The following is a 144,179-nucleotide window of genomic DNA, read 5'->3' as shown; positions in this document are numbered from 1 at the left end:
CCGCAGTTAAATAAACCTGAAAAAAATCCACGTAAGTTTACAATTAAGAGGGTCAAATTCTATTTTATTACCAACATTCTCTGTCTTTCTCAGTGCCACAGATAAAAAGGAAATCAGCACTTTTTTACATTCAGGTCTGTGGGAAATACCAGTAACACTGGCCACTTCGAGATTTGGAATCTTAAGAGTTTTCGCATGAAATCTCAAAAAACGAACAAAAGTGTAATTTCTAGCATCTGTTTTCATACCTAGATCAGACTTGAGCTGTGACGTAGCGGTCTCCAACTCTCCCTTCTGTTGTCGCTCCCGTGCCAGTAGTTCTTGGGTGGTCTGAATAGAACTGCGTAGGGCAATGCAGTTTTGCTGCAAAATTTGCACCTGAAATCGTATGAGAAAAACTCCTTTTCTGTAAGGTAAAGATTTCTACTAAGCTCACTTATAGCACAGGCGTAAGGCAGATTTTTCTGATCTTAATGTTCCTGGAGGAAGAAGCGGTGTTTATGTGTTACAGTTAAAGATCGCAACAGAGTGCAGTGTCTTACAGCAGGGCTGTCCAGGAGGACTTTCTGTGCACTCTTCAACAGCACTCAAAATGTGGCCAGAGTGAGTGAGGAACTGAATCTTTAATTTAATTTTAACAAATAAAATTAATTTTTATTTAAATAGCCACATGTGGCTAGTGCCTACTACACTGGCAGTATAAAGTATAGCAATAAAGGATCATTTGCAAATTCTTTAAGTAGAATCCTCTTTATAATTCCATTGGGAAGGACAGCGCTCGTTAAAATAATAAAAATGATGTAATCTAATAATAGGTATTATGATTTGAAACGACTAATTGCCTTGGTACTTAGAATTTAAAATATTCTAAATTACATACAGATATTTCAAATGACGACTTTGATGAAAGCAAAAATATTATGCTAAAATAAATGAGACTTGAAAACAGCAATGTAAACACATTCCTGATTATTTGACTTATTCCTTGCTTCTAATGTCAGCTGAGTTTAATCTTTCTTTTCTATGCACGTCATATACCATACATATAACATAAGACTAGGTCAGTGCCTTCCAAAATCAATTCTTGTGACAGAGATTATATGGTGTAGAGGGAAGGATTCCCTCCCAGGAGCTCAGAGTTCACTTCTGTAAAGCCTGAGACAAAATAACCTCTCCGTCCTTAGCTCCCTCATTCATACATTAAGAGCGCTGGACTAAATGGCGTCAGCGTCCTCTCTTATTTTGCACTAAAACTTTTTAAATTGTAGTAAGAATGTTAATAGAGGAATACTAAAGCATTTAATAAATCTAGGCGGAGATCTCCTTCCTCCTCACAGAGACATCAGAAATACATCTACACGTGGAACGTCTCCTATAGAACACCCACCAAACGCTGGCAGAAGACCTCAGACCTCCCAAAAGACAAGAAACTCCCCACATACCTGGGCAAAAGAAAAAAGAATAAACAGACAAAGAATAGGGACAGGACCTACACCAGTGGGAGGGAGCCGTGAAGGAGGAAAGACTCCCACACACTAGAAGCCCATTCGCGGGCAGAGACTGCGGGTGGCGGAGGGGGAAGCTCCGGAGCCGCGGAGGACAGCTCAGCCACAGGGTGCGGAGGGCAAAGTGGGGATATTCCAACAGAGGATCGGTGCCGACCGGCACTCACCAGCCCGAGAGGCTTGTCTGCTCACTCGCCGGGGCGGGCGGGGCCTGGAGCTGAGGCTCGGGCTTCAGTCGGATCCCAGGGAAAGGTCTGGAGTTGGCAGAGTGAAAACAGCCTGAAGGTGTACTGCTCCACGACTGGCCGGGAGGGAGTCCGGTTGAAGTCCGGAGCTGCCGAAGAGGCAAGAGACCTTTTCTTCCCTCTTTGCTTCCTGGGCGCGAGGAGAGGGGATTAAGCGCGCCGCTTAAAGGAGCCCCAGAAACGGGCGCAAGCCGCGGCTGTCAGAACAAACAGTAGAGACGGGTGTGGGACGCTAAGGTTGCTGCTGCCGCCACCAAGAGGCCTGTGTGTGAGCACAGGTCACTCTCCACACCGGCCCTCCCGGGAGCCAGTGCAGCCCGCCACTGCCGGGGTCCCGGGATTCAGGGACAGTTTCCCTGGGAGAGCACGCGGCGCGCCTTGGGCCTGTGCAGCGTCACGTCGGCCTCTGCCGCCGCGGACTCGCCCCGCACCCATGCCACTCCCTCCCCCTAGGCTGAGTGAGCCGGAGCCCCCGAATCAACTGCTCCTTTAACATTGTCCTGTCTGAGAGAAGGGCAGACGCCCTCGGACGACCTACACACAGAGGCGGGACCAAGTCCAAAGCTGAACCCCAGGAGCTCTGCGAACAGAGAGGAGAGGGGGAGGTCTCTCCCAGCAGCCTCAGAAGCGGCGGATTAAAGCTCCACAATCAACTTGTAGTGCCCTGCATCTGTGGAAAACCTGAATAGACAACGAATCATCCCAAGTTGAGGAGGTGGACTTTGGGAGCAAGATATACTATTATTTTCCCCTTTTTTTCTTTTTGTGTGTGTATGTGTGTGCTGCTGTGTGAGATTTTGTCTGTATAGATTTGCTTTCACCATTTGTCCTAGGGTTAGACCGACCCGTTCTTCTGTTTTTTTTTTTAATAGAAATTTTTCTTCCTAATAATTATTTTTTATTTTAATAACTGTACTTTATCCTACTTTGTCTTCTCCCTTTCTTTCTTCCTTCCTTTCTTCCCTCCTTCCCTCCCCCCTTCTTTACTCCCTTCCTTCCTCCCTTCCTCTTGTCCTTCCTCCCTTTCTTCCTCTCCACCTTCCTTCCTTCCTTTCTTGCTTTCTTCCTTCCTTCATTTCTTCCTTCCTTCCCTCCCTCCCTCCTTCCTTCCTTCCTTTTCTTTCCTTTCTATTTTTTCTCCCTTTTATTCTGAGCCGTGTGGATTAAAGGCTCTTGGCGCCCCAGCCAGGCACCAGGGCTGTGTCTCTGAGGTGGGAGAACCAACCTCAAGACACTAGTCCACAAGAGACCTCCCAGCTCCACGTAATATCAGACGGCGAGAATCTCCCAGAGATCTCCATCTCAACACCAAGACCCAGCTTCACTCAAGGACCAGCAATGAACAGTGCTGGACACCCTATCCCCAACAAAGAGCAAGACAGGTCTACAGCCCCATCCATTAGCAGAGAGGCTGCCTAAAATCATAATAAGGCTACCAACATCCCCAAACACACCACCAGACGTGGACCTGCCCAGCAGAAAGACAAGATCCAGCCTCATCCACCAAAACAGAGGCACGAGTCCCCCCAACCAGGGAAGCTACTCAACCCACTGAACCAACCTTAGCCACTGGGGACAGCCACCAAAAACAACGGGAACTACGAACCTGCAGCGTGCAAAAAGGAGACCCCAAACACAGTAAGATAAGCGAAATGAGAAGACAGAAAAACACACAACAGATGAAGGAGCAAGATAAAAACACACCAGACCTAACAAATGAAGAGGAAATAGGCAGTCTACCTGAAAAAGAATTCAGAAGAATGATAGTAAAGAGGATTCAAAATCTTGGAAATAGAATAGACAAATTGCAAGAAACAGTTAACAAGGACCTAGAAGAAATAAAGAGGAAGCAAGCAACGATGAGCAACACAATAAATAAAATGAAAAGGACTCTAGATGGGATCAATAGCAGAATAACTGAGGCAGAAGGACGGATAAGTGACCTGGAAGATAAAATAGTGGAAATAACTACTGCAGAGCAGAAGAAAGAAAAAAGAATGAAAAGAACTGAGGATAGTCTCAGAGACTTCTGGGACAACATTAAACGCACCAACATTCGAATTATAGGGGTCCCAGAAGAAGAAGAGAAAAAGAAAGGGACTGAGAAAATATTTGAAGAGATTATAGTTGAAAACTTCCCTAATATAGGAAAGGAAATAGTCAATCAAGTCCAGGAAGCACACAGAGTCCCATACAGGATAAACCCAAAGAGAAAACGCCAAGACACATAATAATCAAACTGTCAAAAATTAAATACAAAGAAAACATATTAAAAGCAGCAAGGGAAAAACAACAAATAACACACAAGGGAATCCCCATAAGGTTAACAGCTGATCTTTCATCAGAAACTCTACAAGCCAGAAGGGAGTGGCAGGACATATTAAAAGGGATGAAGGAAAAAAACCTACAACCAAGATTACTCTACCCAGCAAGGATCTCATTCAGATTTGATGGAGAAATAAAACCTTTACAGACAAGCAAAAGCTGAGAGACATCAGCACCACCAAACCAGCTCTACAACAAATGCTAAAGGAACTTCTCTAGGCAAGAAACACAAGAGAAGGAAAAAACCTACAAGAACAACCCGAAACAATTAAGTAAATGGTAATAGGAACATACATATCGATAATTACCTTAAATGTAAATGGATTAAATGCTCCCACCAAAAGACACAGACTGGCTGAATGGATACAAAAACAAGACCCATATATATGCTGTCTACAAGAGACCCACTTCAAACCTAGGGACACATACAGACTGAAAGTAAGGGGATGGAAAAAGATATTCCATGCAAATGGAAATCAGAAGAAAGCTGGAGTAGCAATTCTCATATCAGACAAAATAGACTTTAAAATAAAGACTATTACAAGAGACAAAGAAGGACACTACATAATGATCAAGGGATCGATCCATGAAGAAAATATAACAATTGTAAATATTTATGCACCCAACATAGGAGCACCTCAATAAATAAGGCAAATACTAACAGCCTTAAAAGGGGAAATCGACAGTAACACAATTATAGTAGGGGACTTTAACACCCCACTTTCACCAATGGACAGATCATCCAAAATGAAAATAAATAAGGAAACACAAGCTTTAAATGATACATTACACAAGATGGACTTAACTGATATTTATAGGACATTCCATCCAAAAACAACAGAATACACATTTTTCTCAAGTGCTCATGGAACATTCTCCAGGATCGATCATATATTGGGTCACAAATCTAGCCTTGGCAAATTTAAGAAAATTGAAATCGTATCAAGTATCTTTTCCGACCACAATGCTATGAGACTAGATATCAATTACAGGAAAAGATCTGTAAAAAATACAAACACTTGGAGGCTAAACAATACACTACTTAATAACGAAGTGATCACTGAAGAAATCAAAGAGGAAATCAAAAAATACTTAGAAACAAATGACAATGGAGACACGACGACCCAAAACCTATGGGATACAGCAAAAGCAGTTCTAAGAGGCAAGTCTATAGCAATACAATCATACCTTAACAAACAGGAAACATCTCGAATAAACAACCTAACTTTGCACTTAAAGCAGTTAGAGAAAGAAGAACAAAAAAACCCGAAATTTAGCAGAAAGAAAGAAATCATAAAGATCAGATCAGAAATAAATGAAAAAGAAATGAAGGAAACAATAGCAAAGATCAATAAAACTAAAAGCTGGTTCTTTGAGAAGATCAACAAAATTGATAAACCATTAGCCAGAGTCATCAAGAATAAAAGGGAGAAGACTCAAATCAATAGAATTAGAAATGAAAAAGGAGATGTAACAACTGACACTGCAGAAATACAAAAGATTATTAGAGATTACTACAATCAACTGTATGCCAATAAAATGGACAACCTGGAAGAAATGGACAAATTCTTGGAAATGCACAACCTTCCGAGACTGAACCAGGAAGAAATAGAAAATATGAACAGACCAATCACAAGCACTGAAATTGAAACTGTGATTAAAAATCTTCCAACAACAAAAGCCCAGGACCAGATGCCTTCACAGGCGAATTCTATCAAACACTTAGAGAAGAGCTAACACCTATCCTTCTCAAACTCTTCCAAAAGATAGCAGAGGGAGGATCACTCCCAAACTCATTCTATGAGGCCACCATCACCCTGATTCCAAAACCAAAGACGTCACAAAGAAAGAAAACTACAGGCCAATATCACTGATGAACATAGATGCAAAAATCCTCAACGAAATATTAGCAAACAGAATCCAACAGCATATTAAAAGGATCATACACCGTGATCAAGTGGGGTTTATTCCAGGAATGCAAGGATTCTTCAATATATGCAAATCAATCAACGTGATACACCATATCAACAAACTGAAGGAGAAAAACCATATGATCATCTCAATAGATGCAGAGAAAGCTTTTGACAAAATTCAACACTCATTTATGATAAAAACCCTGCAGAAGGTAGGCATAGAGGGAACTTTCCTCAACATAATAAAGGCCATATATGACAAACCCACAGCTAGCATCATTCTCAATGGTGAAAAACTGAAACCATTTCCACTAAGATCAGGAACAAGACAAGGTGGCCCACTCTCACCACTCTTATGCAACATGGTTTTGGAAGTTCTAGCCACAGCAATCAGAGAAGAAAAGGAAATAAAAGGAATCCAAATAGGAAAAGAAGTACTAAAGCTGTCACAGTTTGCAGATGACATGATACTATACATAGAGAATCCTAAGGATGCTACCAGAAAACTACTAGAGCTAATCAATGAATTTGGTAAAGTTGCAGGATACAAAATTAATGCACAGAAATCTCTGGCATTCTTATACACTAATGATGAAAAATCTGAGAGGGAAATTAAGAAAACACTCCCATTTACCATTGCAACAAAAAGAATAAAATATCTAGGAATAAACTTACCTAAGGAGACAAAAGACTTGTATGCAGAAAACTATAAGACACTGATGAAAGAAATTAAAGATGATACACATAGGTGGAGAAATATACCATGTTCTTGGATTGGAAGAATCAACATTGTGAAAATGACTCTACAACCCAAAGCAATCTACAGATTCAATGCTATCCCTATCAAATTACCACTGGCATTTTTTACAGAACTAGAACAAAAAATTTCACAATTTGTATGGAAACACAAAAGACCCCGAATAGCCAGAGCAATCTTGAGAACGAAAAATGGAGCTGGAGGAATTAGGCTCCCTGACTTCAGACTCTACTACAAGGCTACAGTAATCAAGACAGTATGGTACTGGCACAAAAAGAGAAATATAGATCAATGGAACAGGATAGAAAGCCCAGAGATAAACCCACACACATATGGGCACCTTATCTTTGATAAAGGAGGGAAGGATATACAGTGGAGAAAAGACAGCCTCTTCAATAAGTGGTGCTGGGAAAACTGGACAGCTACCTGTAAAAGTATGAAATTAGAACACTCCCTAACACCACACACAAAAATAAACTCAAAATGGGTTAAAGACCTAAATGTAAGGCCAGACACTATCAAACTCTTAGAGGAAAACATAGGCAGAACACTCTACGACATAAATCACAGCAAGATCGTTTTTGACCCACCTCCTAGAGAAATGGAAATAAAAACAAAAATAAACAAATGGGACCTAATGAAACTTAAAAGCTTTTGCACACCAAAGGATACCAAAAACAAGACCAAAAGACAACTCTCAGAATGGGAGAAAATATTTGCAAATGAAGCAACTGATAAAGGATTAATCTCCAAAATTTATAAGCAACTCATGCAGCTCAATAACAAAAAAACAAACAACCCAATCCAAAAATGGGCAGAAGAACTAAATAGACATTTCTCCAAAGAAGATATACAGATTGCTAACAAACACATGAAAGAATGCTCAACATCATTAATCATTAGAGAAATGCAAATCAAAACTACAATGAGATATCATCTCACACCGGTCAGATTGGCCATCATCAAAAACTCTAGAAACAATAAATGCTGGAGAGGGTGTGGAGAAAAGGGAACCCTCTTGCACTGCTGGTGGGAATGTAAATTGATACAGCCACTATGGAGAACAGTATGGAGGTTCCTTAAAAAACTACAAATAGAACTAACATACGACCCAGCAATCCCACTACTGGGCATATACCCTGAGCAAACCATAATTCAAAAAGCGTCATGTACCCAAATGTTCATTGCAGCTCGATTTACAATAGGCAGGACATGGAAGCAACCTAAGTGTCCATCAACAGATGAATGGATAAAGAAGATGTGGCACATATATACAATGGAATATTACTCAGCCATAAGAAGAAATGAAACTGAGTTATTTATAATGAGGTGGATAGACCTGGAGTCTGTCATACAGAGTGAACTAAGTCAGAAGGAGAAAAACAAATACCATATGCTAACACATATATATAGACTCTAAGGGGAAAAAAAAAATGTCATGAAGAGATTAGTGGTAGGATGGGAATAAAACACAGACTTACTAGAGCATGGACTTGAGGATATGGGGAGGGGGAAGGGTAAGCTGTGACGAAGTGAGGGAGTGGCAGGGACATATATACACTACCAAATGTAGGGTGGATAGCTAGTGGGAAGCAGCCGCATGGCACAGGGAGATCAGCTCGGTGCTTTGTGACCACCTAGAGGGGTGGGATAGGGAGGGTGGGAGAGAGGGTGACGCAAGTGGGAAGAGATATGGGAACATATGTATATGTATAACTGATTCACTTTGTTGTAAAGGAAAAACTAACACACTACTGTAAAACAGTTATACTCCAATAAAGATGTTTAAAAAAAAAATTTGGCGGAAATAAGCAAAACTATAGGTTTGTAAGTAAAACATTAGCTTTTCCCTTTTGGTTTCACTCTCCCAACATAAACAAGGAGAGAAAATCTCTCTACCTGTTTCCGTTCCACCTCCACTGTTGATCCCATTTCTTGTATTTTGAGTAGCACGGCTGATCCAGATGTCTCAAGAGATTCCCTTCAGTGCTTCTCTTGACACAGCTGTCTCCTTAGCTATAGAGCAACACTGCAGTTAGGCAAGACCAAGGTAACTTCATAGCAGTTTAACAAAGATCAAAGTCACCATGAAAAGTTTACCTGACATGCCATCTCACCCCCATTCTTCGTTCATTTATGGCTACTCAGAAACATGCTTTTGTTTCTCCCGAACGGACAATCTTCTAAGAAATGCAGAGTCAAATTTGTTATCCTCATCTTCCTACTGTGTAAGTCTGTTTTCCAAACTGTGGGTCAAGACGCATTAGTAAGTTGCAAGAGGCACTTGAAAGAGGGGGGAGAAAAGAATAGAAAGAAAATATCAGAGCACATAGCAAGTAGTAAGGAAGGGTAAGTACTGCTTCATCAAATGTTTGTGTATATGCATGTATGGTGTTGCAGTGTAAAATATGTCTTACAATGTATTGCTGTCAAAAACAAGTTTGAAAAACACGAATATGTCTTACTATATGTATTTTCCGTATTTTTCTATTTTCTAACTTTATTTTTAAACTATTTTCCTGTATTTTGATTTCTTCACCTATATATATATATATGTATATAGGAATTTTTTTCATGTATTGGAAATTAAAGATCAAACAAATAATGAAGTAGTTGTTAAGCAGCAGACAAAAACAACACTCAAGAATTTGGGTACACTGACCTTATTTCTATCAACAAATGACTATAAAATGAGTCAGATAAAGATACAAAGAAGGTTAAGAGCCTCTTTTATCATGAAGAAATTCTTTCCAATTTAAATGGGAACTGAAAAATGCTGTTGCTTTTATGAACTGACATTAAATTGAAAGAAATTCTTTTTAAATTTATTTACTTATTTATTTTTGGCTGCATTGGGTCTTCGTTGCTGCGCCTGGGCTTTTTCTAGTTGCGGTGAGTGGGGGCTACTCTTCGTTGCGGTGCATGGGTTTCTTGTTGTGGTGGCTTCTCTTGCTGTGGAGCACGGGCTCTAGGTGAGCGGGCTTCAGTAGTTGTGGGGCACGGGCTTAGCTGCCCCGCAGCTTGTGGGATCTTCCCAGACCAGGGCTCGAACCCATGTCCCCTGTATTGGCAGGCAAATTCTTAACCACTGCGCCACGAGGGAAGTCCCAGAAATTCTATTTTTAAACCCCAGTAAAGATGACGTAAGAGTACACTTTATAACTCTTCTCTACATTGTACATATGTACTTTATATGTGTTTTCTTGAAGGATGATATATTAAACAATTTTTAAGAAGTTTTTAAAAAGTGAAATGTTGACATGGAATAGTTACAAGATAGCCCGTTTGGGAACTGTTCTATGATTTTCTTAACCATACACCTAACATTGAACATTTGGATATTTCCAGTGTTTTGCTATTCTAAATACTGTTCTGCTGAACATGCTTGTGAATAAATCTTTCATTGAATTTCTGATTCTTTCCTTGGGATAAATCCTACAAAAGGAATCACCAGCTTAAAGGTATAAACATTTTTTAGACTTTTGATACATTTTGTAATTCTCCTTCCAATTTTACCTTATCAGTAGTATTTGAATACATCTCATCAGCACTACAGATTATCACTTTCTTAAATCTTTGCTAATAAATGAAAAACACCACCTTAATAGTTTTGCATTTCTTTGGTTCCTAGTGAGAGTAAACATTTTCTGATATGGTTATTAGTCCTTTATATATTTTCTGAACTGTTCTTATCCTTTTCGCACTGTTCTTTTTAAGTCAATTTAAGTGCTTTAAAAGGGAAGATTATTAACTGTCTAGTTTGTTATGTTTTATTAGTTTTGCTTTTTTTATACATGTATAAGATTTTAATTTTTATATGGTCAAACTCATCGAGCTTTTTATAATCCTGTTCCTTCTTTTCAAGCTTAGAAATTCCTTCCTTATCGAATAATCAGTTAAATATTAATACTATAATCTTACTTAAGAATGAGCTATAGTTTTTGTGTTGGGCTATATTTTTCAGGTTTTATTTTAGTATCAGATTATAATCACTTTCTAATTTAGAGTAGCATAATATACTTTTCTAAGCTCTACATCGAATTATATAGTATAATTTGCTCAAGATATAATTTAAGTGCCTTACAAAGGGAATCTTTATTTGATAATTATACTACTAAGATATTCATCCAGAAAGCATTATGAAAGGCTATCAGTTAATCTATTTCATGTTCATCAGAACCAGATTTTACACATATATATATATATTTCTTATCTCTTAGAAAGTTATATACTGCATTTACCTTATCTTTGTAGAGTCCTTTGTTATGGGCTGAATTGCATCCCTCTGAAATCCACATGTTGAAGCCCTGAACCCCAGTATCTCAAAATATGGCTGTGTTTGGAGATAGGGCCTTTAAAGAGTTCTTATGAGGCCGCTGGGATGGGCCCTAATCCAACATGACTGTTGTCCTCATAAGAGGAAATTTGTACACGAAGAGACACCAGGGATGTGTACACAGAGAAAAGACCATGTGAGGACACAGAAAAAAGGCAGCCATACCCAAGCCAAGGAGAAAGGACTCAGGAGAAAACCAAACCTGCTGATGATATCTTGATCTTGAACTTTTCACCTCCAGAATGGTAAGACATAAATTTCTGTTGTTTAAGCCACCAGTCTGTGGTACTTTGTTACGCCAGCCCCAGCAGACTAATACATCCTTCCTGCTCCACATACCCTCAGAATGTCCCTATTTGACTAGCACAGTCCTTCTTCAGGTCCTTGACAAGTTCCATGAAAATTCAACATTTTACTACAGCACCAAGAATTAAGACTTCCCCAATGAAAATATAATGTTAAGTGGCAATCCAAAGGGTAGTCTTTTCAACAAATGGTGCTGGAACAACTAGACATACACAAACTCACCCAAAGAATCTAGATACAGACCTCACACCTTTCACAAAAAATAATTCAAAACCTAAATGTAAAATGCAAAGCTATAAAACTTCTAAAAGATAACACAGAAAAATCTAGGTGACCTTGGGTTTGGCAATGATATTTTATTAATAAATACCAAAAGTACAATCCATGAAAGAAAATGGATAAGTTGGACTTCATTAAAATTAAAAGCATCTGCTCTGCAAAAGACACTGTTAAGAGAATGAAAAGATAAGCTACAGGTTGGGAGAAAACATTTGTAAAACACATTACTGGATAAAGGATTGGTATCCAAAATATAAAAAGAACTCTAAAAACTCAACAATAAGAAAAACAACCCCAGCTGCAAAGTGGGCAAATGATCGAAGATACCTCACCAAAGAAGATAGACAGACGGCAAATAAGCATATGAAAACATGCTCAATATCACGTCCGTAGAAAACTGCAAATTAAAGCAAGATACCATACATACGCCTATAAAATTGGCAAAACTTCAAAACACTGACATGACAACACAAAATGCTGGTGAGGATGTGGAACAACAGGAACTCTCATTCACTGCTGGTGGGAACGCAACATGACATGGCCACTGCAACAGGTTGGCAATTTCTTAGAAAGCTAAACATAAGCTTATCATAGGATGAGTATGAATCGTACTCCTAGGTATTTATCCAAAGGAGTTGAAAACTGATGTCCATACAAAAAACTGCATATGAATGTTTACAGCAGCTTTATTCATAACTGCCAAACTTGGAAGCAACTAAGATGTCCTTCAGTAGGTGAATGGATAAACTGCGGAACATCCAGTTCATTGATAAAAAGAAATGAGCTATCAAACCATGAAAAGACATGGAGGATTAAATGCATATGCTAAGCGAAAGAAGGCAGTCCAAAAGGGCTACATGCTGTATGATTCCAACTATAGAGACACTGAAAAGATCAGTGGCTGCCAGGGGCTTGGGGAAAGACGGGGGTGGGGGAGGGAGGTGCGGGGTGATGTGTATGTAGAGCACAGGGCATTTGTAGGGCAGTGAAACTATCCTGTGTACTGTGATGACCAAAAAATAAAACTTAATCTAAACTGTGAATTCAGTAATCATGTATCAAAACTGGTTCATCAAATGTAACAAACGTACCAGACTAATACAGAATGTGAATAATAGAGGAAGATCTGGGGGTGGGGAGAAAGGATATATGGGAACTCTTGTTTCTGTGCAATTTTTCTAAAAACTTAAAACTGCTCTAAAAAGAATCTATTAAAATAGCCAAAATATTTTTTTAAAGCATGAAACTATATACTCCAACTAACAACGAACAATCATGCTTTCATCAGTAACTATTGGCAAATAAAATACTCTACATGGGAGAATGTCCCAGATAGCTACACTTACCACCCTAAACACACTGAAATTCATAATTTTAAAAATAGTATATTTCTGTTTTGTATAACAGAATATTTTAAATATAATTTGATCCTTTTGATTTGGACTAATGTCAATTATTCTGTGAGGGAATATTGAGGTTTTTAGGCCACTGTCAGGGTGTATTGAATTGGTAATTCTTCTGACTCTTCCACTGTTTCCAGCTGCAAAGTTTTAGTCCAACAACTTTTAGCAGCCACCTACTCCATAATTCCAATCTGTTACCTACTTAAATTTAGACTGAAATGAAAGTTTTTAAGGTAAAATTAGATGAGCAGACTTATTAAAACCTTTTTCTTTTAAACACAACTTTAGTGTAAAAGGTCTTTGTCCACTTAGCTCTAGTATATGGGCAACTGCATGAGTTTCATGGTAACTGTTTCCCTCCCGGCTCAGAGAGCATTTATTTTTTATTTCTGGTTTTGTGGCAGTACTGAGGTGAAAGGAAATCTTAATGTCACATACGGGCAGGTATAACTTCATGTGGCATATTTTTTAAATCTTCCGAATAAACAGCCACATATTTTCTTCTTCAATGGGTTCTTTTCATTCTATCCACTTCCTTGACTTCCCCCTCTGCAATTCCAACACCCCCTTCACCTTCCAGCTTCCTTTTTATCTTACCTCCTGAATTTTAAGGTTCATTTTACGTTCTGTGGTCTTCCGTTCCTCTTCAATAATGGCTGCATTCTTCTAAAAATAGAAGGAGAAAAATGACAGGAAGAAACTGTCTATGGTATATCACAGTTCAAATCTAGACTTTTGGGGGGGCAACCTATAAATGCTATTCTGAATACAGTTATAAACACTTCTTATTATGAGTCTAAAGTAATTATTACAATGAGATATTTAAAGTTATTTTATTACTTTGGTTCATGACTTCTATCATTTTCCCTTTCAGATAATTAAAAAATGATTAGTCACATGTACCTCCTATGTAAAATTCAATAATCAGAGGAAAACCTGGTAATTGCTAGACATTTTTCTTACAGGGTATATTCCTATTTTTTTAAGTACTCCATTTTTTCTAGCCTCAAATATTACCTATGCTTAGGAGTTGAGGATGAAAAACACAGCTTTCACTATTCATTCTCTTTTATATTATTATCAATAGCACTACCATCTAAGATGTAAAAACTCAAAGCTGTCTTTGCCTTCTTCTCTACCTTCAGCCCCTATCCAATACCCCATTCTAACATATCTTTCCTCTCAAAATGCCACAACCGTAGTTCAGACCTAATAGGGTCTATGTCTCAAGTACGGCAATGGATTCCTAATTGGTTTTCCTATCTATCTCCAATCTCTTCTCCTATAATTGACACTCTACACTACTGCTGGATTAGTTTTCTTGTTTTCATTATGTCACTTTCTTATCAAAAATTTAATCACTCCCCATAGGATCAAGCCCAACTACTTGATTATTCTTGATTTTGAGATCCTCTATGACGTTATCCCTAGCCAATTTCCAACTTATTTTACACAAACAAATCCTCACTCCTGTCCAGCTAGTTTATGCATCTCCTCCTAACTGCCCCCAAGGGAAAGATCTAGGTTCAAATGTGACTTACACGAAGAAAACAGGGAAGTGTGATCTCGGAGAGGTGACTTCTCTCTGGGCCCCAGTACACTTATCATTCAAATAGAGACAATAATATCCTACATCTTGAGGTTTTGCAGAGATGAAACAAAACATGTGTTAAACAAAATAACATCTGTTACACTGCCTGGCCGGTGAAGGGAAAACAAAATCATTAGTTTTTTTCCCTAGTCTTATTTTTTGCTGCCTCTCTGTGTGGTCTTTTAAATGTCCTCACCTCACTGCTTTGCCTTCTGAAGGTTCATCTCAAGTCCTGTCTCTTCCTTGAAGCCTAGCCTAATCTATTCTAGGCAGGACATGCGCACACTCTCAAACCCACCTGAATACAGAACACTTAGTCGGCAAGATTTCCTTATTGTCCTATACTGCCCTTTAATAGTTCTTATACCCTTATTTTTTCTCTTTAGTTTCTCCTGCTATGCCTTGTTCTCCCAGCTAGCATATAAGCTCTTGAAGAGCAGACTCCCTCATATCTCTGGACCCTCACAGTCACCTGTAGAGGGTAGGAATCTATAAATACTCAATTCCTGACAGCACACAATGTTATAGGCTATTGATGTCGATAAATTTCAGATGTCAAGAATCCTCACACCAACATCACCTATTTTTAAAAGTCAGTTTTACGGGTCTGTTGCCTCCTCCAGCTAACACGTTAACAGTGAGTTTGTATTCCAGAACTCTGGACTCAAACCTTTGTCTCTGACGCAAGCTGCAGAGTCACAGTCAACCTCTGCACCTCATCGTGTGCCTTGTCTTCTTTCTCTTTTACACCTCTCAGTTGCAATAGCTTCGGATCCTTGGAATGCTCCTCCTGTATTGTATTCAGTCTTTCCTTCAGAAAATCTACCAGACAGGACAGGAGGGTCACCAAGCATTTAAAGGAGGTCAGGAAAGGAAAAGAATCATGAACTCATCAAGTACCCACACAGGACCGAATTTCTGATGATTCTCTTCTCTCTATACCTGTTTTCTGTGGGTTCAAATCCTTTTCAGCTTGCAGACGGAAGATGTTCATCTTCAAGGACTGGATGAGGCTTTCCAGACGGCACATTCGATTTACCAGAAACTCACAGTTCTTCCATAAAATATCTGTTCTTCCTGAACAAATTACTTCATTCTGGATAGGGCTAATGATGTTCTGGCTCACAGGCTCTTCTAAACATTTTGGAGTTTCCAAGTGGCCTCTGGACAAAGATCCCAATATAACAATATTATAGGGTAATCCCAACCATCGAATCAATGTAACACTTCTACCGAGTATAAAAACTATATTCTTTAGTTAAGCAGTACCTGAGAGCCCCTGCAAACTTAAACACAGAGAGCACTATTAGGTAAAGAGGATGAGACCACTGTGGGATGGGTAAAGGCCACTGATTTTTTAATGGTTATTTTAATCGGAATTTTTTGTAAACTTGTTTTCTATGTAAAAGCAAGTGATATATAAAACATGTTAAACGCTAATTCTATAATGGTAAACTAAGAATTAAAGTTAGCATGGAGGCAGTATTTCACATCCTTTTTAGAAAATTTTTAAACAAGGTGATAATAAACATTCCCATTTTGTTCTAACATACTCAACACTGGTACAAATTTAATCTTTGCTGAAGAATTACTTATTCTATGTGTGCTATAATACCAACTATACTAATTTTAGGTCTTCATAACAGACATTCAGGAAATACATACGTAACTTTAAAGAAAATCACACCAGTAAATTCAACATTGGCCACTTAAGTGCCCAGATTCCTCAAGGCCTTTGACAATCTAACTTTTAATGGCAATGACTTCTCCAGGAGCACAAAGGAAAAACACAGTTGTTCTTCTGAGCACTTCATTCTAAACTATGAATTTTTTTTAAGACTTATAACCTCTCTTTTAATTTACAATAAATCTGGAGAAAGAAAATACAGACCATATTAATGGCATGAATCAAGTTGTAGATGTTCACCTTAACTAATATCAAAGTCTATTTTTTAGTTTTAAAATAGGACCAAATTTTTTTTTCTAATTATGTAAAAAATTACATTTGTTTTAAATCAAGTATTGAGGGAGGATAGGATATCAAAGTTTGTGCACCTAATTAACACACTTTAAGAATCTGTTTAGAATAGTGGTAGTAGCTCCATTACAGGAGGACAACGCTTTATCTTGCAAATATTTTCTAATTAATATTCTAATGTTATTTCTCAATTCTTTCCTAAGTACCTATTTCACCTGCCAAACCACCCAGACCGTGACTCCTTATTAGTAACCAGTGAGGCAAAATTCTTCAACCTACAAAGATATTGTAACACAATTTTTTAATTTGTTACTTTTCACCAAAGTCCAATATTGTTAGGTCATCCCTGAGAGAACTGGTCTGTTCCTCAACTATTCTCATCCTTTGCTGAAGTACCGTGAATGTTTCAGAAGCTGTAGCATCGATGCGGGCTGGAGAGAGGACTGGTCTGGACATTGTAGTTTCCATGTGCACCTGAGATTAAAGTCACAGTATTAGTGTAGTTGGTTCTATTATTGTTCAAAATAGCCACTGCCCCTTCCTGTCGAGGATTATACATCCCTGTCCTGTTGAGCTTGGAAACGGCTATGTGTCCTGCTTTGGGCAATTAAATGTGGGTAGAAACTTTAAGAGCCAACTTGTCATTCATCATCTCTTTTCCCTTCTCCATGCGATGAGCAACATCCCCGATAGGGCCTGCTCCATGTGCCAAGATCCCAGAGTAAAGATTACATGAGCAGAGCCATAGCCCTTCCATGACATACAGTGTGAGACAGCGAGACTAATGTTGTTATAAGCTGCAGATTGTTAGGTAGTTTGTTACTGCAGCACAATCTAGTCTATCCTGTCTGCTACTATTACACATACACTAGGACCTATGACTTGGCTGAAGGAGTTATTACCTCTTTTCATTGCCAACCATTTTCATTTTAACATATTCCCATGCAACCTTTCTGAAAACAAAACAAAACAACACTCTACAGTACTTGGATCTCTGAGCAGTTATCATAAAATAGATTTACCAACTACCTTGAAGCAGTGACTTTTAAAAATAACTTGCAAACATAACTTCATAGCAAAGACTCTTTTACACCTGCTGACATCAAATTTCCAGACTCCTCCCGCAAGACCACATGAGAGTAAATGGGAGCGGTGAGACTACTCTTTCAGGTATTAGAGACAGACGCAGAATCAGCTTATAAGCCGTCCCAACATTTAAACGAATCATGTGCCCAAAGTTCAACGACAAGATCATTGGTGGAAACGTTAAGGACATTTTCCTGCAACTCTATCCTGTACAGACATTTCTATACTAATCAAACCATAAACCTTAAGCATCAGTAGCAACAGTGTATCTGTGGGAATGTGTTCACAAAGGCCCCACCTGGGATATTCGTAATACACCTTTCTCTCCCACTTGCTGTGTGATTAGATACCTCCCCGAGGTATCCCAGGCAATAGAAGCAGGGACTCCCTCAGGTTCAAGTCACTGAAGGTGGTCCCCAGGACCCAGGCAAGGAATTAGAGAAGTCTTAAAACTGGTGGCAGGATTTAAGGGGGCACCAGCGGAAAGGCTGAGCTGCTTGCCAGTGTAACACGGTTAAAGCCACCAAGGACAGCTCTTTAACCACCTTCTGTCTTTCCCCCACAGGTCCCAGAGAATGGCCTGTTTCTCTCTTTTTACTTAAAACAAAACAAAACTAACCCCAAACAGACAAACAAATACTTTACTGAGGAATAGTTGACTAATATAATTGTATACATTTAAAGTGTACAATATGATGATTTTATATACATACACCTTGCAGAATGCTTACCAAGATCAAAATAATTAACACATCCACATAATTAACAACCTCACATAGTTCACATAAGTAACTTTTTTTCTTTGTGGTAAGAATACTTAAAGATCTACTCTCAGCAACTTTCAAGTATACAATACCATATTATTAACTATAGTCACCATGTTATACATTAGATCCTCAGAATGTCTTATTTGAAAAGGCAACCTACAGAATGGGAGAAAATATTCGCAAACCATATATCTGATAAAGGGTTAATATCCAAAATATATAAAGAACTCATACAACTCAGTAGCAAAGGAAGAAATAATCCAATTAAAAAATGGGCAGAGGGCCTGAATAGACATTTTTCTAAAGAAAATATACAGGTGGCCAACAGGTACATGAAATGATGCTCAACATCACCAATCATCAGAGAAATGCAAATCGAAATCACAAGATAGCAGCTCACACCCGTTAGAATGGCTAGTTTTAAAAAGACAAGAGATAACAAACGTTGGCAAGGATGTGGAGAATAGGGAACTTTATGTACTGTTGCTGGGAATGTAAACTGGTACAGCCATAATGGAAAACAGTATGGAGGTTCCTCAAAAAATTCAAACTGGAACTACCATATGATCCAGCAACCCCACTCCTGGGTATATATCTGAAGGAACTAAAATCAGTATCTTGAGACATCCGCATATCCATGTTCACTGCACCGTTATTCACAATAGCCAAGAGATGGAAACAACCTAAACGTCCTTCAGTGGATGAATACAGATGTGATTTATATATATATATATATGGAATGTTATTCAGCCACATGAGAGGAAATCTTGCCATTTGCAGGATGAATCTGGAGGGCATTATGCTAAGTGAAATAAGCTGGACAGAGAAAAAATAGTGTGTGGTATCACTTATATATGGACTCTAAAAACCAAACAAAAAAATCTGATTTCATAGAAACAGAGAATAGAATGGTGGTTGCCAGGGGCTGGAAGATAGGGGAAATGGAGTGATGTAGGTCAAAGGGTACAAATTTTCTTTTTATTCTTATTTTATGCTCCTGACCAAGCTTTCTCTCCTTTGTGCTCCTCTATAAAACAGAATGCATTTCTGACACACATAACCTTTTTGAATTCTTTAGATTTTCTGTTAACAATCAGCTTAAGGACAGGGGGTAAAGAAGTTCTCTTCTATTAACTGCTTTTCATGCTTTCAATTCATTCTTGAAGGGAATGACAAAAGTAGACACAGATATTAATAGAGTCTCTGGATACACAAAGATGTGAAGTACCGTTCACCTACATTTCTGAAAAAAGCTAGGTTTGGAGTTTCCTGCTCAGGTTACCACATGGGCCAGGATAGTGTCCCTCAGGTAACAGAAAGAAGAACCTCGAAGACAAACCTTAGGGCTGGTTCTACTGCCAAGAAACCAGACCTAGGGTTGGGGGAAACACCAATAGCGTGGGGTGGGAAGAAAATAGAGAGGTAACAGTGAAGAAATACCAGATGGGTTTACCCTCCATTCCATTTTCTGCCACCTGCTGTCTGGCTGCTGCCAACATAGAAATAAACCAGGACTGGGGTTGGGAGAAAAAGTACGGAAAGGGTGTTTGATGGGGTTTGTGACAAGCAGTTGGCTCCTTTGTCCTCCTTCCAAAGGAAGTTGAAAAGTTCATGTCTCCACCCTCCCTTACAGCGGGCACGTCCATGTGACATAACCTGGCCAGTGAGACTTCACGCATAAGTTTGCAAGAAGCTTCTAGGAAGACTTTTTTTTTTTTCTGATAAAAAGAACAGAAATGATGGCACCTGTCCTTTCCTTCCCCGGAGGGGAGGTATGATGCTGGAAGCCCTGAGGGCTCTCTTCAAGTCATCCAGGCAGTACCTCACTGTTAAATGTAAACAAAGAGTCCGGGATCACCCGCATCTGAGAAACAAGGAAAACGCCAGGGAAGCTCAGATCAACCTGACTTTTTATTTATTTATTTTTATGATTTTTTTTTTTTCCAGTACGCGGTCCTGTCACCGTTGTGGCCTCTCCGGTCGCGGAGCACAGGCTCAGGACGCACAGCTCAACGGCCATGGCTCACCGGCCTAGCCGCTCCACGGCACTTGGGATCCTCCCGGACCGGGGCACGGACCCATGTCCCCAGCATCGGCAGGTTGACTCTCAACCACTGCGCCACCAGGGAAGCCCATAACCTGACTTTTAAAAATAAAACTAGTAACCTCCAAACTTTGCTTATGTGAGAAATATAAACTTTTGTTTAGTCACACTTTCCTGTTGCTTGCAACAAAAGCCGTCCTGTAATAATAGTAGTCCCAGATAATAGTTGGTAGAGAAATGAGGAGGAGGAAGAGGTAAAGAAAATGACAAGCGGTGCCGGAGGTGGGAGGGGAGGGCAATTTCTGCAGCAACTTGTTAGTCCCAGGGAGCTGGTTATAATATAAAGGACTGTCTAATTAACTTATGTCAGAAGTCAGATACAAAATACTAACACAAATATAAAAGTTCATTTTTGGAAAATAATACAGAAAATGGAGTACAAGTTTCCCACATATTTTTAGTAAGATGCAGATTCCCACCTAAAATTTTTTCGTGTAATTGTCAAAATGTCATAGTTTTGCTGTTATTTCCCCGAGGTACCCAAAATAGATATAAAATCCTTACATAACTTTACAGGGTATGTGTGCGCATTCAGCCATAAAGACAAGATGGAGGGGTTCCCTGGTGGCGCAGTGGTTGAGAGTCCGCCTGCCGATGCAGGGGACACGGGTTCATGCCCCGGTCCAGGAAGATCCCACATGCCGCGGAGCGGCTGGGCCCGTGAGCCATGGCCGCTGAGCCTGTGCGTCCGGAGCCTGTGCTCCGCAACGGGAGAGGCCACGACAGTGAGAGGCCCGCGTACCACAAAACAAACAAACAAAAAAACTGTAAAAAACAAGATGGAAAAAACAACACAAATTAAATTGCTTCATTTTCTCAGAAAGGAGAAAGTACGTCTATATATGTTTAGGTAAGCATTTGATTGGCATCATCACTCACACCCACCTGAACCTGATCTATACTGGAGCCACTCAGGCTTCTGGAGAGAAAAAATACTCTCAAACAAAAAAGAAGAAACTTGGCCCCCAGCCTCTGAGGGAGAGGAGGTTTATAGAAAATTCATCCTAAGGAGGGAGAGATCGAGGTGCCTGGGACACTGACTGACCGTGGGCAGAGTTATGATAAAGCTTTTGAGTGAAATACATGGTGTCGTCCTTGAAATATCCTCTTAGTCAATCACTGAGGTTCAGGTCATCAAAGAAGTGGATTCAAAAACTAAATAAGACAATCTACCCTTTGAGGATTTATTACAAACAGGTCTCCGGGTTAGCTGAAAATTCTTCCCTACCCTCTCTCCACATGGGGAGAAAAACAATGTCAAGGTCAGGAGAGGCCTCAGAAACAAAAATGGAAACAATGGTGGCCCAGTAGCAAGAGCAGGACAGCCTTAATATCCACCAGGAAGTCTCTGAGTACCTGCGAGCCTGTTAAAGGAAGAGTAAAGTAAGAACTTGGGATCCGGTGAATCCGTTGAGTTGACGTTTCGAGTCAGGAGAGATTCTCATTTTCGCTGCAGTTGCTCATCCCCCTGCCTCTCCCCGCTTATCCGGCAGGTCCAAGCAAGGGTAACAGAAACACCATGCCTCCACACACAATCCGCAGGCCACCTGGAGGCCACTGGCCGTAACTCTATGACTTCCATGTTCAGTCGACTTATAACTCTATGTGTTATTAAGAAGTTACAGACTTTCAACTCTATCTACAACTTACGGGGATAGAAGCCATAACTCTTCTTACAAGAAAAGAACTTAGCTCTAATTGCTAATATTCCAGCAAAGAGACTATAGCTGGAACATATCTGTGCTTTGCTGTTTTTGAAAAGGAGCAAATATCATCGAGTGCAGCCTTGAACCTAAGCCCTGATGCTTGATAGCAACGGTAATAAAAATACTAAGATATAAGCTTTCATTTTTAGAAAAGTTAATTCACAATTACTTTCATAAATATATCATTATCAAATTAATACAGTGCTGTCTCTATGTTTAGGGAAAGTATTTCCAGAGAGTTCAGGTTACCTCACTGAAAGCATGGCACGAATAAAACAAATGTCATAAGTAATATACTAGTAAAAGCCAGGTGGCAACACTTGCTTCTGTAGACACAGGACCCATTCTTATACCTGGCAATAGCTACAACTACATGCTGTTGGTTCCAAAGTAACAGGCCAGGAACTCAGTGTCGCTTATCACAACCACTGGAAAATAATTTGGTCAGTAATATCTTCTTCATTTACTCATATGTCCAATAAACCTTTCCTGAACGCCTACCATGAGCCAGAAACTGTTTTGACACCAGGGAATACAGCAATGATCAAAAGAGACAAACTCCTTGCCCTCCTGGAGCTTATATTCCAGTTGAGGAAGTAAGTAAAACATATAGTTTTTTCACTGGTGACAAGTAGTACAATGGAGAAAAAGTAGGAGAGAGGATGGGAGGGAGGCTGTAGTGCAGGCTTCCGTTTTAAACAGAGCGGTCAAAGGAAACCTCACTGAGATGATATTTAAGCAAAGACCTGTGAAGGAGGTACAGGAGTGACATCTGAATGGGACAGAAAGGTCCAGGAAGAGCGAACAGAGAGTGCAAAGGCCCTAAGTCAGAAGGCCTGATGGGTCCACAAACAGTAAGGAGGTCAGTTTGACTGGGAAGCACAAAGTGAAGGAGAGAATACTGGGAGATAAGGTCAGAGAATAATAACAGGACAGGTTACATAGAGCCTTAAAGGCTGTTGTAAAGGTCTGCCTTTACCTTCAGAGCTCTTGGAGGGTTTAGAGTAGAGAAGTGTTGTGATCTACCTTAACTTTTAACTGGATCACTCTGCCTAGATGGTAGCCAGGTGGAGATAGTAGAAAGACAACAGCAAAGTAGGAAGACCAGTTGTAAAGCTACTGCGATAACCCAGGGGAGATGCCGCTGGCTAGGACCAGGTTGCTAGCAACGGAATAGTAAGGAGTGGTCAGAGTCCAGACATATTTTAAAGATAGGTTTGGTTGATAGGTTAGATGAGAAAGGATGCATTGGAAGCACGGTGTTGCCATTAACTGAGACAATGAAAGCCTATTAGGAAGAACAAGTTTCAGGGGGAAAGATCAAGAGCTGTTTTGGAAATGTTAAATTTAAAACAGGAAGGATGCCCAATACCTGACTGAACTTGTAGATTTGGAGTCAGGGGAGAAAGGTGAACCCGGGATATAAATTCTGAAGTTGTCAATATATACATGGCTTTTAAAGCCGCGGAGACCGGATAACAGAGAACAGAAAAGATTCAAGGACCTAGTCCTGGGCGCTCCAAGATCAGTGTGGAGCCTTCAAGCCAGACTAACCCGAGCTTCACCTCAGTAAGGTCAGATTCTTAATCATTTTCTATCTTCAGAGCCCAGACAGTACATGGGACATTGTGGGCGGCAAACAGCGGTAGAGTTCAACAAAAATTTAACTTTGTTCCAGCCTAATTGGTAGGAGCTGGGGAAACAGCAATGAACGAATGTAAATTCCTGACACCTGCATTCTAACGAGTGGGCCAGGGAAGATAACCGGTGGCAAAACCAGAAAATTAACGAAACGGCTTTCCCAGGAACCTATAACGCCAACCTAACATATAAATAAAGAAAAAGTTGGACTGGGGCTTATGCGCGGCCCTCTCTGGTGGCTAGCCTTCCCCCGCTGGAGCCAGGTCAATGCAAACCTCGCTCCTAAACGGTTTTCACCGGCATCCAGCGCAGAAGCGCCATAAATCAGGGTCCTGAGGTCCTGAGGAGAAGAGTAAACTCCGCCAGCTAGGGGAGAGGGAGGCAGGGAGAGATGACTGAGACCTTACCTGAACTGCCGACTCGCCCCCGCGGACTCCGGACCTTCCAGGGTCCCGCAGCCTCACCCCACAGTCCATCTGTCCGCCTGTGGCTCTGTCCGGCAGCAGGTGGGCTGGTTTCTATAGAACTAAGACAGCGCTTTAAGCCTAACCGCTCCCCGGCGCGGTAGCTCCCGTACGCAGGCGCACCCGTGGCAGGGCATGCCGGGAAGCGCACTTTTCCCTGCCCTGGAGGGCTCTCCGCCCCGGGCGGGACCGAGGCCGGTATCTGGAGGCGCGCACAAAACGCCCAACCCCGTGCCCCGGACGACTACAGATCTCTATTGTGCTCGCGAGCGGGGCACGCCGGGATAAGTAGTTTCCGCCCACTCACTTCCCGGAGGACCTGCGGCTTCCGCTTTGCGAAGTTACCCATGCCATGCAGGTGAGCGTGCGGCGTTTGGGTCATTTGACAAATACCCTGCAGCCGGTCAGAGTCCAAGAGAACAAAATGTTTTCAGTTTTAGAAGGATGAAAGTATCAAGTAACTTCTGAACGGCAGGAAAATAAGATTTTGTTAATGAGCATAAAAAATGGTAAAAACACCGAGTTCAAACATTCTTCTCATTGAAGAAAAAACACTCCCCTCTTCATCCTCGTTCATCATGGCCAGAGCGAGAGTAAAACACATGTCTACTTCCTGGTTTTTTTGTCTCTTCAGCATAATTTATTTCTTGCTTTGTCTACAGGTGAGTATGTATTTCTCAGTTTGACTGTAAGTAGCTGCGAAACGAGAGAGAGCACCGAGAATAAAACTGCAGTCGTTTCGGAGTTTTGCTGTAAGACTGGGAATTCACACTTACCGGGGAGTCTTCTACAGTGACAAGGAAACACGGCTGTGCTTTAGGTAGCTGGACAGAACACCGTTTACCAGCACCAGGGCACTTAATGTACTATTCTCGTCTCTCTGGGTTTGCAGCTGAGAATAACTAGCCCTCAAGTGAATGCAGTCAGACCCGAGATGAGTTCTCCTTTGCTTAGCGAGTGGCTGGCTGAATTGATCTGGCTATTCTTGTTCTGATAGACGAGACTCACGTGAGATGGAGAGAATGTCCAAACCACAGCTGTAAGGCATATTCATCAAACTGTAGGGCCATCCGGTGAAGGAGAAATGAGCACCGCAAACGTTATTCAGGTGAAGGGGCCAAAGAAAGCTTTTAATATGAAAAGTGGGAGAGTATTTTAGAGCGTCCATACAAAGAGCCAATTACTCGTAGGTTTTCTCTTGCAGTGACCTCGGATTTATGGATGAAGATGGGGGATATGTGTATGCACTCGGTAGATAATCTGCACACTTCAGTGTAATGAGAGTTTTCACCTTCTCCTTGACTCTCCATATTAAACAGCAGTCAGGGAGACAAATTGATTAAATTTAGTGTTTTTAATTTATTTTCCTCTGTCTACCATTTGGTAAACCACATTAGAACTTAAGTCAGGCAGTTACAGAGTTAGAGAAAATCTGAAGTCGTCAATAAACGAATTTATCTGTTAGAAAAGGGGTTTCTGGACACCTGAGAATTTACTATATTAAACGTCTGCTTTTATTCTTACGTGCCTGAACGTATTGGTTTTTTTTTCTGATTTCCCTCTTGATTTTCAATTGATAAATAGTTTCACACTTGTTGACCCCACTCAAGGTCTTTTCAGCTATGGAAATCCTAGGGATTCCATGACGACCATCCTCTCTCATGACTACTATGATAGCCTTCTGACTGGTTTTCTGATCACTCCTCCCAAAGCGTCCTTCATATAGCTACTAAAATGATCTTTTGAGAAAGTAAATCTGATTATCTTATTCCTTTGCTTAACAACATTTAATAGCTCCCCACTTGAACTTTTAGTTTTCCATTGAACAGTATGAAGCCCAAATTTCTAATGGCTTCAGCCTAATCCACCAGCCTCACCTGCATCTGGCCCCCCAAGGGAACCTTGAATTCAAGCCTACAGGCACGTCTTTGTGCTTGCAGGCTCTGCACCCTCTGCCAGGCATGCCCTCCCTCTTATCAGTCTGGTGAATTCAACGGAAATGTAACCTCTTCTGTAGAGCCGTTCTGTTCCCTCCCAAAGGATTTATTGTACAGCATAATTGTCAGTGTGCCTTGCCTCCCCTCGATTAGGCTGTAAGCTGCTTGAGGACAGGACCTTTGTTCTCTTTATTTTGATTTTTAAATTTTCAGCAGCAAGCACAATGCCTGGCAGACAGTAGAGGCTTGGTAAGTCCTTGTTTAGTGAATGAATTAATGAATAAATTTTGAATGCTCCTCAAAGACTATGTCTCACTCTCCTGACTAATCTTATATAATCATCCTAAGAAATTAGTACTGGTATGATACAGTTAATGAAGCAACAAACTTCATTTGGATTTCGTCAGTTTACCCACTAGTGTCTTTTTTCTGTTTCAGGATGCAATCCAGGATCCTACATCGCATTTACTTGTCCTGTCTCCTTCCTCAGCCTTTGTCTTCCATGACCTTAGGATCTTTGAAAACTACTGGTCAGTTATTTTGTAAAATGTCCCTCAATGTGGGTTTGTCATGATTTCTCATGACTAGACTGAGGTTATGCAATTTGGGCAAAATACCACAGAAGTGATATTGTGTACTTCTTGGTGCCTCATATTCGGGGGTACATGATATGCCTGCCTTATTACTGTTTTAAGTTAATAAGTATTTGGGGAGAGACACTTCAAGCCTGTGCAAATATCCTGTTTCTCCTTAAACTTTCACCCACTAAATTTAGCTGGTTTTTCTTGCTAACAGCTTTTATGGTGTGTTAATGGTGGCTTTCTATTTTCCTCATTTACTAGTTGGAGTTCTTTTGTAGAGAGGAGTTGTATGTTTTCTCCCATTTATTTATTTATTCAGTTATTTACATCAGTATGAGCTTATGGATACTTATTTTATTCTTTGGGCTCTCCTGTTGCAGAGCACAGGCTCCGGACGCACAGGCTCAGCGGCCATGGCTCACGGGCCCAGCCGCTCCGCGGCATGTGGGATCTTCCCGGACCGGAGCACGGACCCGCGTCCCCTGCATTGGCAGGCAGACTCTCAACCACTACGCCACCAGGGAAGCCCCTAACCTGACTTTTAAAAATAAAACTAGTAACCTCCAAACTTTGCTTATGTGAGAAATATAAACTTTTGTTTAGTCACACTTTCCTGTTGCTTGCAACAAAAGCCGTCCTGGAATAATAGTAGTCCCAGATAATAGTTGGTAGAGAAATGAGGAGGAGGAGGAGGTCAAGAAAATGACAAGCGGTGCTGGAGGTAGGAGGGGAGGGCAATTTCTGTGGCAACTTGTTAGTCCCAGGGAGCTCGTTATAATATAAAGGACTGTCTAATTAACTTATGTCAAGTCAGATACAAAATACTAACACAAATATAAAGTTCATTTTTGGAAAAAAATACAGAAAATGGAGTACAAGTTTCCCTCATATTTTTAATAAGATGCAGATTCCCACCTAAAATTTTTTCTCAAGTTCTTTGTTTTCCAATTTCTCTTGAATATGATGGAACTTTGTTTGCAGATGATTGTCTGGAGAGTTTGCTCCAAGGCTTATAGCCAGTTTCCTGTTGTCTTCTCTAGCTACATCTAGAGCTTTTTGTAGGAGCTGCACCTGAAAGAGAGAAGAAAGATGACTGTTTTTAACTCCACAGTAACAGATACAAGAAGTCCATTAACACTGTATATTCACTCTTTAAACTTTGAAACAATAATTATTTGGAACCAGAACCAAAGGCTCCAGATGCCTGGAATATATATGTGAGAACTTATTACAGACAGTCCTTAGGAGACTCTTAGAAGGTGATGGGAAGGGTATGCTCCACTGGTCACGAGAGAGTTTTGGAAAATAGAGCCAACTTATTTATCCTAATTTCTAAAGTTTTAAACCAGTTAAACTCCCCTTCCGGATCCTATGACCCTCTGGTCTCACTGCCTAGAGAGATAAGAACTGGCAACTGTTCCTTGTATATCCTTCTAGAAAAAGCTTTTTATAGGAAATATCTACTTTATATGTGTGCATACGTGTAGATACATATTCATGTGTGTATACACCTATAAACACAGGTGAGTATTCCTCCTTATTTAGTGGGATCACTCTAGCTACTTCTGACTAAAGTTATGTTGTTTTCTAAGCCCTTTAACTTCACTTATGCATTAATACATGAAAAGAATGCAGACCATATAAGACAAAGAGAGTTAGGCATAATTATGGTCCTGGTTTGCCAATAAATGGTCCACTGTAAGATCACAGACCCATTTCCCCTTTGGAAATATGTCACTGTTCAAAACTCAGACTTGAATGGAAAGGAAATTTACCCGATATTTTTAGTCCGTTTTTCCAAAATAGCAATATCCCAATAAAATAAAAAATATCAACATTATCATCTATAAAAACCTGGCTTCAGGGCTTCCCTGGTGGTGCAGTGGTTGAGAGTCCGCCTGCCGATGCAGGAGACACGGGTTCGTGCCCCAGTCCGGGAAGATCCCACATGGCGCAGAGCGGCTGGGCCCGTGAGCCATGGCCGCTGAGCCTGCGGGTCGGGAGCCTGTGCTCCGCAACGGGAGAGGCCACAGAAGTGAGAGGCATGCGTACCGCAAACAACAACAACAACAACAAAAACACCTGGCTTCTACCTCACTGTTGTGCTGGGCATCCATGACAAGGATTCTGCTCTGCCACTGTTCCACTTCTGCTTCCAGCTTCTGTACCCGCTGTTGATTTACAGCCCTGTAAATGAACGGCCCAGAGAGAGTGACCATAGATAAGTACCGTCTAGGAGTGATACCACTGGGAGTTACAGGGCACCTTCCAGGAAGCCGAAATGGCATATGTAGTGGGCTACAGATGCTCAGAATATCTGAGAGTTGGCAGGTGACAGTTAGTAGCCTCAGCTTCAGGTTAAGAAACTAATATTCCTATGGATTAAAAACTTGTCCCATTTATGATTCAATTTGGCTTTATATATTAAACTATCAGCAAATGTTAATGACTAACTTATGGGCTGGTAACTTTATACTATATATATTACTAGTACAAAAAAATATATCACCTCTATATGGACTGGCTTGCTGTTGAGATTTCTGCTTTTTACCTAGAATTTTATTGTGAATAGTAAACTATATTTAATACCATCCCCTTGACTTTTTTTAAGTTCAGAGGTAATACAGATTCATAATATGTAAAAAAACAAGCGCAATGAAGAATATAAAACTCACTTGTTCTCCCATAACATAGAGGCAATATGCACCATATTACAATATGTCTTAGAGGTCTGATTAAACTCAAACCATTTGTTCATTAACCTAAAAGGGAAACTTTGATGTAATTTTTGAAACATTCAAAGGAGTTCACTTATAAAACATGGCTAAAAGTAGTTCTTAGAATGATTCATCTAAAATAAATAAGATACTAATAAACGGATAATTACTTCAAAGAGAAGTAGACACTTGGCTTTAATCTTGACAACTGCCGTTCTGTAGACCCAAGGGCAGGTATAAATGGTGTAGAAAAGAGCAAGGAGAAAACAGCATATATCACATGAATTTCTAGAATACATACTTATTTACATCACTACAAAATATGAGAACTTTTGGATATCATTTTTATTTATAATTCCAGATTTTCCTGAATTTGCTAGTTCTTTAAATACTTTGCTAGTTTTACTGCTTTACTGCTTTATAGGGAATCAATATAAAGTGACTGTTTCTTGACCGCACACTGTTCTTTACTACAAGTCAGCAGAAAAATACAAGTACAAAGATAGAAAGATAACCTCGGATACCTTTCTTTCTTGAGGTCTGCAATCTCTGAATCCCTCCGTCCAAGCTCTAGTTGCACTTTTTCCAGATCGCCTTGCATCTTACTGTGAGAAGCCAGCACATTCTCCAACATGACTGTAACTTTGCAGCTGTCTTCTTTAGCTTCTGCCAGTTGTTGCTGAAAGTTTCCCACCTAATAGAAAACGAAATAAGACAAAGATGTTTGGTCCTTTCTGGTTATTCTTCTGCTGAGTCCCATGACTTCTAGAAGAATATGGAAACCAGGTCTGGCAGAATGCCAAGAGGAATAATTAAAGTATGTTTTATTTTTATTTTGTTTCTTAAGTTATTCTGACTTTGAGAAAAAGCAAACTAGACCCTAGATCATATGGATCCTATGAAGAACTCTGCAGTGCAGCCTAACTATTGTCGTGTCACAGCACATATATTAACTAGAGACATAAGGACCAATGGCTTCTTGGGTCTAGAGGTGGTCCCAGACTGGCCTGCGCTAGCCCTCCTCAGCTATCTTACCATGGGGTCAGAAGAAGATAACACATCTGAAGACCATCAGAATTATCTGAGGAAAAAGGACCATAAGAGAAAGTGGAAGCTGCTGAAGAATGATGTAACTCACAGCCCTCTTCAGAGGGGCAAAATCTAGCACCTGCTGTCAAGAAGTTTGGGATGTTACCACTCTTCTCACTAAGTACACACGCTGTTAAGCAGAAAGCATTTGGTGATTTGATTTAACATAAAAGCTTAACAGTTATATCACATTGATAAAACATAAGTAGGTGGTTATTATTACCAAGGTCAGATGTGTTTCAACAGAAAAAAGCAGGACTTTTGATTATTTTAAGACAGGAAGAAAAAAAAAATCCATTGGGAGTTGAATCATGTATTTTTTAAATTTATTTATTTATTTTGTGGTACGTGGGCCTCTCACTGTTGTGACCTCTCCCGTCGCGGAGCACAGGCTCCGGACGCGCAGGCTCAGCGGCCATGGCTCACGGGCCCACCCGCTCCGCGGCATGTGGGATCTTCCCGGACCGGGGCATGAACCCGTGTCCCCTGCATCGGCAGGCGGATTCTCAACCACTGCGCCACCAGGGAAGCCCCTATGGATCATGCTTTTGATGTCAAATCTAAGAAATCTTTGTGTAATCCAAGATCACAATGGTTTCATCCTATGTTTCAGAAATTATACAGTTTTAGGTTTTACCTTTAGGGCTTTCATCCACTTTGAGTTAATTTTTATATATGGTAAGAGGTATGGATCAAAGGTATTTTGTTTTTTTGTTTTTGCATATGATACCCAATTGCTTCAGCACATTTGTTGAAAAGACCATCCTTTCTCTACTTTTACTTCTGTGGAAAATAAAATGTTCATAAAATTATTCTGGATGGGTAGCACGTTCACATTACTCTTAAGGTACAAAAGGATAAAGTGAAAAATCTCCCAGCCACCCCGTTTCCTTCCTCGAAAATAATGTTGCCAATTTATGAGACTCTCTTCAAAAGTGAATACATATGTATACTTCATCGCCCCAACCCTTTTGCACACAAATAGTAAAATACTCTTCTGAACCTTGACTGTTTTAACCTAATAATAGATATGTTATGATTAAGATGAATATATCTTCAAACAGTATTCCAAACTATGGATATACCATGATTTATTTAGCCAGCCTCTTACCGATGGAATTTTGGTTGTTTCTAGTCTTCTGCTAATAACAAACAATACTTCAGAAAGTAACCTTGTAACCATGTCTTATGTACAAGCTAGTGTATCTGTAGGAAAAAGTACAACTGTGGGCGTAAAGTGATAAACAAAGCCAAATTGCCCTCCACAGGAAAAGGGAACTCCAAACAGTTGCAAAGAAGAATGCCTTTTCCCCACATCTTCCTCAATATTATACTTCCTTATAACTTTTAAACTGTAACATTAAAAATACTTTGAACTTCTTCTGTAAGGATTCAAGCATATTTTGTACTCAAAAGATGCTAACTTATAAGGATTTGAAAACCTATTGGATTTTATTCGAGAAAAGTACATTAGGAAGAATATAGTTTCTATAATTTTACCATTGTTTATAAAATATTTATAAATATGAAAAGGCCACTAGCAAAAGTGCTTAGGGTCTAAATAGTAGTTAACTCTAGAAGACAAGCTATAGTACTTTCTATTTTTAAATACCAAACAAAATGGATGCTTTAGTAAGTTTTCTTTGGAAAGTATTTTCCAGTGTTCAAGTTCTCAGGGCTTCTATTTATGTATTTCTGCTTTAAAATCAGGCTTTACCCATTTTACTGTAAATGTTAAGACTATTAGTATTAATTTTTAAAGTGAAAATTAGATTAAAAATCTCAAAGGTTACTCTTAAGCCAAATGTAACATTTCTGGGTCCAAAACAAAAATTAAGTATGCAATAGCCAGAATGATGGTTTTGATCTACATCATCAGTTTTTCCTGTTTCTGAAGTTCTTTCCTTGTTGCTACTCACACCTCCAAATGTTATCTTTCTAGGTGTTACTACTTTTCTTCACTGTTGTATAAATCTTAAATTTCCTTATGATTTAATTTGTGGCCTTCACTTACCAAATCCCGGTAAAGATAATTTGGTGACTCATCATTTATTAATGGTCTTGAGGCAAGAATGTCTATTATATCCTCCACTCTTCCCTCCACGGTTTTAATGGCATTCAAAAGAGTCTTCAGAGAGATCCCAGAGTCTCCCATCTCCTGAGAAGACCTCACAGAAGACAGGGTAGGTGCACAGGTCACGTGGCGTGTAGGATTTGGCATAACACTGGGCAAACCAACTGATGAAGTTCGTTCCTTTACATTGTTGGCATGGGGCCTATGGCTTTCAGGGAATTTTGAAGATGGCAGGCCTCTCTGGAGACTTCCTTCTTCTTGGACGTATCACCAATTTAAAAAGACAAAATCAACTAAACCTAGAATTATTTTTCAGTGAGTGCCCCCTTTACTATGAGAAACAACACAACGTTCTAAATGAAGCTGGGATGGAAAATATACTTAAAACTGTGTTCCTTTGCTTTCAGAATGAAGAAAATACTAGTGTAAAGTATGTCCTAGTGAAGAAACAAAGTGTATCTAATGAGGTCCCCTTTACCAGTATAGTCAGATTGTTAGAACCCTAGCAGCATTCCATTTGAAGACACATTCTAGTTGCTTGGTTACCAAGGGTATACATACACAAACGTTATAGTTAAAGAAGTTACACATGCTGACACTGAGGGTTACAAATTAAAAATAATGTGATAAATTTGTAAACCATTGAAATGAATCACTTTCATTTAGTAACATATTCCTGGATTATTTTCTTCACTAAATGTTTTATATATCTTCTTTGTCTAATTTTCTCTGTTCATATGTTAAATTGTTAGGTGACCTACAAACGGTTTTCAGTCTCAATAGCCACCATGCTAACAAGTAAGCACCTTCACTACTAATAGCTCTTTCAAGTGCGCTATTGCAGGTATATCTTCTTGGCAACGAGTTATGCGTTCACGCATGTTTATGACTTCTTCTGTGGTTGAGTGGAACCTTGTACATCAAGGGTGTTTAAAAATATTTTTGATAAATTGAGTCAAGTGAGAGAATATTCATCTTTCTGGGATCATATGATGAGGTGGGGAGAAAGGCACCAACTTCTTAAAAGCTAATTAAAACAACATAAAAGCAATCTGTTTTATAGCTATTAATCACACCTGAGCATATTTGCCCTCCAGTGCCTTATTCAACTTGCGTAGATGGTCATTCTGTGAACTGGTTTCAGTAAAAGAATGTAGTTGTTCTTTTAGCTGCTTAACTTTTATCTAGAGGTAAAACAGAAGAATAAAAAACCAAGTCTCATTAATGAAATATATATATATATATATATATATATATATACTCCAAAACAGAAAAAAAAAGATGTCACAAGTTTTGCAAAAAAAAAGAAAAAAAAAAATCCCAGAATATCCTTAAAACTTGTAAAAAGCAATCCTAAGTTTTTCTAATGATGCTATTTCAACTAAAATAGCTATTTCAACAAATAAAAGTAGGCTATACCCCTATACATGTACTGAGGTAATTCATTTGGTTTATAGCATTTATGGAAAGTCCAAATTAACATGACTCATGAATATAACTGAGACTTTGTGGGTAAAATATTTCAGTTTTAAAGGAATTGTGGTATCTACTATTCAAAACCCTTTCTGAGTACGGATAATTAGAATTGTCAATATGTAAGGGGGAGAAGAGTCTTGTATTTACCCACAGAGAATTACGAAAGTTGCATTAACAGAATTCTTATAGGCTGAATTATATTTGAAAACAAACTCATAAAGCTGACTACTCACATCTTTCACTTTAAAGAAAAGATGATTTGGGGGAATAAAATCATTAATATTTACTCACAAATCTCCAAATTGTGTGTTTTTCTACATTTTCTTCCTCTTATTCCCAACCCTCTCAATACAAATCAACCATTAACATTACTGAGCCTATCTCTGAATCAGAAAAAATTTCATCCAAAATTTTTAATTTAAATCAACTTTTTCCTCTCTCAGTATCTTTTCTTGTTTCCCACCTCTGAAGGGCAAACTCCTCTTGGTTGTAGCCACTGATTGTTTCCAAGAACTGTTAAAATGTGAGTGCTACTATTTAGGTTTTTTTAGAAAAGCTACATGAAAACACATTTTGTCTCCGGAAATCTCTCTTGTTCCATCAGCAGAATCCTTCTTTTTCTCATCTTTGCCTGTTTCTGGTGCTCTTTTCCACAGTGTACAGTATAAAACATGTTCCATGGCTCCCCCTTAAGTGTATTCACTTAAGGTTCAGGATTAGAATGGCTGCCTCTAAAGGGAGGTATTGATGCAACAATTATTCTCATTATAAACGTAAGCAAACTGCTGTTACCCTTAGAACGCAGTGGAAAATACTGATGAACACTCAAGAATTTTAGATTTGCCTCTCTTCAAACAAAACACAGAATATCCTTATTCCACAATATTTCTCAGCTAATTTACGCTACCCCCAGCCTCAGAGTACTCAATAAAATGCTCTGAAACTAGTCAGATGGCATGTTCTCATCTATAAAGCACTTTAATTTTTATACTGGGTTTCTTTTTGGAAGGATTTCTAATTCAGGACACTGCCATGGGGAAGAACACAGAAGCAAATCAATCCTGCTGCCCTCAGAAATCTGATGTTTCTGTGTCATTAAAATCCAAGTAGCTTCCATAGCTAGCTTACCGGGCAGTCTTGGAAATACCAGTATTTAGGTCAAGGACATATCCTCCTGTTGTTTCAAATGATCTAAATATATAGAGATACATAGTTTTAAAAATTGAGGTATACTTGATTTATAATATTATGTAAGTTTCAACTCTACAACATAGTGATTCACACTTTTTAAAGATTATACTCTATTTATAGTTATTATAAAATATTGGCTATATTCCATGTGATGTACAATATATCCTTGTAGCTTATTTTATACACAGTAGTCTGTACTTCTTAATCTCCTACCCTAATATTGCCCCTTAAATATATTTTCTAATATAAAACTATAAAAACATAACACTACAGAAACTGTGAGACACCTAAGAAACGGATGAAAAGGAACTTATTTTTATGTATTTGATAATGCAATTATTCTAAATTAATTCTATTAATAAATTTCCTAGGTTATTTCTTCTTTGATACATAGGCGAAGTTGGAAATAAAGTAGGACAAGCCTACAACGTTACCCCAAAGTTTGAAATGAGCTACAGAGTTGAAACAACCTAAACTGCCAGAGTTATGTATTTTGACTAGAAGCATGAAAATACATTCATAAAACTGATAATTACAGCACAGCACCCTTAATAATATTCATATAATTCCATGAGGCAATTCAAACCAAAGAAGTACAACAACCAACAACATGGATGAATCTCTCAATTAAAATGCTGGGTGAAACAAGACACACAAAAGGTATATACTGTATTATTATATAAAGTTCAAAAATTAATCTGGGGTATTAGAAGTCAGGATGATGGATAGTAACATCATGGGGCACAGTGACTGAAAAAGGCTATGAAATGGGTTCTGGGTGCTGGGACTATTCTGGGTGCTGGTCACATGGTTACCTCTACTTTGTGAAAATCCATTAACTGTATACTGTGTACTTTTCTGTATAATATGTTATAGTTCAATAAAAATTTACTAAAACAAAACAAAACCTTTAAATAATCTCTAAATTAAGGTCACAAATGCAGCTGCTCCTAAGGGGCTAGGCAGCTAACAATATTTGAATCCAGTTGGTATAAGAGTGATGGGGCCAGTGGTAGATTAAAGTGAGCATAAAGCACTAACTAACATATGTTTAAAGACAAGAAAAAAAGTGTTGGGCTTCCCTGGTGGTGCAGTGGTTAAGAATCCTCCTGCCAATGCAGGGGACACGGGTTCGATCCCTGGTCCAGGAAGATCCCCTATGCTGAGAAGCAACTAAGCCTGTGCGCCACAACTACTGAGCCTGCACTCTAGAAACCACAAGCCCCAACTACTGAAGCCCGCGGGCCTACAGCCCGTGCTCCGCAACAAGAGAAGCCACCGCAATGAGAAGTCCACGCGCTGCAATGAAGACTAGCCCCAGCTCACCGCAACTAGACACAGCCAGCGTGCAGCAATGAAGACCCAACGCAGCCAAAAATAAATAAATAAATAAATAAATAAAATTTATATTAAAAAATGCTGGAAATCTTTCAGGCATATATAGTAACATCCCTTCTATTCATCACTCAACTTAAAAAGAATAAAACATTACTAATAACCTAATCCAACTAAATCTCTTCCATCCTAGAGTTAACTACTATCCTGAATTTGGTGTTTTATCATTCCTGTTCCTTTTTTTTTTTTTTTGCGGTACGTGGGCCTGTACCGTTGCGGAGCACAGTCCCCGGACGCACAGACTCAGCGGCCATGGCTCACGGCCCGAGCCGCTCCAAAGCACGAGGGATCCTCCCGGACCGGGGCACGAACCCGCGTCCCCTGCACTGGCAGGCCGACTCTCAACCACTGCGCCACCAGCGAAGCACCCGTGTTTCTTTTTAATAATCTTACTATAAATGTATCCCTAAACAGTATGTAATATTATTTTATGAGATTTATCCATCTTAACACATGTCACTCGACATCCTCTTATATAGACTGCTTTCTAAACTGGTATAATTACTTTTAGGAGAAATTTGACAAACTCTAGTAAATTTCAATTTATTTACATCATACAACCCAGCAATTCTCCTCCTAAGAATTATACCTACAATAGAGAATATTTTGGATGAGTACAAAGACGTGCAAGAATTCATCATATCAGCATTACTTGCAAACAATTGGAAACTGCCTAAATATCCATCGACATAAGAAAGGATAAATACATTTGGGCATATTTAGATAATGCAATTGTATAAAGCACCATATATGAAACTGAAATCATATTTGAGTGTGAGGCGACAGTTTCTGACAGTCTGCATTAACACCTAAAACCCAGTATTTACATCATTAAGTCAATTTTGACAATGCAATATTTTATCTAATATGGTTCATATGTAATATTTTAATTGATTATAATCCAATGGAGAGAACACACAGCAGACCATCGTTTTGATTACATTTAATATGTAGCTCTTCTTTTAGATTATCTTGTGAGAGTAATATGCTATACATTTACAATAGCCAATCCATAGAAGCAACCAAGATATCCATTGATAGGTGAATGGATAAAGAAGATGTGTGTGTATATCTATCTATGGATATATATACACACACACACAGTGGTCTATTACTCAGCCACAAAAAAGAATGAATTAATGCCATTTGCAGCAACATGGATGGCCCTAGAGATTATCATACTAAGTGAAGTAAGTCAGAGAAAGAAAAATACCATATGATATCACTTATATGTGGACTCTAAAATGATACAAATGAACTTATTTACAAAACAGAAACAGACTCATAGGCATAAAAAACAAACTTACGGTTACCAAAGGAGAAAGTGGGGGGGAAGATAAATTAGGAGTATGGGAGTGGCAGATGCAAGCTACTGTGTATAAAATAAACAACAAGGTCCTACTATGTAGCACAGGGAGCTATATTTAATATTTTTAAATAAAGTATAATGGAGAAGAATATGCAAAGAACGTATATACACACACACACACATATAAAACTGAACCACTTTGCTGTACACCAGCAACTAACACAAGATTGTCAATTTTAAAAAAAGAATAATGTGCTATATAAGAGCACTTTCCCTTGGGCTGATGAGGTCAGTGCCTTTTGGAATGTGCCAACCCAAGGCATGACATAAAAACACCAGTGAGGGCTTCCCTGGTGGCGCAGTGGTTGAGAATCCGCCTGCCGATGCAGGAGACACGGGTTCGTGCCCTGGTCCGGGAAGATCCCACATGCCGCGGAGCAACTAAGCCCGTGAGCCGTGGCCGCTGAGCCTGTGCGTCCGGAGCCTGTGCTCCGCAACGGGAGAGGCCACAACAGTGAGAGGCCCGCATACCGCAAAAAAAAAAAAAAAAAAAAAAAAAAAAAAAAAAAAAAAAAACACCAGTGAATCAATAGTTTCAAAAGTGTTTCACCTTTCAAAGGCTATCAAAAAGCTTCAGCCCTTATTACAGGAATATGCGCAGAAAAAGAGGCATGTATTTTCCTTAAGATTATAAGGATGATCTCTAACATGTAATCAAGGTTTAAAAGGTTAGATAGGTAACATCAGACTCACTAATAAATCTTAACATGTATTCCACTCCCAGCTAAAATTTGGCTTCAAGGGTTTAAGATTTGGCTATGAGTATTTAAGATTTTTCTCACACACTTAAAAATCTACTTCATTTCTCTTGGGAAAGCTAAAAGCAGGTCAAAATCATGGGCCACAGCTTCTACGAGATGATTAGTTTCACAAAGGGGAAAGTATATACCCAGCCCATTACACTGATCACCTTTCCCAGTGAGAAGTAAAGAAGAGAGGTGTACTTCCCCAGCTCATTTCAGAGGTGAATAAGAGGAAACAAGAAAATTAAGACTTGTGCAAGGTTACACAAGTATAGATGATTATGCTTAAGTGCATCGCTGCCTCTGGAAAATATTAATTAAAAGCACATAAATAGTGGCCCAATAGCTTTATATTTTTATTGGACAACATATTGTTTCACAACCATGGTTTATCAACTGTCTTTCAGATCACCTGCCATTTCTGGGCTGGATCTTGTCGGCTAACTCTATGGTAAGTCCCTTGGGCAGATGAGATAAGATTAACACTGAGGTGTTTGGCAAATCTCTAGGGAGATTACTTATTCAGTCAGCTCCATAGCTGCCAAGCCTAACCAGACTTCACTTCATACCATTCAGTCCAGCGGTGCTCAACAAGGTTGCACATTGGAATCACCAGGGATTTAAAAAGTACTGAAGCCTACGGCTTACTCCCTGAGATTCTGATTTAATTGCTCTGGGGTGCAAGCCCGGTCATGGGGAATTTTCCCTTTATATTTTATTAGGAAAGAATTTAAATATACAGAAAAATTGAAATGTGCATACACCTGCCACTCGAATTCAACCGTTAACATTTTTATACTTATTTATCATATATCCATCCATCATTTCCTCTATCGATCTATCAAACTATTTTTTTTCCTTTTTTAATGATTCATTTCAAAGTAAGTGGCAGACATCATATAGTTCCTAGCATGAAGAGTTTTTGAAATTCCCCAGAGGCGCCTACTGTGTAGCTACGGCTGAGAACCACTAATTTAGACTTCAGTGTTTCTACTGAAGTTGGTTGAAGGCAGGTCTAGCCTTATTAGTGGCAAGCTTCCTGCTCTGAGGACACTTTAGGGACAAAACTCACATGGAGTGAAAGAACAATATCATCTCATGCACAAGTCAATTCTATTGCCTTGCATCTCAATTTCCAGGGTTATTTCTTTTTAGGAATGTCATAAAAATTCTGCAAAAAGGAGAACATCTGTGATGGAGGGAATCAAGATGGTGGAGTAGTATAATGCTGAGCTCACCTACCCCTACAAACAAATCAAAACTGCATCTATATGTGTAGCAGCTCTCAGTGAAAACAAACTGGAGACTGGCAGAAAGATGTCTACAACCAAGGCTGCAAAGAAAGATCCACAGAGTTTGGTAGGTAGGAAGAAGTGATCAAGTCGGGACCTATGTCCCTACTAGGGATACAGAAGAGGAGGGGATATCACAGATTCAGAGATCCTCCCTGGGGATTTGGGGGCTTGAATCACATGTTAGGAACCCCAGTCCTGGGGACCAACAATGGAAAGATGAATGCCACTAGCTGGTTTGAAAATCAGTGGGACACACCAGAGAGCTGTAAGAAACTGAGACTCTGCTCCTGAAGAGCGTGCACACACTTGCTTACTCCCAGGAACAAGGTAGAGGAAACCGATTAAAAATGGCCTGGGGCTCTGGCCCGTTTCCCAAGACCACCCCAACAGCTGCCCTAGCCTGCACGGATGCCAGCTCCAGCCCCTCTTGCTCTGGAGCAGCTCCCCACTAGGTAAAGGCTGCCACTGTCAAGGAGGATAAGCACTTGGGGGAGATGGAGCGGTTCGAGTGGGCCCTGCATCTGAATAGGGTGAGGGCAATCATTACCAGTGTGTGAAGAAGTGGTGGGGCAGGAGGTACTTGGAACTCCTACTGACGTGCTGGGACCAGCCCAGTGCATACCCCAGCCCACACCAGGCACCTACTCTGGCACCTTTTGCCCCGATGCAGCTGCCCACTAGGGAGAAGGCTGCCATTGCTGGAGGGGTGGGGGAGTGCACACTTAAGAGGGAACAAAACCAGCCTGGACCTGACCCTTAGGGCTTCTGCTCCAGCTCCTTGATACCTGGCCCTACACCTGATAGGGTGGCTATAGCCACTGAGCATAGGAGAAGTGCTATGAGCCACCCCTGGCTCTGGCTCTAGCCCCTCTGTCTCTGGCCCTACCGCCCACCAAGGTGGTAACTGCCAGCACACCCTGGGGGAAGATGTAACCTGTGCTCACTTCAGACTCAGCTCTCCCAACAAAGCCACTGGACACGAGCAAACTGCACAGGAACATTCCCACAAAAGGACACCCCTTTAAGTTTGGGATATGTAACTTTTACCTAGAGATACAGAAAGTTAAACAAAATGAGAAGATAAAAGAATTTATTTCAAACAAAAGAAAAAAACACCCCTGAAACAACAACTAATGAAATAGATAATTTACCAGATATAGAGGTCAAAGCATTAGTAATAAGATTGCTAACTGAGCTTGGGAAAGAATAGATGAACAGAATAAGAATTTTAACAAGGGACTAGAAAATATAAAAAAGAACCAGTTGGAACTGAAGATCATAATAACTGAAATGAAAAATACACTAAAAGGAATTAATAAGACTAGGAGATACAGAAGAATGCATAAGTAATCAGGAAGATACAATATTGGAAATCACCAATTCAGAAGAGCAAAAAGAAAAACAAATTTTAAAAAATGAGGATAGTTGAAGGAACCTCTGGGACAATATTCCCATTGTAGGGGTCCTAGAAGGAGAAGAGCAAGAGAAGAAGGTTAAAAATGTACTTGATGAAATTATGGCTGAAAAAATTTATTCCTGAGGATGAAGAAAGAAACAGATTTCTAGGTATAGGAACTACAAAGAGTTGCAAATAAGATGAATCTATAAAGACCCACACCAAGACATATCATATTAAAATGGCAAAAGTTCACGAGAGAATTTTAAAGGCAGCAAGAAAAAAAAAATAAAGAGTAACATACAAAGGAACCTCCGTAAGGCTATCAGCTGATTTTTCCATAGAAACTTGGCAGGTCAGAAGGGAGTGCCATGATATATTTAAAGTATTGAAAGGGAAAAACCTACAAGCCAAAATACTCTACCCAGCAAAATTGTTATTCAGAATTGACAGATGAAGAACTTCTCAGAGAAGCAAAAACTAAGAGAGTTCATCTAACTGATGTTACAAGTGTTAAAGGGTCTTCTCTAAGTGGAAAAGGCTACAACAAGAAGAATTTATAGGAAAGGAAAATCCCACTAGTAAAGGCAAATATAAGGTAAAGATTGTGGATCAACTACCTAAATAAGCTAGTACAAGATTAAGGGACAAAAATGATAAAATCAACTATAACTACAATAAATAGTTAAGGGATAGACATGAATATGTAAAATATGACATTGAGAACACAAAATGTGGGGGAGGGGAATAAAAAGTGCAGCTTTTTAAAAGTGTATAAATGTATCTGAACTTAAATGACTATCAGTTTAAAATAAGCACATAAAGTTCTAGGTCCACATAAAGGAACTCCACAGTAACCACAAATAAAAAAACCTACAATAGATACACAGAAACTAGAGAAAAGAATACAAGCACACCACTAAAGAAAATCATCAAACCACAAGGGAAGGAAATAAAAGAAGAAGATAACAGAGAAGAAGTATAAAAACAACCAGAAAACGAGTGACAAAATGGCAATAAGTACACACTTATCAATAATCACTTTAAATATCAATGGACTAAATGCTCCAGTCACAAGACATAGGGTGGCTGACTGGATAAAAATGAAGACCCATCTATATGCTGCCTGCAAGAGACTCATCTCAGAGACACACACACAGCCTGAAAGTGAGGGGATGGAAAAAGACAGTTCATGCAAATGGAAGAGGAAAAAAGTGCTGGGGTAGTAATACTCATATCAGACAAAGTAGACTTTAAAATGAAGTCTATAACAAAGGACAACAAACAGCATTATATAAGAATAAAGGGATCTGTACAAGAATAGGATTAACTTTCATTAACATATATGTACATAATATAGATGAACCTAATCAGGAGCATCGAAACATATTGAGCAAATATTAACAGACATAAAGGGAGAAAATGACAACAATACAATAACAGTACGGGACTTTAACACTCCACTTGCATCAATGGACAGAAGATCAATAAGGAAACAGTGGTCTTAAATGGCACATTAGACCAGCTGGACTTAATAGATATCTACTGGACTTTATATCCAAAAACATAAGAATACACATTCTTTTTAAATGCATATGGGATTTCCCTGGTGGCGCAGTGGTTGGGAGTCCACCTGCCAATGCGGGGGACATAGGTTCAAGCCCTGGCCTGGGAAGATCCCACATGCCATGGAGCAACTAAGCCCATGCGCCACAACTGCTCAGCCTGCACTCTGGAGCTCGCGTGCCACAACTACTGAAGGCCTTGCGCCTAGAGCCCATACTCCACAACAAAAGAAGCCACTGCAATGAGAAGCCCACGCACTGCAATGAAGAACAGCCCCCGCGTGCCACAACCAGAGAAAGCGTGAGCACAGCAATGAAGACCCAATGCAGCCAAAAATTTTAAAAAATAAAAAGTATATAAAATTTAAATGCATATGGAATGTTCTCCAGGATAGATCACATGCTAGGCCATAAAACAAGTCTCAACACATTTAAGAGAACATATCAAGCATTTTTTCTGAACATAATGGTATGTAACTAGAAATCAACTACAGGAAGAAAAATGGGAAAACCACAAACATGTGGAGACTACACAACATGCTATTAAAACCTATGGGTAGGTCAAGAAATCAAAGAGGAAATCAGAAAATACCTTGAAACAAATGAAAATAAAAACACAACTTTCCAAAATCTACGAGATGCAGCGAAAACAGTCCTAAGCAGGAAGTTTATGGTGACACAGGACTACCTCAAGAAAAAAGAAAAATTTCAGATGAACAACCTAACATACCATCTAAAGGAATTAGAAAAAGAACAAAGCCCAAGGTCAGCAAAAGGAAGGAAATAATAAAGATCAGAGAGGAAATAAATGAAAAGGAGACTAAAAGAAAACACCAACAGAAAAGATCAATGAAACTAAGAGCTGGTGTTTTGAAAAGATAAATAAAATCAATAAGCCTTTAGCCAGGCTCTTTAAGAAAAAAAGACAGAGAACCAAATGAGCAAAATAATAACTGAAAGAGGGGAAATTACAACTGAAATCACAGAGGTACAAAAAAAACATCAGAGGAGAATACTATGAACAGCTATATGCCAAAAATTTGGACAACCTAAAAGAAATGGATAAATTTCCAGAAACAAACAACCTTCCAAGACTGAATGAGGAAGAAAGAGATAATCTGAACAGACTGATCACTAGTATTGGAATTGAATTAGTAATCAAAAAACTCCCAGCAAACAAAAGTCCAGGACCTGACAGCTTCACAGGGAAATTCTATCAATACCAAACATATAAAGAAGAGCTGATACCTATCCTTCTCAAACTACTCCAAAAAACTGAAGAGGAGGGAACACTCCCAAATTCATTCTATGAGCCTACAATTACCCTGATACCAAAATCAGAAAAAGACACCACAAAAAAAAAGAGAAAATTACAGGCCAACCTCTCTGATGAATATAGTTGCAAAAATCCTCAACAAAATATTAGAAAACTGAATTCAACAATTATGAAATGGATTATATACCGTGATCAAGCGGGATTTATTCCAGGGATGCAAGGATGGTTTAATATCTACAAGTTAATCAATGTGATACACCACATTAACAAAAGAAAGGATAAAACTCACATGATCATCTCAAGACATGTAGAAAAAGCATTTGACAAAATTCAACAACCATTCATGATACAAACTTTCATCAAAGTTGGTATAGAGGAAACATATCTCAACATAAGTAAAGGCCATTTATGACAAACCCACAGCTAACATCATACTCGGTGTTGGAAAGCTGAAAGCTTTTCCTCTAAAATCAGAAACAAGACAGGGATGCCTACTCTTCCCATTTATATTGAACACAGTATTGGAAGTCCTAGACACAGGAATCAGACAAGAAAAAGAAGTCAAATGCATGAAACTGGAAGGGAAAAGGTCAATCTGTCACTACTCGCAGATGACATTATACTTATATATAAAACCCTGAAGTCTCCACCAAAAAACTATTAGAATAAATCAATTCAGTAAAGTTGCAGGATACAAGATTAATACACAGAAATCTGTTGCTTTTCTATAGTCTTACGATGAACAATCACAAAGAGAAAGCAAAACAATCCTGTTTAAAATCACACCAAAAAAATAAAATACCTAAGAATGATCTTAACCAAGAAGGTGAAAGACATACTCTCCAAAACTATAAAACACTGGTGAAGGAAATTAAAGATGATATAAGGAAATGGAAAGATATCCCATGTTCACTGAAATTTTGGTAAAATGTCCATACTACACAAAGCAATCTACAGATTTAATGCAATCCCTATCAAAATACCCATGACATTTTTCACAGAACTAGAATAATCATAAAATTTATACCGAACCACAAAAGATCTACAATAACCAAGGCAATCTTGAGAAAAATGAACAAAGTTGCAGCTAACATATGCTCCCTGACTTCAGACTATACTACAAAGCTACAGTAATCTAAATAGTATGGTACTGGAATAAAGAGAGACACATAGATCAATGAAACAAAACAGAGAGTCCAGAAAGAAACCCACACATATGTGGTCAATTATTTTACAACAAAGGAACCAAGAATACACAATGGGAATAAGGTAGTCTCTTCAATAAATTGTGTTGGGGAAACTGGACAGCCACTTGCCAAAGAAAGAAAATGGACCACTAACTTATACCATTTACAAAAATTAACTTGAAATGGATTAAGGACTTGAATGTAAGACCTGAAACCACAAAACTCCTAGCAGAAAACACAGAACACTCTTTGACATACATTGCAGCAATCTTTCTTTCATTCTCTTTCCTAAGGCAAAGGAAACAAAAGCAAAAATAAAACAAATGGGACCTACTTAAGCTTTAAAGCTTTTTCACAGCAAAGAAAACCATTGACAAAATGAAAAGACAACCTACTGAGTGGGAGAAACTGTTTTCAAATGGAATGACTGATAAGGGCTTAATATCCAAACTATATAAACAGCTCATACAACTCAATATCAAAAAACCCAATCACCCCAATTAAGAAAATGGTCAGAAAACCTGAACAGACATTTCTGCAAAGAAGATGTACAGAGGGCCAACACGCACATGAAAAAATGCTCAGCGTTGCTTATCATCAGGGAAATGCAAATCAAAATCACAATGAGATATCACCTCACACCTGTCACAATGGCTATCATCAAAAAGACCACAAATAACAAACGTTGGCAAGGATGTGGAGAAAAGAGAACTCTAGTGCAATGTTGGTGGGAATGTAAATTGTTGGAGCCATATGAAAACAGTATGGAGGTTCCTCAAAAAACTAAAAATAGAACTACCATATGATCCAGCAATTTCTCCCAAGTATATATTTGAAGAAAATGAAAATACTAATTCAAAAACCCGAATGTTCAATAATAGTGGGGGACTTTAACACCTCACTTACACCAATGGACAGATCATCCAAACAGAACATTAATAAGGAAACACAAGTGTTAAATGACACAATAGACCAGATAGATTTAATTGATATTATAGGATATTCGATTCAAAAACAGCGGACTACACTTTCTTCTCAAGTGGGCATGGAACATTCTTCAGGATAGATCACATCTTGGTTCACAAATCAAGCCCAAGTAAATTTAAGAAAATTGAAATCATATCAAGCATCTTTTCTGAGGAAAACACTGTGAGATTAGACATGAATTACAGGGAAAAATACATAAAAACCACAAACACATGGAGGCGAAACAATACATCACTAAATAACCAAGAGATTACTGAAGAAATCAAAGAGGAAATCAAAAAACACCTAGAGACAAATGACAATGAAAACACGACAATCCAAAACCTATGGGATGCAGCAAAAGCAGTTCTAAGAGGGAGCTTTATAGCTATACAAGCCTACCTCAAGAAACAAGAAAAATCTCAAATAAACACTCTAACCTTACACCTAAAGGAACTAGAGAAGGAAGAACAAACAAAACCCAAAGTTAGCAGAAGGAAAGAAATCGTAAAGATCAGAGCAGAAATAAATGAAATAGAAACAAAGAAAACAATAGTAAAGATCAATAAAACTAAAAGCTGGTTCTCTGAGAAGATAAACAAAATTGATAAACCATTAGCCAGACTCATCAACAAAAGGAGGGAGAGGACTCAAATCAATAAGATTAGAAAAGAAAAAGGAGAAGTTACAACAGACACCGCAGAAATACAAAGTATCCTAAGAGACTACTACAAGCAACTCTATGCCAATAAAATGGACAACCTGGAAGAAATGGACAAGTTCTTCGAAAGGTATAACCTTCCAAGACGGAACCAGGAAGAAATAGAAAATATGAACAGACCAATCACAAGTAATGAAATTGAAACTGTGATTCAAAATCTTCCAACAAACAAAAGTGCAGGACCAGATGGCTTCACAGGTGAATTCTATCAAACATTTAGAGAAGAGCAAACATCCATCCTTCTGAAACTCTTGCAAAAAACTGCAGTGGAAGGAACACTTCCAAACTCATTCTATGAGGCCACATCACCCTGATACCAAAACCAGACAAAGATACTACAAAAAAAGAAAATTACAGACCAATATCACTGATGAATATAGATGCAAAAATCCTCAACAAAATACTAGCAAACAGAATCCCTACAGCACATCAAAAGGATCATACATCATGATCAAGTGGGATTTATCCCAGGGATGCAAGGATTCTTCAGTATACACAAATCAATCAATGTGATACACCATAGTAAGAATTTGAAGAATAAAAACCATATGATCATCTCAATAGATGCAGAAAAAGCTTTCGACAAAATTCAACACCCAATTATGATAAAAACTCTCCAGAAAGTGGGCATAGAGGGAACCTACCTCAACATAATAAAAGCCATATACGACAAACCCACAGCAAACATCATTCACAATGGTGAAAAACTGAAAGCATTTCCTCTAAGATCAGGAACAAGGATGTCCACTCTTATCACTATTATTCAACATAGTTTTGGAAGTCCTAGCCACAGCCATCAGAGGAGAAAAAGAAAAAAAGGAATACAAATTGGAAAAGAAGAAGTAAAACTGTCACTGTTTGCAGATGACATGATACTACATATAGAGAATCCTAAAGATGCCACCAGAAAACTACTAGAGCTAATCAATAAATTTGGGAAAGTTGCAGGATACAAAATCAATGCACAGAAATCTTTTGCATTCCTACACACTAATGATGAAAAATCTGAAAAAGAAATACTCCCATTTACCACTGCAACAAAAAAGAATAAAATACCTAGGAATAAACCTACCTAGGGAGACAAAAGACCTGTATGCAGAACACTATATGACACTGATGAAAGAAATTAAAGATGATAACAACAGATGGAGAGATATACCATGTTCTTGGATTGAAAGAATCAATATTGTGAAAATGACTATACTACCCAAAGCAATCTACAGATTCAATGCAATCCCTATCAAATTACCAACGGCATTTGTTACAGAACTAGAACAAAAAAAATCTTAAAATTTGTATGGAAACACAAAAGACCCCGAATAGCCAAAGCAGTCTTGAGGGAAAAAAACAGAGCTGGAGGAATCAGACTCCCTGACTTCAGACTATACTACAAAGCTACAGTAATCAAGACAATATGTACTGGCACAAGAACAGAAATACAGATCAATGGAACAAGATAGAAAGCCCAGAGATAAACCCATGCACCTAGGGGCAACTAATATATCACAATGGAGGCATGCATATACAATGGAGAAAAGACAGTCTCTTCAATAAGTGTTGCTGGTAAAACTGGACAGCTACATGTAAAAGAATGAACTTAGAACACTCCCTAACACCATACAGAAAAATAAATTCAAAACGGATTTGAGGGCTTCCCTGGTGGTGCAGTGGTTGAGAGTCAGCCTGCCGATGCAGGGGACGCGGGTTCGTGCCCCGGTCCGAGAAGGCGGCTGGGCCCGTGAGCCATGGCCGCTGAGCCTGCGAGTCCGGAGCCTGCGCCCCGCAACGGGAGAGGCCACAACAGGGAGAGGCCCGCGTACCGCAAAAAAAAAAAAAAAAAAAGACACCATAAAGTGAAAAAAAACAAGTGAAAGACAAAGAGTTAATTACAGATTAAAGAATACCTACAATTAAATATGAAAAATAGAACCCAATTTTTTAAATGGGCAAAGGATATGACAATTCAGAGAAGAAAATTCAGCAATTCAGAGAAGAAAAAAAATCCAAAAGGTTTATAAACATGAGACAATAGATTTCAACCTTGGTAGTAAGCAAATGCAACAACCATTTTTCTCCTACCAATTGGGAAAAACATATCGGGTGTGAAGTGGACATGGGGAGACAGCTAACCTCCCACAATCAACACAGCCACCTGGGAGGGCAGCTCGGTAGCATTTACCCGACGATTCTGACTCTTCTGACTCTACACAGAGACGCAAGCACAGTTCTTTTCTTTTTCCCCTGGAAGGGTTAAATCAGTAACTCCAAGTCCTTTGCATCCTTAGAGGAAAAGTCTAGGTCTTTCCGGACACAGCAGAACTTCAATGTGTTAATACGCTACCGGCTCTGTCTCTTTTCTCAGGCTTACCAGAGACCCTCTAGAAAAAGAGTAGGGCTAGGAAGAGATTAAGGAGACGGGAAAAACCCCGTCCTGTCATTTAACACTTCTGAAATTGTCAGGATAGTCTTACCTTTTGATAATCTCCCGGCAATAAAAATCAATGTGAATTGTTCTTTACTCATCCAAAGCTGGTTTTAATCTGCGCCTCAAAAATGGCACGAGAGTCGTGCTTTCCAACCTTTTCCACGTCGTGGCACACGATAACTGGCACTAGCTGCAGGGCACGCAGGCGGCTCCAGGATTCTCTAGCCTCTGCACGGCCTGACGAAGTGATCGGCTCGGCTCCGGCTGGAGGATTGTCGCGGTTGCGAAGGTCTGTCAATACCATGCTCCCTCTAGTGGTCAGAGTACCTACCTTTCTCCCTTTAATCACGGAAGAGAAACACCTGAAATGGGGAAGACGCGCCTCACCCACGCACACATTTACCAAGCATCTCTGTCCTCACAAGGCAGAGCTAACTCTGCAAAGTGTTTGTTAGAAAAATACCTCTTTCAACTGTCCGTAGGTACGCAGGTGGGCTTAAATAAGAAACACTTGTTTTGCTGCATTCAATCCCCCTCTGAAACTAGAAACTGAAATTGGTCTACACCACTACCTAGCTCTAGAAAGAGGCAACGACTGACATCGTTAGAACTCGCTATCCCAGGAGTGACTTCCTCCGGCCCTCTTGACACAGCTCCGGGCCCCGGAGTCAGAGCTGTGTTTATCAGCTTTCTCTTTCCTCTTTTCGCTTGCTTGAACTCCCTTTTCTGAACACAAACACCTGAGTGTCTTTGCTAAAATGCCAAGTGGTCTTGTTAATGGTCACTCTGATCCTAGTTTGCTTATCCTGAGTCCAAAAACAGGGTAGATTTATTTTTCGTGCATGGTGTGGGTACCTTGATAGTTCCTAGACATTCTTTTGCTCAAGGCCAAAAAAATGGGCTGCAAGAAACACATGCTAGGGCTCCAGCTGTCCTCTCCATGTTGATGGAGAGCAGTGCAAAGGGACAGAGCTTTGGGGATATGATTGCCCAAATGTGGAGAGTGATTTTGCAATTTTTTTCTCTTCAGGTAAAAATAATTAAGCTTACTTGGGGGAAAAATGTTAAAAGCTGGCATAACTGTATTAAGACAATGAAATGATGAAGTACAATTCTAAATTTATAAAATGTATGGCCATCTACTGCATATAAAAAAATCATTGTACATCCTACTGGAATTATGTATAATCAAGCAATCACATACCTTGAAATATAAATGAATTTATAAGATACGGTAACTGCCGCAAAGAACTTGTATTAGACTGTTTTGTAACCTTTAATTTTCTCATCTGAAATTTTCTCATCTCTTCAATTTTCCTTTGTCTTTTTAAAATTCTATTTTCCCCAGCCCTTTCATGGAAATAATTCTGGCTGTTACATTTTTAATTTGATAAATCTTTCTTTTATTCTTTGAATATTCCTTTTTTATAGCATTTTCTCTTCATGTATACAATATCTTCTCATCTGGGAATATTAATTACATATTCTTTAGTTTTCTACTTCCTGCACTAGTTCTGTTCCCTTGAGTTTACCCCCATCCCCTACCCATTCGCTTATATGAATCTCTGTCATTTCAGAGGCTTTCTTCAAACCTCTAATGATCATTAGCTGCCTGTTCAGACGAATATCAAGGTACCTTCAAGCTGACTGGGGCACAGTGAAAGTGGGAGGGGTTTGTCCACTGGCAGGTTTCACTGGGAACCCCCAGCTGTCAGTATCTACAGGTCTTTTATCTTGGGCCAGGTTTTCCTGAGAGGAATCCTCTAATCCCCTGCTTGGAGGATATTAACTTGGCTGCCAGTTTTCTGAGAGTTTAATAGGAGAAGGATGCTGAGATCACTGTTCCGTGTGTAGACTTTTACTTAATCCTCTGCTTTCAGTGTAACACTCTGTCTTCAGCTGTGCCTGGTATTCCTGCATCCAGAGATCCTGATTCAACAGCTCCAGAAAATAAACCACTGGTGTTCTGCAGCGCAGGGGTGAAGTGGTAACCTACTCGAGGTGAATAGGGCAACTGAGAAGATCTAAACCTTAACAGACTTCCAACTGCTCCACCTGTTTTTAGCCCCACCTCACCCGCCTTTGGAGGTTGCTGACGTCTCTAATGCGTGAGCCTCTCAGGGCTTGAATCAACTGGCATCCGACTGCCTCTCCACCACCTCCTGTAGGCACTTCGCTTTCATTTTCCTCTGGCATATTCAGTTGCCAATTGCCTATTTGCTTTTTACTTTCCAAAATTATTTCATCTACCTGTCTTTTATTCTCTGTGGTCTTGAGTTTATACTGTATTTTTTGTTTGGTTTGCTCTTGTCTTTGTGTTTTTTGGATTTTTTGTTTTTTGATCTTGAAACCTCTGGGGTGTCTCTGTAGACCAGTTAGTTGACTGTTTCCAGCTCTTAGCGACTTCAAGCTATGCCTCAGCTTCGGAGCCATGCCATGCTCTTCTCACGGGGGCCCCCAGCCAATGACTGAGCAAGGTGGAGATAAATAACCAAGATCATGCTCGTCTCTGCTGAATTCTAGGCAATGACTGAGCAAAGCTGGAATGCAAGGGCCTAGCCGTGTCCACCATTAAGGAACTCTTCCCATGGGCAATCTGTGCTCCAGAGCTCCCCATTGAGCTGGCTCAGATTGTGTCATCTTCATCATAGTCTGATGGCTTCCCCTGCCAGGCCTGGGCCTGTTCTCCTCACAAGTGTTACTCATCAATACACCTTTCGTTTTCAACACCTGCTTCCTAGAGAATGCAGTTGGCATGCTAGCTTATGTAAGAAAGAGAATCTCTTGGGAGGACACAGTTATCTTAGAGAATCAAATGAAGAATCCACTGATGAAGGAAGAAGCACTCCAGGTGCCTCAGCAACAGGACTCTGCCAGACTTTCCCTTAAGGCACTGCGTTGGTGTAATTTAGTTCCAAGGACACTGAACTTCACCCACATCTCTCAAGGCTGAGCTTCAAAATATCAGGAAGAGAGAATATGATTGGCCCACCTTGAGGCAACTTCAATTAGCAGTGGCCAGGAGGACTTAGTACTAATTGAGGGCCATTTCCATAGAGGGAGGAAGTGTGAGCTAATAGTCATCCAAAAAAGTTGTTACTGCTAGGCAGATGCCATTTGCCAGTGATTGTACAGGTGAAAATGAGGGACAGTATTAGGTAGATATGTCTTATGAGCTAGATTCAGAAAAAAGAGAAATACCATTTATTCTGGGTCACCCAGAAAAAAGAGTAATCACCCTCCCACATGTCTGCCATTTACTATTTGAAAACAACTATCATGTTTCCTTTTGAGTCTTCTATAGTCTAGGGTAGGCATCTTAATTTCTTTCTAGAGTTCTCCATCTATTATTTTTTAAAGAACCCTCACTTTCCTATTTGGCATTTTCTGGAGAGATTTTATGTAACTGGAATCTGATCGGAGGGAAGGAGACTCTTACTTTTAATGAGCTACTAGTAAACTAGCCACAATCTGCATTTTTAAAATTGATGTTCATGACCTTAAGTGCTTATTTTTTTTCTAAACTCTTATTTGTAGTTCATTTAGTTTTCATTCTTGATTCATATGGGTACTTATTATAACTTTTAGTTTTTTCACATGTATAGTTGACAACCTCTTATATCTTCATCTAAATTGTTGATGTTAAGGAACCTGGTGGCATATTATCATTCGTGATTTCTCTCCAGTTGACATCAGTCTATCAAGATTCATTCTTCAGGTTTGGTCATTCTGCTGCATTTCTCCATTCAACCCACAAGCATATTACCACAGGTTTCCTCAAATACTGTTGAGATCCAGATAGATTGAAGTTACAGTAGTCCCTTGAGCCACCAAGTCCCCTTCCAAGGAAAGGGAGCACATCTAAAGAACATCTCTTCTACATGCACACAAATTGGCTAGAATCACGTGAATATCATGCTCAAAAGGTTTCCAACGTCTCCTCTTGCCTGTTTCAAAAGTTCAGTTCATTTGATTTTCTTCTTTAGTATGCCTCAAAAATTACAATTTGCAGTTTCAGAGCATAACAGCCATTGCTCTGGGGACTATGGACCTGGAGATGAAGCTCATTTATAGTTATCCCATATCATATTGTTAACTACTTGGGCATTAACCCCTTCTCTTCCATGCTTTTCTACCTTGTTGAGTATTAATGCTTCCCACAGATTTAACTACTATGCGAAGCCCAGTGGTCAGACAATTCTATGGTCTTATGTTGACTTTATATCACCAAACAGTAGGCACATTCCTACTGTAATTGCTCTGAAGTTTTTGTTTTTGTTTTTGCGGTACGCGGGCCTCTCACTGTTGTGGCCTCTCCCGATGCGGAGCGCAGGCTCCAGACGTGCAGGCTCAGCGGCCATGGCTCACGGGCCCAGCTGCTCCGCGGCATGTGGGATCATCCCGGACCGGAGCACAGACCCGTGTCCCCTACATCGGCAGGTGGACTCTCAATCACTGTGCCACCAGGGAAGCCCTATACTTTGCATTTTCTTGGTTGTTTTCCTGCCTTTCTTCAATGACTGTTATTTTCATCCGAATCTTTTCTCCCTTTGAGCATCTTGTAACTTATTCCTCGTTTCTGAGACAATTTTGTCTTTTTCTTCCATTTCCTTCCCGAGTTTAAACAACTCCTCTTTTACTTCTGATTTTTGTCCATTTCTGGTCTCAGTTTTTGAATTTGTTTCCCAGTGGTTTATTATGTCCTCAAAAGTTTGTCTGAAATACATTTGTTTGGAATGTTCACTTTTTGTGTCTTCTCCTTCCTGCATGCTTATTGGAAACTTTCCTCAGTTGAAACGTAAGGAATTTCACTTCCTGACTTTCTGCAGTAGCTCTGTATGGACTTAACTTTCCTCTTGTTCACAGGTATAGTATTTTATGCTTCTCTTTTTTCTTACTGGCCCTAAAATTTTCCTTTTTTTCTCTTTCCCCTTAACAATTTCAAAAGAGGGCTTCTCCCTTTTGCCTTTTTTTTAATCCTCCAGAATCTGTGCATTTTGATGACTGCCCCCTTAAATCATGCTTGTACCTTTTAAATCATGTATGTACTTTGAAGTTTCTTTCCTATGGTTCATGCTCTGATCTGCCTGGACACTTTTTAGTATTTCCAGATTTAGGGTACATTTAGTCTTTGTGGTGGCAGTTCCAGATCAACCTTAGACTCCTTCCCTAGTTTCCTTTTTCTGTCTTCACTGCAGTTATTTTGGTCTACCTTTGTCTGCCACAGAGCCTTTTATTGAGGGAGGTGGGGCAGAAGTGTGTGAGAGCCATGTATGGGGATTTGGTGATTTTTTTTCTCCTCATTTTACTTAATTATTTTGAAGATTTGACATTATCTGCCTTCGAGTTATATAGAGTATGGTTTTGTGTAGAATTTACTTTTTCTTTCTTGTTTCATAGTGCTTGTGAAGAGAACATTAGGAGGTAGACAGCTACGTAGCTGCCACGTCTTTAGTTACCTGGAGGCCCCTATACATAGGTTACTAACAAAATAGATTTAAAAGCTTCAGGAAGAACCTGACAGCTTGTGGCTGTCCATTAGTGCTCTGGAGGAAAACGAGTGTCAGTATGAGGACCCTATCCGCTACTCAAAGCTCTCTGGCTGCAGTGTAAATGAAGTTCACTAGTGACCTTGGTGTATTTTCTCCACTTACAAACTTTTGACATCTGTGGTTTTGATCTGGTCCACCTCCATTTCCCCTTTCTTCTGGAAATATCACTTAGATTTCCTTTGGGGACCACCCTCAGTTTCAGAGATGGACATATCTCACATAGAGACCTAACCAGTCAGTATATAATTTATCTTTCAAGTCACAGTGATTGGTTGAGGGTGGCATTGAACCAATCCTTCCAGTGAGACTCAATCCTGATCTCTTATTAGAACTATATAAGAAAAGAAAAACACTCTGCTGGGGTTGGTAATCAGGAAATATTACAGTCTGCTTTAGTCTTCTATATATTGTTCATCATTTCTGACCATTTAGAAAAGGGATTACATTAGCAAATGGTTTACAGAGTCCCTATTGCCCAAGGAAATCCAAGGTAGAGAAAATATTATAGCGTGGTGCCGCCATAGAGCCATCTCGCTCAATGAAGTGAGAGATCACCAGAGATAAAAGCCCAGAATAAACACTCTTGAGAAGAGAGATGTCAAATATTATCAAATAGTCAAATTTCTTAGAAAATCTCCTCTTTTTTCAAAAGTATTCTGGGGTAGACCCCACAGCTGAAGTAAAGGAGGACTCGTCCTCCCTTTTTGTTAACAGGCTCAAATATAAACTAGGGAACTTATTAGGAAAAAAGATTGAAATGTGAAACTATTTTTAGAAAATATATGATATGTGGCCAGATGTTTTTAGAGAGGCTTAGAGAGTAAACAAGCTACGGCTCTCTAGATAAAATTGACCCCTGAGATAAAAACTAGACTAAAAGATCTTCTGTTAAGAATTGGAAACCTGTAGGTAAAGAAGCCAGGAGAATAGTGCAAGTGAAAGGAGCACTGAAATAACAATTGTTCAATACTGGCTAAGAAGCTGAAGGACAATCCAAAATCTGTCTAATCATGGCCGCTCTGAGGGAGACCCGAGTCCACAAAGTTCCACAAAGTTCCTCGTCCTTCCTCTAAACTCCCAAGTGGAACAATATAGCATTCTTGTTGATATTAGTGTTCTCTACCCTTAATCCTGCTACTCTGGAACATCAGATCCTCGGACGAGTTTTGAAGTTGTCTAAAAAGCAAAATGACTTACAGTGAGAGTGAGAGAGAGAGAAGAATTTTGTCTTAATGTAAAAATGACTGACATGATAAAAGATGATGAAGAATTTGAAACTGTATGGTAATCATAGAAGCTTGAGAAGAAATAAACTTTATTTGGTTTGGTCTACTAGAACCACTCTAAAAACAGAATTTACAACAATTCTAAGTCTCAACCCATATCTGATACTTTGGGATCTCTGTTGGAGAAATATTCCTTTATTCTTTGTGGCACCTACAGATTTAACAGGCAGGATCTACTTCCAGAGAAAATATACTGCAGCCCTTTCATATTATCAGATTATAGCTGATGTGACATTAGAATACCTACACTAGTCTATAAAGAAATGACTCAAGGAATTACCAAAGATACTTACATGTGGAATCCACCCAAAAAAGGTCAAACTCACAGAAACAGAGATTAGAAAAGGGATTTCCAGGGGTTGGGAGGTAGAGGAAATAGGAAGCAGTTGGGAAAAGGGTACAAACTTTCAGTTGTGAGATAATGTATAACATGATGATTGTCTTCTATAACTAATATTTACTAACAGAGTAGAAATTAAATGCTGTCACCAATTTTTTTTAAAAAGATGTGAGGTGATGGATGTGTTAATTAGCAAGATGAGAAGAATCTTGCACAGTGAATATCAAATTATTACAACGTATATTTTAAATATCTTATAATTTAATGTCAGTTATACCTCAATAAAGCTGACCAAAAAATTACCAAAGAAATAGCTATGGTCTCAGAATCCCCAAGGGTAAAAGACTTTACAGACAGGCTAACTGGAGCAAAGTCAATTAGAGTTCAGATTGATTCTTCCTAGATTTTTATAAATCTTTTTGTACTGACATGAAAAGGTTAGGCCGTGCACTAGGGGTGTTAAAAACATGGCATTGCCTGTCCCTTAAATCAGGAGAAGCCATGGCTTAGTCTCCTTGCTTCAGACCAATTATAGTCTTCAAGAAATTAGTCAAAGCATCTTCAGATCTTGTGTTAGGCTCACCTTTAAATCTGATGTTACCACATGCAGTAAATCTCTATTGCTAAAGGAAATCACTCATCATTTTTCTACTAGTTAACTAAATAATTATAAACTATTGTCACTTTCTTTTTCTCATATTAGCATCTACTGGTATCATATTCTTTGAATATACAGAATAGTTCCAATAATTGTTTTAATGTCTTTGTCAACTCTAATGTTTGTGTTAGTTCTGGGTCAATTTTGATTTTCTCATTATGGGCCCTATTTTCCTGCTTCTTTGGATGCCTGATAATTTTGCCAGAAATCGTGATTCTACCTTGATGGGTACCATATTTTTTGTATTCTTCTAAATATTCTTAAGCTCTGTTTTGGAACACAGGGTTACTTGGAAATGGGTCATTTGGGGCCATGCTGTTAAGACGTGTTAAGAGCAGAGCTGTGTTGACTCCAGGGCTCACTATTCGCTACTACTGAGGCAAGGCCCTGTTGTATACTACCCAGTGCCCGTAAATCACAAGGTTTCCAATTCTGGCTGGTGGGAACTGGTACTGTGTGTGTGTGTGCGTGTGTGTGGGTGTGCGCGCACGCACATGCGTGTACATGTGCGTGCATGTGCATGCTGGGCACTGTCACTTCTAACCCTTTTGGATGGTTTTTTCTCCAGCCTTAGGTAGATTCCTCAAAGGCATGTGCTGACCAGCACTCAGCTCAATACTCAGAGAGGACCTTGTGGACATCTCTGAGATGCCCCCTCTGTGCAGCTCTCTCCTCTCCCATACTCTGTCCTGGAACGCTTGCAGCCTGTGTCTCCCTGGACTCTCAATTCCCATTCCTTAACCCAGGGAACCCATCCTGATTTCCACTCCTTGCATCACAGCCTGAACCTCAAGGCTGTAAGTTGAGGCAACAATAGGGCTCACCTCACTTGTTCCCGAGTGCTTTGTTGCTTGATGTCCAGTCTCTTAAAAACCATTGTTTCATATTTTGTCTGGTTTTTTGTTATTTCAAATGAAAGTAGAGGGTCACAAAAGAAGCTAGTATATATGATAGACACTCTAAACGTACTATACAAACACTTCTAAGGTATCACAGAAATACTTTAACAAATCATCACACTAAATAGGCTGTTTTAACTATAATCTTGACTAGAAAGGATCACCGATCTAAGTCTATAATTCTCCTCTTGTTCTGGATGAGGATATTAATATACTTGGCATGTGACTGTCATGACAACACTCATTTGCAACCCATTAAGATGGATCATCTCTCCTGTGCAGCAACTGGGATCTTTGTCCCTATGCATAATTCAGGACCAAGGTTTTCAGTGCCACCCCAGGACCAAGGTTAATTGTTCTATGGGGCTCTTAGTTAGGCTGTTTCGAGATTCTGACTCCCCAATACCATCAAATTGACAATACCTCCTTACCTCCAAAGGGATAAATACTATAGGAGTTAGACAAGGAGGCTTTAACCAGCCTGCCAATCAGTGAGTCCCTCACTCTTGAAAGTCAGACATGGAAATGGACGCCCTCCAGGAAACTTGCCTCTGAACGTCAATTAACCAACAATAGTCTCACTCAAATACTACACACCTACAGGTGATGTCAACCCACTTAAACCTCTGAAACTCTTCCAATGCTTGAACTCCATGCTTCCTCAAAACCCTATATAAGGGCTTCCCTGGTGGCGCAGTGGTTGAGAGTCCACCTGCCTATGCAGGGGACACGGGTTCGTGCCCCAGTCCAGGAGGATCCCACATGCTGCTGAGTGGCTGGGCCCGTGAGCCATGGCTGCTGAGCCTGCGCGTCCGGAACCTGTGCCCTGCAATGGGAGAGGCCACAAGAGTGAGAGGCCCGCGTACCGCAAAAACAACAACAAAAAAACCAAAAACCCTATATAAGATCAGCAGTTTGCTCTGATCAGGGAGGCCACTGGTCTGACTAACTTATCTCTCCCCTACCACAGTAAGCAATAAATTCAGTTGTGTTTTTATATTTTTTAGTATTTTGTTCTATTTTATTTTATTTATTTATTTTGGGCTGCATTGGGTATTCGTTGCTGCGTGTGGGCTTTCTCTAGTTGCGGAGAGCAGGGGATACTCTTTGTTGCAGTGCGTGGGCTTCTCATAGTGGTGGCTTCTCTTGTTGCAGAGCATGGACTCTAGGCACGCGGGCTTCCGTAGTTGCAGGATGCAGGCTCAGTAGTTGCAGCATGCAGGCCCTAGAGCGTAGGCTTCAGTAGTTGTGGCACATGGGCTTAGTTGCTCTGCGGCATGTGGGATCTTCCTGGACCAGGGATTGAAGCCATGTCCCCTGCATTGGCAGGTGGATTCTAAAACACTGCGCCACCAGGGAAGTCCCCAGCTGTGTTTTTTTAAATATTAGATATTGAGTGGTGAGCTCATCAACCTCTGAGAGTCTTATATTTGATATTCTAATTTTATAATTGCTCACTTGATTTAGGTCCTAATACTATTATCAGCAGCTACCATTACTTGAGCATCAGTTAAGCCAAGTATTATGCCAGCTGTTTACATACTTTAAATCTGAATTACTTAATCTGAAATGAGAAGATAAAGCTGAATTTATTGCTTACTATAGCAAGGGAGAGCTACATTGGTCAGGCATAATCTCCTGGAACAGAGTTGAATAAACTTCTTTGTAAATGTCCAAGGAAGCTGCAAATACAACCTCTGAGATATCTTATATACGAATAGAGATATGGCCTTATAAAAGGTGTGCTAGTAATTACCCAGCATAGAAGGGTATATGTTTACTAGATAGTGGGAGAGTTTTTACCACTTTTCAGGTGATCGTATTTCCAGGGATTATGTACTAGATGTTAGACTAGGACATTTCACTGAAATAAAGTATCATATCATTTAGTTGCCAAATCATCCAGTACCTCATTAAATGCTTTTTAATAAAATTTACTTAGAATAGCCAAGTATTATGCAACAGCATCTCCTATCATACAACACACTAATATAAATTTATTGGGTGGAAAATGGGGAAAGGGACAAAAAAGATGGGGTGGTTCTCTACTGATATCAAAGAATTCATAAAAGGATAAATTCAGGTCCAAAATCTTCAGTCCACATCAAAGAGTTCATGTCCTGATGACGGTGGAAACAGCCCAGCCCTAGTTGCTGGGCTCAGGGAATCAGGGTGACGTAGCTGTTCTAAGTGAAGAAGCTCCTCTGTCAAGGACGTCACTTTCTCTTTAGTTCAAAATGACACTTCTTAGGCACAAATCTAAGTTTCTGTTTATTCTCCCATCCATGTAGAGCAGACTGATTGGATATGCTGTTGTGCCTTTTATCTTGGTCCTGTTGGAAAGAAAACACACCCCAAAACTGTTAGAAACTAACTGCAGAGCCGAGGACCTATTTTGTCTTTATGGATGTCATATTTTTTCACGATAGGTGGTTCTAAACCAGTTAGCTTGGGAGAGGTAGAACTTTTAAGAAAGAAATTCAGTTCATTGGTTTTCCAAACAGTAGTTTAAAGAAATCTACAGATTAGTGGAGAGTAGCTGGATGGAGAGAGAACTTGTGTAATTAGAAATCTGAGAAGGAACAAAGCCAGAATTGCTTAAGACAAATATTCCACCTCTTCCTGCCACCTGTCTTCCCTCTGCAACCGGTTTTTGGTCAGCTCAAGCTGTAGGTCATCGAGTTTGCACTTAAACCAGCGCCGAGCTTCTTCCGGGTTAGCTGTTATCTGCACATACAAATGTTCTCATTAAAATTTACAACAAAGGAACACTTCAACTTTTTGTGTATTAGTTCAAGAGACTCTTTCTTTATACATTGTATAATTTAAAAGCTTTATTTCCCCCCACAATTAGCAAATGGGCTTCATATTAGTTTAACTGGAAGTTTTTTTCCTATAGTTGCCAGTTCAAGAGACTTTACCTAGATATTTAAAGACTCAAATTCTAACTGCATGGTCTTTGCAACCTGTTTGCATAATACACATCCTCCTATAGATGAGAGAATAATTTCTGAATATGGAGTTAAAGAATGAATGCAAACCTGCTGATTTTCATGCATTTGTTAATATTTCCTGGATGTGAACTGAGGTGAGAGGGCTCAGGAGAAAGTTAAGATAGGAGTGAAAGTACAAGATGGCATTGAAAATTCATTTGGTAGTTCAAACCACACTTTGAGTTCTGTTCTCTAAGACTAAACACCTCTCCAAGGTCCCTGAACTGTAAAGCCTAGATTTTCCTGCTGTGCTTTATAAAAGTAATAGAATGAATTAGTAAAAACACTGGACCAGCTTAGTGTAAATGGTATTCTTTTTATTTCCTTTATCAAAATATTTTATACTTTAGCTCCTAAGCACAAACTTCCAAATGGTCTGTTAGACTTGAAAACAGTCCCTCTAGTAGTCTGCCTTTGAAGATGATCTAGAATCAGTATTCATTTACTTGACAAATATTTATTAAGTGCCTATATGTGCCTGGCACTTTTCTATGTATTGGGGATATTTTGTTATTTTGAAGGGAGAGCCAACAGGTTTTTATTATATATAAAGGTTGCTTCAAAATAGCTGTAGAACATATCCTCTAGAATAAAAAGTAAAATGACTGCTTCTTCCCCTTTGATTATTTATGTTTCATGGACAGCATTTTCATGTTTTGACTCTGAGGTCTCAGAGACTAGTGTATTTCTCTCTTGCTTGGGAGAAGGCAAGTTCGATGCGAGCAGGGGCTTCGTCTGGCTTATTCACCCTATATCTCCATCACCTAGCACGGCACCAGCCATATAATAGGTCCTTTATAAATCTGTGCTACTATGTACTTGTCCCATATTAACCAGATCACAGTGTGGGTACAAAATAGTGAGATAATAGAGCTCTGCTTGTCATTTAACTTTTAGAAAGCTACAAAGCTAAAGTATTTTCCAGGTCTGTCTGTGCATCCTGACGACAGAAACACTCCCAATCTCCCCCCAAACCAAACCCCACTTTTCTCTTTATCAGAAGTGGAGGGAAAGATGCTTGAAATGACAATCATTGTACATCATGTCTCCTCTTGTATGGAGAATGAGAATGGAGCCAACATTTATTGAAACTTACTCCAAGCCATCTATCAGAGTAACAGTGGTAGGTAATAACTTCCTATTATGGAAGTGGTAACTGATGAGTTACAGAAAGTAAATGTAACTTCCTTAAGGGCCCAGTAAGTGTCACTGTTGTCAAACTCACAAGAGAGGACTCCATATTCCTTTTAATTCATTCATTAATTTTTAAAAACATCTTTATTGGAGTATAATTGCTTTACAATGGTGTGTTAGGTTCTGCTTTATAACAAAGTGAATCCATCATACATATACATATGTCCGCATATCTCTTCCCTCTCGCGTCTCCCTCCCTGCCACCCTCCCTATCCCACCCCTCTAGGTGGTCACAAAGCACTGAGCTGATTTCCCTGTGCTATGCGGCTGCTTCCCAAGAGCTATCTATTTTACATTTGGTAGTGTATATATGTCCATGCCATGCTCTCACTTTGTCACACCTTACCCTTCCCCCTCCCTGTATCCTCAAGTCCATTCTCTAGTAGGTCTGTGTCTTTATTCCCGTATTACCCCTAGGTACTTCATGACCTTTGTTTGTTTTTTATTTTTTTAAGATTCCATACGTATGTGTTAGCATATGACATTTGATTTTCTCTTTCTGACTTACTTCACTCTATATGACAGACTCTAGGTCCACCCACCTCACTACAAATAACTCAATTTCGTTTCTTTTTATGGCTGAGTAATATTCCATTGTATATATGTGCCACATCTTCTCTATCCATTCATCTGTCGATGGACACTTAGGTTGCTTCCATGTCCTGCCTATTGTAAATAGAGCTGCAATGAACATTTGGGTACATGACTCTTTTTGAATTATGGTTTTCTCAGGGTATATGCCCAGTAGTGGGATTGCTGGCTCGTATGGTAGTTCTATTTGTAGTTTTTTAAGGAACCTCCATACTGTTCTCCATAGTGGCTGTATCAATTTACATTCCCACCAACAGTGCAAGAGGGTTCCCTTTTCTCCACATCCTCTCCAGCATTTATTTTTTCTAGATTTTTTTATGATGGCCATTCTAACTGGTGTGAGGTGATACCTCATTGTAGTTTTGATTTGCATTTCTCTAATGATTAGGGATGTTGAGCATCATTTCATGTGTTTGTTGGCTACCTGTATATCTTCTTTGGAGAATTGTCTATTTAGGTTCTTCTGCCCATTTTTGAATTGGGTTGTTTGTTTCTTTAATATTGAGCTGCATAAGCTGTTTATTTATTTTGGAGATTAATCCTTTGTCCGAAGATTCGTTTGCAAATATTTTCTCCCATTCTGAGGGTTGTCTTTTTATCTTGTTTATGGTTTCCTTTGCTGTGCAAAAGCTTTTAAGTTTCATTAGGTCCCATTTGTTTATTTTTTTTGTATTTCCATTTCTCTAGGAGGTGGGTCAAAAAGGATCTTGCTGTGATTTATGTCATAGAGTGTCCTCTAAGAGTTTTATAGTATCTGGCCTTACATTTAGGGTCTTTAATCCATTTTGAGTTTATTTTTGTGTATGGTGTTAGGGAGTGTTCTAATTTCATTCTTTTACATGTAGCTCTCCAGTTTTCCCAGCACCACTTATTGAAGAGGCTGTCTTTTGTCCATTGTGTATTCTTGCCTCCTTTTTCAAAGGTAAGGTGACCATATGTGAGAGGGTTTATCTCTGGGCTTCCTATCCTGTTCCATTGATCTATATTTCTCTTTTTGTGCCAGTACCATACTGTCTTGATAACTGTTGCTTTGTAGTATAGTCTGAAGTCTGGGAGCCTGATTCCTCCAGCTCTGTCTGTCTTTCTCAAGATTGCTTTGGCTATTCGGGGTCTTTGGTGTTTCCATACAAATTGTGAAATTTGTACGTTGCTCTGGGTAGTAGAGTCATATTCACAAATGTTGATTCTTCCAGTCCAAGAACATGGTATACCTCTCCATCTGTTTTTATCATCTTTAATTTCTTTCATCAGTGTCTTATAGTTTTCTGCATATAGCTCTTCTGTCTCCTTAGGTTCATTTCTTCCTAGGTATTTTATTCTTCTTGTTGCAATGGTAAATGGGAGTGTTTCCTTAATTTCACTTTCAGATTTTTCATCATCGGTGTATAGGAATGCAAGAGATTTCTGTGCATTAATTTTGTATCCTGCTAGTCTACCAAATTCATTGATTAGCTCTAGTAGTTTTCTGTTTGCATCTTTAGGATTCTCTATGTATAGTATCCTGTCATCTGCAAACAGTGACAGTTTTACTTCTTCTTTTCCGATTTGTGTTCCTTTTATTTCTTTTGCTTTTCTGATTGCTGTGGCTAAAACTTCCAAAACTATGCTGAATAATAGTGGTAAGAGTCGGCAACCTTGTCTTGTTCCTAATCTTACAGGAAATGGTTTCAGTTTTTCACCATTGAGAACGATGTTGGCTGTGGGTGTGTCATATATGGCCTTTATTATGTTGAGGTAAGTTCCCTCTATGCCTACTTTCTGGAGAGTTTTTATCATAAATGGGTGTTGAATTTTGTCCAAAGCTTTCTCTGCATTTATTGAGATAGTCATATGGTTTTTCTCCTTCAGTTTGTTATTATGTTGTATCACATTCATTGATTTGTATATATTGAAGGATCCTTGCATTCCTGGGATAAACCCCACTTGATCTTGGTGTATGATCCTTTTAATGTGCTTTAGGAATTGTTTGCTAGTATTTTGTTGAGGAGTTTTGCATGTATGTTCATCAGCGATATTGGCCTGTAATTTTCTTTCTTTGTGACATCTTTGTCTGGTTTTGGTATCAGGGTGATGGTGGCCTCGTAGAATGAGTTTGGGTGTGTTACTCCCTCTGCTATATTTTGGAAGAGTTTGAGGATAGGTGTTAGCTCTTCTCGAAATGTTTGATAGAATTCTCCTGTGAAGCCATCTTGTCCTGGGCTTTTGTTTGTTGGAAGATTTTTTTTTTTTTTTTTGCGGTACGCGGGCCTCTCGCTGCTGTGGCCTCTCCCGTTGCGGAGCACAGGCTCCGGACGCGCAGGCTCAGCGGCCATGGCTCACGGGCCCAGCCGCTCTGCGGCACGTGGGATCTTCCCGGACGGGGGCACGAACCCGCGTCCCCTGCATCGGCAGGTGGACTCTCAACCACTGCACCACCAGGGAAGCCCAGTTGGAAGATTTTTAATCACAGTTTCAATTTCAGTGCTTGTGACTGGACTGTTCATATTGTCTATTTCTTCCTGGTTCAGTCTTGGCAGGTTGTGCCTGTCTAAGAATTTGTCCTTTCCTTCCAGGTTGTCCATTTTATTGGCATAGAGTTACTTGTAGTAATCTCTCATGATCCTTTGTATTTCTGCAGTGTCAGTTGTTCCTTCTCCTTTTTCATTTCTAATTCTATTGATTTGAGTCTTCTCCCTTTTTTTCTTGATGAGTCTGGCTAATGGTTTATCAATTTTATTTATCTTCTCAAAGAACCAGCTTTTAGTTTTATTGATCTTTGCTATTGTTTCCTACATTTCTTTTTCATTTATTTCTGATCTTTATGATTTCTTTCCTTCTGCTAACTTTGGGGTTATTTTGTTCTTCCTTCTCTAATTACTTTAGATGTAAGATTAAGTTGTTTACTTGAGATGTTTCTTGTTTCTTGAGGTAGGATTGTATTGCTATAAACTTCCCTCTTAGAACTGCTTCTGCTGCATCCCATAGCTTTTGGGTCATCATGTTTTCATTGGCATTTGTTTCTAGGTATTTTGATTTCCTCTTTGATTTCTTCAGTGATCTCTTGGTTATTTAGCTGTGTATTGTTTAGCCTCCATGTACTTGTATTTCTTACAGATTTTTTCCTGTAATTGATATCTAGTCTGATAGTGTTGTGGTCAGAAAAGATACTTGATACAATTTCAATTTTCTTAAATTTACCAAGGCTTGATTTGTGACCCAAGATATGATCTATTCTGAGTGTTCCATGAGCACTTGAGAAGAAAGTGTATTCTGTTGTTTTTGGATGGAATGTCCTATAAATATCAATTAAGTCCATCTTGTTTAATGTATCATTTGAAGCTTGTGTTTCCTTATTTCTTTCCAGTTTGGATGATCTGTCCATTGGTGAAAGTGGGGTGTTAAAGTCCCCTACTGTGATTGTGTTGCTGTCGATTTCCCCTTTTATGGCTGTTAGCATTTGCCTTATGTTTTGAGGTGCTCCTATGTTGGGTGTATAAATATTTACAGTTGTTCTATCTTCTTCTTGGATTGACCCCTTGATCATTATGTGGTGTCCTTCTTTGTCTCTTACTGTAATAGTCTTGATTTTAAAGTCTATTTTGTGTGATATGAGAATTGCTACTCCAGCTTTCTTTTGATTTCCATTTGCATGGAATGTCTTTTTCCATCCCCTCACTTTCAGTCTGTATGTGTCCCTAGGTCCTAAGTGGGTCTCCTGCAGACAGCATATATATGGGTATTGTTTTCGTATCCATTCAGCCAGTGGATGTCTTTCAGTTGGAGCATTTAATCCATTTACATTTAAGGTAATTATCGAAATGTATGTTCCTATTACCACTTTCTTGTTTGGGGTTTGTTTTTGTAGGTCTTTTCCTTCTCTTGTGTTTCTTGCCTAGAGAAGTTCCTTTAGCATTTGTTGTAAAGCTGGATTGGTGGTGCTGAATTCTCTTAGCTTTTGCTTATCTGTAAAGGTTTATTTTCTCCATAGAATCTGAATGAGATCCTTGCTGGGTATAGTAATATTGGTGGTAGGTTTTTCCCTTTCATCAGTTTAAATATGTCCTGCCACTCCCTTCTGGCCTGTAGAGTTTCTGCTGAAATATCAGCTGTTAACCTTATGGGGATTCCCTTCTATGTTATTTGTTGCTTTTCCTTTACTGCTTTTAATATTTTTCCTTTTATTTAATTTTTGATAGTTTGATTAATGTGTCTCAGCATGTTTCTCTGTGTTAATCCTGTGTGGTACTCTGTGCTTCCTGGACTTGCTTGACTATTTCATTTCCCATGTTAGGGAAGTTTTCAACTATAATCTCTTCAAATATTTTTTGAGTCCCTTTTTTTTTCTCTTCTTCTGGGACCCCTATATTTTGAATGTTGGTGTGTTTAATGTTGTCCAGAGGTCTCTGAGACTGCCCTCAATTATTTTCATTCTTTTTTCTTTATTCTGCTCCCTGGCAGTTATTTCCACCATCTTATCTTCCAGCTCACTTATCCGTTCTTTTGCCTCAGTTATTCTGCTACTGATTCCTTTAGAGTATTTTTAATTTCAGTAACTGTTTGTTTGCTCTTTAATTCTTCTACATCCTTGTTAAATGTTTCTTGTATTTTCTCCATTCTGTTTCCGAGATTTTGGATCATCTTTACTATCATTACTCTGAATTGTTTTTCAGGTAGCTTGCCTATTTCATCTTCACTTATTTGGTCTTGTAGGTTTTTACCTTGTTCCTTCATCTGTAACGTATTGTTTTTTGTTGTTTCATTTTTTTTTTTTGATGGGTGGTGCTGTATTCCTATCTTACTGGTTGTTTGGCCTGAGACATCCAGCAGTGCAGTTTGCAGGCAGTTGGATAGAGCCAGGCCTTGGTGCTGAGATGAAGACCTCCAGGATGCCTCACTCCCATTAATATTCCCTGGGGTTTGAGGTTCTCTGTTAGTCCAGTGGACTTGGAGCTCCCACTACAGGAGCTTGGGCCTGACCTCTGGCCTGGGAACCAAGATCTTGCAAGCTTTGTGGCATGGTAAAAAAAAAAAAGAGAGACAGAGAAAGGAAGAATAGGAGCAGAGAAGCACAATATCAAAGAATAAAAAAGAAAATAAAATTAGAAAGATAAAAAATATATTAGAAAATATAAAACTATAATTGAAACAACTGCAACAAGGTAAAATAAAACCACAACAGAAAAAAGAAAAATAAATGGGGGGGCCTTACAAGCCAAAAGGAGAGAACAATAATAACAAAGAATAAAGAATAAAATAAAAGATTATGAACTATAAAAATATAAGAGAATCAACAATGAGTCAACAAGGTAAAACAGAACCCCAATCTGAGAGGAAAAAAGAAAAAACAAAGCCATAGCTATGGCAGGGTGGGGTTTAGGCAGGGGTGGAACTTAGGCAGGGGTGGGGTTTAAGGTGGGGCAGGACCTAGGCTCAGGACCCCCATAGCAGGAAAAGGCCCTGGGGGTGGGGCCTAGGTGGGGTGATGTTCAAGTGTGGGGCAGGGCTTAGGACCTGGGTGGAAGGAAAGGAGGACCTCTGGAGTGTGGAGTTCTGGAGCTTGGAGGTAAGGCCCTGAGTGAGGGTGTGTGGGTGGGGTTTAGGCCCATTGCCTTGGAGGGGGTCTCAGAGGGGGTCTCTGAGTGTAGAGGTGGGGCCCTGGGGGGGGGGTAGGGGCAGGGCTTGGGCTCTGCACAGTAGGAGGGAGGCTCCGAGGATTAGGCCCAGGAGCCCAACAGGGAAGGCACTGGCCCTGTTTCCTTCCATGCATCTGTGCCCTCCCCCACTGTCTCTGCCAAGGTCTCCCCCATCCCCGCTGGACCCATAACCACGGGTGAGTCCCGCTGGGTGTAGGAACTCCTCCCCTCCCCCAGCCACCCCTCAGGGGTGCCGGTCCCAGACGTCCAGCCTTTACTTTTGCTCCCCCTTCCCTCCCTCCCGCTCCCTCGGGACCCGCATGACTGGAGGCAGCCTCGGTGTGCAGAGGGTCAGGCCTCGGATCTTAGCAGGTTCCTGGGGTCCAAGTGGGCAGGGGAAACCTGGCCATGCTCCCTTTCGATCCTCTGCCCTCCCAATGTTTCCCCAATTTCCCCCTTTGGGCGTGGGATTCCTTCCCCTCCCCTAGCTGCCCCTCAGGTGCCAGTCCTGTCCCACCTCTGCTTCTCCTCCGCCTTCACTCCCCCCACGCCCCACGTCCTACCTGGTCACTGGGGGTTCCTCCCGTCCCCTTAGGTGTCCGTGGTGCCCCACCAGTGCCTGGTAGGTGCCCTAGTTGTGAGGAGACGTGAATTCCGCGTCCCCCTAGTACACCATCTTCACTCTGCCCCCCCCATATTCCTTTTAATATACCATTCTGACAGTCATATTATCATGTAATTTAATGGCTACAAAAGGGATAAACTGGCAGCAATGTCACTGTGATACCTTTAGCTTAAGAATCTCTTCTTTTTTGAATTTTATTTATTATACAGCAGGTTCTTATTGGTTATCTGTTTTATACATATTAGTTGTATATATGTCAATCCCAATTCCAGGGATTTCTGGAATTTCAGGGACTTGGACTACCAAGGTAATATTAGTCAATATCAATCAATATTTTAGGATTCTATGATGTCTCATCAAGACACAGAATCTTTTTTTTTTTTTTTTGCGGTACGCGGGCCTCTCACTGTTGTGGGCTCTCCCGTTGCGGAGCACAGGCTCTGGACGTGTAGGCCCAGCAGCCGTGGCTCACGGGCCCAGCCGCTCCACGGCATGTGGGATCTTCCTGGACCGGGGCACGAACCCGTGTTCCCTACATCGGCAGGCGGACTCTCAACCACTGTGCCACCAGGGAAGCCTGACACAGAATCTTTAAAACTATCCTTTATAAGAGGCTATACTGAGTAAGGTATTGGTTCTTGCCTTTTGCACTCCTGACAACTGTGTTACTGAAGGATATTACACTGACTTGTGTTTCAGCGTCATCGTGTCTGAGGAAGCTTGTCTAAGTTTTCATGTCCGTGGGTCTGGCTCACCTGTTCTGATTCCACACTAGCTTCTTTCAGTTTATTCTCTGTTGCCTCTTTACATTTCTTCAGGTGTCTATTACTTTCTTCCAATTCCTGAAAACATGATACAAAGATTTTTTTACAAACTCCCAATGTACTATATATGGAATAAAAGCTTCAATATTGTAATAAATGAGCAACCAAAATATGAAAGTATGATGGGGTACTTTCTAACTCCAGGTGCTACCAGACTATAAGATAAAAACTATTATTTTCAGTTTAACCTACAGTATACATTTGTGTATATGACAGATTCTCCTGAGAAAAGGCGATTAACATCTCTTTCCAGAACTGGGGAATACTTTTCATAGCAGACAATCTCTGCTGGAAGGCAAGAGCTTGATGGTCTCTTGAAGTCCCTTTTCCGCAATAAAATGTGCTTGTCATTAGGTTGGGAGTAGATAAAAGTCCTGTAATGGCAACAGATGTATCTCAGCTACAGGGAAGAACCAAGGGGTGTAAGGTTCCTGAAAGACTATGAAGTTCAGAAGGCTTACTTAGTCACTAGCACTTTGCATATGGGAGCTTTAGCCATTCTTTAAGATTGAGTACCATTTTTATTAAGTTGAACATGAAGACGAGGTGCCATAGTCAAAGCTCCAGGCTTCATTCCTAGATATGATCCTAAGGACTTAGCTAAGGTGAACGACTTGTAAGTTTGTCTTCTTCTGCAGAGCCTAGAAAAGCCAGGTGCCCTCATGCTGGGTTTTGCACATGGCCTTTGCTGGTAATCTCTGAGATGACTCTTAGGAACCCTTTTACCTGGCACCGATGCTCCAGCTCCCGCCTCCTCTTCCACTCTGCCTCGAGCTGCAGCTCTTGCTGTTTATTCCGAGCTGACATATCATATTGGCTCTTGGCCAACAGCTGCATCTCCTTCCGTAGGTTAGTCATTTCAGATACAAATTTCTGGATACTCAGTGACTGGTAGGGCACAAAGAGGGAGACGGTTGGTGAACCTGTCCAAGTTTGGGATTTCATGTGAATGGTAAACAGAGTGTGTGGAAATCATCTACCTGTTCATAGTTTTCTTTCTGATAGTGATCCTTAATTAGCTCCATTTGCCTCAATTCTGTTTCTATTTGCTGAAAGTAAATGTGGATATAACATAGAAAGATGATCAGTGGAAAAACTGGCTTGCTCTTTTTGCCTATAGGCTGACAGAAAGAATCCCACATGAGATCCACAGTTACCAGTTCCTGCTGGGCTCTCCGTCCCATCCAGCCCCCTGACCCTGAAAGAGCAACGTCTTGTACAGTCACTGTGGAAGAGACAGCTGGGGAGCCAGAATGTGACACTGGCAGCTAATGAGAAACCAAACACTGATGCAGCACTATCTCTGCAGGAAACAAAGTCTCCCATTGCCTCCCCACAGGCAATCTGCCCACTTCCCAGGTGTAGCTGTAATTCCCAGAGGTCACGTGGTGGTAGTGCTCTGAAACCATCTTCCCCAGACACCACTGCCTGCCTGGACCCCCATCAGATACTAAGGAGGTGAGAGGAGAGTTAGGGTTTTTCATACAACCTTCATCCTCTCTATATTCTGAGCATTATTCGCCTTAGCTGACAAGTAGAGCTTAATTTGGGCCTTTTGATTCTTTATTTTCTCCTTGTTGCTGTCCAGTGTCTTTTCCAATTCGGTAAGTTGCTGCCGCAGCTCTCGGTTGGTCCGGGATACTTCCACTGATCTGCAGTTGGCTTCATCAAGGGCTTTCTTCAGCTGTGGGATACAAAGGGAAAATTAGAACATTTTAACCTTCCATTCAGTAAGAGAAGCTTATGTTTAGCTGTGCCCCTATATTTTATTCTCTTTGGACCTTTCTTTTAAAAAGTTTAAGTGATGGGACTTCCCTGGTGGTCCAGTGGCTAAGACTGCGCTCGAGTGCATGGGGCCCGGGTTTGATCCCTGGTCAGGGAACTAGATCCTGTGTGCCACAACTAAAGATCCTGTGTGCCGCAACTAAGACCTGGCACAGCCAAATAAATAGATATTTTTTTTTTTTTTTTTTTTTTTTTGCGGTATGCGGGCCTCTCACTGTTGTGGCCTCTCCCGTTGCGGAGCACAGGCTCCGGACGCGCAGGCTCAGCGGCCACGGCTCACGGGCCCAGTTGCTCCGCGGCATGTGGGATCTTCCCGGACCAGGGCACGAACCCGTGTCCCCTGCATCGGCAGGCGGACTCCCAACCACTGCGCCACCAGGGAAGCCCATAAATAGATATTTAAAAAAGGAGGGTAAGTGAGGCAATAATAATAAGTAGATTTGTGGAGAAACACTCAGTGATTTTCATAATTTTTAACAATAAAGAACACAATTTTTCTTAGAACAGATAATGTAAATGTATGTTCATCGTTTGCTTTCTAAGAGCATGGCTTTGGAATCAGACAGAAGTTTCAATCTCAGCTTCACCACACGCTAGTCAAGTAATTTCAGATAATTAACTTCCCTAAGCCTCAGGGTTCATCACTGGAAAAGTATGTGAATAGCCTACTTCATAGGATTCATGTAACAGTTAAACAAGATGAGGCAGAGAAGGAATATAGAGCCTGGCACACACTAATTGCTCAGTGATCATTGCTATGCTTTAAAGGTTTTTTTTTTTGTTTGTTTGTTTTTTTAAAAGCTTAAGCTTGTCTCTTTCTGTCACTTGTGACCTCATGTATGGAGAAGTGAAAATAAATTATATGGCAGTTTATGTAAATACACCTATCAGTTATTGACTACCCTTGCATGTATTTTTATAATATTGCTTTTTTTTCTATTGAGGTATAGTTGATTTATGATATTATATTAGTTTTAGGTCTATGACATAGTGATTAAAAATTTTTATAGATTATACTCCAGTTAGTATAAACTACTGGCTATATTCCCTGTGCTGTACAATATATCCTTGTAGCTTATTTACATAGTAGTTTATACTTCTTATGAATATTGATTTTTGTTTAGAAATTTTAATAAAATTGTCTAGTGGAAAAATAACATAGTGATTACTATTAAAAACAAGACAACAGGCCCACAATGAAGTCACTTATGCTAAGCCTTATGTCACCAAACTGAGACTTAATTACAGTTTTGGCTCTCCCGGAAAAGGACTCTTAAACCAATCAACCAGGAATCGCCTGATCAGCATTAGTTGAGTAATCTGCCTGAAAGATCCCAGCCATCTCTTAAAGGAAGTAAATCTGCTACTAGTAACTAGTCTATTTTTTTGCCTAGTATAACTTCCTTGTTCCTGCTCCCCTCTGCCTATAAAAGTTTTTCATTTTATACAACTCCTCAGAGCGCCATTCTATTGCAAACGATTGCATACTGCCTGATTCAAATTGATTTTTGTTCAAATAAACTCTTAATTTTATTATTCCTCAATTTATCTTTTAACATTACTTAAATCATTTTACAGAGTTCCCCCTCCTCCTCATATGCCCTTAAATGAGTACCACTTGATTTTAGGCAGCTGAGAAGGGAGAAGATAGGAGGGTGGTATTCTCTGTGGCTGGTAAGTATTTAACATGTCAAAGAAAAAAGTCAAAATTATTTGTTACCTTTTCTCTTTATACTAGCTCATTCCCTCAGATGCTAACATCACACTACAGTGTTAGTCTTTTATTATCACCCAACTAAATTTCTGTTAGATATTCCACCATTACCTTAATCACAGCTTTGTCAAAACTGGGTAAGCCCTAAAAACTAAGCCTCAAAACCACCCCGGAAAGCAGTGTGATGATTTCCATTTGATTGAGGAAGCTGAGACTCAGAAGTGAAGTGATCTGCACGGGTAGTAAATTTACACATTGCTAATAAGAGGCAGAGCTGGGAGTCTTAAACGGTGCACCCTGAGCCCACCCCTGCCACTAACTGCTCAAGACATCACACTCGTACTGTTCCTTGGTCTCTCCTGCACAAGTTCACCATCTTTACTGATCCCTGTTAAAAGGATTTAAACTTTTAAGTATTCTCAACAACTGTCTCTGAATAAAGGTACTTTTAATTTCAGTGCCCATTTTGTCTCCTACAGAAATTATTTTTATAATATTTTTAACACTTATACAGTGCGCTTTCAATTTACAAAGCACCATTTAAATAGCTGAATCTGATCTTGTGACTGTGCGCTGTCAAGTGCAATTGCTAATGGGCTAAATTTGGCAAAATACAGACCGGCCACGCCAACCAAGTCTTGGACTTATTTTAATTACTCCCTCCCCTTTGCTTATGATACATTTAATGTCTGATTTTTCTATTAATTAAAATGGATTTTTGATTTGATTGTTCTCTATTTTCAACAGAAACACTTTGCTTGGCTCTAATCATCTGAAGCCCAAAGTAACTGCTCTAGTTCCCTTGAGCCTCCATGTTTCCAGTTTCTCTTCATTCTTACCTACTCTCCACTGCTAATAGACTAACCTACCTAAAATTGTGCTCATAGCCTTCTCAGAAACCTACAGTGCTCTACTTTTACCTAATACTTTCCACCCATCATTCTGGTAGTCAAGGCCCTCTCCCAGCTGGTCTCATCTAAGCTAACCCCTTTTTCTCAGAAATTTCCTGAAGTCTCTGCTCTGATCAAGAGAGGCAAATCCTTTTTCTTTGCTCACATGTCAATTTATTTTTGTAACTAAGCTTTGTTCATCCTCTTCCATAGAGAGTCGCAACCCTGCCAGTCTCAACCCTGTATAATTTCATCAAGCTTCCCTTCTTCTTCGATCACCCAACCAGCCTAAAACAAACTTTCCCTTACTTTTTAATTCCTTTAAAATTGTACACAGCTTCTAGCTATCCAAGAAACATTTTCTGATGTCTTCCTAGTTGTCTCATGAAAAGAGTGGAGATGACAATTAAATAAGGGGTCATTTAGCACAGACCACATCTTCTGCTGTTTTTACTTGTGCCTCTCAGGAGGAGGTAGGTGCATGATGGATGCTAGTTAAGTGAATTGAGGAGACAGGTGATTTGCTATCTGTCTAGCAGATGGCGGTCTCCTCCTTCCTCTTTCCCACTCAGTTATTATTCTCCAATGGGAAAGCTGTCATCAAGGCATTCCTTCATTGGGCAGATAGCTGTATATCAGAAACTTTTTGTGTGTTAATTTACAAACAGCTTAGAGATGTATCTGGCTTGCTGGCGAAAGGGGGATTAGAAGAGCCAAAGAACAACTGTAGCCATTCTCAGAAATCCTGTAGCTGGTTCTCCTCTTCAAAGGCATTCACCTAGAGGGAGACTTCTGTCACTTGCCTCCATACCTCAGTCACTTCTCGTTGTGCTGCTTTCTTTGCAGTTTCTCTCTCAATTTGAAACTGCTTTCTTAGAGCATCTATGCGTTCAGCATGCGATTCTGCTTCTATTTTGGATACTTCATTCATCCGTTCTCTGTTTTGAAAAAGAGAAATGATAAATCACCTTTAGAAAACATCTTAGGAGGTGTCATTTACCGATGAGAAGCAGATCAGTCACCAGGTAAAAATCATTGATCTGGAACTCATTAACAGAAGAAAAAATAAGCATTTACCTGCAGCATTAAAAAACAAAAAGTCATTCAATATAAAGAGATCCACCCAAAAGAGTGAAACACATACTCTTGTTTTAACCAATACTGAGTAGTGTTGAGCCAGCAACATTTCACCAGAATATAAAATTTGTACGGATTACAAATATGAAAAATACCTTCTTGGCTTTAGCTTATACTTGTCTGCTATATCAGTACGTTCACTACGTGAAAGGAATAAAGATCCATGTGCACAATGCATTTCCCTTGGGTATAAATTTTCATGGGATGTTATTAATATCTAAATCCTATTTGCCTAGATAAAGTTTAACAAAAAACTCTAGTGGCTTGACCCGAACTTGATGGGTTTGACCTAACTAATCTCAGGACAAAATTGAAAACAATGAATGGTTTAGCAGCTGCTTCAATGGAATAATCCCACTCCTGGAGGGGTTGGAATAACCCATATAATCCATATATATATATGTGTGTGTGTGTGGATTATATTATATATATATATGTGGATTATATATATATATATATATGGATTATATACATATTATATATACAAATTGATATACATATATATAATCCATATATAATCCATATAACCCATAATCCATGCTTCTGTTTCTCCTTTTCCAAATCATGCTTATAAAGGACACATAAGCTTCTGACAGAAAAGGTTTGGAAGAAACATGTCAGTGTCCCTTCCAACTTGGTTTAAGCCTTCGTGTACGGAAGAAGACCGACACTAGTGGCGGAAGAGCTGAAGAGGAGCGTACCCCAGCCAGCTGATACCTGCTCTGCTCAGCTGTGCCTGCTTCCTTCACATGGCTCTGCTGGGAGTACTAGCTCAAAGTAGGGAAAAAGGGTTTCACTGGTTTATGTGAATTAGCCACACTTACTCTCCCAGAGGCGCTTCCCTAATTTCACTGTGACTATACTGCCCTTACTTGAAGGTTTCCAAATACTGTCGCTCAAGTTCTTTCTTTTCCAATTTCTCTTGAACATGATGATCAAGCTTTGTTTGCAGATGATTATTTGTCTGGAGAGCTTGCTCCAGGCGCATAGCCAGTTTCCTGTTGTCTTCTCTACCTACATCTAGAGCTTTTTGTAGAAGCTCCACCTGAAAGAGAAGAAAGAAGACTGTTTTTAATTCCACTGTAACAGATACAACAAGTCCATAACACTGTATATTCACTCTTTAAACTTTGAAACAATAATTATTTGGAACCAGAACCAAAGGCTCCAGATGCCTGGAATATATATGTGACAACTTATTACAGACAGTCCTTAGGAGACTCTTAGAAGGTGATGGGAAGAGTATGCTCCACTGGTCATTAGAAAGTTTTGGAAAATAGAGCCAACTTATTTATCCTAATTTCTAAAGTTTTAAACCAGTTAAACTCCCCTTCCGGATCCTATGACCCTCTGGTCTCACTGCCTAGAGAGATAAGAACTGGCAACTGTTCCTTGTATATCCTTTTGGAAAAAGCTTTTTATAGGAAATATCTATTTTATATGTGTGCATACGTGTAGATACATATTCATGTGTGTATACACCTATAAACACAGGTGAGTATTCCTCCTTATTTAGTGGGATCACTCTAGCTACTTCTGACTAAAGTTACGTTGTTTTCTAAGCCCTTTAACTTCACTTATGCATTGATACATGAAAAGAATGCAGACCATATAAGACAAAGAGAGTTAGGCATAATTATGGTCCTGGTTTGCCAATAAGTGGTCCACTGGAAGATCGCAGACCCATTTCCCCTTTGGAAATATGTCACTGTTCAAAACTCAGACTTGAATGGAAAGGAAATTTACCCGATTGTTTTACTCCGTTTTTCCAAAATAGCAATATCCCAATAAAATAAAAAATATCAACATTATCATCTATAAAAACCTGGCTTCAGGGCTTCCCTGGTGGCGCAGTGGTTGAGAGTCCGCCTGCCGAGGCAGGAGACACGGGTTCGTGCCCCGGTCCGGGAAGATCCCACATGGCGCGGAGCGGCTAGGCCCGTGAGCCATGGACGCTGAAACTGCGGGTCGGGAGCCTGTGCTCCGCAACGGGAGAGGCCACAGAAGTGAGAGGCATGCGTACCGCAAACAACAACAACAACAACAACAAAAACACTTGGCTTCTACCTCACTGTTGTGCTGGGCATCCATGACAAGGATTCTGGCCTGCCACTGTTCCACTTCCGCGTCCAGCTTCTGTACCCGCTGTTGATTTAGAGCCCTGTAAATGAACGGCCCAGAGAGAGTGACCATAGATAAGTACCGTCTAGGAGTGATACCACTGGGAGTTACAGGGCACCTTCCAAGAAGCCCAAATGGCATATGTAGTGGGCTACAGATGCTCAGAATATCTGAGAGTTGGCAGGTGACAGTTAGTAGCCTTAGCTTCAGGTTAAGAAACTAATTTTCCTATGGATTAAAAACTTGTCCCATTTATGATTCAATTTGGCTTTATATATTAAACTATCAGTACATGTTAATGCCTAACTTATGGGCTGCTAACTTTATATATTACTAGTACAAAAATATATCACCTCTGTATGGACTGGCTTGCTGTTGAGATTTCTGCTTTTTACCTAGAATTTTATTGTGAATAGTAAACTATATTTAATACCATCCGCTTGACTTTTTTTAAGTTCAGAGGTAATACAGATTCATAATATGTAAAAACACAAGTGCAATGAAGAATATAAAACTCACTTGTTCTCCCATAACATAGAGGCAATATGCACCATATTAAAATGTCTTAGAAGTCTGATTAAACTCAAACCATTTGTTCATTAACCTAAAAGGGAAACTTTAATGTAATTTTTGAAACATTCAAAGGAGTTCACTTATAAAACATGGCTAAAAGTAGTTCTCAGAATGATTCATCTAAAATAAATAAGATACTAATAAACGGATAATTACTTCAAAGAGAAGTAGACACTTGGCTTTAATCTTGACAACTGCCGTTCTGTAGACCCAAGGGCAGGTATAAATGGTGTAGAAAAGAGCAAGGAGAAAACAGCATATATCACATGAATTTCTAGAATACATACTTATTTACATCACTACAAAATATGAGAACTTTTGGATATCATTTTTATTTATAATTCCAGATTTTCCTGAATTTGCTAGTTCTTTAAGTACTTTGCTAGTTTTACCGCTTTATTTTCACAAGGGAATCAATATAAAGTGACTGTTTCTTGACCGCACACTGTTCTTTACTACAAATCAGCAGAAAAATACAAGTACAAAGATAGAAAGATAACCTCGGGTACCTTTCTTTCTTGAGGTCGGCAATCTCTGAATCCCTCCGTCCAAGCTCTAGTTGCACTTTTTCCAGATCGCCTTGCTTCTTAATGTGAGAAGCCAGCACATTCTCCAACATGACTGTAACTTTGCAGCTGTCTTCGTTAGCTTCTGCCAGTTGTTGCTGAAAGTTTCCCACCTAATAGAAAACGAAATAAGACAAAGATGTTTGGTCCTTTCTGGTTATTCTTCTGCTGAGTCCCATGACTTCTAGAAGAATATGGAAACCAGGTCTGGCAGAATGCCAAGAGGAATAATTAAAGTATATTTTATATTTATTTTGTTTCTTAAGTTATTCTGACTTTGAGAAACAGAAAACTAGACCCTAGATCATATGGATCCTATGAAGAACTCTGCAGTGCATCCTAACTATTGTCGTGTCTCAGCACATATATTAACTAGAGACATAAGGACCAACGGCTTCTTGGGTCTAGAGGTGGTCCCACACTGGCCTGCGCTAGCCCTCCTCAGCTATCTTACCATGGGGTCAGAAGAAGATGACACATCTGAAGGCCATCAGAATTATCTGAGGAAAAAGGACCACAAGAGAAAGTGGAAGCTGCTGAAGAATGATGTAACTCACAGCCCTCTTCAGAGGGGCAAAATCTAGCACCTGCTGTCAAGAAGTTTGGGATGTTACCTCTCTTCTCACTAAGTACACATGCTGTTAAGCAGAAAGCATTTGGTAATTTGATTTAACATAAAAGCTTAACAGTTATATCACATTGATAAAACATAAGTAGGTGGTTATTATTACCAAGGTCAGATGTGTTTCAACAGAAAAAATCAGGACTTTTGATTATTTTAAGACAGGAAGAAAAAAAATCCATTGGGAGTTAAATCATGTATTTTTAAGGGAAATATTTTAGAGCTCTTCTAAAGTTAGCCTTTCTTTAGGAAAATAAAAAAAATCCTCCTCTGATCAATCGTCATTCTTTTTTACTAAAGGTAAAAAGAAAGAATAGAATATGGCTCATGAAAGATTTCAGAAGTGCTTCATTTCAGTGACAGACTTCAGAAAGGATTGATGTCTTGCCTTCTTGGTCTCCCTGTCCTCCAAAGCTTCGAGGTCACCTTTCAACTTCCGACTCTCTTTCAGGGCTGCAGCACGACTCTTCACAACTCGAGAGAGCTCCCCTTCATTCTTTTCACGAATGGATTTCACCTTAGTAGAAAAAAAGAAATGATAAATGATTCTCCCAAAGCACAATCAATCAGCAATTAGAATAAGACACAGCAATTTAGAAACCAAATTGAAAATTTTTAATTAAATATGCTTATATATTATTGTAAGTAGAAACTAGCTTTAGTAGCTGTTTTTCTCCTGAAAACTACAAAGCAAAAAAAATCTGTTAATAAATACGGGCAAATCTCTAATATATGTCAATCTCTATGGAAGTGCAGAATGAAGGTAAGGGAGATAAGACAATGATGTTAAGATGAAAAACGGGGGAGAAACTGATTATCACAGAATTTGAAACTACAACGTAAATTAATATCATAAAAAACAAATTAATATCATAAACGGTGAATAAGTACTAAATAGTGTCAAGAAAACAGTGTTACAGAAGTGTTCTAAATAGTTTCCTAATAAATAATAAAAATAATATAAAAATAATCCTAATTAGAAGTATTAGAATTTTACATCTCTGAAATACTTTTAGTATATCTACAGTTATTTCAGATGATCATCATACTATTCTAAATACTACTCTTTTAAAAACTACTTTATCTTGAAATACAGACTCACAGGTTACAAAATTAGTGCAGAGTCCCCATGCACTCATTTCCTTGCTTCTAATGATGACATCTTATATTGTAGTTCAACATTAAAACCAGGAAATTGACTTCCATGAGATTAACTAGACTACAAAACTTACAATTTTCACCTTTTTAAACCTGCATTCATCTGTGTATGCACGCATGCACATAGCTCTATGTAATCTGATCCCATGCACGTATTCCTGTGATCACACAATCAAGATACAGAACTGCTCCACTGCTGCAAAGAACTCACTTGTGCTACTTCTCTGTGTTCACACCCTCCCCCAAACTCATCCCATGTCCCCTGGCAACCACTAATTTGTTCTCTATCCCTACTGCTTTTGTCATTCAAGAATGTTATTTTAAACATTTAAAAATAATTAATTTTAGTATAATACATTCACATTTTTTAAAACAGCCTTCCTGAGATATAGTTGACATACAATAAGCTATGTATATTTAAAGTGTATAATTTTGATATATGTATAAACCATAATCATGATAACAAATACGTCCATTATCCCAAAAGTTCCCTTACGCCTTTTTGTAACTTCCCCACTTCTGCCTCTCTCTGTTCCTACACATCCACCCAAGGCTACCGCTGACCTGTTTTCTGTCACAATCAATTCACTTTTATTTCCTAGAATTTTATATAAATGAAATCATATTTTATGTACTCATTTTTGAATGGTTTTTTACTCAGCACAGTTATATTGAGATTCACTCAATCTTCTTTATGTATCAATACTTCTTCCTTGTCTGTTGCTGAATAGTATTCTGCTGAACACTTGAGTTGTTCCAGTTTTAAGCTATTACAAGTAGAGCTGCTCTGGGCAGTTGTATACAGATCTTTGTGTAGATATATGCTTTCTTTTATCTTTGGTAAAAGCATAGGAGTGGAATGACTGGGTTGTATGGTAGTAATGTGTCTCACTTTTAAAGAAACTACCAAACTATCTTCCCGAGTGGTGGAGTGATTTTACATTCCCTTCAGCAATGTATGAGAGTTCCTCCACATCTTCACTAACACTTGGGGTAATCACTTTTTCAATTTTAGACATTCTAATAGTGTGTGGTAGTATCTCACTGCAGTTTTAATTTGCATTTCCCTAATGACTGCTGTTTAACATCTTTTCAAGTGCTTATTTATCATCCATATATCTTTCTTGGTGAAACGTGTGTTCAAATACTTGCACCTTCTTTTTTTTTTTTTCAGATTGTTTTTCCTTCTTAGTGAGTTTTGAGAGTTTTTAATAAACTGTGGAGACAAGACCTTTATCAGATATGTGATTTGCAAATGTTTTTTTCCCCAGCCTGTAGCTTTCTCTTCATTTTCTTAACAGTATCTTTGAAGAGCATACGTTGTCAATGTTACACTGTTTCCTTTATGGATTATGCTTGTGATGTCAAATCTAAGAAATCTTTGTGTAATCCAAGATCACAATGGTTTCATCCTATGTTTCAGAAGTTTTACAGTTTTAGGTTTTACCTTTAGGGCTTTCATCCACTTTGAGTTAATTTTTATATATGGTAAGAGGTATGGATCAAAGGTATTTTGTTTTTTTGTTTTTGCATATGATACCCAGTTGCTTCAGCACATTTGTTGAAAAGACCATCCTTTCTCTACTTTTACTTCTGTTGAAAATAAAATGTTCATAAAATTATTCTGGATGGGTAGCACGTTCACATTACTCTTAAGGTACAAAAGGATAAAGTGAAAAATCTCCCAGCCACCCCGTTTCCTTCCTCGAAAATAATGTTGCCAATTTATGAGACTCTATTCAAAAGTGAATACATATGAATACTTCATCGCCCCAACCCTTTTGCACACAAATAGTAAAATACTCTTCTGAACCTTGACTGTTTTAACCTAATAATAGATATGTTATGATTAAGATGAATATATCTTCAAACAGTATTCCAAACTATGGATATACCATGATTTATTTAGCCAGCCTCTTACCGATGGAATTTTGGTTGTTTCTAGTCTTCTGCTAATAACAAACAATACTTCAGAAAGTAACCTTGTAAACATGTCTTATGTACAAGCTAGTGTATCTGTAGGAAAAAGTACAACTGTGGGCGTAAAGTGATAAACAAAGCCAAATTGCCCTCCACAGGAAAAGGGCACTCCAAACAGTAGCAAAGAAAAATGCCTTTTCCCCACATCTTCCTCAATATTATACTTCCTTATAACTTTTAAACTGTAACATTAAAAATACTTTGAACTTCTGTAAGGATTCAAGAATAGTACAAAAGATGCTACCTTATAAGGTTTTGAAAACCTATTGGATTTTGTTCGAGACAAGTACATTAGGAAGAATATAGTTTCTATAATTTTACCAGTGTTTATAAAATATTTATAAATACGAAAAGGCCACTAGCAAAAGTGCTTAGGGTCTAAATAGTAGTTAACTCTAGAAGACAAGCTATAGTACTTTCTAGTTTTAAATACCAAACAAAGATGGATGCTCTAGTAAGTTTTCTTTGGAAAGTATTTTCCAGTGTTCAAGTTTTCAGGGCTTCTATTTATGTATTTCTACTTTAAAATCAGGCTTTACCCATTCTACTGTAAATGTTAAGCCTATTAGCATTAATTTTTAAAGTGAAGATTAGATTAAAAATCTCAAAGGTTACTCTTAAGCCAAATATAACATTTCTGTGTCCAAAACAAAAATTAAGTATGCAATAGCCAGAATAATGGTTTTGATCTACATCATCAGTTTTTCCTGTTTCTGAAGTTCTTTCCTTGTTGCTACTCACAGCTCCAAATGTTATCTTTCTAGATGTTACTACTTTTCTTCACTGTTGTATAAATCTTAAATTTCCTTATGATTTAATTTGTGGCCTTCACTTACCGAATCCCGGTAAAGATAATTTGGTGACTCATCATTTATTAATGGTCTTGAGGCAAGAATGTCTATTATATCCTCCACTCTTCCCTCCACGGTTTTAATGGCATTCAAAAGAGTCTTCAGAGAGATCCCACAGTCTCCCATCTTCTGAGAAGACCTCACACAAGTCAGGGTAGGTGCAAAGGTCACGTGGCGCGTAGGGTTTGGCATAACACTGGGCAAAACAATTGATGAAGTTTGTTCCTTTACATTGTTGACATGGGGCCTATGGCTTTCAGGGAATTTTGAAGATGCTGGCCTCTCTGGAGACTTCCTTCTTCTTGGAGGCATCACCAATTTAAAAAGACAAAATCAACTAAACCTAGAATTATTTTTCAGTGAGTGCCCCCTTTACTATGAGAAACAACACAACGTTCTAAATGAAGCTGGGATGGAAAATATACTTAAAACTGTGTTCCTTTGCTTTCAGAATGAAGAAAATACTAGTGTAAAGTATGTCCTAGTGAAGAAACAAAGTGTATCTAATGAGGTCCCCTTACCAGTATAGTCAGATTGTTAGAACCCTAGCAGCATTCCATTTGAAGACACATTCTAGTTGCTTGGTTACCAAGGGTATACATACACAAATGTTATAGTTAAAGAAGTTACACATGCTGACACTGAGGGTTACAAATTAAAAATAAATAATGTGATAAATTTGTAAACCATTGAAATGAATCACTTTCTTTTAGTAACATATTCCTGGATTATTTACTTCACTAAATGTTTTATATATCTTCTTTGCCTAATTTTCTCTGTTCATATGTTAAATTGTTAGGTGACCTACAAACGGTTTTCAGTCTCAACAGCCACCATGCTAACAAGTAAGCACCTTCACTACTAATACCTCTTTCAAGTGCGCTGTTGCAGGTATATCTTGTTGGCAACGAGTTATGCGTTCAGGCATCTTTATGAATTCTGTGGTTGAGTGGAACCTTGTACATCAAGGGTGTTTAAAAATATTTTTGATAAATTGAGTCAAGTGAGAGAATATTCATCTTTCTGGGATCATATGATGAGGTGGGAAGAAAGGCACCAATATACTAAAAGCTCATTAAAACAACATAGAAGCAATCTGTTTTATAGCTATTAATCACACCTGAGCACATTTGCCCTCCAGTGCCTTATTCAACTTGGGTAGATGGTCATTCTGTGAACTGGTTTCAGTAAAAGAATGTAGTTGTTCTTTTAGCTGCTTAACTTTTATCAAGAGGTAAAGCAGAAGAATAAAAAAACAATTCTCATTAATGAAAAAAAAAATATATATATATACTCCAAAACAGAAAAAAAAAGATGTCACAAGTTTTGCAAAAAGAAAAAAAAAATCACAGAAAATCCTTAAAACTTGTAAAAAGCAATCCTAAGTTTTTCTAACGATGCTATTTCAACTAAAATAGCTATTTCAACAAATAAAAGTAGGCTATACCCCTATACATGTACTGAGGTAATTCATTTGGTTTATAGCATTTATGGAAAGTCCAAATTAACATGACTCATGAATATAACTGAGACTTTGTGGGTAAAATGTTTCAGTTTTAAAGGAATTGTGGTATCTAGTATTCAAAATCCTTTCTGAGTATGGATAATTAGAATTGTCAATATGTAAGGGGACAAGAGTTTTGTGTTTACCCACAGAGAATTACAAAAGTTGCATTAACAATTCTTATAGGCTGAATTATATTTCAAAACTAACTCATAAAGCTGACTACTCACATCTTTCACTTTAAAGAAAAGATAATTTGGGGGAATAAAATCATTAATATTTACTCACAAATCTCCAAATTGTGTGTTTTTCTACATTTTCTTCCTCTTATTCCCAACCCTCTCAATACAAATCAACCATTAACATTACTGAGCCTATCTCTGAATCAGAAAAAATTTCATCCAAAATTTTTAATTTAAATCAACTTTTTCCTCTCTCAGTATCTTTTCTTGTTTCCCACCTCTGAAGGGCAAACTCCTCTTGGTTGTAGCCACTGATTGTTTCCAAGAACTGTTAAAATATGAGTGCTAATATTTAGTTTTTTTTAGAAAGGCTACATGAAAACACATTTTGTCTCCGGAAATCTCTCTTGTTCCATCAGCAGAATCCTTCTTTTTCTCATCTTTGCCTGTTTCTGGTGCTCTTTTCCACAGTGTACAGTATAAAACATGTTCCATGGCCCCCCTTAAATGTATTCACTTAAGGTTCAGAATTAGAATAGCTGCCTCTAAAGGGAGGTATTGATGCAACAATTATTCTCATTATAAACGTAAGCAAACTGCTGTTACCCTTGGAACTCAGTGGAAAATATTGATGAACACTCAAGAATTTTAGATTTGCCTCTCTTCAAACAAAACACAGAATATCCTTATTCCACAATATTTCTCAGCTAATTTACGCTACCCCCAGCCTCAGAGTACTCAATAAAATGCTCTGAAACTAGTCAGATGGCATGTTCTCATCTATAAAGCACTTTAATTTTTATACTAGTGTTCTTTTGTGGAAGGATTTCTAATTCAGGACACTGAAATGGGGAAGAACACAGAAGCAAATCAATCCTGCTGCCCTCAGAAATCTGATGTTTCTGTGTCATTAAAATCCAAGTAGCTTCCATAGCGAGCTTACCAGGCAGTCTTGGAAATACCAGTATTTAGGTCAAGGACATATCCTCCTGTTGTTTCAAATGATCTAAATATATAGAGATACATAGTTTTAAAAATTGAGGTATACTTGATTTATAATATTATGTAAGTCTCGACTCTACAACATAGTGATTCACACTTTTTAAAGATTATATTCCATTTATAGTTATTATAAAATATTGGCTATATTCCATGTGATGTACAATATATCCTTGTAGCTAATTTTATACACAGTAGTCTGTACTTCTTAATCTCCTACCCTAATATTGCCCCTTAAATATATTTTCTAATATAAAACTATAAAAACATAACACTACAGAAACTGTGAGACACCTAAGAAACGGATGAAAAGGAACTTATTTTTATGTATTTGATAATGCAAGTATTCTAAATTAATTCTATTAATAAATTTCCTAGGTTTTTTCTTCTTTGATACATATGCGAAGTTGGAAATAAAGTAGGACAAGCCTACGTTACCCCAATGTTTGAAATGAGCTACAGAGTTGAAACAACCTAAACTGTCAGAGTTATGTATTTTGACTAGAAGCATGAAAATACATTCATAAAACTGATAATTTCAGCACAGCACCCTTAATAATATTCATATAATTCCAAGAGGCAATTCAAACCAAAGAAGTACAACAACCAACAACATGGATGAATCTCTCAATTAAAATACTGGGTGAAACAAGACACACAAAAAGTATATACTCCATTATTATATAAAGTTCAAAAATTAATCTGCGGTATTAGAAGTCAGGATGATGGAAAGTGAAATCATGGGGCATAGTGACTGAAAAAGGCTATGAAATGGGTTCTGGGTGCTGGGACTATTCTGGGTGCTGGTCACATGGTTACCTCTACTTTGTAAAAATCCATTAACTGTATACTGTGTACTTTTCTGTATAATATGTTATAGTTCAATAAAAATTTACTAAAACAAAACAAAACCTTTAAATAATCTCTAAATTAAGGTCACAAATGCAGCTGCTCCTAAGGGGCTAGGCAGCTAACAATATTTGAATCCAGTTGGTATAAGAGTGATGGGGCCAGTGGTAGATTAAAGTGAGCATAAAGCACTAACTAACATATGTTTAAAGACAAGAAAAAAGTGTTGAGCTTCCCTGGTGGTTCAGTGGTTAAGAATCCTCCTGCCAATGCAGGGGACACGGGTTCGATCCCTGGTCCAGGAAGATCCCCTATGCTGAGGAGCAACTAAGCCTGTGCGCCACAGCTACTGAGCCTGCACTCTAGAAACCACGAGCGAGAACTACTGAAGACCGCGGGCCTACAGCCCGTGCTCCGCAACAAGAGAAGCCACCGTAATGAGAAGCCCTCGCATCACAACAAAGAGTAGCCCCAGCTCACCGCAACTAGAGACAGCTGGTGTGCAGCAATGAAGACCCAACGCAACTAAAAATAAATAAATAAGTTTATATTAAAAAATGCTGGAAATCTTTCAGGCATATATAGTAACATCCCTTCTATTCATCACTCAACTTAAAAAGAATAAAACATTACTAATATAGTTGAAACCCTCTGTATAAACTAATACAACTAAATCTCTTTCATCCTGGAGTTAACTACTATCCTGAATTTGGTGTTATATCATTACTGTTCCTTTTTTTTTTTTTTTTTTTTTTTTTTTTGCAGTGTGCGGGCCTGTACTGTTGCAGAGCACAGGCTCCGGACGCACAGGCTCAGCGGCCATGGCTTATGGGCCGAGCCGATCCACAGCATGTGGGATCCTCCCGTACCGGGGACACGAACCCGCGTCCCCTGCACCGGCAGGCCGACTCTCAACCACTGCGCCACCAGGGAAGCCCCTCTGTTCCTTTTTAATAATTTTACTATAAATGTATCCCTAAACAGTATGTAGTATTAGTTTATGAGATTCATCCATGTTAACACATGTCACTCGACATCCTCTTATATAGACTGCTTTCTAAACTGGTATAATTACTTTGAGGAGAAATTTGACAAACTCTAGTAAATTTCAATTTATTTACATCATACAACCCAGCAATTCTCCTCCTAAGAATTATACCTACAATAGAGAATATTTTGGATGAGTACAAAGACATGTGCAAGAATTCATCATATCAGCATTATTTGCAAACAATTGGAAACTGCCTAAATATCCATTGAAATAAGAAAGAATAAATACATTTGGGCATATTTAGATAATGCGATAGTATACAGCACCATATATGAAACTGAAATCACATTTGAGTGTGAGGCGACAGTTTCTGACAGTCTGCATTAACACCTAAAACACAGTATTTACATCATTAAGTCAATATTGACAATGCAATATTTTATCTAATATGGTTCATGTGTAATATTTTAATCGATTATAATCCAATGGAGAGAACACACAGCAGACTATCATTTTGATTACATTTAATATGTAGCTCTTCATTTAGATTATCTTGTGAGAGTAATATGCTATACATTTACAATAGACAAGACATAGAAGCAACCAAGATATCCATTGATAGGTGAATGGATAAAGAAGATGTGTGTGTATATCTATCTATCTATCTATCTATCTATCTATGGATATATATACACACACACACAGTGGTCTATTACTCAGCCATAAAAAAAGAATGAATTAATGCCATTTGCAGCAACATGGATGACCCTAGAGATTATCATACTAAGTGAAGTAAGTCAGAGAAAGAAAAATACCATATGATATCACTTATATGTGGACTCTAAAATGATACAAATGAACTTATTTACAAAACAGAAACAGACTCATAGGCATAAAAAACAAACTTAATGTTACCAAAGGAGAAAGTGGGGGGGAAGGTAAATTAGGAGTTTGGAAGTGGCAGATGCAAGCTACTGTGTATAAAATAAACAACAAGGTCCTACTATGTAGCGCAGGGAGCTATATTTAATATTTTTAAATAAAGTATAATGGAGAAGAATATGAAAAGAACATATATACACACACATATAAAATTGAACCACTTTACTGGACACCAGCAACTAACACAAGATTGTCAATTTAAAAAAAAAGAATAGTGTGCTAAATAAGAGCACTTTCCCTTGGGCTGATGAGGTCAGTGCCTTTTGGAATGTGCCAACCCAAGGCATGACATAAAAACACCAGTGAATCAATAGTTTCAAAAGTGTTTTACCTTTCAAAGGCTATCAAAAAGCTTCAGCCCTTATTACAGGAATATGGGCAGAAAAAGAGGCATGTATTTTCCTTAAGATTATAAGGATGATCTCTAACATGTAATCAAGGTTTAAAAGGTTAGACAGGTAACATCAGACTCACTAATAAATCTTAACATGTATTCCACTCCCAGCTAAAATTTGGCTTCAAGGGTTTAAGATTTGGCTATGAGTATTTAAGATTTTTCTCACACACTTAAAAATCTACTTCATTTCTCTTGGGAAAGCTAAAAGCAGGTCAAAATCATGGGCCACAGCTTCTACGAGATGATGAGTTTCACAAAGGGGAAAGTATATACCCAGCCCATTACACTGATCACCTTTCCCAGTGAGAAGTAAATAAGAGAGGTGTACTTCCCCAGCTCATTTCAGAGGTGAATAAGAGGAAACAAGAAAATTAAGACTTGTGCAAGGTTACACAAGTATAGATGATTATACTTAAGTGCATCACTGCCTCTGGAAAATGTTACTTAAAAGCACATAAATAGTGGCCAAATAGCTTTATCTTTTTATTGGACAACATACTGTTTCACAACGATGGTTTATCAACTGTCTTTCAGATCACCTGCCATTTCTGGGCTGGATCTTGTCGGCTAACTCTATGGTAAGTCCCTTGGGCAGATGAGATAAGATTAACACTGAGGTGTTCGGCAAATCTCTAGGGAGATTACTTATTCAGTCAGCTCTATAGCTGCAAAGCCTAACCAGACTTCACTTCATACCATTCAGTCCAGCGGTGCTCAACTACAGTTGCACATTGCAATCACCGGGGATTTAAAAAGTATTGAATCCTATGGCTTACTCCCTGAGATTCTGATTTAATTGCTCTGGGGTGCAAGCACGGTCATGGGGAGTTTTCCCTTTATATTTTATTAGGAAGGAATTTAAATATACAGAAAAATTGAAATGTGCATACACCTGCCATTCAAATTCAACCATTAACATTTTTATACTTACTTATCATATATCCATCCATCATTTCCTCTATCGATCTATCAAACTATTTTTTTTTCTTTTTTAATGATTCATTTCAAAGTAAGTGGCAGACATCATATACTTACTAGCATGAAGAGTTTTTAAAATTCCCCAGAGGAGCCTACTGTGTAGCTAAGGCTGAGAACCACTAATTTAGACTTCAGTGTTTCTACTGAAGTTGGTTGAAGGCAGGTCTAGCCTTATTAGTGGCAAGCTTCCTGCTCTGAGGACACTTTAGGGACAAAACTCACATGGAGTGAAAGAACAATATCATCTCATGCACAAGTCAATTCTATTGCCTTGCATCTCAATTTCCAGGGTTATTTCTTTTTAGGAATGTTATAAAAATTCTGCAAAAAGGAGAACATCTCTGGTGGAGGGAATCAAGATAGTGGAGTAGGATAATGCTGAGCTCACCTACCCCTACAACCAAATCAAAACTACATCATGTGTAGCAGCTCTCAGTGAAAACAAACTGGAGACTGGCAGAAAGATGTCTACAACCAAGGCTGCAAAGAAAGATCCACAGAGTTTGGTAGGAAGGGAGAAGTGATCAGGTCGGGACCTATGTCCCTACTAGGGATACAGAAGAGGAGGGGATATCACAGATTCAGAGATCCTCCCTGGGGATTTGGGGGCTTGAATCACATGTTAGGAACCCCAGTCCTGGGGACCAACAATGGAAAGATGAATGCCACTAGCTGGTTTGAAAATCAGTGGGACACACCAGAGAGCTGTAAGAAACTGAGACTCTGCTCCTGAAGAGCGCGCACACACTTGCTTACTCCCAGGAACAAGGTAGAGGAAACCGATTAAAAATGGCCTGGGGCTCTGGCCCGTTTCCCAAGACCACCCCAACAGCTGCCCTAGCCTGCACGGATGCCAGCTCCAGCCCCTCTTGCTCTGGAGCAGCTCCCCACTAGGTAAAGGCTGCCACTGTCAAGGAGGGTAAGCACTTGGGGGAGATGGAGCGGTTCGAGTGGGCCCTGCATCTGAATAGGGTGAGGGCAATCATTACCAATGTGTGCAGAAGTGGTGGGGCAGGAGCTACTTGGAACTCCTACTGACGTGCTGGGACCAGCCCAGTGCATACCCCAGCCCACACCAGGCACCTACTCTGGACCCTTTTGCCCCGATGCAGCTGCCCACTAGGGAGAAGGCTGCCATTGCTGGAGGGGAGGGGGAGTGCACACTTAAGAGGGAACAAAACCAGCCTGGACCTGACCCTTACGGCTTCTGCTCCAGCACCTTGATACCTGGCCCTACACCTGATAGGGTGGCTATAGCCACTGAGCATAGGAGAAGTGCCAGCTCACACCTGGCTCTGTCTGGCAGTAGCCCCTCCGTCTCTGGCCCTACCTCCCACCAATGTGGTATCTGCCAGCACACCCTGGGGGAAGATGTAACCTGTGCTCACTTCAGATTCAGCTCTTGCAACAAAGCCACTGGACACGAGCAAACTGCACAGGGACACTCCCACACAAAGACTCCCCTTTAAGTTTGGGATAGGTAACTTTTACCTAGAGATACAGAAAGTTAAACAAAATGAGAAAATAAAAGAATTTATTTCAAACAAAAGAAAAGAAACACCCCTGAAAAAACAACTAATGAAATAGAGATAAATAATTTACCAGATATAGAGGTCAAAGTATTAGTAATAAGAATGCTAACGGAACTTGGGAAAAGAATAGATGAACAGAGTAAGAATTTTAACAAGGGACTAGAAAATATAAAAAAGAACCAGCTGGAGCTGAAGATCATAATAACTGAAATGAAAAATACACTAAAAGGAATTAATATCAGACTAGGAGATACAAAAGAATGCATAAGTAATCAGGAAGATACAATATTGGAAATCACCAATTCAGAAGAGCAAAAAGAAAAACAAATTTTAAAAAATGAGGGTAGGTGAAGGAACCTCTGGGACAACATTCCCATTTTAGGGGTCCTAGAAGGAGAAGAGCAAGAGAAGAAGGTTAAAAATGTACTTGATGAAATTATGGCTGAAAAAATTTATTCCTGAGGATGAAGAAAGAAACAGATTTCTAGGTATAGGAACTACAAAGAGTTCCAAATAAGATGAATCTAAAAAGACCCACACCAAGACATATCATAATTAAAATGGCAAAAGTTCACGAGAGAATTTTAAAGGCAGCAAGAAAAAAAAAATAAAGAGTAACATACAAAGGAACCTCCGTAAGGCTATCAGCTGATTTTTCCATAGAAACTTGGCAGGTCAGAAGGGAGTGCCATGATATATTTAAAGTATTGAAAGGGAAAAACCTACAAGCCAAAATACTCTACCCAGCAAAATTGTTATTCAGAATTGAGAGATGAAGAACTTCTCAGAGAAGCAAAAACTAAGAGAGTTCATCTAACTGATGTTACAAGTGTTAAAGGGTCTTCTCTAAGTGGAAAAGGCTACAACAAGAAGAATTTATAGGAAAGGAAAATCCCACTAGTAAAGGCAAATATAAGGTAAAGATTGTGGATCAACTACTTAAATAAGCTAGTACAAGATTAAGAGACAAAAATTGTAAAATCAACTATAACTACAATAAATAGTTAAGGGATAGACATGAATATGTAAAATATGACATTGAGAACACAAAATGTGGGGGAGGGGAATAAAAAGTGCAGCTTTTTAAAAGTGTATAAATGTATCTGAACTTAAATGACTATCAGTTTAAAATAAGCACATAAAGTTCTAGGTCCACATAAAGGAACTCCACAGTAACCACAGATAAAAAACCTACAATAGATACACAGAAACTAGAGAAAAGAATACAAGCACACCACTAAAGAAAATCATCAAACCACAAGGGAAGGAAATAAAAGAAGAAGATAACAGAGAAGAAGTATAAAAACAACCAGAAAACGAGTGACAAAATGGCAATAAGTACACACTTATCAATAATCACTTTAAATATCAATGGACTAAATGCTCCAGTCACAAGACATAGGGTGGCTGACTGGATAAAAATGAAGACCCATCTATATGCTGCCTGCAAGAGACTCATCTCAGAGACACACACACAGCCTGAAAGTGAGGGGATGGAAAAAGACAGTTCATGTAAATGGAAGAGGAAAAAAGTGCTGGGGTAGCAATACTCATATCAGACAAAGTAGACTTTAAAATGAAGTCCATAAGAAAGGACAACAAACAGCATTATATAAGAATAAAGGGATCTGTACAAGAATAGGATTAACTTTCATTAACATATATGTACATAATATAGATGAACCTAATCAGGAGCATCGAAACATATTGAGCAAATATTAACAGACATAAAGGGAGAAAATGACAACAATACAATAATAGTACGGGATTTTAACACTCCACTTGCATCAATGGATAGAAAATCAATAAGGAAAAAGTGGTCTTAAATGGCACATTAGACCAGTGGGACTTAATAGATATCTCCTGGACTTTACATCCGAAAACAGAAGAATACACATACTTTTTAAAAGCTTATGGGTGTTTCCCTGGTGGCGCAGTGGTTGGGAGTGCACCTGCCAATGCGGGGGACACAGGTTCAAGCCCTGGCCTGGGAAGATCCCACATGCCAGGGAGCAACAAAGCCTATGTGCCACAACTGCTGAGCCTGCACTCTGGAGCTCGCGTGCCACAACTACTGAAGGCCTTGCGCCTAGAGCCCATACTCCACAACAAGAGAAGCCACTGCAATGAGAAGCCCACGCACCACAATGAAAAACAGCCCCTGCGTGCCACAACCAGAGAAAGCCTGAGCACAGCAATGAAGACCCAATGCAGCCAAACATTTTAAAAAATAAAAAATAAATAAAATTTAAATGCATATGGAATGTTCTCCAGGATAGATCACATGCTAGGCCATAAAACAAGTTTCAACACATTTAAGAGAACAGAAATTATATCAAGCATTTTTTCTGAACATAATGGTATGTAACTAGAAATCAACCACAGGAAGAAAAATGGGAAAACCACAAGCATGTGGAGACTACACAACATGCTATTAAAACCTATGGGTAGGTCAAGAAATCAAAGAGGAAATCAGAAAATACCTTGAAACAAATGAAAATAAAAACACAACTTTCCAAAATCTACGAGATGCAGTGAAAACAGTCCTAAGAGGGAAGTTTATGGTGACACAGGACTACCTCAAGAAAAAAGAAAAATTTCAGATGAACAACCTAACATACCATCTAAAGGAATAAGAAAAACAACAAAGCCCAAGGTCAGCAAAAGGAAGGAAATAATAAAGATCAGAGAGGAAATAAATGAAAAGGAGACTAAAAAAAAAACAACAACAGAAAAGATCAATGAAACTAACAGCTGGTGTTTTGAAAAGATAAATAAAATCAATAAGCCTTTAGCCAGGCTCTTTAAGAAAAAAAGACAGAGAACCAAATGAGCAAAATAATAACTGAAAGAGGAGAAATTACAACTGATATCACAGAGGTACAAAAAAAAATCAGAAGAGAATACTATGAACAGCTATATGCCAACAAATTGGACAACCTAGAAGAAATGGATAATTTTCTAGAAACATACAACCTTCCAAGACCGAATGAGGAAGAAAGAGATAATCTGAACAGACTGATCATTAGCAGTGGAATTGAATTAGTAATCAAAAAACTCCCAGCAAACAGAAGTCCAGGACCTGACAGCTTCACAGGGAAACTCTATCAATACCAAATATACAAAGAAGAGCTGATACCTATCCTTCTCAAACTACTCCAAAAAACTAAAGAGGAGGGAACACTCCCAAATTCATTCTATGAGCCTACGATTACCCTGATACCAAAATCAGACAAAAACACCACAAAAAAACAGAAAATTACAGGACAACATCTCTGATGAATATAGTTGCAAAAATCCTCAACAAAATGTTAGAAAACTGAATTCAACAATTATGAAAAGGATTATACACCGTGATCAAGCGGGATTTATTCCAGGGATGCAAGGATGGTTTAATACCTACAAATTAATCAATGTGATACACCACATTAACAAAAGAAAGGATAAAAATCACATGATCATCTCAACAGATGTAGAAAAAGCATTTGACAAAATTCAACAACCATTCATGATACAAACTTTCAGAAAAGTTGGTATAGAGGAAACATATCTCAACATAAATAAAGACCATTTATGACAAACCCACAGCTAACATCATACTCGGTGTTGGAAAGCTGAAAGCTTTTCCTTTAAAATCAGAAACAAGACAAAGATGCCTACTCTGCCCATTTATATTTAACACAGTAGTGGAAGTCCTAGACACAGGAATCAGACAAGAAAGAGAAGTCAAAGGCATCAAACTGGAAGGGAAAAGTTCAATCTGTCACTATTTGCAGATGACATTGCACTTATATATAAAACCCTGAAGTCTCCACCAAAAAACTATTAGAATAAATTAATTCAGTAACGTTGCAGGATACAAGATTAATACACAGAAATCTGTTGCTTTTCTATACTCTTATGATGAGCAATCACAAAGAGAAAGCAAAACAATCCTGTTTAAAATCACACCAAAAGAATAAAATACATAGGAATGATCTTAACCAAGAAGGTGAAAGACCTATACTCTCCAGAACTATAAAACACTGGTGAAGGAAATTAAAGATGATATAAGGAAATGGAAACATATCCCATGTTCACAGAAATTTTGGTAATGTCCATACTACACAAAGCAATCTACAGATTTAATGCAATCCCTATCAAAATACCCATGACATTTTTCACAGAACTAGAATAATCATAAAATTTACACCAAACCACAAAAGATCCAGAATAGCCAAAGCAATCTTGAGAAAAATGAACAAAGTTGCAGCTAACATATGCTTCCTGACTTCAGACTATACTACAAAGCTACAGTAATCAAAATAGTATGATACTGGAATAAAGAGAGACACATAGATCAATGAAACAAAACAGAGAGTCCAGAAAGAAACCCACACATATATGGTCAATTATTTCATAACAAAGGAACCAAGAACATACAATGGGAAAAAGACAGTCTCTTCAATAAACTGTGTTGGGGAAACTGGACAGCCACTTGCCAAAGAAAGAAAATGGAAACTAACTTATACCATTTACAAAAATTAACTTGAAATGGATTAAAGACTTGAATGTAAGACCTGAAACCACAAAACTCCTAGAAGAAAACACAGAACACTCTTTGACGTACACTGTAGCAATCTTTCGTAGGTTAGGAGACACCTAACGCAAAGGAAACAAAAGCAAAAATAAAACAAATGGGACCTACTTAAGCTTAAAAGCTTTTGCACAGCAAAGAAAACCACTGACAAAATGAAAAGACAACCTACTGAGTGGGAGCAACTGTTTTCAAATGTAATGACTGATAAGGGGTTAATATCCAAACTATATAAACTGCTCATACAACTCAAATATCAAAAAACCCAAAAGGGCTTCGCTGGTGGTGCAGGGAATCCACCTGAGAATCCACCTGCCGATGCAGGGGACACGGGCTCGTGCCCTGGTCCGGGAGGATCCCACATGCCGCGGAGTGGCTGGGCCCGTGAGCCATGGCCACTGAGCCTGCACGTCCGGAGCCTGTGCTCCGCAACAGGAGAGGCCACAGCAGTCAGAGGCCCACGTACCGCAAAAAAAAAAAGAAAATATGAACAAACCAATCACAAGCACTTAAATTGAAACTGTGATTAAAAATCTTCCAACAACAAAAGCTCAGGACCAGATGGCTTCACAGGCGAATTCTATCAAACATTTAAGAAGAGCTAACACCTATCCTCCTCAATCTCTTCCCAAAGATAGCAGAGGGAAGAACACTCCCAAACTCATTCTATGAGGCCACCATAACCCTGATTCCAAAACCAGACAAAGACGTCACAAAGAAAGAAAACTACAGGCCAATATCACTGATGAACAGAGATGCAAAAATCCTCAACAGAATACTAGCAAACAGAATCCAACAGCACATTAAAAGGATCATACACCATGATCAAGTGGGGTTTATTCCAAGAATGCAAGGATTCTTCAATATACGCAAATCAATCAACATAATACACCATATCAACAAACTGAAGGAGAAAAACCATAAGATCATCTCAATAGATGCAGAGAAAGCTTTTGACAAAATTCAACACCCATGTATGATAAAAACCCTGCAGAAGCTAGGCATAGAGGGAACTTTCCTCAACATAATAAAGGCCATATATGACAAACCCACAGCCAGCATCGTTCTCAATGGTGAAAAACTGAAACCAATTCCACTAAGATCGGGAACAAGACAAGGTTGCCCACTCTCACCACTCTTATTCAACATAGTTTTGGAAGTTCTAGCCACAGCAATCAGAGAAGAAAAAGAAATAAAAGGAATCCAAATCGGAAAAGAAGGAAAGCTGTCACTTTTTGCAGATGACATGATACTATAAATACAGAGTCATAAGGATGCTACCAGAAAACTACTAGAGCAAATCAGTGAATTTGGTAAAGCAGCAGGATACAAAATCAATGCACAGAAATCTCTGGCACTCTTATACACTAAGGATGAAAAATCTGAGAGTGAAATTAAGAAAACACTCCCATTTACCACTGCAACAAAAAGAATAAAATATCTAGGAATAAACCTACTTAAGGAGACAAAAGACCTGTATGCAGAAAATTGTAAGAAACTGATGAAACAAATTAAAGATGATACAAATAGATAGAGAGATACACCATGTTCTTGGATTGGAAGAATCAACGTTGTGAAAATGACTCTACTACACAAAGCAATCTACAGATTCAATGCAATCCCTATGAAACTTCCACTGGCAGCTTTTACAAAACTAGAACAAAAAATTTCACAATTTGTATGGAAACACAAAAGACCCCGAATAGCCAAAGCAATCTTGAGAACGAAAAATGGAACTGTAGGAATCAGGCTCCCTGACTTCACACTGTATTACAAAGCTAATCAAGACAGTATGGTACTGGCACAAAAAAAATATATAGATCAATGGAACAGGATAGAAAGCCCAGAGATAAACCCACACACATATGGTCACCTTATCTTTGATAAAGGAGGCAAGACTATACAGTGGAGAAAAGGCAGCCTCTTCAATAAGTGGTGCTGAGAAAACTGGACAGGTACATGTAGAAGTATGAAATTAGAACACTCCCTAACACCATACACAAAAATAAAGTCAAAATGGGTTAAAGACCTACATGTAAGGCCAGACACTATCAAACTCTTAGAGGAAAACATAGGCAGAACACTCTACGACATAAATCACAGCAAGATCGTTTTTGACCCACCTCCTAGAGAAATGGAAATAAAAACAAAAATAAACAAATGGGATCTAATGAAACTTAAAAGCTTTTGCACAGCAAAGGATACCATAAACAAGACCAAAAGAAAACCCTCAGAATGGGAGAAAATATTTGCAAATGAAGCAACGGACAAAGGATTAATATCCAAAATTTATAAGCAACTCAGACAGCTCAATAACAAAAAAACAAACAACCCAATCCAAAAATGGGCAGAAGAACTAAATAGACATTTCTACAAAGAAGATATACAGATTGCTAACAAACACAAACACATGAAAGAATGCTCAACATCATTAATCATTAGAGAAATGCAAATCAAAACTACAAAGCGATATCATATCACACCAGTCAGAATGGCCATCATCAAAAAAATCTAGAGACAATAAATGCTGGAGAGGGTGTGGAGAAAAGGGAACACTCTTGCACTGCTGGTGGGAATGTAAATTGATACAGCCACTATGGAGAACAGTATGGAGGTTCCTTAAAAAACTACAAATAGAACTAACATACGAACCAGCAATCCCACTACTGGGCATATACCCTGAGAAAACCATAATTCAAAAAGAGCCATGTACCCAAATGTTCATTGCAGCTCTATTTACAATAGGCAGGACATGGAAGCAACCTAAGTGTCCATCAACAGATGAATGGATAAAGAAGATGTGCCACATACATACAATGGAATATTACTCAGCCATCAAAAGAAATGGAACTGAGTTATTTGTAATAAGGTGGATAGACCTGGAGTCTGTCATACAGAGTGAAGTAAGTCAGAAGGAGAAAAACAAATACCGTATGCTAACACATATATATGGAATCTAAGGAAAAAAAAAATGTCATGAAGAGACTACGGGTAGGATGGGAATAAAACACAGAGCTACTAGAGCATGTACTTGAGGATATGGGGAGGGGGAAGGGTAAGCTGTGACAAAGTGAGAGAGTGGCATAGACATATATACACTACCAAATGTAAAATAGATTCTAGTGGAAAGCAGCTGCATAGCACAGGGAGGTCAGCTCGGTGCTTTGTGACCACCTAGAGGGGTGGGATAAGGGAGGGTGGGAAGGAGGGAGATGCAAGAGGGAAGAGATATGGCAACATATGTATATGTATAACTGATTCACTTTGTTGTAAAGCAGAAACTAACACACCATTGTAAAACAGTTATACTCCAATAAAGATGTTGAAAAAGAAAAAAAAAAGAGTGTTCATGCTAAAAATAAAATAAAATTTTTTTAAAAAAAACAGAAAGAAATAGAAAATATGAACAGGCCAACCACAAGCACTGAAATTAGAACTGTGCTTTAAAAACTCCCAACAAACAAAAGTCCAGGACCAGATGGCTTCACAGGCGACTTCTATCAAACATTTAGAGAAGAGTTAACACTTATCCTTCTGAAACTATTCCAAAACACTGCAGAGAGGGAACACTCCCAAACTCATTATATGAGGCCACCATCACCCTGATACCAAAACCAGACAAAGATACCACAAAAAAGGAAAATTACAGGCCAATATCACTGATGAACACAGATGCAAAAATCCTCAACAAAATACTAGCAAACCAAATCCAACAATACGTTAAAAGGATCATACAGTACGATCAAGTGGAATTTATCCCAGGGATGCAAGGAGTTTTCAGTATCTATAAATTAATCACTGTGATACACCACATCAACAAATTGAAGAATAAAAACCATATGATCCTCTCAGTAGATGCAGAAAAAGCTTCTGACAAAATTCAACACCAATTTATGATAAAAACTCTACAGAAAGTGGTCATAGAGAGAACCTACCTCAACATAATAAAGGCTGTATACGACAAACCTACAGCTAACGTCACACTCAACGGTGAATAGCTGAAAGCACCTCCCCTAAGATCAGGAACAAGACAAGGATGTCCACTCTCACCACTTTTATTCACTTTTATTCCACACAGTTTTGGAAGTCCTAGTCACGGCAAACAGAGAAGAAAAAGAAATAAAGGAATCCAAACTGGAAAAGAAGTAAAACTGTCACTGTTTGCAGGTGACATGATACTATACATAGAAAATCCTAAAGATGCTACCAGAAAACTACTAGAACTCATCAATGAATTCAGTCAAGTTTCAGGATACAGAATTAATACACAGAAATCTGTTGCATTTCTATACACTAACAATGAGAGATCAGAAGGAGAAGTTAAGGAAACAATCCCAATTACCATCCTATTAAAAAGAATAAAACACCTAGGAATAAACCTACCTAAGGAGGCAAAAGACCATTATTCTGAAAACTATAAGATGCTGATGAAAGAAATCAAAGATGACTCAGATAGAAAGATATACCATGTTCCTGGATCGGAAGAATCAATATTGTCAAAATGACTATACTCTACCCAAGACGATCTATAGATTCAATGAAATCCCTACCAAATTACCAACAGCACTTTTCACAGAACTAGAACAAAAAATCTTAAAATCTGTATGGAGACTCAAAAGACCCTGAATAGCCAAAGCACTCTTGAGAAAGAAAAACAAAACTGGAGGAATCAGGCTCCCTGACTTCAGACCATACTACAAAGCTACAGTAACCAAAACAGTATGTTACTGGCACAAAAACAGAAATATAATTCAATGGAACAGGATAGAAAGCCCATCAATAAACCACACACGTATCGTCAATTAATCTACAATAAAGGAGGCAAGACTATACAATGGACGAAAGACAGCTTCTTCAATAAGGGTGCTGGGAAAACTGTACAGCTACATGTAAAAGAATGAAATCAGAACACTCCCTAACACCATAGAGGAAAATAAACTCAAGATGCATTAAAGACCTAAATGTAATACTGGACACTATAAAACTCTTAGAGGAAAACATAGGAAAAACACTCTTTGAAATAAACCACAGCAAGATCTTTTTTGACCCACCTCCTAGAGTAATGAAAAGAAAAACAAAAATAAACAAATGAGACTAAATTAAACTCAAAAGCTTTTGAACAGCAAAAGAAACCATAAACAAAATGAAGACAACCCACAGAATGGGAGAAAATATTTGTTTTTTTTTTTTTTTTTTTTGTGGTATGCGGGCCTCACTGTTGTGGCCTCTCCCTTGCGGAGCACAGGCTCCGGACGCGCAGGCTCAGCGGCCATGGCTCACGGGCCCAGCCGCTCCACGGCATGTGGGATCTTCCCAGACCGGGGCACGAACCCGTGTCCCCTGCATCGGCAGGCGGATTCTCAACCACTGCGCCACCAGGGAAGCCCTGGGAGAAAATATTTGTAAACGATGCAAACGACAAGGGATTAGCCTTCAAAACATACAAACAGCTCATGCGGCTCAATACCAAAAAAACAACCCAATCAAAAAATGGGCAGAAGACCTAAATAGACATTTCTCCAAAGAAGACATACAGATGGCCAAGAGGTACATGAAAAGATGCTCAACACTGTTAATTATTAGAGAAATGCAACTCAAAACTACAATGAGATATCTCCTCACACCAGTCAGAATGGCCATTATCAAAAAGTCTACAAACAATAAATGCTGAAGAGGGTGTGGAGAAAAGGGAACCCTCCTACACTGATGGTGGGAATGTAACTTGGTGCAGCCACTGTGGAGAACAATATGGAGGTTCCTTAAAAAACTAAAATTAGAACTACTATATGATCTGGCAGTCCCACTGCCGGGCACATATCCGGAATAAAACATGGTTTGAAAGGATACATGCACCCCAACGTTCACTGCAGCGCTGTTTACAAGAGCCAAGACATGGAAGCAACTGAAATGTCCATTGACAGAGGAGTGGATAAAGAAGATGTGGCACATGAATGTAATGGAATATTACTCAGCCATTGAAAAGAATGAAATAATGCCATTTTCAGCAACATGGACGGACCTGGAGATTATTATACTAAGTGAAATAAGTCAGACAGAGAAAGACAAATATCGTGATATCACTTATATGTGGAATGTAAAAAAAAATAAAAAAGATACAAATGAACTTATTTACAAAACAGAAACAGACTCACAGACTTAGAGAATGATCTTATGGTTATGGGGGGAAGGGTGGGGGAGGGGAGGGATTGGGAGTTTGGGACTCACATATACACACTGCTATATTTAAAATAGATAACCAACAAGGACCTAAAGTATAGCACAGGAAAGTGCTCAATATTCTGTAATAACCTAAATGGAAAAAGAATTTGAAAAAGAATAGGTACATGTATAACTTAATCACTTTGCTGTACACCTGAAACTAACACAACATTGTTAGTCAAATATACTCCAATATAAAAACAAAACAAAACAAAAAGGTGTAAATCTTTGTGACCTTGGATCAGGCAACAGTTTCTCAGATGTGACACTTAAAGCACAGGCAACCAAAGAAAAAATAGATAAACTGGACTTTATAAAAATGTAAGAATTTAACAAGAACCCACAGAATGAGAGAAAAATATCTACAAGTCACATATCTGATAAGGGTCTACCATCCAAAATATATAAAGAACTCTTACAACTCATCAATTAAAAGACATTAAATAACCCACTTTAAAAATTGGTAAAGGATCTGAGTAGACAGCTCTCCAAAGAAGATATACAAATGGCCAATAAACACATAACAAGATGCTCAACATTATTAGCCATTAAGGCGATGCAAATCAAAACCAAAATGAGGTACCACTTTCACACTTACTAGGATGGCTATTATCAAAAAACAAAAAATAGGGGTTTCCCTGATGGTGCAGTGGTTAAGAATCCGCCTGCTCATGCAGGGGACATGGGTTCGAGCCCTGGTCCAGGAAGACCTCACATGCCGCGGAGCAACTGGGCCCATGCGCCACAACTACTGAGCCTGCGCTCTACATCCCACGTGCCACAACTACTGAAGCCCGCAAGACTAGAGCCCACGCTCCCCAACAAGGGAGGCCACTGCAATGAGAAGCCCACGCACCGCAAGGAAGAGTAGGCCCTGCTTGACGCAACTAGAGAGAGCCCACGTGCTGCAACAAAGACCCAACACGGCCAAAAATAAAAATAAATAAATAAATAGTGTTGGTGATGATGTGGAGAAACCGGAGCCCTTGTACACTGCTGGTGGGAAGAAAAAGTGGTTCAGCATTGTGGAAAACAGCCTGGTGGTTCTTCAGAAAGGTAAACATAAAATTACCATGTGACCCTGCAATTCCACTCATAGCTATATATCTCAAAGATATGAAAACAGGTACTTACAAATACACATACAATTGTTTATAGCAGTACTAATCACAACAGCCAAAAGGCAGAAACAATGCAAACATCCATCAACAGATAAACAGTTAAAGAAATTGTGGTATGGGTACATATATATACGTGTGTGTATGTGTGTGTGGGCACGTGTATACACACACACATACATATATTGAGTTGGCCAAAAAATTTGTTTGGGTTTTCTGTAAGATCTTACAAAATACCCAAACGAACTTTTTGGCCAACTCAACACACACACACACACACACACACACACACACACACACACACACACACACACACACACAATGAATATTACTCAACCATAAAAAGGAATGAAGTACTGATACGTAATGATACCAAAACATGGATGACCCCCAAAAACATTAGGCTAAGTGAAAGAAGCCACATACAAAGGATCACATGTTGTATGATTATATGCATATGAAATATCCATAATAGGTAAATCCATAGAGACAGAATGCAGAGTAGTGGTTGTCTGGGGCTACGGGAAGGAGGGAATAAGGAGTGATTGCTTAATGGGTATGGGGTTTCCTTTCCGGGTATTGAAATGTTTTGGAACTACACAGAGGTGGTAGTTGCACAATATTGTGAATACTGTACTAAATGCCACTGAAGTGTTCACTCTTAAATGGTTGATTTTATAGTATGTGAATTTCACCTCAGTTAAAAAAAGAACCGCAATGAGATACTTCCCACCCACTAGGATGGGTGTAATTTTTTTTTTCAAGTTTTTCTAAACAAGTTTAGGTGAGGACATAGATAGTGGAATGCTCATACATTGCTAGTGGGATTGTAAAATGGTGCAACTACCTTATTTGTAAAACAGTTTGGCAGTTTCTCAAAATGATAAACAGAGTTATCACATGACCCAGTAGTTTTATTCCTGGAGAACTGAAAACATATGCTCACAAAAAGAATTGTACACAAATGTTCATAGCATTATTCTTAATAGCCGAAAAATGGAAACAGCCTAAATGTCTATCAACTGATGAATGGATAAATGAAGTGTGTTATATTCATGCAATATTATTCAGCCAAAAGAAATGAAGTACTTATATGGACAACCTTTGAAATCATCATGCTAGGAAGCTAGACCCAAAAGGCCACATACTGTTGATTCTATTTACATGACATTTCCAGAACAGACATATCCATTGAGGTAGAAAGTAGAATAGTAGTTGCTAGAGGTGGGCAGGGGTAAATAGGGAGTGACTCCTAATGGGTACTAGGTTTTTTTTCAGGATGAAAAGAAAGGTTCTAGAATAAGGTAGTGGAGGCATTTGTGCAAACTTGTGAATATACTAAGAAATCACTAACTTGTATATTTTAAGAAGGTGAATTTATGGTACATTAATTATATCTCAATAATAAAAGGTACTAAAACAATCAGACGATCCACTAAAAATAAATGAACCTTGGACTACATCTTGAATGATATATAAAAATTAACTTGAAGTGGATCATAGACCTAATATTGAATGTAAAGCCAAAAAAGTTCTAGAGAATAAAGGAGAAAATCTATGTAATCTTACATTAGGCAAAGATTTCTTAGCTACAACACAAAAAGTATCATCCATAAAATTTGAAAAATTGATACACTGGTAGAAAACTTTTTTTTTTTTTTTTTTTTTTTCTTTTTTGCAATACGCAGGCTTCTCACTGTTGTGGCCTCTCCCATTGTGGAGCACAGGCTCCGGATGCGCAGGCTCAGCGGCCATGGCTCACGGGCCCAGTCGCTCCACGGCATGTGGGATCTTCCCGGACCGGGGCACGAACCCGTGTCCCCTGCATCAGCAGGCGGACTCTCAACCATTGCGCCACCAGCGAAGCCCCAACTTCTGCTCTTTAAAAGAGGATGAAAAGGCATACTACAGAAGAAAAGTAGGTAAAGCACATATAAAATGTGTTTATATACAAATAGTAATAACTATTACATGAGAATTAATGACACTATTTTTAACGCTCTGAAAAATAAATGATAAGAAAACAAACTGAATTAAAAATGGTTAAAAGATTTGAAGAGACAGTTAAAGTTGTTGATGGCAAATAAGCAGATGAAAGGGTACTCAATATTACTAGTCACTGGAGAAAAGCAAAGTACACCACAATGACATACCCCTACACACCAATCAGAATGGCTGAAACTCAAAGAACTGACAATGCCAAGTGCTGGTGAGAGTGTAGAGAAACTGGAACTCATACATTCCTGGTAGGAACGCAAGATGGCACACATCCTTTGGAAGACAGTTGAACATAGATTTACTGTACGATCTAGAAGTCCAATTCCTGATACGTATCCAAGAGAAATAAAAATACTTGTTCACATATGAACATTTATACACGTTTTTTCATAACTGCCCAAATCTGGAAACAACGCAAATGTTCTTCAATTGGAAAATGGGTAAAGAAACTGTGATATAACAGAACATAAACTACTGATACATACAGTAACATGCATGAATCTCAAATCTCAAATGCTTTATGCTAAATAAAAGAAGCCAGACTTATAATGCTACATATTGTATGATACCATTTATATGATATTCTGGAAAAGATATAACTACAGGGATAGAAAAACAGATCAGTGGTTGCCAGGGGATGGGGATGGAGGAAGAGGCTGATTACTAAAAGGCACAAGGGAACTTTCGGGGGTGATAGAAATGTTCTATATTTTGATTGTTGCGGTGGAGGTTACATGATTGTGTTTATCAAAGCTCACAGAACGGTACACTAAAAAAAGGGTGAATTTCACTCTAAATTATCACTCAATAAGCCTGACTTTAAGAAAACATAGCTTTACAATGAGTACACATGTAAAAAATAGCAACTTAGACCAAAACACGGAACTCTGTAGAAGCACTGTCATTTGGCTTAATAGAACCTCTCTAACCAGCAAGTATCTTTCAGCCCCATGAACATACACTTAGTCTACATTAAAACAAATGAAATCAGACAAGCAAAATAATAATTCCATGTTTTAATCACTAATAGCATTTGCCTTAGCCATGAAATATTCACGAGCATTTTAAAGCAAAAAGTATTAATGAATTTAATAGTATCCACCAACTTCCCAAATTTTAAAAAACATATCTGAGGCCACACTGACACCAGCAAAGTCCTCGCCACAGCAAGTCAGCTTCATTTAAAGATTGTTTGGGTGGACTGTTTTCAAATCACTAGATATGAGTGACTAAACCACAGAAGGTACCTGCCAGCTTAGTGAACTGTCTTTGAGCTCTAGCTCAGAATTTAGCTTTTCTTCTTCTCCCCAGTTCTTAAACTAAAAGTTCACATATATGGTACTAAGAATGCTATTCAGTTGAGCCAAGAAGCAGTCAAGGCTTGATGACTATATCCGACACCTGTTGCTGGGTTTATTGAATGGGGATGGGCTGATAGTCCTTGATGCTCCAGATATATTCTCTAGATGATAGTGATACATAATATTTACCCTCTTCAAATTTTGAAATGCAAACAGCAATGTCTGAAAGATTTTTTTTGTTTGAATAAGGATTGTGTTTGTTTCTCTGGCCATTCTACCTTCATAGAACCCAGAAAGGGGTATCTCACAGATAAAGTGGCAAGTGCTAACAAGTTAGGAAGCTTAAATTAGTTTTTTAAAAAAATACAAAAAACCAAAACCACCACCAGCATCGTCAGCAATCATCCCTTTGCAGTCAGTCCACAGGCCCATTAGCTCACTCTCAGGGGACTCCCTGGCTAAACTACTCAGTGAACACTAGGGTCCGAGGCAGTGATGACTCACTGGCAAACACGAGATGCTCAACAAGCAAACGTTGCCCGGACGCAGCCTTATGCGGAAGTGACTGGAGTGCTCCAAGTGCATCCAGCTTCGTGGCTTCTCTATTCCCCCCACGTTTTGGTATTCAACAAAATAACCCATCTCCTCATTAAGATAAGCTGATACAGGAGGCAGCAATACAGAAGGAATTAAATATAATGACATAACAACAAATAAACTGTGGAATACCTTGCTTTTAGCTAATTCCTTTTCCAAGTTGCATTTTTCTTCTGCTATTTCGTTCTCGGTTTTATTAACCTGCCCAAGAGAAGGGGAAAAAAAGAAATGGGTCAATTTAAAAACAGCTGACAGGCTCTACTATAGCAGATACACCCTGCATGTCAATTAATACCTACACTGCAGAGATAGCACATCCTCTCGGAAAAGAGGCCACTCGGGGAGTCTCTGAGGCAGAGCAGACTTCACAAATAGCCCTGAAATTAGAGAGACACATCTGCATGTCAGACTCTGCTGCTTCCTTCCTAACTAGGAAGACAGGGCTGTTTCCCCTTACACTGTCCCACTCCTACTGGGAAAATCGAGTTTTAAATCTGACTCCTTAACTAACATGAGGATGTGTGAATGGTTAGTTAACATTCACTCAGGCTATATAAGGGTAACTCTCTGGCACAGTGCACTCACATGCTAAAAGACACAGATTAGCCACCCAAAGATTTCTTTCATGGGCAACTCAGACAAACTACATCTGGGTTGTTTTTCTTTTGCACTTACAATAAAATTTTAAAACAAGATCACCACCACAACCCGGAGGTAACATAAATCTGCCTCTACCTACCTCTCTCTGAAGTCCTTCTTTCTCCTCTAGCAGACAGGTCTTCTCTTGCATTGATGCTTCCAGTTCACCTCGCAATTTTGCAATAGTTGCTTCTAGCAGCTCCTTTTGCACAGCTGCCCTCTTCTCAGCATCCTGTGCTTTCTGGATACACTGGTTATGCTCAAGGACTAAATGGTCCCTGCAGGAAGAGAACAAGGAGATATGAAAGCTGAATGAGAGTTCTTCTTTAACAGAAAGACTAAATGCTCTTTAGTAAATGCCTGAGAGCAGTTACCGAAATGTTCTAACAAAACTAGTTCCTTTAGGGCAGAGTTTAGTTTTGTGACTGGCCCAGCAAATGCAGAATTAAACATTTTCATTAAAGATAAGAAATACAAATGCAAAAACAAAAGATGCAAAAGTTGCCCACAGTTTACTGACAGATGCATTTGGAGTTGTGTTTTCTCATTTTGAACAGTCTGTAGCTCACTTGTGATACCGGCATGGGCTGCATCCAGCAGTAGGTTTTGTTCTTGAAATGTCTATGTCATCATTTTCTGTTCTTCCTGAGTGTTAGAAGCAATATTAAAAGTTGAGATGCCAGAAGTCATTTGACAGGGTATCACTTTAAACCACTGATCAAAGATACTGATACTTACAAAAGACAAATTTAATTTATATAAATAAAACCCCTTTTTAAAAGAATTTATCTTAATGTCCAGCTTGCTCTTTGTACCTACCCTGAACTGACCACAATTCTATCATTTTATAGCTCTTCTAGCCAACCATCAAGATGCATTATTTACGCAGCTTGCTGAAAAATTTATAAAACTCCTAACATGAAGAAATTTTTAGATACCATGTATAAAATAGACAACTGATAGGAACATACTGGATAGCACAGGGAACTCTATCTAATGCACTGTGGTAACCTAAATGGGAGGGAAGTCCAAGAGGGAGGGGATATCTGTATGTGTATGGCTGATTCATTCCGTTGTGCAGTGGAGGCTAACACAACATTGTAAAGCAACCATACACCAAAAAAGATGTAAAAAAAACTATATTAAGTATATTTTTGTACTTTAAAATTTCAACACACTATATTTTAAAAAGTAAAACAATATCAGCGTATATAAAGTGAAATGATCGCTCCACCTCTATCTCCCCCGCATCTCTTCCAGGGACAATCATGTTTCATCATTTAGTGTAAATTCTTTTGACAGTATCTGAAATTGCACTCAGATACTGCTACAGCAGAAGTCTATAACTGTTTTGCACAATTTTCCCTGGCTTACTTATCAAAACAGCATTTTTATGCACACCTCCTCTACCTACAATTTATAAAGCTTTTGTAAATATAGTACATATTAATAATTCTACTTCTAAACATATTTTAAAACACTTCTTTTTGAACAATATTTGATTGCAAGGTAAACCTTCACACCTTCATACTTGGTAAAATGGGATCTCACTTGTGTCATATTCCAAAGTTTTAAAATGTTGGTGAAAGTGTTACATACATAAGTCACATTATTCAGTCTACTAAACTGTAAGTTTCATGAAAGTAGGGACTTGTCTTGTTCACTGACATAATTCTATCTGGATCTAGCAACATACTTGCATGAGGTAAACACTAAATGCTTGCTGAATTAATAAAAAATACTTATTGAGTACCTGGTATGTGCAAAACACGCTTAGCCCTATGGGTAATAACAAAGATATGTAAGACAATGTCCTAGGAATGTAGTAGAGGAAATGAGCCATGCACATAAACTACTACTATAGAATGCAGAACAAGAGAAGCAACGTAACATAAGTGACTAAAAACACTGAGTCTGGAGTCAAATCTAGATTTAAATCTGGCTCCACCCTATGCTAGCTGGGTGATTTGGGGCAAGTTGATTAACTTCTCTAAATCTTATTTTTATTATCTGTAAAAAGAGGATGACAACTATCCCTTTACATAACAGCTGCTAGGATTAAAGGATGTAATACACATAAACTCCTTAGCACAATGCTTGGTATATAGTAAGTATGCTCAAAAAAAAAAAAGAGAGAGAGAGCCTTATTATTACAGCCTGTTTAGTGTCCTAGAAGTAGAAATTAAAAGACAAAACTGATTCTTTCTGATTGGAGTGATCAAGCTTCTGGGTGAAAGTGAGTCTTAAAGAATGAACACAATCTCAAACAGTTGAAAATGAAGTAAAGACCATTCTCAGCAGAGGGAACGGCATAAGCAAAATGGGAAAGCACAGGTCTTTGGGGAAAAGGTAAATACTTTAGGGTCAGTCATAAGTATTCTCCATGATTCTATCAATACTGGGACAGGTAATTACTTTTCCTAAAGTAATGATATTGGAGAAGAAACCATTAAGAAAGCACTGAGTGTAAGGCCAAATGACCCCTCTGATGAAAACAGAAAACAGCTAATTAAAAAATAAAATAATTCAGAAAAATCCTTGAAATTAATTGCTAAAATATTTTATGTATCCAGCTGGCTATTTGTATTTCCTGATCTCTTAGCCAAGGAGGCTTCCTGATGACTCTACCAGAAATTGACTAGTGTTAAAAATGAATACCTGCAGAATGGCTTGGTGGTCAGCAATGATTCTGGTAGTTTCCATTCTAACAGTCTGAAGCATTCTGTTCAGCTCTGAACACTTTCTAGTCAGTTGGTCATTCAAAACCTAAGACAAGATATACAGCAAATCACAGATCTCTCCAATAAATAAGTCTTTTTACTTACGTATCATCATTTTTAACAATGGCATACATGTGAACCTAATTTATTCAATTTATTTAATTTATTAAATAACCTATTTATTTCACCATACATGTGAACCTAATTTATTTACCCTAATCCCAACTGATATTTCATTAGATTATAAAATACTTTCAAATATTTGGAGTCATCATCCTAAACAACCGTAAATTAAATCGGGAAATTTGTTGATACAGTGGAGCAACTGAAGCATTTGGCAGTTTATCAATCTTCCATTCTTCATAATTGTGAATGCTGGTCAATTACAGCAAGACATCTACAGAATGGAATTTACAATGTAGATGCATGGCCAATGTTATAGAAATCCATTCTCAAAATTGGATGATGAGCTTTCAGAATTGTTCAGCTGATAACAAAATATCTAAGCTCCTTCACCACCAATTACAGTATTCAAAAAAGCAAACTACAGATGACTGTGCCATTTCCCAAGATTAACCTTCCAAAATAAAACAAAAAGCTTTTCTGTAACACATCTATCATACATGTAGTTTATAATTCTCTTGTCCTTTTGGTATTTTGAAATTTCTATTCCTGTGGAAAATATTTGTCTTAATTCTCAGTTATTTTTGCAAAGTATATTTGGTAAGGATCTTACGTTTTAATGTACAAACTCTTTAAGGATGGGGCAAATAACTCTGAAGGGTTAATAGAAAAAACACTCAAAAAACAGTAACAAGAAAGGAGAGATAACTTAAAGATTATCTGGACAGCATCACAAGTGGGACAGCATCATAAGACAGGAATACATTCAGGGGCATTTTAAACTTATAACCAGATGCACAAACTATTTATCAGGGAATACTTGGGGGTAAGACAGAGAAGAACTCTTGCTCCTTGAAAAGAAATAGCTCATTTTCTTTACAGCTAGATTGCTGGGCTCCAACTGGGTCACCTACTAGGTTTTTAAAAAAATTTATTTTTGGCTGCGTTGGGTCTTCATCATTGCACGCTGGCTTTCTCTAGTTGTGGTGAGCAGGGGCTACTCTTCATTTCAGTGTGTGGGCCTCTCATTGCGGTGGCTTCTCTTGTTGCATAGCACGGGCTCTAGGTTTGAGGGCTTCAGTAGTTGTGGCATGCGGGCTCAGTAGTTGTGGCTCGCAGGCTCTAGAGAGCAGGCTCAGTAGTTGTGGCGCATGGGCTTAGCTGCTCCACGGCATGTGGGATCCTCCCGGGCCAGGGCTTGAACCCTGTTCCTTGCACTGGCAGGTGGATTCTTAACCACTGTGCCACCAGGGAAGCCCTAGCTATATTATTAAACCTCTCTGTGTATCAACTGTCTTATCTTTAAAATGGGAATAATAATAGTTCTAAAGAAGTCCTATTGAGAGGATTACAATTTGTTAGTAACATCAAGTGCTTAGAATTGTGCCATGACTGTAGTATGGCAGTAAATGTTAACTACCATTTATAGTCAGAGTAGTAGTAGTTACTGGTATCATTATTTTACGAAAGATCACATTTTGTATTTTCTTTATCATAAAGACAGCATAACAACACTATGATCCTAACATTGAAATAAACAAATTGTACTAACAAAAAGTTCCTTCAAACGATCAATACTATTTCCTTGGGCCCTATGAGAAATAACTCGGTTGCTCGCATATGTGGTGACTCCTCTCCATATACATGCATATACAGAAAACATCAGCTGAATTTGGAAACCACCATCCCACATAAAATGATTACACGTAACTCCAAAATCAGCAAGTATTTATTAAGGTTCCTACTGTGCTTTGCCATAGAAGATACAAAGAAAGTATAAGATAGCCCTTGGCAATGAACTGCTTAGAGTTTCATACGGGGAAATAAAAGGTATACATTTAGCGAGTAAATTAGAAAGCAAACAAGGCAAAGTTTAAACTAGTGCATGGTTTAGCAGTATATCTCAAATACCTATGTATCACAGGAATTTAGAGGATGAAATGGGAAATGTAGTTAATTTGATGATGTTTCACAAATGAAGTAAATCTTATGCAAATAAAAATTTTGGATGATGGCAATGGTATGAATTCACGTAACCAGGATTCATCTTGGTTCTTTAACTGAACAAAATTAACATCTAAACACTAGAGAAATGGGAAGATTTACCTGTGCTTTTTCTGATGCTTCATGAAGGGATATTATTTCAGACCTCAAATATGCACTTTCTTCATGTTCCTTGTTGAAAGACATCTGTATATTCTACAGGAAAAAAAAAAAAAGAATTTCTCTTTTTCTACATGTAAGAGCTATTACATGTATCTCTATCAAAATACCTGTTCTGTATTGTGGCCAGTACCAGTTCAAGTTCTAATATACATAGGTAAGTGTCTTACAAAGGATTTTTTAAAATCTTGATATATCCAACTCCCAAACGTCTCTTAATTTATAAATGATTTATCAAAGTTATTTATTAAAAGTATTCTCATACTGGGACTCCAATTAGAAAGAATTTGCCTAAAAACAAACCTTGATATTTACCTAGTATCCTTATGTCAAAAAAATTCTACTCTCTAAGATGAAATATTTTTAGTTTATGTTACATACATATTTCTTCCTATTAGCAGTATGAGCTTATTATTTCAAAGAAACACATGCAAGGATCTTTTAAAATTATAAGTAGGGGAAGAGATTTTCATCAAGGAATACCTGAGGGTGGAACAGAAGAAAGCACCTTTGTTCTGTGAAAAAAAATGTTCTCTTTGAGATGAGGGAAAGGTGATAGAGAAGTGAGTTGTGGGCTGGGTTTTACCTAATAGGTACTTAGTCAAATGGGGAAGAGCAAAGTCTAAGTCCTCTCCCTCCAGAGAGAGAACCACTTTTCTAGCCTTCCAGAAGAAGCATCTCAAGAAAAGTTAACATCATATAACATCTACACCATGAGATTGATTTAGAAATGTCTTAAGATATAAAAGTCGTAACATTTATTCTATTTTTTATTTTTTATTGTGGTAAAATACACATAACAAAATTTATCATTTTAACCATTTTTAAGTCTTTTTAATGAAATGTCTTTCTTATTGAAGTATAGTTGATTTATAATATCGTGTTAGTTTCAGGTGTACAGCACAGCGATTCAGTTATATATAATAATACTATTAATATTATATAGTATATACAAATATACATTATATTATTATATAATTACATATAATAACATGTATTCTTTTTCAGATTCTTTTCCCCTGTAGGGGAAAAGGGCGGGGAAGGATAAATTAGGAGGTTGGGATTAACATATACACACTACTATATATAGAACAGATAACCAGCAAGGGCCTACTGTATAGCACGATACTCATTTTAACTATTTCTAAGAGTTCAGTTCACTTAAAACTATTTAAGTGTTAAGTGTTAAATTCAGTGAGAGTAAGTACATACATTCATGTTGTTGATAAACCATCACCAAAAATAGTTAATATTTCTTACATTTCATAGAAAAAGCTTCACAACAATTCATTTGCAATAGGTATAAAATGCAAATAGGTCTCATTAGTTTTGCCAATTCACCTTTTTCCAAACTATAATAATCTGCATGAAATGATTTATTTCTAATACCCAGTTGACAACACTTCTGGATATACACTCATTTACACTGAAACTTTTTTTTTAGATATTCAAGAAGTATTTATTTATGTGTCTATTTACAGGCACTCTGCTTGGAGCTGGCAAGACAGTGGTAGGCAAAACTGATGTGGTCCCTGCCTTCTGGGAGTTTACAGTCTGGTTTGGAGACCAACATGAAACAAACAAACAGAAATAAATATATAGAAGTGAGCTTATTTCCTTCCATCTAATCTCTCCGGAAGAAAGGATTGTAGTATCTCTTGTAAATTCCACAGGAGGAAACATTACTTTGAATCTCCTATGTTAGCATCACAAGGTTTGAAGAAATGGATAATATAATAAAGGATTTTATTTATTGTGTGTGTGTTAGTTTCTGCTTTATAACAAAGTGAATCAGTTATACATATACATGTTCCCATATCTCCTCCCTCTTGTGTCTCCCTCCCTCCCACCCTCCTTATCCCACCCCTCTAGGTGGTCACAAAGCACCAAGCTGATCTCCCTGTGCCATGCGGCTGCTTCCCACTAGCTATCCACCCTACATTTGGTAGTGTATATATGTCCATGCCACTCTCTCACTTCGTCACAGCTTACCCTTCCCCCTACCCATATCCTCAAGTCCATGCTCTAGTAGGTCTGTGATTTTTTCCCATCCTATTCCTAGTCTCTTCATGACATTTTTTTTCTTAGATTCCATATATATGTGTTAGCATACGGTATTTGTTTTTCTCCTTCTGACTTACTTCACTCTGTATGACAGACTCCAGGTCCATCCACCTCACTACAAATAACTCAGTTTCATTTCTTTTTATGGCTGAATAATATTCCATTGTATATATGTGCCCCATCTCCTTTATCCATTCATCTGTCGATGGACACTTAGGTTGCTTCCATGTCCTGCCTATTGTAAATAGAGCTGCAATGAACATTTGGGTACATGACTCTTTTTGAATTATGGTTTTTCTCAGGGTATATGCCCAATAGTGGGATTGCTGGGTCGTATGTTAGTTCTATTTGTAGTTTTTTAAGGAACCTCCATACTGTTCTCCATAGTGGCCGTATCAATTTACATTCCCACCAGCAGTGCAAGAGGGTTCCCTTTTCTCCACACCCTCTCCAGCATTTATTGTCTCTAGATTTTTTGATGATGGCAATTCTGACCGGTGTGAGATGATATTTCATTGTAGTTTTGATTTGCATTTATCTAATGATTAATGATATTGAGCATTCTTTCATATGTTTGTTGGCAATGTGTATATCTTCTTTGGAGAAATGTCTATTTAGGTCTTCTGCCCATTTTTGGATTGGGTTATTTTTTTGTTATTGAGCTGCATGAGCTGCTTGCAAATTTTGGAGATTAATCCTTTGTCAGTTGCTTCATTTGAAAATATTTTCTCCCATTCTGAGGGTTGTCTTTTGGTCTTGTTTATGGTTTCCTTTGCTATGCAAATGTTTTTAAGTTTCATTAGGTCTCATTTATTTTTGACCCACCTCCTAGAGAAATGGAAATAAAAACAAAAATAAACAAATGGGACCTAATGAAACTTTTTTAAATAAAGATTTTAGGAGAATCAGAAGGACTGTAAACCAACATGAGTGAGGAAATACTATTTAGTGAAGAGTTGAAAGAAAAACTCTGTACTCAAAACCTACCTTATTTTCTTCTACCAACTTGGAAGTGAGGTCCTCTCCAGAAACTAAAAACAAAAAGAGTCCACACAACTATGATGATAATAACTTACAACTACATTGAAATCACATGGTATTTTCCCTGAGAAACTATGATTTTTAAAAAATTTGTTTTACTCTGTATTTTGCAGAAATAAGGAGAATGCAAGTATTTCTATCATATTTTTATAGACTGGAAACTAAATCATGAAATTATCAAGAAACTAGTCCACAGTCACGGACAATGGTAAATGAGGTCACATTTTACTCAATGAGCAGATGATGATGAGTCTGAGGGATTTCAACCAGGGAGGCACACAATCAAAAAGGTCCAAAAGCCTTTTGTTAGATTACTCTGACAAAGGCTCAATAAAGACAGGGAGATCAGTTTAGTAGCGGTGGCAGTAACCCAAGTGTAAAACAATGAGAGCTGGCTCTGAGGTAATGATGCGGAAGGAAAAGACTTGTGTAAAGCAAGCAGGGAGAGTTGTCAGGACTTGGTGACTGACCGGTGGCGTAAAGGCAATAGATGAGTCAAGGAAAATATATAGTGTACAGACCTGGACAGTGGGAGTGGTTGGTGGATTCTAACAGGGGATTCAGGGCAAGGAGCAGGTTTGGGGGATGTAATGAGTAAAAATGACTGCAACACTTAAGCTTTCATCATGTGTTTTGAGGTATCTGCAAAGCATCTAAATATAGATGATTAGTTGGCAGTAAGATACCATCTGGAGCTCAGGAGGATGATTTGGTGTGGGGGAAAAAAAAAAGATTTGAAACCACTCACTCAGAATATGTATATACAGTGAAAATAAAACCAAAGGCAGAAATAGGAGAACAGTTTGGCACTGTATACTAGTAGCCAAGAGATGTAAACTTTTCTGAGGTTAATGTTTGGTTGGCTTCATAGAAAATTCATAAAGATCTATTAGTTTTGTTTCACTTAAAAATTCTAAAGCCAGAAAATTATAAAACACATAAAAACTCACATTTTATTTATGATATACTCAGAAAAACTGTACTTCTTGAAAATGAGTTCCAAGACTCATTTTCAATAAATTCTAATTTAACTTATGTTAAGGATCAAAAAGATAAACTACATGATCTATTTTGAAAATTCCACTAATCAGAGAAAGACTAAAAGGGGAATGTTTATCCTACTTAGGAGAACAATTTAATCACTTTAATTAATGTATGTGTAATACACACACAGAATGTTTATTGCTAATAAATAAAACAATTATTAAGTACACTTTAAAATTCATTGAAGCAAATATCTAAAGGCATTCCTTTTATTAATCTAGTTAGAATAACTATTTGTACCTTAAAGTAACAAAATTACATGCATGTCAAGCATCTATTATTCAATACGAAGCATATAGCTGGTATTCAGATAGGCTTCCTTTTTTATGTTAATTTGAATTACTGTTATTCGAATCTCAATGTTTTTAATGGTCTTCCATATATTCTTACAAAATTCAAAAATAAAGCATGAACCCATTAAGAAAGTAACATTTTTAAAAAATCACTTAATCAGAAGGACAACTAATATAATAGAAAGATCTGTGTTTTAGTCCCAGCTATGCCATTTACTGTGGGTCCTTCACTATAGATCTTCTGATCTTTCTGTAGAATGGGGTGTATTTTCTTATCTTTCTCACAAGTTTGCTGTAAGGCTCAAATGGGATAATGTGGTAGTACAATAAAATGTAACATGTATTTTTGTAGGCATGCAGTCACAGGAAGACAGAAAATCATTCAGGGGCATCATCAGTGAGAACTTCACGGAATAATTCATTACTCAACAACTATATGGAAAAAGAATACTTTCTGCTAAAAGCAGTAAGTAAAAGCGTTGAATGGATTACCCTTTATGGTTTTGGTTTTTTTTTTAATTTTCATTTCCCTTTTGGTATTCCCTGTCCTCATTACAGCCACAGAGCAGGGAAGCCACAGTGGCAAGAACATTGGGTTTGGAGTTAGAAGATACAGGTTGAGGCCTCACTTCACCATTTATTCATTTTGTAACTTTAGGAATTACAGATAGTTTTGTGTATTACGTGAGATAATGTATGTGAAAGCCCCGTGTAAACCATGAGGTGTTATTCATGCATAAGGCACTGCACTGGAACTCTGTGTGACCTCTATAGTGAGATCTACCTGAAAACTGCTGTTACAATTACATATTAACAAACAGTAGTCTGATAAGGGCTGTTGGGTTGGAAGAAGCATGTCTCTGAGTGACCTGGGATCAAGTCTAGACACTTCCATTTCCTAGCTCTGTCACCTTTCAGGACTCTTTTTTTAAAAACACATGTTTTTTCCTCCTCAAACGAGTAGTTAATCTAACCTCTCTCTATGGTACCTTACCACTATCCATTTCTACAAATACAAGTTGATCAAAATAGATTGATAACCTGAAGAATGGAGAGTCTGACATGACAAATGGTTAGAATCAGTAGGATAGCAAGGATTAATGACCTCATTTCCTTATTCACATTCTATTATCCAAAATTCGATCTAGATTGATAGAACCCAAATGTTCCCAAGTCCGCAGTTAAATAAACCTGAAGAAAATCCACGTAAGTTTACAATTAAGAGGGTCAAATTCTATTTTATTACCAACATTCTCTGTCTTTCTCAGTGCCACAGATAAAAAGGAAATCAGCACTTCTTTACATTCAGGTCTGTGGGAAATACCAGTAACACTGGCCACTTCGAGATTTGGAATCTTAATTAAGAGTTTTCCCATGAAATCTCAAAAAACGAACAGAAGTGTAATTTCTAGCATCTGTTTTCATACCTAGATCAGACTTGAGCTGTGACATAGCGGTCTCCAACTCTCCCTTCTGTTGTCGCTCCCGTGCCAGTAGTTCTTGGGTGGTCTGAATAGAACTGCGTAGGGCAATGCAGTTTTGCTGCAAAATTTGCACCTGAAATCGTATGAGAAAAACTCCTTTTCTGTAAGGTAAAGATTTCTACTAAGCTCACTTATAGCACAGGCGTAAGGCAGACTTTTCTGATCTTAATGTTCCTGGAGGAAGAAGCGGTGTTTATGTGTTACAGTTAAAGATCGCAACAGAGTGCAGTGTCTTACAGCAGGGCTGTCCAGGAGGACTTTCTGTGCACTCTTCAACAGCACTCAAAATGTGGCCAGAGTGAATGAGGAACTGAATCTTTAATTTTGTTTAATTTTAACAAATAAAATTAATTTTTATTTAAATAGCCACATGTGGCTCGTGCCTACTACACTGGCAGTATAAAGTATAACAATAAAGGATCACTTGCAAATTCTTTAAGTAGAATCCTCTTTATAATTCCATTGGGAAGGACAGCACTCGTTAAAATAATAAAAATGATGTAATCTAATAATAGGTATTATGATTTGAAACGACTAATTGCCTTGGTACTTAGACTTTAAAATATTCTAAATTACATACAGATATTTCAAATGACAACTTTGATGAAAGCAAAAATATTATGCTAAAATAAATGAGACTTGAAAACAGCAATGTAAACACATTCCTGATTATTTGACTTATTCCTTGCTTCTAATGTCAGCTGAGTTTAATCTTTCTTTTCTATGCACGTCATATATCATACATATAACATAAGACTAGGTCAGTGCCTTCCAAAATCAATTCTTGTAACAGAGATTATATGGTGTAGAGGGAAGGATTCCCTCCCAGGAGCTCAGAGTTCACTTCTGTAAAGCCTGAGACAAAATAACCTCTCCGTCCTTAGCTCCCTCATTCATACATTAAGAGCGCTGGACTAAATGGCGTCAGCGTCCTCTCTTATTTTGCACTAAAACTTTTTAAATTGTAGTAAGAATGTTAATAGAGGAATACTAAAGCATTTAATAAATCTAGGCGGAGATCTCCTTCCTCCTCACAGAGACATCAGAAATACATCTACACGTGGAACGTCTCCTATAGAACACCCACCAAACGCTGGCAGAAGACCTCAGACCTCCCAAAAGACAAGAAACTCCCCACATACCTGGGCAAAAGAAAAAAGAATAAACAGACAAAGAATAGGGACAGGACCTACACCAGTGGGAGGGAGCCGTGAAGGAGGAAAGACTCCCACACACTAGAAGCCCATTCGCGGGCAGAGACTGCGGGTGGCGGAGGGGGAAGCTCCGGAGCCGCGGAGGACAGCTCAGCCACAGGGTGCGGAGGGCAAAGTGGGGATATTCCAACAGAGGATCGGTGCCGACCAGCACTCACCAGCCCGAGAGGCTTGTCTGCTCACTCGCCGGGGCGGGCGGGGCCGGGAGCTGAGGCTCGGGCTTCAGTCGGATCCCAGGGAAAGGTCTGGAGTTGGCAGAGTGAAAACAGCCTGAAGGTGTACTGCTCCACGACTGGCCGGGAGGGAGTCCGGTTGAAGTCCGGAGCTGCCGAAGAGGCAAGAGACCTTTTCTTCCCTCTTTGCTTCCTGGGCGCGAGGAGAGGGGATTAAGCGCGCCGCTTAAAGGAGCCCCAGAAACGGGCGCAAGCCGCGGCTGTCGGAACAAACAGTAGAGACGGGTGTGGGACGCTAAGGTTGCTGCTGCCGCCACCAAGAGGCCTGTGTGTGAGCACAGGTCACTCTCCACACCGGCCCTCCCGGGAGCCAGTGCAGCCCGCCACTGCCGGGGTCCCGGGATTCAGGGATAGTTTCCCTGGGAGAGCACGCGGCGCGCCTTGGGCCTGTGCAGCGTCACGTCGGCCTCTGCCGCCGCGGACTCGCCCCGCACCCATGCCACTCCCTCCCCCTAGGCTGAGTGAGCCGGAGCCCCCGAATCAATTGCTCCTTTAACATTGTCCTGTCTGAGCGAAGGGCAGACGGCCTCGGACGACCTACACACAGAGGCGGGACCAAGTCCAAAGCTGAACCCCAGGAGCTCTGCGAACAGAGAGGAGAGGGGGAGATCTCTCCCAGCAGCCTCAGAAGCGGCGGATTAAAGCTCCACAATCAACTTGAAGTGCCCTGCATCTGTGGAAAACCTGAATAGACAACGAATCATCCCAAGTTGAGGAGGTGGACTTTGGGAGCAAGATATACTATTATTTTCCCCTTTTTTTCTTTTTGTGTGTGTATGTGTGTGCTGCTGTGTGAGATTTTGTCTGTATAGATTTGCTTTCACCATTTGTCCTAGGGTTAGACCGACCCGTTTTTCTGTTTTTTTTTTTTTAATAGAAATTTTTCTTCCTAATAATTATTTTTTATTTTAATAACTGTACTTTATCCTACTTTGTCTTCTCCCTTTCTTTCTTCCTTCCTTTCTTCCCTCCTTCCCTCCCCCCTTCTTTACTCCCTTCCTTCCTCCCTTCCTCTTGTCCTTCCTCCCTTTCTTCCTCTCCACCTTCCTTCCTTCCTTTCTTGCTTTCTTCCTTCTTTCATTTCTTCCTTCCTTCCCTCCCTCCCTCCTTCCTTCCTTCCTTTTCTTTCCTTTCTATTTTTTCTCCCTTTTATTCTGAGCCGTGTGGATTAAAGGCTCTTGGCGCCCCAGCCAGGCACCAGGGCTGTGTCTCTGAGGTGGGAGAACCAACCTCAAGACACTAGTCCACAAGAGACCTCCCAGCTCCACGTAATATCAGACGGCGAGAATCTCCCAGAGATCTCCATCTCAACACCAAGACCCAGCTTCACTCAAGGACCAGCAATGAACAGTGCTGGACACCCTATCCCCAACAAAGAGCAAGACAGGTCTACAGCCCCATCCATTAGCAGAGAGGCTGCCTAAAATCATAATAAGGCTACCAACATCCCCAAACACACCACCAGACGTGGACCTGCCCAGCAGAAAGACAAGATCCAGCCTCATCCACCAAAACAGAGGCACGAGTCCCCCCAACCAGGGAAGCTACTCAACCCACTGAACCAACCTTAGCCACTGGGGACAGCCACCAAAAACAACGGGAACTACAAACCTGCAGCGTGCAAAAAGGAGACCCCAAACACAGTAAGATAAGCGAAATGAGAAGACAGAAAAACACACAACAGATGAAGGAGGAAGATAAAAACACACCAGACCTAACAAATGAAGAGGAAATAGGCAGTCTACCTGAAAAAGAATTCAGAAGAATGATAGTAAAGAGGATTCAAAATCTTGGAAATAGAATAGACAAATTGCAAGAAACAGTTAACAAGGACCTAGAAGAAATAAAGAGGAAGCAAGCAACGATGAGCAACACAATAAATAAAATGAAAAGGACTCTAGATGGGATCAATAGCAGAATAACTGAGGCAGAAGGACGGATAAGTGACCTGGAAGATAAAATAGTGGAAATAACTACTGCAGAGCAGAAGAAAGAAAAAAGAATGAAAAGAACTGAGGATAGTCTCAGAGACCTCTGGGACAACATTAAACGCACCAACATTCGAATTATAGGGGTCCCAGAAGAAGAAGAGAAAAAGAAAGGGACTGAGAAAATATTTGAAGAGATTATAGTTGAAAACTTCCCTAATATAGGAAAGGAAATAGTCAATCAAGTCCAGGAAGCACACAGAGTCCCATACAGGATAAACCCAAAGAGAAAACGCCAAGACACATAATAATCAAACTGTCAAAAATTAAATACAAAGAAAACATATTAAAAGCAGCAAGGGAAAAACAACAAATAACACACAAGGGAATCCCCATAAGGTTAACAGCTGATCTTTCATCAGAAACTCTACAAGCCAGAAGGGAGTGGCAGGACATATTAAAAGGGATGAAGGAAAAAAACCTACAACCAAGATTACTCTACCCAGCAAGGATCTCATTCAGATTTGATGGAGAAATAAAACCTTTACAGACAAGCAAAAGCTGAGAGACATCAGCACCACCAAACCAGCTCTACAACAAATGCTAAAGGAACTTCTCTAGGCAAGAAACACAAGAGAAGGAAAAAACCTACAAGAACAACCCGAAACAATTAAGTAAATGGTAATAGGAACATACATATCGATAATTACCTTAAATGTAAATGGATTAAATGCTCCCACCAAAAGACACAGACTGGCTGAATGGATACAAAAACAAGACCCATATATATGCTGTCTACAAGAGACCCACTTCAGACCTTAGGACACATACAGACTGAAAGTAAGGGGATGGAAAAAGATATTCCATGCAAATGGAAATCAGAAGAAAGCTGGAGTAGCAATTCTCATATCAGACAAAATAGACTTTAAAATAAAGACTATTACAAGAGACAAAGAAGGACACTACATAATGATCAAGGGATCGATCCATGAAGAAAATATAACAATTGTAAATATTTATGCACCCAACATAGGAGCACCTCAATACATAAGGCAAATACTAACAGCCTTAAAAGGGGAAATCGACATTAACATAATTATAGTAGGGGACTTTAACACCCCACTTTCACCAATGGACAGATCATCCAAAATGAAAATAAATAAGGAAACACAAGCTTTAAATGATACATTACACAAGATGGACTTAACTGATATTTATAGGACATTCCATCCAAAAACAACAGAATACACATTTTTCTCAAGTGCTCATGGAACATTCTCCAGGATCGATCATATATTGGGTCACAAATCTAGCCTTGGCAAATTTAAGAAAATTGAAATCATATCAAGTATCTTTTCCGACCACAACGCTATGAGACTAGATATCAATTACAGGAAAAGATCTGTAAAAAATACAAACACATGGAGGCTAAACAATACACTACTTAATAACGAAGTGATCACTGAAGAAATCAGAGAGGAAATCAAAAAATACTTAGAAACAAATGACAATGGAGACACGACGACCCAAAACCTATGGGATACAGCAAAAGCAGTTCTAAGAGGCAAGTCTATAGCAATACAATCATACCTTAACAAACAGGAAACATCTCGAATAAACAACCTAACTTTGCACTTAAAGCAGTTAGAGAAAGAAGAACAAAAAAACCCGAAATTTAGCAGAAAGAAAGAAATCATAAAGATCAGATCAGAAATAAATGAAAAAGAAATGAAGGAAACAATAGCAAAGATCAATAAAACTAAAAGCTGGTTCTTTGAGAAGATCAACAAAATTGATAAACCATTAGCCAGAGTCATCAAGAATAAAAGGGAGAAGACTCAAATCAATAGAATTAGAAATGAAAAAGGAGATGTAAGAACTGACACTGCAGAAATACAAAAGATTATTAGAGATTACTACAATCAACTGTATGCCAATGAAATGGACAACCTGGAAGAAATGGACAAATTCTTGGAAATGCACAACCTTCCGAGACTGAACCAGGAAGAAATAGAAAATATGAACAGACCAATCACAAGCACTGAAATTGAAACTGTGATTAAAAATCTTCCAACAACAAAAGCCCAGGACCAGATGCCTTCACAGGCGAATTCTATCAAACACTTAGAGAAGAGCTAACACCTATCCTTCTCAAACTCTTCCAAAAGATAGCAGAGGGAGGAACACTCCCAAACTCATTCTATGAGGCCACCATCACCCTGATTCCAAAACCAGACAAAGACGTCACAAAGAAAGAAAACTACAGGCCAATATCACTGATGAACATAGATGCAAAAATCCTCAACGAAATATTAGCAAACAGAATCCAACAGCATATTAAAAGGATCATACACCGTGATCAAGTGGGGTTTATTCCAGGAATGCAAGGATTCTTCAATATATGCAAATCAATCAACGTGATACACCATAACAACAAACTGAAGGAGAATAACCATATGATCATCTCAATAGATGCAGAGAAAGCTTTTGACAAAATTCAACACTCATTTATGATAAAAACCCTGCAAAAGGTAAGCATAGAGGGAACTTTCCTCAACATAATAAAGGCCATATATGACAAACCCACAGCTAGCATCATTCTCAATGGTGAAAAACTGAAACCATTTCCACTAAGATCAGGAACAAGACAAGGTGGCCCACTCTCACCACTCTTATGCAACATGGTTTTGGAAGTTCTAGCCACAGCAATCAGAGAAGAAAAGGAAATAAAAGGAATCCAAATAGGAAAAGAAGTACTAAAGCTGTCACTGTTTGCAGATGACATGATACTATACATAGAGAATCCTAAGGATGCTACCAGAAAACTACTAGAGCTAATCAATGAATTTGGTAAAGTTGCAGGATACAAAATTAATGCACAGAAATCTCTGGCATTCTTATACACTAATGATGAAAAATCTGAGAGGGAAATTAAGAAAACACTCCCATTTACCATTGCAACAAAAAGAATAAAATATCTAGGAATAAACTTACCTAAGGAGACAAAAGACTTGTATGCAGAAAACTATAAGACACTGATGAAAGAAATTAAAGATGATACACATAGGTGGAGAAATATACCATGTTCTTGGATTAGAAGAATCAACATTGTGAAAATGACTCTACAACCCAAAGCAATCTACAGATTCAATGCTATCCCTATCAAATTACCACTGGCATTTTTTACAGAACTAGAACAAAAAATTTCACAATTTGTATGGAAACACAAAAGACCCCGAATAGCCAGAGCAATCTTGAGAACGAAAAATGGAGCTGGAGGAATTAGGCTCCCTGACTTCAGACTCTACTACAAGGCTACAGTAATCAAGACAGTATGGTACTGGCACAAAAACAGAAATATAGATCAATGGAACAGGATAGAAAGCCCAGAGATAAACCCACACACATATGGTCACCTTATCTTTGATAAAGGAGGGAAGGATATACAGTGGAGAAAAGACAGCCTCTTCAATAAGTGGTGCTGGGAAAACTGGACAGCTACCTGTAAAAGTATGAAATTAGAACACTCCCTAACACCACACACAAAAATAAACTCAAAATGGGTTAAAGACCTAAATGTAAGGCCAGACACTATCAAACTCTTAGAGGAAAACATAGGCAGAACACTCTATGACATAAATCACAGCAAGATCCTTTGTGACCCATCTCCTAGAGAAATGGAAATAAAAACAAAAATAAACAAATGGGACCTAATGAAACTTAAAAGCTTTTACACACCAAAGGATACCATAAACAAGACCAAAAGACAACTCTCAGAATGGGAGAAAATATTTGCAAATGAAGCAACTGATAAAGGATTAATCTCCAAAATTTATAAGCAACTCATGCAGCTCAATAACAAAAAACCAAACAACCCAATCCAAAAATGGGCAGAAGAACTAAATAGACATTTCTACAAAGAAGATATACAGATTGCTAACAAACACATGAAAGAATGCTCAACATCATTAATCATTAGAGAAATGCAAATCAAAACTACAATGAGATATCATCTCACACCGGTCAGATTGGCCATCATCAAAAACTCTAGAAACAATAAATGCTGGAGAGGGTGTGGAGAAAAGGGAACCCTCTTGCACTGCTGGTGGGAATGTAAATTGATACAGCCACTATGGAGAACAGTATGGAGGTTCCTTAAAAAACTACAAATAGAACTAACATACGACCCAGCAATCCCACTACTGGGCATATACCCTGAGCAAACCATAATTCAAAAAGCGTCATGTACCCAAATGTTCATTGCAGCTCTATTTACAATAGGCAGGACATGGAAGCAACCTAAGTGTCCATCAACAGATGAATGGATAAAGAAGATGTGGCACATATATACAATGGAATATTACTCAGCCATAAGAAGAAATGAAACTGAGTTATTTATAATGAGGTGGATGGACCTGGAGTCTGTCATACAGAGTGAACTAAGTCAGAAGGAGAAAAACAAATACCGTATGCTAACACATATATATAGACTCTAAGGGGAAAAAAAAAATGTCATGAAGAGATTAGTGGTAGGATGGGAATAAAACAGAGACTTACTAGAGCATGGACTTGAGGATATGGGTAGGGGGAAGGGTAAGCTGTGACGAAGTGAGGGAGTGGCAGGGACATATATACACTACCAAATGTAGGGTGGATAGCTAGTGGGAAGCAGCCGCATGGCACAGGGAGATCAGCTCGGTGCTTTGTGACCACCTAGAGGGGTGGGATAGGGAGGGTGGGAGAGAGGGTGATGCAAGAGGGAAGAGATATGGGAACATATGTATATGTATAACTGATTCACTTTGTTGTAAAGGAAAAACTAACACACTACTGTAAAACAGTTATACTCCAATAAAGATGTTTAAAAAAAAAATCTAGCGGAAATAAGCAAAACTATAGGTTTGTAAGTAAAACATTAGCTTTTCCCTTTTGGTTTCACTCTCCCAACATAAACAAGGAGAGAAAATCTGTCTACCTGTTTCCGTTCCACCTCCACTGTTGATCCCATTTCTTGTATTTTGAGTAGCACGGCTGATCCAGATGTCTCAAGAGATTCCCTTCAGTGCTTCTCTTGACACAGCTGTCTCCTTAGCTATAGAGCAACACTGCAGTTAGGCAAGACCAAGGTAACTTCATAGCAGTTTAACAAAGATCAAAGTCACCATGAAAAGTTTACCTGACATGCCATCTCACCCCCATTCTTCGTTCATTTATGGCTACTCAGAAACATGCTTTTGTTTCTCCCGAACGGATAATCTTCTAAGAAATGCAGAGTCAAATTTGTTATCCTCATCTTCCTACTGTGTAAGTCGGTTTTCCAAACTGTGGGTCAAGACGCATTAGTAAGTTGCAAGAGGCACTTGAAAGAGGGGGGAGAAAAGAATAGAAAGAAAATATCAGAGCACATAGCAAGTAGTAAGGAAGGGTAAGTACTGCTTCATGAAATGTTTGTGTATATGCATGTATGGTGTTGCAGTGTAAAATATGTCTTACAATGTATTGCTGTCAAAAACAAGTTTGAAAAACACGAATATGTCTTAGTATATGTATTTTCCGTATTTTTCTATTTTCTAACTTTATTTTTTAACTATTTTCCTGTATTTTGATTTCTTCACCTATATATATATATATATAGGAATTTTTTTCATGTATTGGAAATTAAAGATCAAACAAATAATGAAGTAGTTGTTAAGCAGCAGACAAAAACAACACTCAAGAATTTGGGTACACTGACCTTATTTCTATCAATAAATGACTATAAAATGAGTCAGATAAAGATACAAAGAAGGTTAAGAGCCTCTTTTATCATGAAGAAATTCTTTCCAATTTAAATGGGAACTGAAAAATGCTGTTGCTTTTATGAAGTGACATTAAATTGAAAGAAATTCTTTTTAAATTTATTTACTTATTTATTTTTGGCTGCATTGGGTCTTCGTTGCTGCGCCTGGGTTTTTTCTAGTTGCGGTGAGTGGGGGCTACTCTTCGTTGCGGTGCATGGGTTTCTTGTTGTGGTGGCTTCTCTTGCTGTGGAGCACGGGCTCTAGGTGAGCGGGCTTCAGTAGTTGTGGGGCACGGGCTTAGCTGCCCCGCAGCATGTGGGATCTTCCCAGACCAGGGCTCGAACCCATGTCCCCTGTATTGGCAGGCAAATTCTTAACCACTGCGCCACGAGGGAAGTCCCAGAAATTCTATTTTTAAACCCCAGTAAAGATGACGTAAGAGTACACTTTATAACTCTTCTCTACATTGTACATATGTACTTTATATGTGTTTTCTTGAAGGATGATATATTAAACAATTTTTAAGAAGTTTTTAAAAAGTGAAATGTTGACATGGAATAGTTACAAGATAGCCCATTTGGGAACTGTTCTATGATTTTCTTAACCATACACCTAACATTGAACATTTGGATATTTCCAGTGTTTTGCTATTCTAAATACTGTTCTGCTGAACATGCTTGTGAATAAATCTTTCATTGAATTTCTGATTCTTTCCTTGGGATAAATCCTACAAAAGGAATCACCAGCTTAAAGGTATAAACATTTTTTAGACTTTTGATACATTTTGTAATTCTCCTTCCAATTTTACCTTATCAGTAGTATTTAAATACATCTCATCAGCACTACAGATTATCACTTTCTTAAATCTTTGCTAATAAATGAAAAACACCACCTTAATAGTTTTGCATTTCTTTGGTTCCTAGTGAGAGTAAACATTTTCTGATATGGTTATTAGTCCTTTATATATTTTCTAAACTGTTCTTATCCTTTTCGCACTGTTCTTTTTAAGTCAATTTAAGTGCTTTAAAAGGGAAGATTATTAACTGTCTAGTTTGTTATGTTTTATTAGTTTTGCTTTTTTTATACATGTATAAGATTTTAATTTTTATATGGTCAAACTCGAGCTTTTTATAATCCTGTTCCTTCTTTTCAAGCTTAGAAATTCCTTCCTTATCCAATAATCAGTTAAATAATAATATTATAATCTTACTTAAGAATGAGCTATAGTTTTTGTGTTGGGCTATATTTTTCAGGTTTTATTTTAGTATCAGATTATAATCACTTTCTAATTTAGAGTAGCATAATATACTTTTCTAAGCTCTACATCGAATTATATAGTATAATTTGCTCAAGATATAATTTAAGTGCCTTACAAAGGGAATCTTTATTTGATAATTATACTACTAAGATATTCATCCAGAAAGCATTATGAAGGGCTATCAGTTAATCTATTTCATGTTCATCAGAACCAGATTTTACACATATATATATATATTTCTTATCTCTTAGAAAGTTATATACTGCATTTACCTTATCTTTGTAGAGTCCTTTGTTATGGGCTGAATTGCATCCCTCTGAAATCCGTATGTTGAAGCCCTGAACCCCAGTATCTCAAAATATGGCTGTGTTTGGAGATAGGGCCTTTAAAGAGTTCTTATGAGGCCGCTGGGATGAGCCCTAATCCAACATGACTGTTGTCCTCATAAGAGGAAATTTGTACACGAAGAGACACCAGGGATGTGTACACAGAGAAAAGACCATGTGAGGACACAGAAAAAAGGCAGCCATACCCAAGCCAAGGAGAAAGGACTCAGGAGAAAACCAAACCTGCTGATGATATCTTGATCTTGAACTTTTCACCTCCAGAATGGTAAGACATAAATTTCTGTTGTTTAAGCCACCAGTCTGTGGTACTTTGTTACGCCAGCCCCAGCAGACTAATACATCCTTCCTGCTCCACATACCCTCAGAATGTCCCTATTTGACTAGCACAGTCCTTCTTCAGGTCCTTGACAAGTTCCATGAAAATTCAACATTTTACTACAGCACCAAGAATTAAGACTTCCCCAATGAAAACATAATGTTAAGTGGCAATCCAAAGGGTAGTCTTTTCAACAAATGGTGCTGGAACAACTGGACATACACAAACTCACCCAAAGAATCTAGATACAGACCTCACACCTTTCACAAAAAATAATTCAAAACCTAAAGGTAAAATGCAAATCTATACAACTTCTACAAGGTAACACAGAAAAATCTAGGCGACCTTGGGTTTGGCAACGATATTTTATTAATAAATACCAAAAGTACAATCCATGAAAAAAAAATGGATAAGTTGGACTTCATTAAAATTAAAAGCATCTGCTCTGCAAGACACTGTTAAGAGAATGAAAAGATAAGCTACAGGTTGGGAGAAAACATTTGTAAAACACATTACTGGATAAAGGATTGGTATCCAAAATATAAAAAGAACTCTAAAAACTCAACAATAAGAAAAACAACCCCAGCTGCAAAGTGGGCAAATGATCGAAGATACCTCACCAAAGAAGATAGACAGACGGCAAATAAGCATATGAAAACATGCTCAATATCACGTCCGTAGAAAACTGCAAATTAAAGCAAGATACCATACATACGCCTATAAAATTGGCAAAACTTCAAAACACTGACATGACAACACAAAATGCTGGTGAGGATGTGGAACAACAGGAACTCTCATTCACTGCTGGTGGGAACGCAACATGACATAGCCACTGCAACAGGTTGGCAATTTCTTAGAACGCCAAACATAAGCTTATCATACGATGAGTATGAATCGTACTCCTAGGTATTTATCCAAAGGAGTTGAAAACTGATGTCCATACAAAAAACTGCATATGAATGTTTACAGCAGCTTTATTCATAACTGCCAAACTTGGAAGCAACTAAGATGTCCTTCAGTAGGTGAACGGATAAACTGCGGAACATCCAGTTCATTGATAAAAAGAAATGAGCTATCAAACCATGAAAAGACATGGAGGATTAAATGCATATGCTAAGCGAAAGAAGGCAGTCCAAAAAGGCTACATGCTGTATGATTCCAACTATAGAGACACTGAAAAGATCAGTGGCTGCCAGGGGCTTGGGGAAAGACGGGGGTGGGGGAGGGAGGTGCGGGGTGATGTGTATGTAGAGCACAGGGCATTTGTAGGGCAGTGAAACTATTCTGTGTACTGTGATGACCAAAAAATAAAACTTAATCTAAACTGTGAATTCAGTAATCATGTATCAAAACTGGTTCATCAAATGTAACAAACGTACCATACTAATACAGAACGTGAATAATAGAGGAAGCTCTGGGGGTGGGGAGAAAGGATATATGGGAACTCTGTTTCTGTGCAATTTTTCTAAAAACTTAAAACTGCTCTAAAAAGAATCTATTAAAATAGCCAAAATATTTTTTTAAAGCATGAAACTATATACTCCAACTAACAACGAACAATCATGCTTTTATCAGTAACTATTGGCAAATAAAATACTCTACGTGAGAGAATGTCCCAGATAGCTAAACTTACCACCCTAAACACACTGAAATTCATAATTTTAAAAATAGTATATCTATTTCTGTTTTGTATAACAGAATATTTTAAATATAACTTGATCCTTTTGATTTGGACTAATGTCAATTATTATTCTGTCAGGGAATATTGAGGTTTTTAGGCCACTGTCAGGGTGTACTGAATTGGTAATTCTTCTGACTCTTCCACTGTTTTCAGCTGCAAAGTTTTAGTCCAACAACTTTTAGCAGCCACCTACTCCATAATTCCAATCTGTTATCTACTTAAATTTAGACTGAAATGAAAGTTTTAAGGTAAAATTAGATGAGCAGACTTATTAAAAGCTTTTTCTTTTAAACACAACTTTAGTGTAAAAGGTCTTTGTCCACTTAACTCTAGTATATGGGCAACTGCATGAGTTTCACGGTAACCGTTTCCCTCCCGGCTCAGAGAGCATTTATTTTTTATTTCTGGTTTTGTGGCAGTACTGAGGTGAAAGGAAATCTTAATGTCACATATGGGCAGGTATAACTTCATGTGGCATATTTTTTAAATCTTCCGAATAAACAGCCACATATTTTCTTCTTCAATGGGTTCTTTTCATTCTATCCACTTCCTTGACTTCCCCCTCTGCAATTCCAACACCCCCTTCACCTTCCAGCTTCCTTTTTATCTTACCTCCTGAATTTTAAGGTTCATTTTACGTTCTATGGTCTTCTGTTCCTCTTCAATAATGGCTGCATTCTTCTAAAAATAGAAGGAGAAAAATGACAGGAAGAAACTGTCTATGGTATATCACAGTTCAAACCTAGACTTTTGGGGGGCAACCTATAAATGCTATTCTGAATACAGTTATAAACACTTCTTATTATGAGTCTAAAGTAATTATTACAATGAGATATTTAAAGTTATTTTATTACTTTGGTTCATGACTTCTATCATTTTCCCTTTCAGATAATTAAAAAATGATTAGTCACATGTACCTCCTATGTAAAATTCAATAATCAGAGGAAAACCTGGTAATTGCTAGACATTTTTCTTACAGGGTATATTCCTATTTTTTTAAGTACTCCATTTTTTCTAGCCTCAAATATTACCTATGCTTAGGAGTTGAGGATGAAAAACACAGCTTTCACTATTCATTCTCTTTTATATTATTATTAATGGCACTACCATCTAAGATGTAAAAACTCAAAGCTGTCTTTGCCTTTTTCTCTACCTTCAGCCCTTATCCAATACCACATTCTAACGTATCTTTCCTCTCAAAATGCCACAACCGTAGTTCAGACCTAATAGGGTCTATGTCTCAAGTAAGGCAATGGATTCCTAATTGGTTTTCCTATCTCCAATCTCTTCTCCTATAATTGACACTCTACACTACTGCTGGATTAGTTTTCTTGTTTTCATTATGTCACTTTCTTATCAAAAATTTAATCACTCCCCATAGGATCAAGCCCAACTACTTGATTATTCTTGATTTTGAGATCCTCTATGACGTTATCCCTAGCCAATTTCCAACTTATTTTACACAAACAAATCCTCACTCCTGTCCAGCTAGTTTATGCATCTCCTCCTAACTGCCCCCAAGGGAAAGATCTAGGTTCAAATGTGACTTACACGAAGAAAACAGGGAAGTGTGATCTCGGAGAGGTGACTTCTCTCCGGGCCCCAGTACACTTATCATTCAAATAGAGACAATAATATCCTACATCTTGAGGTTTTGCAGAGATTAAACAAAACATGTTTTAAACAAAGTAACATCTGTTACACTGCCTGGCCTGTGAAGGGAAAACAAAATCATTAGTTTTTTTCCCTAGTCTTATTTTTGCTGCCTCTCTGTGTGGTCTTTTAAATGTCCTCACCTCACTGCTTTGCCTTCTGAAGGTTCATCTCAAGTCCTGTCTCTTCCTTGAAGCCTAGCCTAATCTATTCTAGGCAGGACATGCGCACACTCTCAAAGCCACCTGAATACAGAACACTTAGTTGGCAAGATTTCCTTATTGTCCTATACTGCCCTTTAATAGTTCTTATACCCTTATTTTTTCTCTTTAGTTTCTCCTGCTATGCCTTGTTCTCCCAGCTAGCATATAAGCTCTTGAAGAGCAGACTCCCTCATATCTCTGGACCCTCACAGTCACCTGTAGAGGGTAGGAATCTATAAATACTCAATTCCTGACAGCACACAATGTTATAGGCTATTGATGTCGATAAATTTCAGATGTCAAGAATCCTCACACCAACATCACCTATTTTTAAAAGTCAGTTTTACGGGTCTGTTGCCTCCTCCAGCTAACACGTTAACAGTGAGTTTGTATTCCAGAACTCTGGACTCAAACCTTTGTCTCTGACGCAAGCTGCAGAGTCACAGTCAACCTCTGCACCTCATCTTGTGTCTTGTCTTCTTTCTCTTTTACACCTCTCAGTTGCAATAGCTTCGGATCCTTGGAATGCTCCTCCTGTATTGTATTCAGTCTTTCCTTCAGAAAATCTACCAGACAGGACAGGAGGGTCACCAAGCATTTAAAGGAGGTCAGGAAAGGAAAAGAATCATGAACTCATCAAGCACCCACACAGGACCGAATTTCTGATGATTCTCTTCTCTCTATACTTGTTTTCTGTGGGTTCAAATCCTTTTCAGCTTGCAGACGGAAGATGTTCATCTTCAAGGACTGGATGAGGCTTTCCAGACGGCACATTCGATTTACCAGAAACTCACAGTTCTTCCATAAAATATCTGTTCTTCCTGAACAAATTACTTCATTCTGGAGAGGGCTAATGATGTTCTGGCTCACAGGCTCTTCTAAACATTTTGGAGTTTCCAAGTGGCCTCTGGACAAAGATCCCAATATAACAATATTATAGGGTAATCCCAACCGTCGAATCAATGTAACACTTCTACCGAGTATAAAAACTATATTCTTTAGTTAAGCAGTACCTGAGAGCCCCTGCAAACTTAAACACAGAGAGCACTATTAGGTAAAGAGGATGAGACCACTGTGGGATGGGTAAAGGCCACTGATTTTTTAATGGTTATTTTAATCGGAATTTTTTGTAAACTTGTTTTCTATGTAAAAGCAAGTGATATATAAAACATGTTAAACGCTAATTCTATAATGGTAAACTAAGAATTAAAGTTAGCATGGAGGCAGTATTTCACATCCTTTTTAGAAAATTTTTAAACAAGGTGATAATAAACATTCCCATTTTGTTCTAACATACTCAACACTGGTACAAATTTAATCTTTGCTGAAGAATTACTTATTCTATGTGTGCTATAATACCAACTATACTAATTTTAGGTCTTCATAAGAGACATTCAGGAAATACATACGTAACTTTAAAGAAAATCACACCAGTAAATTCAACATTGGCCACTTAAGCACCCAGATTCCTCAAGGCCTTTTAACGGCCTTGAGGTTCCTCTAACTTTTAACAGCAATGACTTCTCCAGGAGCACGAAGGAAAAACACAGTTCTTCTTCTGAGTACTTCATTCTAAACTATGAATTTTTTTTAAGACTTATAACCTCTCTTTTAATTTACAATAAATCTGGAGAAAGAAAATACAGACCATATTAATGGCATGAATCAAGCTGTAGATGTTCACCTTAACTAATATCAAAGTCTATTTTTAGTTTTAAAAAAGGACCAATTTTTTTTTTCTAATTACGTAAAATATTACATTTGTTTTTAATCAAGTATTGAGGGAGGATAGGATATCAAAGTTTGTGCACCTAATTAACACACTTTAAGAATCTGTTTAGAATAGTGGTAGTAGCTCCATTACAGGAGGACAATGCTTTATCTTGCAAATATTTTCTAATTAATATTCTAATGTTATTTCTCAATTCTTTCCTAAGTACCTATTTCACCTGCCAAACCACCCAGACTGTGACTCCTTATTAGTAACCAGTGAGGCAAAATTCTTCAACCTACAAAGATATTGTAACACAATTTTTTAATTTGTTACTTTTCACCAAAGTCCAATATTGTTAGGTCATCCCTGAGAGAACTGGTCTGTTCCTCAACTATTCTCATCCTTTGCTGAAGTACCGTGAATGTTTCAGAAGCTGTAGCATCGATGCAGGCTGGAGACAGGACTGGTCTGGACATTGTAGTTTCCATGTGCACCTGAGATTAAAGTCACAGTATTAGTGTAGTCGGTTCTATTATTGTTCAAAATAGCCACTGCCCCTTCCTGTCGAGGATTATACATCCCTGTCCTGTTGAGCTTGGAAACGGCTATGTGTCCTGCTTTGGGCAATTAAATGTGGGTAGAAACTTTAAGAGCCAACTTGTCATTCATCATCTCTTTTCCCTTCTCCATGTGATGAGCAACATCCCCGATAGGGCCTGCTCCATGTGCCAAGATCCCAGAGTAAAGATTACATGAGCAGAGCCATGGCCCTTCCATGACATACAGTGTGAGACAGCGAGACTAATGTTGTTATAAGCTGCAGATTGTTAGGTAGTTTGTTACTGCAGCACAATCTAGTCTATCCTGTCTGCTACTATTACACATACACTAGGACCTATGACTTGGCTGAAGGAGTTATTACCTCTTTTCATTGCCAACCATTTTCATTTTAACATATTCCCATGCAACCTTTCTGAAAACAAAACAAAACAACACTCTACAGTACTTGGATCTCTGAGCAGTTATCATAAAATAGATTTACCAACTACCTTGAAGCAGTGACTTTTAAAAATAACTTGCAAACATAACTTCATAGCAAAGACTCTTACACACCTGCTGACATCAAATTTCCAGACTCCTCCCACAAGACCACATGTGAGTAAATGGGAGTGGTGAGACTACTCTTTCAGGTATTAGTGACAGACGCAGAATCAGCTTATAAGCCGTCCCAACATTTAAACGAATCATGTGCCCAAAGTTCAACGACAAGATCATTGGTGGAAACGTTAAGGACATTTTCCTGCAACTCTATCCTGTACAGACATTTCTATACTAATCAAACCATAAACCTTAAGCATCAGTAGCAACAGTGTATCTGTGGGAATGTGTTCACAAAGGCCCCACCTGGGATATTCGTAATACACCTTTCTCTCCCACTTGCTGTGTGATTAGATACCTCCCCGAGGTATCCCAGGCAATAGAAGCAGGGACTCCCTCAGGTTCAAGTCACTGAAGGTGGTCCCCAGGACCCAGGCAAGGAATTAGAGAAGTCTTAAAACTGGTGGCAGGATTTAAGGGGGCACCAGCGGAAAGGCTGAGCTGCTTGCCAGTGTAACACGGTTAAAGCCACCAAGGACAGCTCTTTAACCACCTTCTGTCTTTCCCCCACAGGTCCCAGAGAATGGCCTGTTTCTCTCTTTTTACTTAAAACAAAACAAAACAAACCCCAAACAGACAAACAAATACTTTACTGAGGAATAGTTGACTAATATAATTGTATACATTTAAAGTGTACAATATGATGATTTTATATACATACGCCTTGCAGAATGCTTACCAAGATCAAAATAATTAACACATCCACATAATTAACAACCTCACATAGTTCACATAAGTAACTTTTTTTCTTTGTGGTAAGAATACTTAAAGATCTACTCTCAGCAACTTTCAAGTATACAATACCATATTATTAACTATAGTCACCATGATATACATTAGATCCTCAGAATGTCTTATTTGAAAAGGCAACCTACAGAATGGGAGAAAATATTCGCAAACCATATATCTGATAAAGGGTTAATATCCAAAATATATAAAGAACTCATACAACTCAGTAGCAAAGAAAGAAATAATCCAATTAAAAAATGGGCAGAGGGCCTGAATAGACATTTTTCTAAAGAAAATATACAGGTGGCCAACAGGTACATGAAATGATGCTCAACATCACCAATCATCAGAGAAATGCAAATCGAAATCACAAGATAGCAGCTCACACCCGTTAGAATGGCTAGTTTTAAAAAGACAAGAGATAACAAACGTTGGCAAGGATGTGGAGAATAGGGAACCTTATGTACTGTTGCTGGGAATGTAAACTGGTACAGCCATAATGGAAAACAGTATGGAGGTTCCTCAAAAAATTCAAACTGGAACTACCATATGATCCAGCAACCCCACTCCTGGGTACATATCTGAAGGAACTAAAATCAGTATCTTGAGACATCCGCATATCCATGTTCACTGCACCGTTATTCACAATAGCCAAGAGATGGAAACAACCTAAACGTCCTTCAGTGGATGAATGCAGATGTGATTTATATATTTATATATATATATATATATATATAGAATGTTATTCAGCCACATGAGAGGAAATCTTGCCATTTGCAGGATGAATCTGGAGGGCATTATGCTAAGTGAAATAAGCTGGACAGAGAAAAAATAGTGTGTGGTATCACTTATATATGGATTCTAAAAACCAAACAAAAAAATCTGATTTCATAGAAACAGAGAATAGAATGGTGGTTGCCAGGGGCTGGAAGACAGGGGAAATGGAGTGATGTAGGTCAAAGGGTACAAATTTTCTTTTTATTCTTATTTTATGCTCCTGACCAAGCTTTCTCTCCTTTGTGCTCCTCTATAAAACAGAATGCATTTCTGACACACATAACCTTTTTGAATTCTTTAGATTTTCTGTTAACAATCAGCTTAAGGACAGGGGGTAAAGAAGTTCTCTTCTATTAACTGCTTTTCATGCTTTCAATTCATTCTTGAAGGGAATGACAAAAGTAGACACAGATATTAATAGAGTCTCTGGATACACAAAGATGTGAAGTACCGTTCACCTACATTTCTGAAAAAAGCTAGGTTTGGAGTTTCCTGCTCAGGTTACCACATGGGCCAGGATAGTGTCCCTCAGGTAACAGAAAGAAGAACCTCGAAGACAAACCTTAGGGCTGGTTCTACTGCCAAGAAAGCAGACCTAGGGTTGGGGGAAACACCAATAGCGCGGGGTGGGAAGAAAATAGAGAGGTAACAGTGAAGAAATACCAGATGGGTTTACCCTCCATTCCATTTTCTGCCACCTGCTGTCTGGCTGCTGCCAACATAGAAATAAACCAGGACTGGGGTTGGGAGAAAAAGTACGGAAAGGGTGTTTGATGGGGTTTGTGACAAGCAGTTGGCTCCTTTGTCCTCCTTCCAAAGGAAGTTGAAAAGTTCATGTCTCCACCCTCCCTTACAGCGGGCACGTCCATGTGACATAACCTGGCCAGTGAGACTTCACGCATAAGTTTGCAAGAAGCTTCTAGGAAGACTTTTTTTTTTTTTTTTTTCTGATAAAAAGAACAGAAATGATGGCACCTGTCCTTTCCTTCCCCGGAGGGGAGGTATGATGCCGGAAGCCCTGAGGGCTCTCTTCAAGTCATCCAGGCAGTACCTCACTGTTAAATGTAAACAAAGAGTCCGGGATCACCCGCATCTGAGAAACAAGGAAAAGGCCAGGGAAGCTCAGATTAACCTGACTTTTTATTTATTTATTTTTATGATTTTTTTTTTTTCCAGTACGCGGTCCTCTCAACCATTGTGGCCTCTCCCGTCGCGGAGCACAGGTTCCGGACGCGCAGGCTCAGCGGCCATGGCTCACGGGCCCAACCGCTCCACGGCATGTGGGATCTTCCCGGACCGGAGCACGGACCCATGTCCCCAGCATCCGCAGGCGGACTCTCAACCACTGCGCCACCAGGGAAGCCCCTAACCTGACTTTTAAAAATAAAACTAGCAACCTCCAAACTTTGCTTATGTGAGAAATATAAACTTGTGTTTAGTCACACTTTCCTGTTGCTTGCAACAAAAGCCATCGTGGAATAATAGTAGTCCCAGATAATAGTTGGTAGAGAAATGAGGAGGAGGAGGAGGTCAAGAAAATGACAAGCGGTGCCGGAGGTGGGAGGGGAGGGCAATTTCTGTGGCAACTTGTTAGTCTCAGGGACCTGGTTATAATACAAAGGACTGTCTATTAAATTTATGTCAGAAGTCAGATACAAAATACTAACACAAATATAAAAGTTCATTTCTGGAAAAAAATACAGAAAATGGAGTACAAGTTTCCCACATATTTTTAGTAAGATGCAAATTCCCACCTAAAATTTTTTCGTGTAATTGTCAAAATGTCATAGTTTTGCTGTTATTTCCCCGAGGTACCCAAAATAGATATAAAATCCTTACATAACTTTACAGGGTATGTGTGCGCATTCAGCCATAAAGACAAGATGGAGGGGTTCCCTGGTGGCGCAGTGGTTGAGAGTCCGCCTGCCAGTGCAGGGGACACGGGTTCATGCCCCGGTCCAGGAAGATCCCACATGCCGCGGAGCGGCTGGGCCCGTGAGCCATGGCCGCTGAGCCTGTGCGTCCGGAGCCTGTGCTCTGCAACAGGAGAGGCCACAACAGTGAGAGGCCCGCATACCACAAAACAAACAAACAAACAACTGTGAAAAACAAGATGGAAAAAACAACACAACTTAACTTGCTTCGTTTTCTCAGAAAGGAGAAAGCACGTCTATATATGTTTAGGTAAGCATTTGATTGGCATCATCACTCACACCCACCTGAACCTGATCTATACTGGAGCCTCTCAGGCTTCTGGAGAGAAAAAATACTCTCAAACAAAAAGAAGAAACTTGGCCCCCAGCCTCTGAGGGAGAGGAGGTTTATAGAAAATTCATCCTAAGGAGGGAGAGATCGAGGTGCCTGGGACACTGACTGACCGTGGGCAGAGTTATGATAAAGCTTTTGAGTGAAATACATGGTGTCGTCCTTGAAATATCCTCTTAGTCAATCACTGAGGTTCAGGTCATCAAAGAAGTGGATTCAAAAACTAAATAAGACAATCTACCCTTTGAGGATTTATTACAAACAGGTCTCCTGGTTAGCTGAAAATTCTTTCCTACCCTCTCTCCACATGGGGAGAAAAACAATGTCAAGGTCAGGAGAGGCCTCAGAAACAAAAATGGAAGCAATGGTGGCCCAGTAGCAAGAGCAGGACAGCCTTAATATCCACCAGGAAGTCCCTGAGTACCTGCGAGCCTGTTAAAGGAAGAGTAAAGTAAGAACTTGGGATCCGGTGAATCCGTTGAGTTGAGGTTTAGAGTCAGGAGAGATTCTCATTTTCGCTGCAGTTGCTCATACCCCTGCCTCTCCCCGCTTATCCGGCAGGTCCAAGCAAGGGTAACAGAAACACCATGCCTCCACACACAATCCGCAGGCCACCTGGAGGCCACTGGCCGTAACTCTATGACTTCCATGTTCAGTCGACTTATAACTCTATGTGTTATTAAGAAGTTACAGACTTTCAACTCTATCTACAACTTACGGGGATAGAAGCCATAACTCTTCTTACAAGAAGAGAACTTAGCTCTAATTGCTAATATTCCAGCAAAGAGACTATAGCTGGAACATATCTGTGCTTTGCTGTTTTTGAAAAGGAGCAAATATCATCGAGTGCAGCCCTGAACCTAAGCCCTGATGCTTGATAGCAACGGTAATAAAAATACTAAGATATAAGCTTTCATTTTTAGAAAAGTTAATTCACAATTACTTTCATAAATATATCATTATCAAATTAATACAGTGCTGTCTCTATGTTTAGGGAAAGTATTTCCAGAGAGCTCAGGTTACCTCACTGAAAGCATGGCACGAATAAGACAAATGTCAGAAGTAATATACTAGTAAAAGCCAGGTGGCTTTGAAAAGGCAACACTTGCTTCTGTAGACACAGGACCCATTCTTATACCTGGCAATAGCTACAACTACATGCTGTTGGTTCCAAAGTAACAGGCCAGGAACTCAGTGTCGCTTATCACAACCACTGGAAAATAATTTGGTCAGTAATATCTTCTTCATTTACTCATATGTCCAATAAACCTTTCCTGAACGCCTACCATGAGCCAGAAACTGTTTTGACACCAGGGAATACAGCAATGATCAAAAGAGACAAACTCCTTGCCCTCCTGGAGCTTATATTCCAGTTGAGGAAATAAGTAAAACATATAGTTTTTTCACTGGTGACAAGTAGTACAATGGAGAAAAAGTAGGAGAGAGGATGGGAGGGAGGCTGTAGTGCAGGCTTCCGTTTTAAACAGAGCGGTCAAAGGAAACCTCACTGAGATGATATTTAAGCAAAGACCTGTGAAGGAGGTACAGGAGTGACATCTGGATGGGACAGAAAGGTCCAGGAAGAGCGAACAGAGAGTGCAAAGGCCCTAAGTCAGAAGGCCTGATGGGTCCACAAACAGTAAGGAGGTCAGTTTGACTGGGAAGCACAAAGTGAAGGAGAGAATACTGGGAGATAAGGTCAGAGAATACTAACAGGACAGGTTACATAGAGCCTTAAAGGCTGTTGTAAAGGTCTGCCTTTACCTTCAGAGCTCTTGGAGGGTTTAGAGTAGAGAAGTGTTGTGATCTACCTTAACTTTTAACTGGATCACTCTGCCTAGATGGTAGCCAGGTGGAGATAGTAGAAAGACAACAGCAAAGTAGGAAGACCAGTTGTAAAGCTACTGCGATAACCCAGGGGAGATGCCGCTGGCTAGGACCAGGTTGCTAGCAACGGAATAGTAAGGAGTGGTCAGAGTCCAGACATATTTTAAAGATAGGTTTGGTTGATAGGTTAGATGAGAAAGGATGCATTGGAAGCACGGTGTTGCCATTAACTGAGACAATGAAAGCCTATTAGGAAGAACAAGTTTCAGGGGGAAAGATCAAGAGCTGTTTTGGAAATGTTAAATTTAAAACAGGAAAGATGCCCAATACCCGACTGAACTTGCAGATTTGGAGTCAGGGGAGAAAGGTGAACCGGGGATATAAATTCTGAAGTTGTCAATATATACATGGCTTTTAAAGCCGCGGAGACCGGATAACAGAGAACAGAAAAGATTCAAGGACCTAGTCCTGGGCACTCCAAGATCAGTGTGGAGCCTTCAAGCCAGACTAACCCGAGCTTCACCTCAGTAAGGTCAGATTCTTAATCATTTTCTATCTTCAGAGCCCAGACAGTACATGGGACATTGTGGGCGGCAAACAGCGGTAGAGTTCAACAAAAATTTAACTTTGTTCCAGCCTAATTGGTAGGAGCTGGGGAAACAGCAATGAACGAATGTAAATTCCTGACACCTGCATTCTAACGAGTGGGCCAGGGAAGATAACCGGTGGCAAAACCAGAAAATTAACGAAACGGCTTTCCCAGGAACCTATAACGCCAACCTAACATATAAATAAAGAAAAAGTCGGACTGGGGCTTATGCGCGGCCCTCTCTGGTGGCTAGCCTTCCCCCGCTGGAGCCAGGTCAATGCAAACCTCGCTCCTAAACGGTTTTCACCGGCATCCAGCGCAGAAGCGCCATAAATCAGGGTCCTGAGGTCCTGAGGAGAAGAGTAAACTCCGCCAGCTAGGGGAGAGGGAGGCAGGGAGAGATGACTGAGACCTTACCTGAACTGCCGACTCGCCCCCGCGGACTCCGGACCTTCCAGGGTCCCGCAGCCTCACCCCACAGTCCATCTGTCCGCCTGTGGCTCTGTCCGGCAGCAGGTGGGCTGGTTTCTATAGAACTAAGACAGCGCTTTAAGCCTAACCGCTCCCCGGCGCGGTAGCTCCCGTACGCAGGCGCACCCGTGGCAGGGCATGCCGGGAAGCGCACTTTTCCCGGCCCTGGAGGGCCCTCCGCCCCGGGCGGGACCGAGGCCGGTATCCGGAGGCGCGCGCAAAACGCCCAGCCCCGTGCCCCGGACGACTACAGATCTCCATTGTGCTCGCGAGCGGGGCACGCCGGGATAGGTAGTTTCCGCCCACTCACTTCCCGGAGGTCCTGCGGCGTCCGCTGGGAAGTTACCCATCCCATGCAGGTGAGCGTGCGACGTTTGGGTCATTTGACAAATACCCTGCAGCCGGTCAGAGTCCAAGAGAAGAAAATGTTTTCAGTTTTAGAAGGATGAAAGTATCAAGTAACTTCTGAACGACAGGAAAATAAGATTTTGTTAATGAGCAT

At 38.9% G+C, this 144,179-nt stretch overlaps 4 protein-coding genes and 1 long non-coding RNA gene across 5 annotated transcripts in view; 1 reads left to right on the top strand and 4 right to left on the bottom strand.

Annotated features, from left to right (window-relative positions):
• Window positions 1-24,556, bottom strand: part of LOC131750422 (coiled-coil domain-containing protein 150-like) — an 83,923-nt gene extending 59,367 nt beyond the window's left edge. The window contains 7 exon segments of the mRNA XM_067026489.1: window positions 249-378; window positions 8,645-8,761; window positions 13,667-13,735; window positions 15,331-15,482; window positions 15,603-15,823; window positions 16,952-17,112; window positions 24,350-24,556. Coding sequence (XP_066882590.1) covers window positions 249-378; window positions 8,645-8,761; window positions 13,667-13,735; window positions 15,331-15,482; window positions 15,603-15,823; window positions 16,952-17,112; window positions 24,350-24,418 — 919 coding nt within the window. The 5' untranslated portion in view covers window positions 24,419-24,556.
• A 2,228-nt stretch (window positions 24,557-26,784) lies between these two features.
• On the top strand, window positions 26,785-27,492 carry LOC136793613 (uncharacterized). The gene is made up of 2 exons (XR_010839158.1): window positions 26,785-26,873; window positions 27,305-27,492. It is a non-coding gene; the product is annotated as an uncharacterized lncRNA (long non-coding RNA).
• A 347-nt stretch (window positions 27,493-27,839) lies between these two features.
• Window positions 27,840-50,045, bottom strand: LOC131750421 (coiled-coil domain-containing protein 150-like). The gene is made up of 4 exons (XM_059052874.2): window positions 49,856-50,045; window positions 30,166-30,335; window positions 29,018-29,111; window positions 27,840-27,995 (listed from the first exon to the last, which is right to left on the bottom strand). Exons 2-4 carry the CDS (start codon window positions 30,273-30,275, stop codon window positions 27,840-27,842), a joined length of 360 nt encoding a protein of 119 aa, XP_058908857.1. The 5' UTR covers window positions 30,276-30,335; window positions 49,856-50,045.
• A 10,476-nt stretch (window positions 50,046-60,521) lies between these two features.
• LOC131750420 (coiled-coil domain-containing protein 150-like) lies at window positions 60,522-128,200 on the bottom strand. Its single transcript, XM_067026486.1, is given in 20 exon segments — window positions 60,522-60,877; window positions 61,161-61,271; window positions 70,315-70,401; window positions 71,110-71,271; window positions 71,364-71,432; window positions 71,873-72,067; window positions 75,584-75,710; window positions 76,782-76,954; window positions 77,977-78,070; window positions 79,113-79,282; window positions 80,180-80,308; window positions 108,096-108,164; window positions 108,703-108,880; window positions 109,123-109,247; window positions 111,261-111,368; window positions 113,552-113,644; window positions 116,660-116,703; window positions 119,478-119,607; window positions 127,885-128,001; window positions 128,086-128,200. Coding segments are annotated over 19 exon segments (2,214 nt in total). The 5' UTR covers window positions 127,918-128,001; window positions 128,086-128,200; the 3' UTR covers window positions 60,522-60,760.
• Window positions 128,201-128,210: 10 nt separating this feature from the next.
• On the bottom strand, window positions 128,211-143,940 carry LOC136793611 (coiled-coil domain-containing protein 150-like). Its single transcript, XM_067026488.1, has 6 exons — window positions 143,624-143,940; window positions 136,195-136,355; window positions 134,834-135,054; window positions 134,562-134,713; window positions 132,904-132,972; window positions 128,211-128,268 (listed from the first exon to the last, which is right to left on the bottom strand). The coding sequence occupies exons 1-6, from the start codon at window positions 143,690-143,692 to the stop codon at window positions 128,239-128,241; spliced, it is 702 nt and encodes a 233-aa protein (XP_066882589.1). The 5' UTR covers window positions 143,693-143,940; the 3' UTR covers window positions 128,211-128,238.
• Between the last annotated feature and the right edge of the window lie 239 nt (window positions 143,941-144,179).

This window comes from Kogia breviceps, chromosome 2, assembly GCF_026419965.1.
Source record: "Kogia breviceps isolate mKogBre1 chromosome 2, mKogBre1 haplotype 1, whole genome shotgun sequence".
NCBI classification, from domain to species: Eukaryota; Metazoa; Chordata; class Mammalia; order Artiodactyla; family Physeteridae; genus Kogia; species Kogia breviceps.
This window is presented reverse-complemented; position numbering and strand designations above follow the sequence as displayed.

Coding starts and splice junctions, on each gene's coding strand:
- LOC131750421 (XM_059052874.2), bottom strand. CDS start 30,275: ATGTTGGAGAATGTGCTGGCTTCTCACAGTAAGATGCAAGGCGATCTG. Junction 29,112..30,165: donor GCAGACCTCAAGAAAGAAAG/GTATCCGAGGTT, acceptor GTTCATTTACAG/GGCTGTAAATCAACAGCGGG. Junction 27,996..29,017: donor ATGCCCAGCACAACAGTGAG/GTAGAAGCCAGG, acceptor TCTCTCTTTCAG/GTGCAGCTCCTACAAAAAGC.
- LOC136793611 (XM_067026488.1), bottom strand. CDS start 143,692: ATGGACTGTGGGGTGAGGCTGCGGGACCCTGGAAGGTCCGGAGTCCGC. Junction 134,714..134,833: donor TTTGAACCCACAGAAAACAA/GTATAGAGAGAA, acceptor CCTGTCTGGTAG/ATTTTCTGAAGGAAAGACTG. Junction 128,269..132,903: donor TGAACCTTAAAATTCAGGAG/GTAAGATAAAAA, acceptor CCCTCTTTCAAG/TGCCTCTTGCAACTTACTAA.